Source organism: Eschrichtius robustus, chromosome 15 (genome assembly GCF_028021215.1).
Source record: "Eschrichtius robustus isolate mEscRob2 chromosome 15, mEscRob2.pri, whole genome shotgun sequence".
Taxonomy (NCBI): domain Eukaryota; kingdom Metazoa; phylum Chordata; class Mammalia; order Artiodactyla; family Eschrichtiidae; genus Eschrichtius; species Eschrichtius robustus.
In genome coordinates this window covers 83,850,024-83,994,202 of record NC_090838.1, presented here as the reverse complement: position 1 = coordinate 83,994,202, position 144,179 = coordinate 83,850,024, and the positions used below count along the sequence as shown (strand labels likewise).

General features: G+C 42.3%; 2 protein-coding genes across 5 annotated transcripts; both read left to right on the top strand.

Moving 5' to 3' along the window:
* The first annotated feature begins 66,018 nt into the window (after positions 1 to 66,018).
* Positions 66,019 to 104,921, top strand: TTL (tubulin tyrosine ligase). Of its 3 annotated transcripts, XR_011076521.1 has the most exons (8): positions 66,019 to 66,267; positions 69,647 to 69,725; positions 76,085 to 76,317; positions 86,331 to 86,466; positions 87,482 to 87,751; positions 94,944 to 95,087; positions 101,482 to 103,156; positions 104,499 to 104,921. XR_011076521.1 is itself a non-coding variant. In XM_068564235.1 (7 exons), exons 1-7 carry the CDS (start codon positions 66,111 to 66,113, stop codon positions 101,594 to 101,596), a joined length of 1,134 nt encoding a protein of 377 aa, XP_068420336.1. In that variant the 5' UTR covers positions 66,019 to 66,110; the 3' UTR covers positions 101,597 to 104,921. The 3 variants fall into 3 exon arrangements, 2 of the variants coding, with proteins under 2 accessions (XP_068420336.1, XP_068420337.1); XM_068564235.1 differs by having other exon boundaries at positions 101,482 to 104,921; XM_068564236.1 differs by lacking the exons at positions 101,482 to 103,156; positions 104,499 to 104,921 and adding an exon at positions 94,180 to 94,252 and having other exon boundaries at positions 94,944 to 95,033.
* A 7,753-nt stretch (positions 104,922 to 112,674) lies between these two features.
* POLR1B (RNA polymerase I subunit B) lies at positions 112,675 to 143,839 on the top strand. Of its 2 annotated transcripts, XM_068564524.1 has the most exons (16): positions 112,680 to 112,920; positions 114,894 to 115,061; positions 115,670 to 115,816; positions 117,351 to 117,483; positions 120,031 to 120,167; positions 121,063 to 121,286; positions 121,863 to 122,034; positions 125,020 to 125,191; positions 126,301 to 126,582; positions 127,724 to 127,857; positions 137,651 to 137,821; positions 138,395 to 138,556; positions 140,612 to 140,803; positions 141,229 to 141,482; positions 141,787 to 141,896; positions 142,409 to 142,671. In XM_068564524.1, exons 1-16 carry the CDS (start codon positions 112,744 to 112,746, stop codon positions 142,495 to 142,497), a joined length of 2,724 nt encoding a protein of 907 aa, XP_068420625.1. In that variant the 5' UTR covers positions 112,680 to 112,743; the 3' UTR covers positions 142,498 to 142,671. The 2 variants fall into 2 exon arrangements, with proteins under 2 accessions (XP_068420624.1, XP_068420625.1); XM_068564523.1 differs by lacking the exon at positions 141,787 to 141,896 and having other exon boundaries at positions 112,675 to 112,920; positions 142,409 to 143,839.
* The last annotated feature ends 340 nt before the right edge of the window (positions 143,840 to 144,179 follow it).

Here is a 144,179-nt window from a genome sequence, read left to right as displayed (position 1 = left end):
GCACAATGATTCTTTTTTCTCCACATTTCCACTAACACTTGTTATTTCTTGTATTTTTGATAATAGCCATTCCGACAGGGGTGAGGTGCTATCTCGTGGGTTAGATTTGCACTTCTCTGATGATTAGCGATATTGAGCACCTTATCATGTACCTGTTGGCCATCTGTATGTCTTCTTTGGAAGAATGTCTATTCAGATCCTCTGCCCATATTTTAATCAGATTGTTTGTTTTTTTTTCTTTTGCTATTCAGTTGCATGAGTTCTTTATATATTTTAAATATTAACCCCTTATCAGATGGATGGTTTGCGAGTATTTTTTCCCATTCTACAGGTTGCCTTTTCATTTTGTTGATGGCCGATAAATATTTATTGACTGAATAGACTAATTTCAGCTTAGAAAAGCTTTGGAAAGACTCACACACTTGCAGTTTTCTTCTACTGTATGTGGAGTACCTAATGAGTGAGAAAGAATGCAGATTGGTCTTGTTCTCAGATCTCCAATCAGCTGCTGAAGCTGGAATTAGACCAGTGAAATATGGTCACCACTGTCATATTGATGGCATCCAAGAAAATGAAAAGACCAAAGTGTTCCTATAAAACAAAGCAAAATTCCAACATAGGATTTATTAGCCATAACCACAGACGAGCACATGTTTCCATTGATCTTACAGGCATGTAACCTGGCAGGTCTCTCAAGGATCCCTAAGTGTCTTTAATTATCCTTAGAAGCTCTTTTCCCAAAAGTGAGCCAAGCCTCTCTACATCCCTGATATCTACCTCTTCCCCCTAAGTAGCATCAGAAACAGTCATTAAAGGATGTGTCATTTTTCAAATTATTAACGGACTTTCTCTTTTGTCTTTTGGAGTTTGCAAACTCTTGCCTCATTGGCTTGTGACAGCCATCCAACTGGGATAGTGGAGTGAAAGAGAAGAGACCATTATGGCTTGTTACAAGGAATACAAAGAGAATGAAGGTAATATTCAGCTTTAACACTCAAAAATGGGATTTTGCAGCAATATCATAACCTGGTTTGAAATAATTGTCTGAATTCCTTTATCACCCCTTCAATATATCAATGACCAGAGTTTTGCTTAAAAAAGGGGCAAACAAAAGAGAAATGTGGTGGAGGAAGGAAGCCTTTTTCTTTCTGTGCCTGGAGAATTCTAAGAAAAAGCATAAGAGGAAAGGAGAAGAGGGGATTGATCAGATGGATGTCCAGAATCGTTTTCTTGGGGGTTGTGGGTATCGAGAGCTTTGATTTCTGTCTGAGATTCTGGGAGGAGACTGTAGTGCAGAGGTCCCATCACTGATGTGGGGCAGCCAAGGTTACATGGAAGTATTTGCTCAGGATGTCCTGATTCTCCTGGGGCACTCTTCAAACCTGTGTGTCCATGGGTGCCCTCTGTGATAAGATGTGGTGACCACACAGCAGAAGCCAAGGAAGGGGTCATTAAGAGCTTAAGCCATTAGGAGCCAAGGAGAAGCAAAGGCTGTGAGGGCAGTGGTTTTATGCTCCCTGGGAGCACTTCCCAAGCCGAAGAAAGGGCCACAGTTTACCCAGGTGTAGATACGGCATGAGAGGCCAGCAGGTGTTGTGGATAGAGATCAGAGCAATGGATTTCAACCAGTGGCCACTCCAGGGTCAGCACAAAGCTACAGGGCTCACTACCCCACCCCCAAGCCAAAACATGCATGAGCAAAGCTACAGGGCTCACTACCCCACCCCCAAGCCAAAAAATGTATGAGCAAAGCTACAGGGCTCACTACCCCTACCCCCAAGCCAAGACATGTATGAGCAAAGCTACAGGGCTCACTACCCCTACCCCCAAGCCAAAAAATGTATGAGCAAAGCTACAGGGCTCACTACCCCACCCCCAAGCCAAAAAATGTATGAGCAAAGCTACAGGGCTCACTACCCCTACCCCCAAGCCAAGACATGTATGAGCAAAGCTACAGGGCTCACTACCCCTACCCCCAAGCCAAAACATGTATGAGCAAAGCTACAGGGCTCACTACCCCTACCCCCAAGCCAAAACATGTATGAGCAAAGCTACAGGGCTCACTACCCCACCCCCAAGCCAAAAAATGTATGAGCAAAGCTACAGGGCTCACTACCCCACCCCCAAGCCAAAACATGCATGAGCAAAGCTACAGGGCTCACTACCCCACCCCCAAGCCAAAAAATGTATGAGCAAAGCTACAGGGCTCACTACCCCTACCCCCAAGCCAAAACATGTATGAGCAAAGCTACAGGGCTCACTACCCCTACCCCCAAGCCAAAACATGTATGAGCAAAGCTACAGGGCTCACTACCCCTACCCCCAAGCCAAAACATGTATGAGCAAAGCTACAGGGCTCACTACCAAACCCCCCCACCTCCCCCCACACACACACCCCTAGATGCCATCTTGGGAGAGACTGAATCCTACTAAGCTTTTAAACCAGCTTGGACATCTAATTTTCTCCTGCTGATCATTGGGTGTGAGCCCAGGAGAAAGGCCAGACAGGTTATAGACAAAATAAGCGAACGAAAAACCTTTCCATATCTGAGTTGTGTGAGCTAAAATCTGCAACCCAAGAGACACTTACTGAAGAGCAGCTTATATTCCATCAAGCATCTGGAGTTTGTAGTTCCCCCAAGCTCACGGCAGCAGACGGGGCAACAGAAGTTCAGTGTTTACTCTGAGGCCTCGTCCACTATTTCCATTGAACACTGGCTCAGAGAGAGTTCACCAGGTGTCCAATTCTTACACAGAGCCCAAGAGTTTACTGAGACAATATCTCATTACATGTTCCAGGAGGCGGTGTTGGCAGTTCAGTTACTGCCATCCATTTCCAGGAAGGCAGCAGACCCTGAAATTTGGCAATGTGTTGTTCAAGAGGGCTTCAGTATACATAGAAAGGAAGAGAGTGTCATGGGTGAGGCTAAGCAAGCATAGTTGTAAGATAGGGTAGATAGAAAATTAATTTAAATGAGTCTCAGAAGAAAAATAAAGGCTATGAATAAGGCTAAACTGTGGGTTCATTTAATGAACTGAATACAAGTTTAAGTACAACTAAAATGGACATAGTTGACCTAGGAAGCAGTGAGACAGCCTCACAAAGGTTTGCATTCGTTTTTACAACTGCTCTAAGACTGGTTTGGAAATCTTAAGTTGGTATTATATCAAGGCCCCGTCTATGGGATTTGGTTGTCTCCTCAGTAAAATAATGCATTTAATTTGAGGAATGAAATTTCTTGTTCCAGATTCAAAATTATAAATATGTATGTTTCTGGATCTCTGTGTCCATTTTTTGTTTAAGTGTGTGTGTGTGTGTGTGTGTGTGTGTGTGTGTGTGTTGTGCTGACATACCAGATGTCCCAGTGTTTAGTTTAGTTTTGGAATCGGTGCCAGTTGCCTATTAGGTCCAGATAAGCAGGACAAGGTACCAGCTCAGTTCAGAGTTAAATGTAGGAAGTTAAGAGAAGCACCCTAATATTCTTCTGTGAATTAAGTGTAAATTATCTCAGGAGGCTACTAAGTCCCATGATAATGTTAAGAAATGTAGAAGGGAAAGAATGTTTTCTGTCTCCTCAACATACAAGTTCCTGCGTGTTCCAGTTTCAGTGTGCAGGGTTGTGAGGAGGAGGAGGAAGACTGGCCTGCCGGTCCACTCCTTCTAAGTCCCCTCCTCCTGCCCTCTTCTGTTTTTTGATCTCCAGCCATACCTAGGTTTTTACCAGTTTTTACTTCATTTTGTTTTAGAGAAGGGATTGTCCATCCTACCTCCCCACTTTCAAATCTTGATTTGTCTCCTCCTTCCCCTAAGGATTTGCTTTTCCAGGCATCCCTTCTCTGTTCAGTCTCTGTATGGCAGCAACTTCACCTACATGTGTGCTACATCTCTCCAGTGAAAACTACTGAACATGACTTCTGCTTCTGGTCATAATGTTGTAACAGGGACTGGATTTATCCTCCCCCTTTAAACAACTAGAAAACTGGACAAAAATATATGAAATTACTCTATTAGACATTGGACCATAGTCCATGAAAGACATTGATATTTAAGAGAAGAAAAACAACTAAGGAAGCCCTGCAATCACCCCAGCTCTTTGCCTGTCATTACATTCTGGACCACAGAGTAGGGAGGAGGATCCCAGGCAGTGCACAGCAGTCTCACTAAATGGAGGCAAAGATGGAAGCAGGAGGCAGAGGCAGCTGTGTGGCAGAGTTCTGGAGAGGAGAGAGCTAGCAGAAACAGAATTCCAGAAATACGTGTAGGGGTCCCCTTGAGTCTTTGTTGAACACTAAAATGTGAATTTGTGGAGTGAAACTCCACAAGGTTGGATAAAGAGTGGCTGGGGAGCTGTGAGTTATACTGTTCTAGGAGCTCTACCACTGCTAGGAATTGTTCAGGCTTCCTCCAGTCAGAGGGGAAAGTTCTCACTGATCACTTGAGTATGCAGTAGAGACTCCAGAAAGGCTGAAGCTTAATAGTAGGTTTAAATTATCTAAGTCTCTAAGGAAGAGGCTACTCTCTGTCTGATATAACAAAGCTTAAAAATAAGGCTCAGAAGGATAAAACTAAGCCACAAGTGACTGCACTGCCTGCCAGAACAGAGCTCAACACTCTTTAAAGTGAGACAGTAAAATCCATACATTCAACAACGTAAGATCTACAATGTCCCGCGTCCAACCAAAAATTGGTAGACATGCCAAGAAGCAGGAAAGTATTGTCTTTTACTAGGAGACAGTAAGTCAGTAGAAACATATCCAGAAAGTATAGCATGATGAAATTAGCAGACAGGGATATAAAAACAACTATTATAAATAAGTTTACATATTTAAGGGAAAATATTAGTATATTGAGGAGAGAAATGGAAGATTATTTTTAAAATAATGAGATTTCTAGAGCTGAAAAGTACAACATCAGAAGTAAAAAATTCACTTCATGCAATTAAAAGGAGATAAGACACTGCAAAAGAAAGTATTAGTGTACTTGAAGATGTAGCAATAGGAAGTATCCAAAATGGAGCACAAAGAAAAAATAAATTTAAAAAACAGAAGAACAAGAGTTTCTGTGACCTGTGGGCAATACCAAGCAGTCTGTCATACATGTAATTGGACTCCCAGGAGGAGGATTGGTGGGGGAAGGAGTAGCAGAAAAAAATATTTGAAGAGATAGCCGAAAATTTTCAAAATTTGATGAAAGCTATAAGTTCAGATGCAAGAAGCTCAATGAACCTCAAGCACGATAAACACAAAGAAAAACACTCCAAGGCACATAATCAAATTCCTGAAAATCAGTGATTAAGGGAAACTCGAGAGACAGAAACAAAAGACATATTATGTACAGAGAAATAAGCCTAACAATAACTGCAAATTTCTTGTCAGAATCCAAGTGAACCATAAGACAATGGAAAGACATCTTTAAAGTACTAAAGGAAACTATCAATGTAGAATTAGGTAAGTAGTGAAAATACCTTTCACAAATCAGGAAAAAGTGAAGACAGTTTCACACAAACAAAAGCTGAGAGAATCTGTTGCCATCAGACCTGTACAATAGGAAACGTTAAAGGAAGTTCTTTGGGCAGAAATAAATGAAGAATGAGGTGCATCAGAAATGTTAGATATGTAAGAGAATATTAAAAATTTTGACTTTTAAAGACTTCGAAAGAAAAATTACTATTTAAAGAAAATATTATAACTGTGGATTGTGGTGTTTATAAAATATATGTTACAACAGTGGCACATGGGAAAGGAGAGGGAAATGGAAGATTTTTTTTTTTTCCTTTTGAGAAAGAGAGATATACAGTACATGAAGAGGTATAATATCATTTAAAAGTAGACTGTGATAAATTAACAATGAATATTGTAAACCCCAGAGCAATTAGTATAAAATACACCAGGGAAGTACAGCTTATAATACAATGGGGAGATAAAATGGAATTATAAAAATATGTTCGAGTAATCCAATAGAAGGCGGAAAAGAGGAGAAAAAGGAAGAAAACAAACCTTGTTAATAATTTCGTTAAATGTAAATGGTCTAAATACTCCAACTAAACTGCAGAGATTGTCAGAGCCACTATAAATCCACAATAATCATGAGAGAGTCAGATTGCCTTAAGGATGGACATATAGGCCAATGTAACAGAAGAGAGACACTAGAAGTTGACCCATATATATACGGCCAACTGATTTTCACTAAGAAGCTAAAGTAATTCAATGGAGAAAGGACAGTCACTTCAGCAAATTATGCTGGAACATCTGGATATTCATATGCAATAAATAAATAAACCTTAACCCTTTTCTGACACCACACACAAAAAGTAATTTGAAATGGATCTTAGACCTAATTGTAAAAGCTAAAATTACATATACACTTATAGAAAAAAATAGAAAATCTTTGCAATCTTGGGAGAGGCAAAGGTTTCTTAGATATAAAACAAAAAGAATGAATTATAAAAGAAAAAATGGTAAATTTGATTTCACTAAAAATTTTAAATTTCCACTCTTCAGGAGATATCTTTATGAACACAGACAGGCATGTCCCAGACTGGGAGAAAATACTTGCAATAAGGATTTGTATACAAGATATATAAGAAACTTTGTTATAGCTCACTGGTTAAAAAAAAGCAACCAAAAAATATGGGCAATGAAAAAAACGATACAAATGGCCGATAAGTACCAGAAAATGTGCTCAATATTATTATTATGTTATTTTATTTTATTTTTTAATTTAAATAAATAAATATTTATTTATTCCACATGTGGCACTTGGAACTTCCCTGACTAGGGATTGAACCCATGCCCCCTGCAGTGGAAGTGCAGAGTCCTAACCACTGGACCACCAGGGAAGTCCCTTGGTGCTCAATATTATTAGTGAACAAGGAAATGCAAATTAAAACCACAGTGACATACCGTAGACACCCTTGAGAATGACTAAATTTATAAAGGCTGACAATATCAAGTGGTGGGAATATAAAATGGTACAACCACTTTTGAAAATAATTTCATAGTTTCCAATAAAAGTAAGAGTATAATTACTATCCAATGCAGCAATTCCACTCCTAGGTATTTATTCAAGAGAAATAAGAATACATGTCCACACGAAATCTTGTACGTTCATTTTTTTTTCAAAATAACAAAACCTGAAAAGAATCCAAATATCTATGAGCATGCAAATGGATGAAGATATTATGCTATATCCATAATTGAAATACTATTCAGTGATAAAAAGTAACAAACTACTGATACACAAAGCCACATGGTTGTGCTGAATGAAAGAATTCAGACACAAAACAGTCCTTACCATATGATTCCTTTTATGTGAAGTTTTAGAGTAGTCAAAACAAATCTGTAGTTACTGAAAACAGATCAGTGGTTGCCTGGGCCCAGAGATGGGTGAAATTTTACTGTAAAGGAACACAAGGGAACTTTGGGGGATGATGGAAAATATTCTGTAGTGTGACCATGGTTACAAGGTGTATACGTTTGTCAAGCGGCAGTTCAGGTCCACATCTTACTCTCCTTGGCCAGCAGCTAATTAAGGCATATTCTCATTCTTTTTCCCCCTCCTCCTCTTCCTCTTCTTCTTCCTCCTTCTCCTCCTCCTTCTTCTTTAATTTATTGAGGTATAATTGGCATGTAACATTAAATTACTTACAGTTGTACAACATAATGATTTGATATTTTGTAAGAATTGAAAAATGATCACCACAATAAGTCTAGTTAAGGCATATTCTTCTTATCACAAAAGGCAAGAGCACAGAAGGATGAACCCAACTATATAAGCATATTTCAACTAACACATCATATCAACAACACTCCATTGCTAAGACAAGTTCCATGGCCAAAACGAACATCTTAATCTGCAGAAGTACAGTCTGTCCACAGTGGGAAGGGGAGTGGGGTGAGAAATTGCTGAATAATAGTCTAAACTATCAGAACACTTGAATCAATTCTCTGTATCAAACATTCATACTCATTCAACAAATATTTATTTAGCACCTTCTCTGCCAATTCTAGGCTCATTTGTGAGCAAAAAGACCTGGTCCTCAGGGAGTTTCTATCCTACATTTCTCAAATGAAAAATGTATGTGAAATCCAGCCTACAAAATGGATGAAAGCAGAGACATCCTGGCTCAAGTTGGGGTGGGGTGCTGGATCCCACACTTGAATCACCCCAAAGGAGCAAGTCCCCCACAGGGCAACCACTTCTCATAAAGCATAGCTAATACCTCGCCACTCGTTGGCTTAAAAGCCCACAGGGACTTCCCTTATCTGTACGACGGGTCCAAACTCCTTGGCTTTGCAATCGAGGCTCCTTTTCCAAGTGCTTTCCAGACTCTGGCTGTCACACCCCTAGATCCACAGATCCAGACCCAGTTAGTTCTGCAGAGAACTAATCGGTCTCTCTATGTGCTCCCATAGTATCAATCACATTCCATTCTAATGAGCTGCAAATTTGTCTTCTCAGGTGCGCTGTGAACTCTCTTCCCATTTGCTTCCATTTCCCCAGGACCTCACACAGTGTCTGTTCCTCAGCAGGAGCTCGTTGAATACTCACTATGGTGTAGGGCAGACCGGGGTTCCAAATCAGAGGCCACAGGTGCACACTCCCAGGTCCCACAGCCTTTTCAAAAATCTACAGCAATGTTTGAGACCTGAAAAAGGATTATGGTTTCAAAATGTTACAAGAAAATTATAAAGGTGAAATGTATAATTTTGAAAGCAAAGTTATTAAATATTTTCATAATGTTTATACTTAGTAATTAAATATAGAAATATAAATATATTTTAAATAGAATATATTTAATAATTGTATATAGAAATAAATATATATATATATATACACCACATATATATGTATATAATACACACACAGACACACACACTTAATGTGGCATATGTGTACACTTTACTGTGCCACAGTGGGACCTTTAGAAATGAGAGTACCTAGGGCCTATGGAAGTCATCACATGGCCCTGCTTCCAATCCAGAATTTATATCCAAGAAATGTTTTGGAATAGAGAAAATAGGGCTCATGGTTCTATAGATCTGGAGCTTTGTACTGAGTATTAATTATATTTCTGTTTGTTCACTATATATGCAAGAAAAATGGAGAGTCCTTAGGCACAGTTTTCTGTGCTATGTACAAGATTATACAGGAAGATGTTTTAGCCAGTTGTGAATAACTGCCTATGCTTTAATTATTTATTCGTTCAGCATATATTAAGCACCTACTCTTTGTCTGTCTTGGCACTAGCCCTGGGGATTCAGCTGCAAAGGGACAGATGGGCCTGGAGTTTACAGTTGGTGGAGGAGCCTGACATGTGTTAAGTATGTAATTACATTGTGCCAAGTACCACTTCTCAGGGCTGCTGAGCCACAGGGCATTTGGCGAAGGACACAGCTGGGACCTCCCTCTCTTTCAGGGAACTCTGGCCTGTACTTGTTTCAGCCCCTTGCAGGCAGGGTGGCTGAGTCTGACCGCCATCTGGAGGCCATGTTGAATCAATGCTCACAGATGGAGTACCAAGTACCAGCATCCATCCCATACACATCTTCAGCAAACATTGAATGCCTCAAGCTCATGCCAGGTTTTAAGGGTGAAATGATAAGACAAAAAAAAAGATACAGATCCCATGTTCACAGTGTTCACTGTCTGTAGGGATTAGAGAGGAAATCATACGATTTTATCAGTATATATTTATAAATTGTGACAAGAGCTTTAAAAGAACAGGACAGCATACACTGAAAGCCTTATCTAGTATGAGGTATTAAGAAAGACTTCCTTAAAAGGTGATTTTTAAGCTGAAATCTGAAGGCTAAGTGGGCAGGGAAGAGATACATTCCAGGGAGTAGGAACAGCTTGTGCAAAGGCCCTGAGGCAGGGCTTCTGTACCTGAGGAAATTAAGTGAGGCTAGTGTGGTTGGATCAGAATAAGAACAGGGTGGGGAAGGCTGAGGGTGGAGAGGGAGGCGGGAACGAGATCAAATGGTGTCTCACAGATTGTGCTGAGAATTTGGAGAAATTGGTGAAGGCAAAGGAAACACATGGGGAGGGGCTTGTTAATTCTGAGTAGAGTTGTTAAGTGTGTGTCAGCGTTAAAGAAATGCCTCATAGAAAAGGATACAGCTGAGCTGAGTTCTGCAAGATAAATATAAGTTTGCTAGGTGGATTGGAGCAGGGAGCAGGACATTTTATGAAGAGGAAACAGTGAGACCAAAAACGTGAAAGTATGAAATAGAAATTTCTGTTCGGGGTCTACAAGTGACTTTCTCTTACTAGTCTCATAAGGCTAGAGCACAAGATGGAAATTAAGTGGAAGTGTGTGTGTGTGTGTCTGTCTGTCTGTCTGTCTGGGAGGCGGGGAGAGTAGACAACATAGATAATGCATGGCAAGTCTGGTAAGCCCTGCAAAGGATTTTGGACTGTGTCTCACATGCAGGTAAGGTCACTGAAGGATTTGAAGCCAAAAAGAGACATGAATAGAGTTGCAAATTAGAGTGGTTAAAATGGCAACAGTATGGAAGAGGTAAGAGATGCATGTGGACTGGAGCAAAGGGAGTCAAAAGCCATAAACAGCAAAGAGGAAAACTGCAGAGGGGAGGCCAGTGGAGGAGAGAGTGTCAAGAAGGGAGTACTAACTGGAGTTGGATGGGTCAAGAACTCTAAGAGATTGAATACTAAGAAGATCCCATTTCATCTGACAAGTTGGAAAAGATGAAAAACTAAGCCAGATTTTTGAAGCCTTGGTGGATGGTAATAAAACAAAACTGCAGTAATAGATTATTACTTTTAGAAACTTAGTTGTGACTGGAAGGGGAAGGTCCAGGGAATGTTACCCCAAAAAAGGAGACTTGAACATGAGCCAGAGGGAAGGTAGTTCAAAAAGAGAGAGTACTTCTGCTGGCCAAGATAGAGTAAAAAGACTAGGTTTACACACACACACACACACACACACACACACACACACACACACCCCATCTGAAGGTACTAAACAACTGAACAAAATATACAAAACAATGGTCTTCAGATATGGGACATCAGACAGCATAGGACAGTGATTCTTAACAGAGAAGAAACCAAAAAGATGAGCCCTTGACTAAGCCAGCTTATTTCCTGGAGAGTTTCCAAGCTGTGGTGTGCAGAGGGGGAATTCAGGAAGAAACCAGCAGTCTCCCAGGGCTGAGAAGACAGAGTTGGGAGTCCAGGGAGCCCAAGGGGTCTATAGTTTGTAAGGCAGAGTATGAAAAGATGAGAGATGCACAGAGAGAAAACTCAGAGAGGCACAAGTCTTTAGCTACGTACTAATTAACACATGTGATTGAGGAAACTTACCTGGGGTCAGGACAAGAATGAGAGGAGACATTCCCCAGAGCTCACACAGGGCTGTATTCAGTTTGTCTTTCCATCATCCAGAATGGATAAATCATGTAAGTAATGAGATACCGGCTAAGGCACTCAGAAAAATACTGTTTCAGTAGTGAGGCAAAATAAATCCTAGAAGAAATACTGCATTGACCCTACCCCAAAAAAGACTTAAAAGTAAGGCTTGAAGGCTCAAACTATTTATAGATAAATTAACTGCATCACAGAACAGAGTTCAAGAATACTTGCAGAGATATGAAACTTTCCAGCACATATCAAGTTAAAATTCACAATGGCTGGCATCCAATCAAAGATTACCAGACATGCAAAGAAGCAAGAAAGCTGTGTGGGGAGAAGATGCCCGGGAGGAGCCTTGCAGTTTCCTTAAAGGAGGAGACAGAGCTGAAAGACCAGGGAAACCAAAGAATTTTGCAGAACAGAGTACTGGAGAGGAGAAAGCTGCACAGAAATAGAACTTTGGGCGTCTTCAGAGGTTTCAGGGAGTACTGATGAGTGCATCCATGTGAGGAAACTACCAGGGGCTGGGGAAAGAACCATCTGAAAGGATAAGAGGTATTTGTGCCTGGGGCTAGTATGGGGCCAAGAAAAGCACCTGTTCTCACCAGACAGAATGGAAAACTTCATGATTCACAAGGTATTGGATAGAGTACACAGAAGGGTCTTGCCTCAGAAGGAATTATTTCACCTTAGACTGAACTCTACTCTCATCCCACTTAACAAATCTTAGAAGCAAGACAGAAAATATTAAACTGTTTCCAAGTAACTGTCTCCCAGAACAAATTCAAGAATATTTATAGGAACACAGAGATAGCCAGCACCCAAAAAGGTAAAATCACAATGTCTGGCACACAGTAAAAAAATCACCAGGCATGCAAAGAAGCAGGAAATACTGCCCATAAAGAGGAGAAAAATGTATCTATTGAAAGCAACCCAGAATGGGCACAGATGTAAGAATTTGTAGAGACAAAGACATTAAAAGAATTATTAGAATTGTATCCCACATGTTCGTAAGTTAAGTAAAAGCTTAGGAAATATTTAAAAAATCAAATTTTAGAGCAAATAATATTGCCAGGAATGAAGAGATTAATTTATTAATGATAAAAGAGTTAATTCATCAAAGTGATATAAATGTTTATGCACCTAATAACAGAGCTTTAAAATAAATGAAGCAAAAAATAAATAATAAAATAAAATAAAATAAAATAAATGAAGCAACTCTGATAGAATTATAAAATAGGCAAATTCACAATTATATTTGCAAATTTCAATATCCTACTCTTAAAATTGATAGAACAAGTAGAAGGAAAATCAGTAAGGACATCAAATACTTGAGCAACAGTGTCAGTCAACTTGACCTAATTGGTTTTTATAGAGCACTCCAACTAACAACAGCAGAATGCACTTTCTTTTCTAGTGTACATGGAACATTTATCAAGATAGACTATAACCCAGGCCATAAAACAAGGCTCAATTAATTTAAAAGGATTCAAGTACTACAAAGTATGTTTTTTGACCACAAAGGAATTAAATCAGAAGTCAAAACAGAAAATCTCTGGAAATTCCCCCAAATATTTTGAAACTAAATAGCACAGCTCCAAGTAATCCATGGGTCAACAAATAATTTAAAAAGGAAATTAGAATGTATAATGAGAAATAAAAAAATATCAAAATTGGTGGGATGACGCACAAATAGGGCTTAGAAATGCATAGCAGTAAATGCCCATATTAGAAAAGAAGAATGCCACAAAACAATGGCCTTACCGTCAACATTCAGAAACTTGAAAAAGAAGAGACAATTAAACCAAAAGTTATCAGAAGAAAATAAATGTTAAAGATAAGAGAAGGAATTCATGAAATAGAAAACATAAATCTAAGACAAAGCAAAACCAAAAGCTGGTTATATTAAAAAATAAATAAAATTGAGAAATCTTTACAGAGGCTTATTAGGAAAAAAAAGAGTAAAGACAAATTACCAATATCAGGAATGAGAGAAGTGACATAAATACAGATCCTACAGATAGTAAAAGAATAATAATGTATTATGAATAACTTTATGCCAATAAGTTTGACCTTAAAAGAAATAAACAATTCCTTTAACTCCGCAGACTACCAATATTCACCTTGAATATCCTATACCTATTTAAAAATAATATTTTAATTAAAATCTTCCCATAAAGAAAACACCAGGCCCGTACAGTATCACTGATGAATTTTATCAAACATTTAAAAAAGAAATAACACCAGTTCTCTGCTAGAAAACAGAAGGGAACACCTCCCAAATCATTATATGGGGCCAGTATTACCCTAATACCAAAACCAAAGACAGTACAAAGAAACAAACAAAAAACTACAGTCCAATATTCCTCATGAGCACAAACACAAAAATCCTCAACAAAAAAATACTAGCAGATAGAATCTAACAATACATCAAAAGAATAATATGTCATGACCACATGGTGTTTATCCTCGGAATGCAAGGTTGTTTCAACATTTGAAAGTTGATCGATGTAATCTAGCATATTAACAAACAAAAACAAAACAAAAATTAAAACCCCCACGTAGTTATATTAATTAATGTATTAAAAGTATTTACAATATTCAACATCCACTCATGATAAAAATTCTCACATATAACGATAGAAAGGAACTTTCTTAACCTGATATAGGACATTCACCAAAAAGGCTTACAGCTAGCAATATAGTTAATGGTGAAAGACTGAATGCTTTCCCCCTAACAAGGCAAGAATGTCCACTCTCACTCCTTCTCTTCAACATTATATTGGAAGTTCTAGCCAGCACAATAAGACAAGGAAAAGAAATAAAAGACAGACTGATTAAAAAGGAAGAAGTAAGCTTTACAGTAATGACAGTAATATCTACATAGAAAATCCTAAGGAATCTACAAAAAGCTCCTAGAAGCAATAAGTGAGTTTAGGAAGGTAGCAGGATACAAGGTCAACATTTTAAAAAATCAGTTGTATTTCTGTATATTAGTAATAGAATTTGGAAAAAAAAATTTTTTAAACGGTACCATTTACAACAACTCTATAAAGTGAAATATTGAGGTTTAATATATAAAATACGCATGGAACCTTATGCTAAAAACTACAAAATGCTGGAGTGATACACTGTGCTCATGGATTGTAAGTCTCAACATAGTTAAGATGTCAGTTTTCTCCAAACTGATCTATAGATTTAATGTAATTCCAATCAAAATCCCAGCATAATTTTCTGGAGATAACAGACAAGCTGATTCTAGAATCAGCTTGTATATGAAAGGCCAAAAAATTAGAATAGCCAAAATCATTTTGCAAAGGACAAAGTTGGGGGACTTACACTACTGGATTGTAAAGCTTGCAATAAGACTACAAGAATGAAGACAGTGTGATATTCGTGAAAGGATAGACATATAGATGAATGGAAAAGAATAGAGATTTTAGAAACAGACTTGCACAAACATGGTCAGTTGGTTTTTGTCAATGGTGCAAACACAATTTGATGCAAAAAGATAGTCTTTTAAAGTAATAGTGTTGGAACAGTGGGACATTCATGTACAAAAAAAAGGAACCCAAATGAACTAATCTTGACCTCTACCTCACACTTCGAACAAAAATTAATTCAAAATGTGTTATATATCTAAATGTAAAATGTAAAACTATCAGTCTTTTAGAAGAAAACAGAGAGAATTTTGTGACCTAAGTTTGGCAAAGAGTTCTTAGCACACAAAAAGCATGATCCATATACCCCCCCCCCCAAAAATTGATAAATTGTACTTAAAAATTAAAAGACATTGTTAAATGAATGAAAAGACAAGTTACAGACTGGAAGAAAATATTTGCAATCACATACTCAACAAAAGAACTTGTATCCAGGATATAAAAAGAACTCTCAAAATTCAACAATAAGAAAAAACAAAAAGAATAGGCAGCAGATTTGAAAAGACATTTCAGCAAGGAAAATGTGTAGATAGCAAATAAGTACATGAGAAGATGTCAACATCATTAGTCTTCAGGGAAACGCAAATTAAAACCACAGTGAGATACCACTGCTCACCTATTACAAGGCTAAGATGAAAAAGACTGACCATACCAAGTATTGGAGAGGAAGTGGAGGAACTGGAACTCTCAAACACTGCTGGTAGGGATGTTAAACACTACAGACATTCTGAAAAAAGAATTGGCAGTTTCTTTAAAAATTTAAACATTCACTTACACTACCACCCAGCCATTCCGCCACTAGAAATGTTCCTGAAGCAATGAAAGCATTTGTGTGTACAAGGACTTACATAAGATGTTCATAGCAGATTTTTTTGTTACAGCCCCAAACTGTAAGCAACACAAATGTCCATCAACAGGTGAGTGGATAAACAATTTGTCCTATATCCATATAATGAAATACTACTAGGCAATGAAAAAGAATGAATCTTGATATACATAGTAACATGGATATCTCAAAATAATTATGCTGAATGAAAGAAGCTAGAGGGGGAAAAGAACACCTACTGTATGATTCCATTTTTACACAAATCCTAGGTAATGCAAACTAATCTTTTCAATTGAAGTATAATTGATTTACAATATTATATTAGTTTCAGATGTACAACAGAGTGATTCAATTTTTTATACATTACAAAATGATTACCACAGTAAGTCTAGTGTCACTCTGTCTCCATACAAAGTTATCACAATATTTTTGACTATATCCCTTATCGTGCACATTAAATCTCTGTGATTTATTTATTTTACAACTGGAATTTGTACCTCTTCATCTCCTCACCTGTTTCACTCATCCCCTCACCCCTTCCCTCTGGCAACCACCATTTTGTTCTCTGTATCTATGAGGCTATTTTCATTTTGTTTTGTTTATTTGTTTTGTTTTTTAGATTCCACATATAAGTGAAATCATATGGTGTTTGCCTTTCTCTGTCATACTTATATCCCTTATCATAATACCCTCTGAGTCCATCCATGTTGTTACAAATGGCAAGATTTCATTCTTTTTTTATGGCTGAGTAATACTCCATTGTGTACGTATATTTATCCATTCATTTGTCGATGGACACTTGGGTTGCTTCCATATCTTGCCTATTATAAATAGTACTGCAGTGAACATAGGGCTGCATATAGCTTTTCAAATTAGTGTTTTTGTTTTCTTTGGAAAAATACCCAGAATTGGAATTTCTGGACGTATGCTAGTTCTATTTTTAATTTTTTGAGGAACCTCCATACTGTTTTCCATAGTGGCTGCACCGATTTACATTCCCACCAACAGTGCACGAGGGTTCCCTTTTCTCCACATCCTCACCAACACTTGTATGTTGTCTTTTGATAATAGCCATTCTGACAGGTGTGAGGTGATATATATCCTCGTGGTTTTGATTTGCACTTGCCTGACAGTTAGTGATGTTGAGCATCTTTTCATGTGCCTGTCGGCTATCTGTACGTCTTCTTTGGAAAAATGTCTATTCAGGTCCTCTGCCCATTTTTAAATTTATTTTTTTCTTTCATATTGAGTTGTATATGTTCTTTGTATATTTTGGATATTAGCCCTTTATCAGATATATCATTGTTAGTGCAGCAGATTTCTGTTATATTAATTTTGTATTCTGCAAGTTACTGAATTCATGTATTGGTTCTAATCGTTTTTTGGTGGTATCTTTGGGATTTTCTATATATAGTATCATGTTATCTGCAAGCAGTGACAATTTTACTTCTTCCTTTCCAATTTAGATAAAAAGAATTTCTTTCTCTTGTCTGATTTGCTGTGACTAAGACTTCCAATACTATGTTGAATAAAAGTGGTGAGAATAGGCATCCCTGTCTTGTTCCTGCTCTTAGAGGAAATGTTTTCAGCTTTTTGCCGTTGAGTATGATGTTAGCTGTGTGAAATAAAGTTCATATTTTATGACAAGTCAAGAAAAATTTAAACATAAAAAATTTTCTCTGCCCTTTGGCCTCCTCTATCCTCTCTACTGTGCTTTGTGCATCTGCATTATATTACATTGTCCAAACCTCCCCATCAGCAGAAATATCTGCTCCACCATAAAGAGCAACATTCTCCCAGTACCAACAAGGCAACTTAAAAGATAACATTCCTTCTTAATCTTGTAAGGGACCACGATGAACCATGACCCATTATTCACTAGATTGTATAAACTATTAACAATACGTTATTTAATGTACAACCTCTGTCTTAAAAACTTACATAACTGTGCTTTGACCTCTAATGGGCAGAACAGTTCTCAGAACTTTCCTTGAGGCTGTTCCCAGGTAACAATCCTCAATGTGGCTCAAGTAAAATCTTCCATTTCTTTCTTAGATTGACTAATTAATTTTTCAATGACAGCCATGTGCTTGTCATATATGGCCTTTATTATGTTGAGGTATGTTCCCTCTATACACACTTCATTGAGAGTTTTTATCATAAATGGATGTTGAGTTTTGTCAGAAGCTTTTTCTGCATCTTTTGAGATGACCATATGATTTTTATTCTATTTGTTAACGTGGTGTATAACATTGATTGATTTGCAGATAACTAATCAAACTAATTTTGTTCTTCTTAAAGCGGGTTAGGTTGACAAATTTTATTTTATTTATTTATTTTTAAAATATTTATTTATTTATTTATTTGGCTGCGCCAGGTCTTAGTTGTGGCACGTGGGATCTTCGTTGCTGCGTGCGGAATATTTGTTGTGGTATGCAAGATCTCTTAGTTGTGGCATGAGGGGTTTAGTTCCCTGACCAGGGATCGAACCCAGGCCCCCTGCATTGGGAGCACAGAGTCTTAACCACTGGACCACCAGGGAAGTCCCTCAAATTAATCATTAAGCGACAAAGAAGATCAGTCATTCCAGGGACCCCAGAGGGGAGTGAGGACACTTTTGGGGTGATGCATATATTCATTATCCCAGTTGTAGTGATGATTTAATGGGTGTATACAAGGCAAAACATCACATTGTATTCTGTTTTAAAAAAAAAAAAGTGGAAAGAAATCCCTATCTTTATTTACTGTAAATCTGAACCACAATCCCACTGGGTTATAGGAAATTCTGTCTCATCTAGTGTCAGCCCTCCTCCCTATGGGCTGTACCAGAATATAAGAGGGTGGCACGATGTCCCCCAAACAAGCAAGGCCCCAGCCCCCAGGGCATCCCTGCTCCCAGACCATGTACCCAGTCCCTGTCTGCATCCCCCTCCTCCAGACCCAGTTCTCCACTCTTGGCCCACGCAGTTCAACCCCTGAGGTGAAGGTCACTGGTCTCCTCACTCTCCTTTTCCTCATTCCTTTACCAAATATGTTTTGTGAAAGATACTGAGAACTGAAAAATTTCCACTGACTCTCCAAGACCTTAATGCCCAACTGTTCCTCTCCATCCCAGATGCTAAACCCAGATTCACCAGATCACAACTCAGGGCCTTCAGACTTGCAGCTCCTGCACTGTGTCCCAAACTAGCACATCTTCAGTTTCCCCACACCTTGAAAATTTGAACAGTGCCAAATTATTCAAGCAAGGTGAACTCTGACTGACTACCAATCTAATCCATAAATCTTTCAGTTCCTGGATCCCTATAGAACGTACTGGGACTGTTCTCACATTGCAACATCTTAAAAAAGGCTTAAGCTAATAGGGCTTGGGTGTTTTTTTCCCCATCCTTTCCCGGTCTATGTGTGATGTTCCTTCTAAACCCAGAAAGCTAAGTATCCTTCCCAGGAAGATAGCAGTCTCACCAGGGGCCCAGAGCTGTCTCCTTGACTGGGAATGCTGTCAGGATAGCTCTGCTCAAGGCCCAGCCCTGGCTGCCCTGCACCCACCCAACCCACCATGTCCCCCTGTGTCCCCACAGGCTGATTCGGCCTAAAAGGCACTTTCCATGGGCTGCCAGAGTCTCAGGGCCAGTGCACACATCAACAGAGAGTCTGACTTGGAGAATATTGCTCAGCTTTTATAACGCTCCTTGAACTAGGGCCACGAGTGTCGGGGGCCCTTTAGTGCTTGTTTTTCGGAGGCCCAGCTCATCACGGTCCAGGTCTGAGGTTTCTTGAAGTCTGTGCCTTCGCAATTTTCTTCTCCACTGCATGCAGAAGGCAGCAACTTCCAGTTCCTCCGGATCTGGGGAAGGCTGTCTCAAACCCTGGAGGAGAGAGAGATGATTAAGTACTAGGAGGCGCTGTGCACTCTCTCCCAGCGTCAGCTGATTGGAGCTCCTAGGGGATTCTTCTGAGTGATGCTGGGGCTGGTTTTCTGATATTTTAGCCCTAAGTTTAATAGAGAGCAAGGAATCGTGTTTGGAGAGGTCCTCTGAATTGGAGCCCACTCATTCTTAAAGGACAAGCACAACAGAACAAAGGATCTTGTCTATCACGATAGAATGTTTTGGGACTGTAGTCAATTAAAAAAAAAAAATCTCTCTCTAACCCAAATTCTGCCTCCTGGATCTTGCTTTATTCATTTTGCTTTATGCAAACTATCCATGGGTCCTTAGCCAGCGGCCTAAGCAGAGCCAGGACACAGGTGTACACGGCAAGCACTCAGCCTGGCCCTCAGGTTCTCCTGCACTCAGATGGCCTGGGCATTGGGACACGGGTACTGGCCCTGCCCTGGGTGGTGCTGCAGGATCTGCGGGAGGCTGTGGCTGTGGCCATGCTGGCGTGCTGGCCGGAGAGATGCTCACTGATCCATAGGGCCAGTCCTGAGCTTTCCTCTCAGCCTTCTTTATATTCAAGAAATTCTGGAACTTGTAGTTCAAGTATGCACATTTTCCAAATGCTTTTCACTGGGTGTGTCTATTTTATGTACTCTTTGAATTTAACCAGTACAAAGTTTCTTTAAACTTGAAATGAAAATTCCCATTCTATTTATTTAGTGCCTCCATGCACTTGCCCACTATTCTAGGTCTCTGGCTTCATGAAGTATACATTCTAATAACAGAGCCAGACAAACACATAAAAGCGAGGAAAAGAAGCAGACAACTACAAAATGTGATAAGTGCTACGAAGGAACCATACAAGGTACTAAAGCAGAGGACACTTGGTGCGATTTCATTTAGATGTAGTGGGGGTATTTCATCCCTTTTGAGGAGGTGGAATTTAAGTTTGGGCCTAAAAGATAAGAAGGAGCCAGACATAAGACAATTTGGGAGAAGTGGAGGGGCAGAAATGCATCTCACACAGGTAGAATAGCACGTGTGAAGGCCCTGGCAGGGTATTCTTTTGGGCACCCAAATATTTCCCATTTCCTGCCTTCACTTAGGACATAGAAAGCTGGAAAGGGAGTTGCTCCCACCCTAACAACAAGAAAAAGTCAGATAATCCACAAAATCATAACTTTTCTTGAACTTATTAGAGAGCTGAGGTTGAAGGGCCACTAACTGGACTGAAATCTAAGAAAAGACAGCCACTTTCAGGGAGAGGCAGAGGCCCAGCACTGGCATCCTTAGGATAGAGCATGGGAGGAAGATGAGACTATCATATACCTGATCAGAAGATTTTAGCTAAAATTCTTAACAAATTGCTGTGGCCACTTGTAGATGAGTGTGAGTGTATAGGACCCATGAGAACCACAACTAAGAAAAATCCACACCTGTTCACAGGCTTTCTCCAGGACCTCTCCTGGTGCTCATGACAAAGATTTGGGACAGGGCAGGAGGTTGGGACTGTCTCCCTTGTGGAGCAGGCTTTGGGAAGAGGAGCAGCCATCACTGCAACAAAGGCACAAATCTCTGCCCACATCTGTCTCTTCATGGCACAAAAGCTCAAGTCCCTGAAGGAAGGACAGCAAATCCTGTTATCCCCAGGGCACAGGTCAAGACCACTGCAAGTGGAGAAAGAAAACAGAATACAGCCCTCTACCTCGGGGGAAGAAGTAGAAAACCATCCTGAATTCATACTGTTAAAAGTCTCCTATTGCTGAGGGAGGAACAGGATCACTGAGAACCCCAATCCTGAGATCCAGGGACACCAGGCCTGCCTACAATTGAGGCTGAGTGAGAACAACAATGAACACTACCACCTCCTCTCCAGACCAGCAATCATCAAGTCACAAGTAACAAGTAGGCTATGGAGAGGCAAGAACATTGAGAGAGAACACCCCTGAGGTGCACACTCACAAGGAAAGCCTCAAGCTGACAGTGGAACAGGAACACTGATGAAAACCCTCTGGTAACCCAGGCCCTGCACTGAACACAAAGTAATGCTAGAACATTTGAATCCAGTGGTTCCCCAAGGATGACTGTAACAATGCCACCCAAACTCAGCTCAACTCCTGACTATATTGACTCACACCCCCACCTCCCACCACACACCCACACTAAAGGCCTAGAAGAAGAGGTGGGCCCATCTTCAGGCATATGTAGTACTCATTTAGTCTCTACCAGTCTACGCATGTCAAGTTTTCAATGGAAAATTACAAGACACACAAAGAAGAAGAAGGATCCACTGTCAAGAGACAAAGCAATCAAAAACTCAAACTCAGATATGAGCCACATGTTGAAACCATCAGATCGGAAGTTAAAAATAACTATGATTGATATATTAGGGACTTCAGTGGAAAAAGTAGACAAAATGCATGAACAGATGGTGAGTTTTAGCAGAGAGACAAAAACTATGAGAAATAATCAAACAGAGATGCTAAAACTAAGAAAAAACATGGTAACAGATTGAAGAATGCTTTGACAGGCTCATCAGTGGACCGGACACAGCTGAAGAAAGAATCAGTAGAACTGAAGGTAGGTTGATAGAAATTAACCGAACTAAAACGCACAAGAAATCAGGTGACAGGTTTGGGTAAGAAATGAAGTTGAATTTAATAGCTAAGAAGCAGGTAGAGTTTCCTCGTGAATGTCTGCAATGTTGCTCTCAGCCTGTGACCTGAGTCATGGTCCTGTGCATGTCTGTGCCAGTGTCCACCCTTGGGATTAGCACTTACCCGGAGACTGGCGGCTTCTGCAGCCCTCACAGTCTTAGAGACAGCACGGAGGAGCTGCTGTGCATTTTCCACCAGGAGCTCTTCAGAGGACTTGCTTCTTGCCAAGGAGGCCTTTACACTTGGGAGTTGACAGGAGGAAAGCAGTTAACATACCAGGTAAGAGGTGTAATCTCAAATAAACAAATACCAGATGGTTTTACAATGTGAGCCTCTTCCAGAAAGCTGGGATGCCTTTGTAGGGACTATTCAGAGAAAGAAAGTTCTTAAGGTATAATTTAACATTTTAACATAAAAGTTATATTTTGATACTAAGAAAGAATGAGTCATATAGTATCTATAAATTAACAAGAAGTATGTTTTTAAAAAAATTTTTTATTGAAGTATAGTTGATGCACAATATTATATGTTACATGTGTACAATATATTGATTTACAATTTTTAAAGTTTATACTCCATTTATAGTTATTATAAAATATTGGCTATATTCCCCATGTTGCACAATATATCCTTGCAGCTCATTTTATACATGATAGTTTGTACCTCTTAATCCCCTACCTTTATATTGCCTCTCCCCACTACCCTCTCCCCACTGGTAACCATTATTTTGTTCTGTATATCTGTGAGTCTGCTAAGAAGTATTTTTAATGAAAATAACTGAAGAGAACTAGCAGAATAAATGCCAACATCCATACATAACGAAAGGCAACAAGAAATTTTGTCTAGAATTGCATTCAGGACTTAAAGTAAAAGTTCTAATCAAAGATCAGACTGATATTTCTTAATTGAATCATACACCTCAATGATACTTGCTTTAAACTGAGTGTAACTGAATTTAGTGAGACAAGTTGTTTTTCACCAATGAAAATGAAGATGCTATACATAAAATAGATAAACAACAAGGACCTACTGTATAACACAGGGAACTGTGTTCAATATCTTGTGATAACCTATAGTGGAAAAGAATATGAAAAAGAATAGATAGATAGGACTTCCCTGGTGGCACAGTGGTTAAGAATCCGCCTGCCAATGCAGGGGACACACGTTCGATCCCTGGTCTGGGAAGATCCCACATGCCGCGGAGCAACTAAGCCTGTGCACCACAACTACTGAGCCTGTGCTCTAAGCCTGCATGCCACAACTACTGAAGCCTGCACGCCTAGAGCCCATGCTCTGCAACAAGAGAAGCCACTGCAGTGAGAAGCCTGTGCACCGCAACAAAGAGTAGCCCCCGCTCGTCGCAACTAGAGAAAGCCCGTGCACAGCAACAAAGACCCAAAGCAGCCAAAAATAAATAAATTGATTTAAAAAAAAAGAATAGATAGATAGATTGATTTAGATAAAACTGAATCACTTTGCTGTACACCTGAAACTAACACAACATTGTAAATCAACTATACTTCAATAAAAATTAAAATTAAAAAGAAAATGAAGATGCTGTGAAACTTAAGTGACTAACTTTGGTAAAATCTCAGGACTTCCAGATCCTTTAGAGGACTGAGAGCTTGATAAATGTACCTGTATTAATCATGCCTTTTTATTTTCTGTGTTTCTGATGCACTATCTTAGGGCCATCTGATGTTGGAAAGACTGCCCCTCCCAGGGTTAGCCAATTCTTAGAGAGAGTAAGCCACTTGCCTGCAAGTGCACTTATACATGCAAACCAGCCAATCCAAAGTTCACACCCCCAACCTTCTCCTTTATAGTGCTCTTATACTCTGGGCCACTATTCCCCTGCCCTGATCACCCCAGGGCCAGGTGCCAGACAGCTAGAGATAATCTCTATACTCCAGAGCCCAAATTCAAATTAACCAATCCTAAACCTGTTTAGCCTACTTCCCCTGACTTGTCCATTCCTTCCCACAAAAACACAGTAAAGGATTTGTCCATGCTTTCCCCTCACTCCTTCTGCTTTTTGACTGACCCTGGTGCTCCCCTATGTGGTCCTACCGACATGACTCCTGTTTCTAAGGGTCCGTGAGGGATTGTCTTCCTTGTTTTCTTCCTTCTTCCTTGTCATGTCCATGTTTGCATGTCCTACTATACCTGATTTAAACAAATCCGGAGTACCCTTACAACAATGCCCATATTTGAAATGCTAAAATTAATTACAGTTCCTGTATCGTAAGTAGAAAAAATTTGGTAGCTAGTCGTGAGATGATTTTGTGCCTGAAATATTATTTCCTAGAGAACAGTAACCAGGCTTTATGTTTAGTTTAAAAACAATTTATATACCCTGGTCTTGGCGATGTTATTTTTATGCCTCACAATAATTGATAATAGTCTTAACTACCAAGCTTTCCCATAATATATTACTAATAAACGTTTGTTACTGATGAATATGCCACTGCAGGTATTAAGGGACTTGGGTGGAAATGAAACCATCCTATACTTCTATTCCGGTGTTCTATATTATCAATGTGAAAACTGTTATATGGAGACAATGACCAAAAACTGCTCAACTCCAGAGTTTGGGCACATTAAATGAATTAATCTTAACATAAGCCCTGTGCTGGCATAGTTTTTCCTAGGCAAATGACATTTAAAATGCTTTCACTTTGCAATTAGTGTATTTTTAGAGTTAACCAGCTTGTTTGTTAGATATGATTCGTATAAAAACAAATAGAGGGCTAATGGTGAAAATGTAAACATGATTGTAAAGTAGAGATCAGTCATCTGTGCTTGTATATTAACCCTGAAGTGTTGTGAGCCCAGCAGCACCACTGGAGTCACTGTTATGAAGGGAGGAGGGACCGATGTTGAAGGAGAGCCTAAGTTCTGATGTATTTGATTCTTAAAAAATCCTTACGGGGACTTAGGACTCCGTGCTTCCACTGTGGGGGGCACAGGGTCGATCCCTGGTCGGGGAACTGAGATCCCGCCTGCCACGCAATGCCGCCAAAAAAATAGAAAAAAAAAAAATCCTTATGGTTACTTTATCCTCACACCTACTCAGGAACTAGTTTTCCATGTTAAATATTTTTTCTTTCTTAAGTATATTATCAGATATGTTTGTGATACAGTGAGAAATGACAGTAGCCTAAATGTGTTTTTTGTGCTCTGTAATTATACTCTATATTTTTAACATTTGATATTCCCCAAATAAATGTAGATTCTTGGAGGACAAAAAACATTAAAAGGAGTATACAAAAGAAGGAATTATATTTCCCCCCTCCAAGCCTTCCCTTTGGGCCTCGAGAAAGAAGACAGCAACTTCCCTTCAAAGCCATTTCCTACCTGGAGATGACGCGGAGCTGGCTGCTCATTGTCTGAATCTGCTCTACCATATACAGAAGCTCCTGGGAACATCTTTGGTCTACACAGTTCTTAGCCATGATGCGGATAAGTCTGGCGAAGTTTTGTCCGGAAGTCGCAATTTTCCTGGCAGAGGTAATGAGCTGTTCTTTGGTCTATACCAAAAGAAATGAAAGAGTTGGAAGTAGGTGAACAACGCCCCCGCAGGTTTGCCCTAAGAAATCGGTGGCAAACTGTTAACATTCAAAACTTGCTTGTTACAACTTATTTCAGCCCCAGAATGAACATATTTTAGCTTGGTCTAAAACTGTGATGTCCTGAACCTCCTCCAGAGGCTTCAAGTCCAGACACTCCAGGTTAGCAAGAAGCTTATTCTCCTGAAAATCACAGAATGAGGTGGTCCAGGCCCATCTGTCCGTGGGGACTGCTGAGGGGAAGGTGGCCCAGCCTCCTGGTCTTGGGCTAGATTTTCTGCACAGGAGCTGTGGCCTGCAGTGGCTCAGAGAGAGTTTTCAGCAGGTCCGGGGCAGAGATAAGGCCCCTAAGAAGGGCCGGGTGTAAGGAACGTGCAGGTTGAAGGAGGTCTTGGCTTGACCAAAGGGTCAAAGGCCTATAGCCACATGTAGAGCTTCCCAGTTGGGAACTGATAATTAATGGGTTGGTGACCGAAGCCTTTTCCTAACCAGGTCTGAAAAGGCTTCCGAGAACAAGGAAAGGAGACCGGCCTGGCTTTTGTTGTGGTCAGGGAATGGGGCCAGGGTGGGAGTTTCCACTCAACAGTCAGGGCTTGTGTGGTTTGAACTTCCCACTAGCACCAAAGGAGACCGTGCCTGGACCTTCTTGTTGGCTTGCCCAGATGTGGAGCACGAGGGGAAGGAGGAGTGGGTGGGGCTTGAAAGCTGTCAGCAAACATTAAAAACGGAGTCAGACTCTTTAGTGTACCTGCCCTGTTGAGGGGCCTCTAAATTCCATGAGGATGGGCAGAACTTAATTTTGTCTGCCCCATTCTTTTCGTAATGGCCAGCCCTGGTGGGGAGCCACTTCCTGGCTCCCTCTCCTCCATGTATCATGCTGTCTCAGCTTCTCCAGTAAGGAAGAAAACAATCCTAATAAACCTATGTTGGAGGCTTAGTTTATTAGAGGTATTTGCAATTCCAGATAAGAAAGAAGTGGGTACAGATGTGTCCAATGCCTAATTCAAGCAATTCCAAGCTCCAGGGCAGACCAGTCCGAGAAACCTCCCTTTCAAATGGGAGAGCCTTTTTGAAACACAGAACTCAAGCAGCCAGTCCTAAAATTAGCCAAATCTGTGCCAGGTCATTTGAAACTATGTTGCTCCTTCTTTTTAAAAAACTGACATTGCAACCCCAAACCAAGCCTCACCCCAAACATCCAAGGCAGCACACTTCTTTATGATGTCCCAGGAGAATACATGAGTCCTCACACCCTTGAGAATTTGTTTCTGTTTTATGATACGCCACCCCAGTTAGCAAATGAGTCCTAAAATGTGTACTTTACTTCTCTTTGGATAAGGCTTGGGTTTAGGCAAGCTCTGCATCTGTCAGCTCTCTCCCTGTACCAAATGTGGGTTTGATAACCTGATTTCAGAATTACTGGTCTTTAGGATAAGAATGAAAAGGAATACTAAAGAAATAGGAGAGAGGAGGGTGAGAGAACCCCTCTTTTTTCCTGTGGGTATTTTATTTTGTACACATTACTGCGACAGTTTCCCTGACCTAGATAAGGACGTGAGGAATGGCTATCGTTCTCTGCTGGCACACAGACAGTGCTGATGAAGGTCGTGATGCTGGAAAGTCTTTAGTAAGAACATCTCCATGTGTGAAGGGGGAGGGCTCAACTGAGGAGGTCAAGCTGGAATATTCCAGAACTCATAACCTGGGTCTCAAAGGTGCCAGAGAAAACTCAAACCACATGAGAATAATCTTTTGTAGACCTCTGCCAGGAAAGGAGATGCTTACCTTTTCTGCCTCTCCAAGGGAAACCTTCATCCAATCTCCCCATCTTCCTCCCTGCTTCCTCCAGTTCTGGCCCCAGCCTCAGGGCTGAAGAGTTGCTAATTCGGTTGACTCAAGATTACTGCTCTGCCCCCATGCCTGTGCTGCCTGTTACCCCCCCAACCAGCCATTTTAAACTCTTTTCTCTGTTTTACTCAAGAGCACCAGGGACTTTGGTTGTTAAAATCTGATTGGTATTAAGATTGAGATTTGGAGGATTCGTGGGGAAATTCTGCATAGTCACTCCATTTTACCAGGCACTAGCCTCACTGTTAAAAATCACCATTTGCTTTTCCTTTTGTCATTTTCCTTTAGCGCACATTTCCCCAGGGAACTGCACGGGCTGGAGGATTTGCATATTCCTGGGCCCTCAGCCACATGGCCCTATCAGCACCCAAGTCCTATATAAATTAGAATATCTGAGATGTTTGGAAGGAAATCGGAAGTCAGCAAGAAGTGGTAACTGCTCCCACTTTTGACCTAATGACCTTGGGGTAACTGTTCCAGTGAGAAACTAACTGAAGTGGACGTGGGTTGGGAGAAAGAAGAGGCCAATGAAAGGTCTGAGTCTTGGGTGTGGTAGGGCTGCTGGGCTTGGCTTTGCAGTCACCTAGTCTGGAGGTGCCCTGACATCCAACCTTCTCTCCGGGCCCCGCTCCTCTACCGCGTGTGGCCCAGCCACGGGTTTGGGGGCCATGAGTACCCAGCAGACCTACACTAGAAGGCATTTTCTAAATGGCTCTTGGTGCCATTCGATCTCTTCCTTCTGGTCCCCACACTCAGTAAATGGACTTCTTTTATTTTTTTCAATGTTGATGTGTGTGTGGATGGCAAATGATGCTTAACTACATAGAATCAAGGAGATGGCTAAAGAGAATTAGAACAGGTGACCTGTGGTTGAAGCTGCCCCCCACCCCAAAGCCAGTGGAAAGTAGCCCCCATCCTCTCCAGGCTGTGCTGGCCCTGAATGGCCATCCTTCAGGAGCTTGCAGCCCTGTTACCTCTATTTTGGGGAATTTTTAAAGATGTAAATGGCTCCCTTCATTTCATCCTCTGGGATAGGAATGGGTCTTGATTTTACTAAACTGCAGCTTCCGGCAAATTATCTTCCCTGATGGACTAAGACAAAGCCTTAGTAACGAGCCCACAGGAGGAGGGAAGAGAAAAATGAAGTGAGCTCTATGATACGCCCAGATGGAGAGAGAAGACAGCACCGAAAAATGCTACGTGCCCGATGGCTCCCGCTCGTGGCCCCTCTGTCCTGGCTCCTGCGGGGCAGCAGCTGGGAGACCCATTTCCCCCCATGGTGCCCAATCCTCCCACCACCCACTGAAGGTCAAGTACCAAGATGCATCCTCTCCTCCTCAGACTCTGAGCCATCAGGAACACCTCCTTGGCCATCTCCTGGGTAACCTGGGTGATTCTGTTCCCACTGTTCACGCTGCCATCCTCTGGGAGAGGCAGGTCCACCTCAGTGTGTGGCCAGGCTGGACAGCCGGGGGAGCCGCCAGGGGTGCCGCTATGCTGGTGCTGTAAGAAGAAGACAGGGTGGAACTGATGAAATTCAAGATGCTCAGATCTTTGAACTGCAGTGGGGATGTTAATGGCTTCTTCACCATTTTTAAAAGAAGAGTGGGAATCAAGAGGGTTTCCTGTTCCCCACATGCCAGCAGCTCTTGACAATTTCCTCCAAATATCTAGGAAAAAAGTGACAAGAGGAAACAATGAATCCCTACTGCTCTGTGCTCCTTTCACCCAGAATTTGCATAAACTGCAACCGGGCAGACTCAGATCCCCGGTATAGTTAAAATATCACATTTTCTTTCCTTTGGTGAATTTCCAGGGCTTACCTGGGAGAATCTCTAGCTCCTTGAAGAAATTCAGGAATCCTTGAATGTCCCTACTTTGGGACAGTTTCATATCAATTATTCCATATGGAAGGACTTTACAGTTCTGGTATGAATAATTATTTTTCCCCCATTAACTTGCTTATTATTTTCTAGTGAGAAAAACAGCAGCTTCTGCCAACCAGAAGTGGGGAGGCCATGTTATTCTTTTTTGGACCCTAAGTGGAGCCTCTCCTAAGCCTCCTCCAGACTCTGGAATCGAGACCAGGTGTACTGCCCTTGAAGGTAAACCCAATAACAAAGTGTCAAGAGTGCCCTTGATCATCTCTCGGCCTCACCCACCAGATCCTGAGCTCCTGGGGGTAGGGGCTGTGCCCCGGGTGCAGGTGGGAAGGAGAACATGGGTGGGAGGAACCTCTCAGCCTTCCTACACCCTGACTTCTCCCCCAAGACCCCAACGTAGCATACTAATGTCTCAGAAGGGTCATTACGTAGCTGTTGGAAAAGTATGAGTGTGATAGCAAATTCTATCTAAATTGGGAGATATAAGTTCATGATCCTGTTTGGTCTGAGGCTATACATGTAGCAAATATGTCACCAGGAGAGGAATGGAAATCAAAGGATAACTGCTCCAGGCACGTGTCCCTTCCACCCCCACCTTGCTGGCCACTTTGTCCGGTCTTTGTCATGCTCCACTCACTGCCGAGCACGCAGGAAGGGTGCTGGGCGAAAGATGTGACATCAGGAGACCAATGATCCAAGGAAGGGGTTGGATGAATCACATCATTTGGCTGTAGCTGTAGAGCTCAGGTGGGTGTTTAAGCGAGCGGTTGCCATGTGACAGACAAGGGGACGTATGTGAGTCTGGGACCAGGAGACCGTGGAGGCTGGGATCTAAGTGTGGTGCTTGGCCCCAAGCTTGGCCCAGGAGCAAGCAGAGGCAACAGTTGCCAAGCATGTGGGGAAAGCCCTGATCATTTGGGTTTGACTCAGAAGTTGTCCAGATGCTGAGAACAGTAACCAGCCAGGTGGGTGGCTGGAGGAGGCACAGGGCATCCATAGTGAAGGCTTAACTGCAGGCTGTTTTCCTCTCCAACCATAAAGTATTCACTTCCACATTGGGAGCACATCTGAGCACAGGTATGCGGCCCCGGGGCTCATAGCCACTTGCAAACCAAGTTCACGTCAGAGCTCTTATTGCCTGCCATGTCCTTCCTCTCTTCCCTGGCAAATACAAATCCCAAACTGCCTTTGAAGCTCAACTCAAGACCACCCTCCTCTCAGGAGACATCTAGAATATCTGCTCTACCCCTCCCATTACCATTTTGCCCCCAAATTTGAACCCCTTCTGCCCTTCTAGGCTGTCTTTAGCATCCCAGCAAGCAATCTAAATCACTTACCATGCACCTGCGATGCCCCAGACACCGTGCTTGTCCTGAAGGATCTAAAGATGAGTCAGATGAAGTCCTTGAACTTTAGCGGCTGAGAGTTTAGACTTTCTGTGCTAGTGCATATTGAGAAGTCACCTGGCTTTTTTTGTTATTACGTCTTCAATTAAATAATCCCCCACCTTCTGAAAATTGTTTGCTGGCCTCGTTTTAGACAGGTTGGGATGCCCCCTGACTGCCGGGAGGGGCAAGTCGGAACCTTTTCTGGAGAAGGACCAACACACTGAGGGCCAGCGGGCTGCCCAGATGGGGCCCGGGATTATGTGACATGAAGAGAAAGGCGAGAACTCAACTGAGACTAAGACTCAACCGTAGTGACTAAAAACCAGGGTGAAAATGGCAAATATGGGATTTGGTGGGCCTTGAGCCAAGGGATAGGAAACTAGGAAATATTCTTTTCAACTCATGCCTCGTATTCAACTGTCAGGGACCTTAAGCATCCAAAGCTAGCAGTGTCTCCAGGCTCTTCAGTAATGAAGGAGGCTAGGACTCTGTTGAAGAGCCCATAACTGGAATAAAGAATTTCCAGATTGTGACTTACAAGTGCCCAAAAGATGCACCTTCCCAAGGCCATGCCCTGCCTCAGGGGCTCACAGTTTGAGGTGCTGTTCTGGGCCGTGTGGAGGGTGTCTCCACCCCCCAGGAGCCCCAGCGAGTGGGACAGTGGAGCAGACACACACCATGGATGTGATTCTCCCTTCCCCAATTGCCCTCCCACCCGGGGGTAGCCCTCCCGGCAGGACCGCTGTCCCTACTGTCCCCTGCTATGCACTAGAATTAGGTGTATGAAGGAGAATGCTTCCCTGGGGTAGGAACCTTGGCATGTGAGGCCTTGCTCTTCACCCAGAGAAAAGCAGCCTGCAACAGCAGAGGTGACACCCCTTCGTGGACAGGAGGGGTGATGGGGGCTGAATGAGCCTGCTGTTCTCACCATTCTGGGTGCCAGCTGACCTGGGCGGGCAGTTCTCTGAAATGCTCGTGTCGGGAGGCTTTGCTGAGACGGGGACTGTGTCAGCTGAACTGAGAGAAACAGAATGTGTTGTCAGTGAAGTCAGCGGCATTACGTATGTGTCAGAAAGACCCTGTGGAAAAACACATCAGGAGGAGCTGGCAGGACGTCTGAATTCATGAGACCAGGAGCCACGGAGCAGGAGAGATGAGAAGACAGCGGGAGCCTGAGCAAAGCGGGCTTAGGCTGCAGGAGCAAGGGAACTGTGCCGGCCGGGCTCCCAGCGAATCTGGGAACAGGGCCTTTCTCATGGTAATGACATTTTAATGAGAAAAACGAAGTAAAGAGTAATGGGGTGGAGAAACACATGGTCTGGTCAACTTTATCTTGGGAGAAAGCCCAGGGAAAGGTTTGGGGGGAAGTCTGGGCAGCCAAGCATAAGGTCACAAAGGGGACAGATCAGGTTATGCACAAGACGCTGGGCTGAGCACATCTACCTGGGAACTTCTTGGGCTGTCACTGCCAACCTATTATATCTCCCACGGTTGATGTTAAGTAAATCAAATGTTTGGGCTCCACAATCCCTGACATTGTCTGGCGCCCTAGAAGGAAACGACTATACGTGGAAGGTGTTCAACAGACCCAGAAGCCTTCCAGTAAATCTTTCTTTTTGCCTACGAGGATTCAAGTTGGATTCCTGCCACTTGCAAACCAAAGAACCCCTGACTGGAGCAGGGAGGTAACATCGTGGAGGTCAAGGTGGCATGAAGCAGCCCGATCCACAGGAGCAGTGCTGTCAGTCACAGCAAGGGGAACCCCCTCCAGATGGGGCCATGGGAAGAACTTCATGGAAGTCAGTCATTATAGGCCCTACCACAGGGCACTAACTATGTTCCAGGCAAGTGCAAGTATTTTCCATGGATGCTTTCATCAACCCTCTGCCAGGAAAGTATCAATGTCCCCATTTTCTAGACTAGGATCTTAAAGTCCAAAATAGCTAAGAAACTTCTCTGAGATCTCAGAACTTGGAAATGGTAGAGGCAGGCACCGCGCAGGCAGCCTGGTTCCTGACCTTGGATTCTCAAAGGGTGCCCTGTGCTGCCTGCCAGATGTGAATTAGACACGTGGGCACCAAGAGAGCTTTTTCTGGAACTTGACAGGGGGCTTTGGTGACTAGAAAGAAGGCTGAGGTGGGGGAGAAGGAGAGATGCTGACTTTCCTACCATGCCCAGGTCCGCGACTGTCCCGGTGATGCCTGGGTCAGCAGTGCAGGTCCCCACTGAGCTCCCTGCGGTGTCTCTTGGGGCAGCACCCTGAGAATCTACACTGCTGGCTTCAGCGGCTCCTGATGCACCCTCCCCACGGTGGAGCTGGGGCTGGGTGGGGTCCTCTTCATCACTGGGCTTCAAGCACTGGGCCAGGAGTCTCCAAGCCTTGGTGTGACCACCTTTCCAGGCCTGGAGCTGGGCCACAGCATGGTGGGCCTTGGCTGCCCACTCCTGCTGAAGCCAGCCCTCTGGGCATTCTCGGAGCACAGGGACCCGCTGGGCCACCTCCTTGGTGAGGACGAGAATGCTCTCCAGAGCCACGAGAAGGTCTTCCTGGCAGGGCCCAGACTCCTGACCTCCAGCCACAGTTCCCTGCACAGCTTGGATACCAGACACCATTCTTTCCAGAGAGCCTTCTGGCCGGGTCTGGGGGTCTTTGCAGACAGAGAGCCTTGGGCAGAAGGCACCTTGGAGGACACGTTCATAGTCTGCACTGATGCTGCTGAGGTGGCCAGTCAGGGCCTTGGCTTGAAGGGTGAGCTCCAAGCAGAGAAGTTCAAAGCGGGTGGACAGGCTGGGAGATGGTTTGGGGAAGGAGGCCAGGATCTGTGCCACATCCAGCAGAGCATCTGTGAGCACATGAACCTCCCTGCACAGAAAGGAGATCTCACCCTTCACCTGCTCATCCCCACACAGAAGACAAGACAGCCTAGCAGCCTCTTGTAGCCTTTGAGAAACATCTGCTGCCTGAGCCAACCCTTCCTGCAGTCCCTGCTGGTCCTTCACAGCCTGTCGCAGGGGCAGTAGGAACAGGCCTTGTCTCCCGCTGAGCCTCTCCAGGCACTGGAGCAGGTCTTGGACAGCCACTGACCATAGCAGGCACCCATCCTCAATGCTCTCCTCCCACGACCCGGGGGCTTGGAAACCATCAGAGGCCAGAACTTTGTCCAAAAGCTGTTTGGCATGGGTCTCGGCCTCCTCCAATCTGCCTTGCACTTGTAAATGTGCTTCTGGATGCCCAGTTGAGTCAGAATCCTTCTTACCCGTATCCATGGGTCCACTTTTGACTGCTAGTTGAACCACTGAGGCTAAGTTCTGCTGAAGCTCCATGAACACTGTCATGTTCTCTTGAAGATCAGCTGCTGGCTTGTTGCAAAACAGCTGTTGACACAGAGAATACCAGTCACCAGCTATGGCTACCAAACTTTGCCTGGTTTCCCTGGTCTTCCCAGACAGTTGGAGAGCCACTTCCAGAAGCCCATCAGTTCTAGCAGTTGTGCAATGTTCTATCTCCCTTGCTAGGTCAATAATAGAAGGTGCCAGTGATGGGATTTCTTGCAGTCCAGTCATCCTCTCTGACCCCAGTGGTCCCTCTCCAGCCAGGGCCTCCTGAGCTGCCTCCACAGCTGCATCCTGGGCCTGCAGGATGGTGTGAGCTGAGGTCACTCCCTGGTGGCTCAGGCTGTCTACAGCAAGCATGGGTTTGCTGATGGCAGGGAGTGGAGAGCCCACCTTCTGTAGATCGGTGTCAAGAATCAAGGGGCAAAAAAGATGATCCCTAGGTGGATAGGAGGTGCCTCGGTCGCTTTTCCCCAACCCAGGCTCCCTTTGGTGTTTCAGTGCAGGAGCTGTGCAATCCTGGAGGCTGGAGAGAATGAAATAAGGCCGTCTCTCAGCCATGTCAAACCTCTGGACTTGGTCCCGAAGGGGACTGAGGATATCTGGGTGGTTAGTTCCATCCAGCCCCTCTCGGATGCTCTGAGCTGAAGAGATCACATGTTTTGCCAAAGTTAATAGTGCATCTGTGTCCTGAGAGCCGTGCCCACCTGAACAGTGCTCCCCAGCTGCACCCAGGACCCGGGAGGATTGCTCCAGCTGCTGGATCAAGACTCTCAGGCCATTCCGGAAAATAGGATCTCGATCTTGGTCCACATACCTGCCCATCACCTGCACGATGTGTGTCCCTCGACCCTGTAAATATGCCACAAGTGGAGAGAACTCTCTGGACTCTCCACTCCTCAAAGCCCATGTAAAAAAGTCCAGGTGCTTGGTCATTTCCTGAATGGACACACTCAGGAACTCAGGAATATCGAGAACATCATCAAAACACGCTAATAAGCCTTGAGATGCCCTGGCCCACTCCTGAAGCAGGGCCTGCAGGGCAGCAGGGCTGCAGTCCAGACCAGACCCTTGGGGGCTTTGTGAGAAAAGCTGTTGCACTCTGACCGCAAGCCCCCGAAGGCCTGCCATGGTGGCCTCCATGTCTTTGCCAGTCTGCTGTCGTGGGCAGCAAACCAAGACCAAGTGAGCCACTCTGAGCATCCGGTTGGCCTGGTCATGGAAAGCAGCGAGGAGAAGCTGGAGGCTCTCAGGCAAGGCCTCGCCATCGCACCGGGAGGAGACTGAGGGAGTAGCCAAGGTGGCCCGGACCAGTCTTTGAAGAGGGCTTTGCGTGTCGGTGAACGTGTCCAGGATCTGGCGCAGCAGCCCGGTGCGGACCCCCTGGGAGAGGTCCTCAGTCGCGGCCCACAGCGCTGCGCACTCCTCCCCCGGCTCCTGGCTGTTCCCGCCCGTCCCCGGAGGCCCGTCGATCGGGTGCAGGCGCCGGACGCCGGCGCTCCGCAGCTCCAGCAGCCGGCGGCAACGGGCCACCAGGCGCAGGCGCTCGGGCGGCGGGGAGCAGGCGGCCAGGCGCATGCAGTGCCAGACCACGGCCGCCAGCGGCGCGTCCAGCCCGCCGCGCAGCCGCTCGGGTCCGGGCGCCGCCAGCAGCTCCCGCAGCTGCCGCAGGCTCCGAGGGAGCGCGCCGTGCGGGGCGCGGGCCGCTGGGGCGGCGCCCGGCTCCAGGCGCCCCAGGAGCTCGCCCAGGGTCTTCCTGGCCAGAGCGAAGACGTGGCGCCGGGAGGCGGCCAGCCGCGGGTCGCGGGGACGCCGGAGGTGGCCGCGGGCGGCCACGAGCAGCGCGGGGACGCAGCCCCGCAGCAAGCGGCCGGCGCGGCCCAGGCGCTCCTCGGACCCGCGCGCGGTCAGGCCGCCCAGGCTCTGCAGCGCCACCGCCAGGTCGGCGAAGGGGCCGCGCAGCGAGGCCGCGTCGCCCGCCGCTTCCAGCGCGTCCAGGCAAGTCAGGCACCAGCCCGCCGCTCGCACCATCTTCCTCGCCGTCGCCGCGTCTTCCAGCAGCAGGACCTGTTTGGGCAATCGGGGGAAGAGAAGCTGGAAAATGCCTACACGTTTCTGGAGCCGAAGCGAGAGCAACGGCAGCTGCTTTACCCCCATTGTGCAAATAAAGGTCCTCCAAAAGACTAAAGAGAATCTCAGAGATTATAATAGTAATAATAATGATGACGATGTCACGTAAGAGTGACGTTTAAAGAAAACATTTGGCTTAACTGAAAATGTAAGCCCCTCTAAATTGAGCCACATTTAATGTGGGGTCCAATCTAGCTTTGAAGCGCCCTTCTCTTCACATTACAGGAGGAGCAGTCAACCGTCCACGTGGCAACCAACACACCACGAACGAAAGAGTGTTTAGGAAGCACTTACTGTTTGCATGAGGATGATGGGGGCTGGCGAGATGGCTTGTCCAAGAAGTGCCTCTAAGAAATCTTTCCTGGTCTGACTCTGTCGCTCCCTGACTGCTCTGTTCATCCCCTTCAACAGAGCTGGTACCCAACCACTTCCAAGAGCCTGCCCTTCTTCCCCTCTCCTCCTCCCATCAGCAGGTGCCAAAGCCCTCCGGCTGTGCCTCTCTCATCTCCCCATTTCAATCTTTCTTTAATGAGGATCTGTTAAATTACAACTACACCCCCTCCCAATAACCCACAGTATTAAAGTTTAAATGATGAACATTATTAATATATTAATATTTGATAATATTTGAGGCATGTAACATTGTAACAGGGAACAATGTACCGAGCTAAAAGAGCTGTGACAGATGGTGGAATGTCAGGATGGAGAATGGGGAGTATTTGGAGGCTGAGGGGTTATCCTGGCCCCTGAGATCCTCCCAGCTGTAAGGCAATGCAGCAAGTTAGCCAAATAGGCTTAGAGTTGCCCAGGTTTTGGTAGCTTCTCGCCAGGTAGCTCTTGGCCATGGGTAGGGTGGGAAATGCATCCCTTATCACTACGGTTTGGTGGCCAAGTGTGGGGATCAGGGGTTGCACGTGGGTTTAAGAACATAGACTCAGTATGTCTACCCAGCTCCCTATGACAACTTCCACAATGAGCATTTATTAAATTGGTAATGAACTCTACGATCTCGGCATAAACTTGGGCAGGTTTCTCTCTCTGGGGTGGGCATCCCTTGTGGGAATGACATGCCCCATCCATGCTTCCCAGCAATGAGCTCTCCGTCCAGACCAACCGGCCAGCCAGCTCTGACATCAGCCTCACCTTCGTGGTGTCTACCAGGATGTGCTGAGCTGTGGTCACTAGCTCCTCCTGGTGGCTCTGACATTCCGGCTGAAGATGGAGCTTCTGAGCTACCAGCGTGATATTCCTTGAAGACAGGATCAGAGACTCCGCAGCAACCCCCATTTCCTCCTGGAGCCACACTTCCTCAGAGTTTCCTGCCAGCCTAGACAGACATGTTCTTCGCTCAGCATTTACCAACACTCCATGAATGTAATGTTACAAAAAAGAAACATCCCAGTAAGGAAACTATGACGCATAGAAGTTACAGAGCACTATGAAGCCATTAAAGTGGTGATGTAGGTCTATATGTAAGGTGACAGAAGCCTCTCCAAGATGTGATATTGAGTGAATAAAACCAAACTACAGAATAGTGTGTGGCAAGGTCTAACAAACTTAATTTGTTTTCAATTAAGTGTAGATCTACATCGAGAACCATTTACCGAGAAGGATAATCATCAAACTGTGGTTCTATCGTGGCGTCTTAAAATATGCTTTGTTCCTTTTTGAATTGCTCTCATTTTCTCTGCAATGAACACATATAATTACTACAGAAAACAATAAGCCTCTTTTTGTAAGGAAGAACTATCTAGAATCTCATTGCGATCCATGTTATCAGGAGGAGATGTTTTGTGTAACAAAAATCAGTTTCCATGAACACAGATGTCCACAGCAGCTGTTTTGTTCATGTGATTGCAAACATTTCTTCTTCAGTAATAATCCCTAACCACACAAAACAAAACAAGAAAAGTCCCACCCCCTCCCGCCTGATCATATAATGGTTATTCTTTGCAAATGAGGCTGAGCTCTGTGCCTTTGGACTTGCAGGCTGGGAGGACACAGGAGTGCCAGCTTGAGTGATCTCAGAGAAGCTCCTCTCAGCTTTTGGTCCCTTACCTAATGGCAGCTGATTTTGATGCTCCTCATTCTTTCCTGCCCCAAACAATCCAGCTACCCTCATGTAAAATATCCCGAGTTCCCAGTGTGCAGAATCACACCAACCCAAACAACCCAGCACAGCAAAATCTCGAAACACTGGGGGAGAGGACTCTTGGAGAGAATATGTGACAGCTTTTGTCTTCCCTTATTTTACTTTTGACTCCTTGTGGAGAATTTGCCTATCAGCTGCTCAGCCCATAAATTTGACACTCAGGCTGCTCAGCCCATAAATATGACTGTGCCACATCCTGGCAGCTGTTCAGTTGCAGAGCTGGGGCCCTCACACACTTGCTAACTTCCTGGGCTTTCTCATGGGAGAGAAACATAGCAGTCAAGAATCAGGGTTGGGCTTCCCTGGTGGCGCAGTGGTTGAGAATCCGCCTGCCAATGCAGGGGACACGGGTTCGAGCCCTAGTCTGGGAAGATCCCACATGCCGCAGAGCAACTGGGCCCGTGAGCCACAACTACTGAGCCTGCGCGTCTGGAGCCTGTGCTCCGCAACAAGAGAGGCCACGATAGTGAGAGGCCCGCGCACCGCGATGAAGAGAGGCCCCCGCTTGCCGCAACTAGAGAAAGCCCTCACACAGAAATGAAGACCCAACGCAGTCAAAAATAAATTAATTAATTAATTAAAAAAAAAAAGAATCAGGGTTGTATATGTGAAATGAGGTTGTGGAGTCCAGTCTTAAGGCAATTAATAGCTGTGTTCAAATATATGACCTTGAGTACCAGCTACTTCACACAGAATAGAAACTCTGCAGTGATCTGCCCAAATGAATCTTCTGATGACCTGCTGACCTTCCCAACTCTCCTCCCTCTTCCTGAGACCTTTGGAACATTTTTCAATCCTTTCTCCCCTCACTCCCTTCCCTACTTTTAGATTCGGCTGAGATAGTTTAATGTTTTGAATTTGAAGCCTCAATTAGAATTTCCCTTAGCATTGCATCTCTCTTTCAAGAATTTTGATTCTTAACCATTCCAAGATGCGGTACTATTATCCTTGACAAAGTTCTGTTCTTCTTCATCTTCCCTTATCTTGAGGTCTTTGGTTTCTGTTTGTGTTGTTTATCAGTATTTTTCTGGGTTTTCTTGATTTCTTGAGTTGGGGTACATGGTGATATGGTCACTAAATCCTTGCTTATCTGCATTCATATACTTCCTGTTTCAGGTTAATGATGAGGTGACTGGGTAGAGCGTTCTTAATCACAGGCCTTTCCTCTTCGCAGCCCATAGACTTATTACCAGCATCTTCTGGCCTCCAGAGTTACAGGTGAGAAATACGAAGCCAGTCTATTTGATACCAGTCTAATTGACCTTCCTTTATAAGTAATTTGTTTTTCTTTTGTCTGGAAGCACTAAGAGTTCAGGAATTATGCCAACATATGCTTTATATATATGTTTCCTCCGCAAATCACCCAGAACCCAGGGAGCAGTTTTTATGTACAGATTTGGGTCATTAATTGGCTCAGAGAAATTTTCTTCTATTATTTGTTTAATTATTGCCTCTCCTCAATCTCTTCATGTTTCTCCTTCTAGAAGCCCCATTATCTGAAAATTGGGTCTACTGGATCTGTCCTTCAATTCTACTATATTTTACGTGTGTGATTTCTATATATTTCTGCTTTTGCTCTTTGGCCGAATTATATTGATAGCTTGCTCTTTCAGATCAATAATTTGAGTCATAATAGTAAATATTCTTGGGACTTCCCTGGTGGTCCAGTGGTAAAGAATCCGCCTTCCAATGCAAGGGATGTGGGTTTGATCCCTGGTCGGCGAACTAAGATCCCTTATGCCACAGGGCAACTAATCCCGAGTGCCGCAAACTACAGAACCCACACAACACAACTAGAGAGAAGCCCACGTGCTGCAACGAAAAATCCCGCGTGCCTCAACGAAACTCCCATGTGCCTCAAGTAAGACCCGATGCTGCCAAAAATAATAAATAAATAAAACAGTGAATATTCTCAAACTTTTGCTTCAAGCCATGAGAGTATCAGACCAACGTTCCCACCAAGAACACTGATAAAAGATGGATGAAATATTTTTTAAAACCCAGATACTTTAAGGTGCTAGAGATCAACCAAGGCAGCCAAGATTTATTCCCAAGTAACGCAGGCCAAGAGGCACAAGAGCCATGTAAAAAGTAGCAGCTATGCCAAGACTTCAGTAGTCTCATGGTACTGAGAAGATAAAAATTAGACTTTGGGTCTCATCAATGTGGAGGAAACCTGATGAGTATCCCAGGATTTCAGCTGAGGCCCCAAAAGGCTACACCTTAGAAGTAAGAACTGGAAACAGACATCTCCTAACAAAGACTGAAACTAGTCTTGAAGCATCTCAAGGTTTTGATTGGAGAAGAGTGACCTCTCCCTACTTTAACTGCCCATCAGAATAAAATTAAATTCTCTCTGGAAGGAGACAATACTACAATTTGCATACATTATGTATTGTATTCAGGTTTTTTTAATTAGCCCGCATGAAAAGATAAAGGTAGCATCTCAAATTATTTTGGTAAAGATAGACTTTATAATAAATAGTGCTGGGGGAGTTCCCTGGTGGTCTAGTGATTAGGATTCGGCACTTTCACTGCTGCGGCCCGGGTTCAATCCCTGGTCAGAGCACTGAGATCCCACAAGCTGCATGACCAAAAAAATAATAAATACATAAGTAAATAGTGCTGGGACAACTGAGTGGACATCTGGAAAAATATAAAGTGAGATTCCTATCTTAAGCCATACACAAGACTGAACTCTGAGTAGATTAGGCAATCTGAATATAAAATCAAAACTATACAAGTACTAGAAGAAAATGTGAGTGAATTCTTCTTTAATCTTGGTGTGAGAAAACCTTTGTAACTATTACTCAAAACCAAAAGTCAATAAAAGAATAAGTTGATAAATTAAACTACATAAAATTTTCAAATTTCCATGGCAAAAAAAACACCACCTAAAATGTCAAAAGACATACAGTAAGCTGGGAAAAGATTTTTGCAATATATGTGACAGACAAAGAGCTACTAACCTTAACGTATAATATATTCAATGTTTATAAACCTAATGATATAACTCTGCACCATACACTTTGCTTTTATCACTTAATAGTGTATGTGTTTTGGATTAATAGCATAACCTAACATACACTACAGAGGGCTAATAACCTAATTATATTTCAATAGATCCAACATGTAATATATAATATATTTCAACCAGCAATCTCACTACAAAGAATCTACCACCTCCAACAATATGAAAGTACATATGCGCAAGGTTATTTACTGCAGCATTGTTTATAATTTCAAATATTGGAAACAACCTAAATGTGCATTCATACAACAGTGGTTGAATAAATTATGGTGCATTCATACACACAATGGAGTTATTATACAACTCCATATAAAAAAGTAAGGAAAATCTCTATGAAATGATATGTGTGATCTCCATGATATACTAAGTAAAATAATCAAAGTGCACAACAATATCTGTAACATACCCTTCATGTAAGAAAGAAGATATTAAAAAATACACGTGTCGAAATTAACCAGAATGTGGGGAAATCCCAAAATAAAATATGAAAACTAACAAATGAACCTAACTAATCACTGAAGTTGTCAGAATTCTAAGATCACCCGCAAGGCTCTCATCCCCTGGTGTACACACCCCGTGTAATGGCCTCCCCTTGAGTGTGGGTGCGACCTGTGAATAGGATGGGATGGCAGCCTGTGATTATGTTATATTATAGGGAAAAGGGGTTTGTTGATGTAATTAACGTCCCTAATCATTGGCTTGAGTTAATCAAAGGAGGATTATCTTGGGCTGGCTTGACCAAAGCAGATGAGCCCTTAAAAGGGCGAGTGGATCCTTCTTGATGAGACAGATTTGAAGCAGCAGAGACACTCTCCTGTTAGCCTTGAAGAAGCAAATTGCCACATTGTGGAGAGGGCCATATCTCAGGGCCTCAGTTCTCCAATCCCAGAGAACTGAATACTGCCAGCAACCAGTGAGCTTGGAAGGGGACCTGAGCCTCAGATGAGATTGGGGCCCACCTGACACCTGGGTCATCCGGCTCACCCAGCCAGATGAGACCCACAGCAGCAGACCAGCTACCCCAGGCCCAGACTCCTGACCCACAGACACTGTGAGATGATACATGGGTGTTGTTTTCAGCAGCTAAATTGGTGGTAATTTGTAACGCAGCAGTAGAAAACGAATACGATTACAAATGAATAACACTGAAGGGGATGGGGAAGAAAAAAACTCCCCTAAGTAACTCTAGAGAACAATATTTTTCCAGGAGAGGGTCAGGATAAAAACGGTAAGAACTACATAAAAATGCTTCCTTCTAGTAATCTGTTTCCCATATGGTTACAGGTTAAATTTGCAATTCCTTCACGTGTATAGGGCTGAAAATAAGTGGATATATTGTGGGTAATGAGAACCAGGATTCTCATTGTTGGAGAAAGAAGCTGCAAATAAGGAAAGGAGAAGATAAGAAAGAGCCTGTGGGGTTGGATTGGACTTGGAGATATGAATATGAGATATATATATATATATGTGTATATATATATATGCATTCAGAGACATAGAAATGAATAGTCAATGTATGTGTGCCCATGGATTAGGATACATACATATATTTCTTAGCTCTGTCTCCTGAGAGCCCCAAGGAGCAATGACACAGCAGTAGTGAGTATATTTAAAGCCCAGATCTTGGTTTCTAAATGCTCTTATCCTTCAGTAAAGGAAACCAGGGTTCTTTGGGGGAAGAAGTTAATTCCAGGGCTCAGGCTGGAAAAATACAAGATGAGTCTGAAAAATAAGTGGGTGCCTTAAATAAATGGAGACATTTTCAAAAGGACACAGGAGCTGATTGGAGGGAGCTCCTGATGACCAAAACTGGAATGAATTAAACAGTAAAATAATGACAGTATTGGATTATAAGCCATAGAATGAAATAAGTATCCAGTATAAATCATTGAATATATACATATAATTGAATAAATAAATGAGGGAGAAATGATATTATTTCTGTACAGAAGAATTCCAGTTTATATAAGTAGAAGAAATGAGAGAAATTTAAAAAATTATTAGGCAAACATCATAGTAACAATTCTTACAGGCAAGATACACTAATGGATAAATGGATGAAAATTTGAAGAGAAACAGAACAGTTACAGAAATTACTCCAAGACACTTATGAATTACAAAAGGAAAAATAGTGGAGAAATCTATCGGTTAGTTAGCAACTCAACTAAATGATAAAGTTTAAAATCACTAGTAATAAGATAGATCAACATCATGATAGAATGCATAAAGAAGGCCACATCACTTCTGTGATATTCTTGCCAAAAAATGCATAACCTCAATCTAATCTAATCATGACAAAACAATCTGACAAACCCAAATTAATAGATATGAAAGTACTAAATAACTGACTGCAAAATAACTGACCGAGACTTATCATAGTATCAGGGTCATAGAAGACAAAGAATGAAGAACTGCCACAGATTGGAAAATCTTAAGGAGAGACCATTAAATGCAATGTGGAATCCTGGATTAGATCCTGGAACAGAAAAAGAACATTAGGAGGAAAACTGGCGAAGTTTGAATGAGGTCTACAGTATAGTTAATAGTATTGTATCAATGTTAATTTCCTGGTTTTGAAAATTGCACTATGGATATATAAGTTGTTAACATTAGGGAAAATGAGGTGATGTGTGTACCTGAACTCTATTATTTTTTAACAGCTTTCTTGCGGTAGAAGTGACATACACATATTTAGCATAAATTTTAATAAGCTTGACACATGTATTCATGTGAACACCTATCCAACACCTCTAAAACTTTCCTAATGCCCTTTGTGCTCCCTCATTCCTGCCTTACAGCCTGGGCCCCCCAGCCCACCTATCCCTGGCACTGACCTGCTTTCTGTCACCATAGATCAGCTTGCATTACCTAAAGTTCTGTGTAAATGAAAAAAATGTGCTCTTTTGTGTCTGAGTTCTTTCATGCAGCATCATTCTTTCTGAGATCCATCCATGTCATTTGTAGTTCATCCCTTCATACTGCTGGGTAGTATTCCATTGTATGCCTATACCACAGTTTGTTTATTCATTTGTCAGTTGATGGACACTTGGGTTGTTTTTAGCTCTTGGCTATTACAAATAAAGCTGCTGTGAGCATTGGTGTATAACACTTTGTGTGCACATATGCTGTCATTTCTCTTGAATAAATACCTAGGGGTAGTAGGCATATGTTTACTTTTAAACAAACTGCCAAAATGTTTTCCAGAGTAGTTGTACCATGTTGCATTCTCATCAGCAGTGTGAGAGGTCCAGTTCCTCCACATCCTCACCACACTTGGATTGTCTTTTAAAATTTAGTCATTGCAATAACATGTGAAATGCTATCTTTTTTAAAAATTTATTTATTTATTTATTTTTGGCTGCGTTGGGTCTTCGTTGCTGTGTGCGGGCTTTCTCTAGTTGCGGCGAGCGGGGGCTACTTTTCATTGCGGTGTGCGGGCTTCTCATTGCAGTGGCCTCTCCTGTTGCGGAGCATGGGCTCTAGGCGCGTGGGCTTCAGTAGTTGTGGCACACAGGCTCAGTAGTTGTGGCTCGCGGGCTCTAGAGTGCAAGCTCAGTAGTTGTGGCACATGGGCTTAGTTGCTCTGCAGCATGTGGGATGCTCCCAGACCAGGGCTCGAACCTGTGTCCCCGGCATTGGCCGGTGTACTCTTATCTTAACCACTGCGCCACCAGGGAAACCCTGTAATGCTATCTTGTTGTGGTTTTCACTTGTATTTCCCTAATGGCTAATAATGTTTTATCCTCATGAGAATTTTTTCCTGTGCTTACTTACTATCTGCATAGCTCCTTTGGTAAAGTATCAATTCAAATCTTTTGACCATTTTTATTAAGTTGTTTGTTTCTCATTACTGAGATTTGTTGGTTCTTTACATATTTTTGATATAAGTTCTTTATCAGATAGATTCTTTATAAATATTTTCTCCCAGTCTCCGGCTTCTTTTCATTCTCTTAGTAGTAGCTTCTTTTCATTCTCTTAGTAGTAGCTTCTTTTCATTCTCTTCTTTTGAAGAGCAAAAGTCTTTTATTTTTTGAAAAAGTCTAATTTGTTCTTTTATGGATCATGCATTTGGCATTATGTCTAAGAAATCTGTTCTTAATCCAATATCTCAAAGATTTTTTTCCCTATGGTTCCTTCTAGAACTTTTATAGATTTAGGATTTATATTTAGGTCTGTGGTCCATTTTGAGTTAACTTTTGTATATAATCTAATTTAGTATGTATCAAAGTTCATTTTTTTGGTATATGAATATCCAACTATTCCAGCACTATTTGTTGAAAGACTAACCATCCTCCACCGATTTGCCTTTACACCTTTGTAAAACATCAATACTAATTTATATTAGAGTCTAAAAAGTCAAGGATTCATGTTGTAATGAACTAATTCATGCATAGTGTACAACATTAAAAGGATAATTTAAAAATGCATAACTGCATAATAGAAGAGACATCATATAGAATATTTATTGGACCACAGTATAATTATGCCAGAAATCAGAAAGGTAACTAGAAAATCTCCAACTGTGTGGTCCAGGAGAGACTGAAGCTGGAAGTGGAGGGGAGAGAAGGTGTGTTAAACCGTCTTCCCCAGGGCTGCTGTGAGGCTCATGCTGGCGGTGCAGTCGCAGCCCCAAAGGCACGATTCACCCAGACTCTGAAGTGAGTGGTACCCTGTGGGGATGTGCAACCCAGGGACCCTTCCCTGTTTACCAACCAGTATGATCATATATATATATATGGTAAACACATATACATATATACAGGCATATCCATGCATAGATATGCTTTATATGAATTTTTTAAATGAAAATGGAGAGATAGGGAAGAAAAAGGGATGGGAAGAGGGAGTGGGAAGGAGAGAGAGAAAGCAAAAATATCTGGAATCAATATACACCAAATGTTCACAGTGGTTACCTATGGGCTATAGACTTATGGGTAATTCTTTTCTTCCTCATCTCATTCATATTTTCTAAATGTCCATCGTATGATACATTTTTAAGCAAAAGGGAACGTATGCTTGTGTTGGCCTCTTCTTCTGGGGTCTTCCCTGTAGCCCCGTCCTGATGCCAGCGCTGGTCTGCTGATGTGGCAAGTTCCTTCTGGCCTCCTGAGAGCTTACACAGCAGAGAGAAACACCGGAACTTGCCAGCCAGAGAGAAACACTTAGCACGTTGTGTACTGATTGCCTCCATTTGCCCTCTCCTGAGAACTGCTGGAGGAGCTGTCCTGAAAGCCAAGGGAACCAAACCCAAGTCAGAATATGAATTATTTGCAGTGTTGCTCGGATTTGATGGGCTGGACCATATCCCACGGTCATGAGCACAGATAATTCTCTTCATAAATAATTTACTTGCCCAGAACAGACGATACAGCAAAGGCATTTATAATGAAGCAGACAAAAAGGATATTTAACTTCTCCCAAAGTTTTGTGTGCCCTTTTTTGTGTGTGATTACAAAATGCATTGCATTAAAAACTTAGAATGTGCAAAAGAGCATTAAATTAGTACAAAATCACTCTATTCTCAAACTTCTAAGTAAATTATTGTAAAAATTTTGGCAAGTTTCTTTCCATGATTTTTTTTTTCCTTTCACATCACTGGGGTCACACCATGTACAGTGCCTCTGGCTGCATATCTTGTGTCTGTGTATTAAAATATACGTAACATAAAACTTACCATCATACCCATTTTTAAGTTCACAGCTACTGTGGCATTAAGTACATTCACATTGTTGTGCAACTATCACCACCATCCATCTCCAGAACTTTTTTCAACATCTCAAATTGAAATTCTTTTTTTTTTTTAAGATTTAATTTTATTTATTTTTGGCTGCATTGGGTCTTTGTTGCTGCGCGCGGGCTTTCTCTAGTTGCGGCGAGTGGGGGCTACTCTTCGTGGTGGTGAGCGGGCTTCTCATTGTGGTGGCTTCTCTTGTTGCGGAGCACGAGGTCTAGGCACGCAGGCTTCAGTAGTTGCAGCACGTGGGCTCAGTAGTTGTGGCTCGCGGGCTCTAGAGTGCAGGCTCAGCAGTTGTGGCACACGGGCTTAGTTGCTCCGTGGCATGTGGGATCTTCCCGGACCAGGGCTCGAACCCGTGTCCCCTGCATTGGCAGGCAGATTCTTATCCACTGTGCCACCAGGGAAGTCCCTCAAATTGAAATTCCATACCCATTAAACGATAACTTCCCATCTTCCCCCTTCCTGAGCCCGCCCCTCACCAGCCCTGGCAACCACCATTCTACTTTCTGTCTCTATGAATTTGACTACTGTAGGAACCTCACATAAGTGGAATCACACAGTATTTGTCTTTTAGTGCCTGGTTTATTTCACTTAACACTAAGTCCTCAAGGTTCATCCATGATGTAGCGTGTGTCGGAATTTCCTTCCTTTTTAAGACTAATATTCCCCTGTATGTGTACACCACATTTTGTTTATGCATTCATCTGTCTATTGACACTTGGGTTGTGTCCACCTTTTGGCTATTGAAAATAATACTGCTGTGAGCACGGGTATACAAATATCTGTTAGAGTTCCTGCTTTCAATTCTTTTTAATATAGAACCAGGAGTAGAATTGCTGTATCATATGGTAATTCCATTTTTGGTTTTTTGAGGACTCATGTACAATTTTGAATCCTCTTTGCTTCTAATTCACTTAACTTTTGAGCATGAGGTGGTTTTTTTTTTTTTAATTTTTGGCTGCGTTGGGTCTTCATTGCTGTGCGTGGGCTTTTTCCCTGGTTGTGGCGAGCGGGGGCTACTCTTTGTTAGTGTGCGGGCTTCTCATTGCGGTGGCTTCTCTTGTTGCAGAGCACAGACTCTAGGCACGCGGGCTTCAGTAGTTGCAGCACGCAGGCTCAGTAGTTGTGGCTCGCGTGCTCTAGAGCGCAGGCTCAGTAGTTGTGGCACATGGACTTAGTTGCTCCGTGGCATGTGGGATCTTCCCGGGCCAGGGCTCGAACCCGTGTCCCCTGCATTGGCAGGCAGATTCTTAACCACTGTGCCACCAGGGAAGCCCCCAAGAGTATCTTTTTAACAATGTTTTTGTAGCTCTTAATAATTTCAAACTTCCAAAAATTTTTGCGAAAATAATACAACAAACTCCAATATATCCTTCAATGAGATTCACCAACTGTTCTCATTTTGCCACATTTTCTTTATCATTCTCTCTTTCTCTTTTTGCGTATGTATGTGTGTGTGTGTGTATAGAAAGTTCCAGATACGATGCTTCTTTACCCTAAAATGATTTAGTGTGGATTTCCTAAGAACAAGCACATTCACTTTTGTAACCACAAAACAATTATCAGAAATTAATCAGAAAATTAAACATTGGTACAACGCCATTACATAATCCAAAATCCATATTCTAAGTTTGCTAATTGCTCCCAATCTGAGGACATGTATGAAATTTAATTGTCGAGTCCTGTGGTGGGCAGTTCTAAAGATGCCCCCACCCCAACGTTCCCATCCCCTGGTAAGTCAATCAAGTGTTAAATCAATTGATTTAACACTTGATTGACTTAAGTCAATCAAGTCAATTGGGTACTGCTAGGAAGGGACTTTGCAGATGCAATTAAGGTGACCTTAAAATAGGGAACTTATCCTGGACTATCCAGGTGGGTCAAAGTGATCACATGAGCCCTTAAAAGCAGAAGAATAAGGCAGAAGGGGAAGTCAGAGAGGTCTGAAGCGTGGGCAAACTTGACCCGCCATTGCTGGAGGGGCCACAGGAATGCAGGCAGCCTTGAAAAGCAAATATGAGCCTCTGGCTGAGAGCCAGCAAGAGACTGGGTTCCTCAGTCCCATGACCACAAGGGACAGCCTGAATGAGCCTGGAAACGAATTCTTCCCAGAGCCTCTACAGAAGAGCCCGGCCCACGGACACCTCGATTTTGGCCTGTGAGACCCAAAACGGAGGAACCAGCCAAGCCCACCAACTTCAAAACTCTGAGGTACTAAATTTGTGTTGTGTTAGGTCCCTAAGTTTGTGATAACTTGTTACAGCGGCAATAAAAAACTAATACACGTCCCCTCAGTCTCCTTTAATCTGGAACAGTTCCTGAGACTTTGTCTTGACCCTTGACACTTTATGGAAAATACAAGCCATTTATTTGTTGAAGGTCTCTGAATTTGGGTTTTTCTGATATATATATATCTCTATATCTACTTGGCCACGTGCTTGGCTTGCGGGATCTCAGTTCTCCGACCAGTGACTGAACTCGGGTCACAGCAGTTAAAGTGCTGAATTCTAACCGCTAGACCACCAGGGAACTACCCTGGTATTTTATTAATAGATTCAGGTTCTACATCTTGGCAATTGATTCCACAGAAGTGGTGCTGTGTCCTTCTCAATGGCCCACATCAGTGGGCATGTGATGTTGTTTTTGTCCCAACGCCAGTAATGTTAACTTTGATCACTTGGGTAAGGTGATATCTGCCAGGCTTCTCCTCTGTAAAACTACTATTTCCCCTTTGTAAATAATAAATACTCTGCCGGAAGATAACTAGAGACAATACAAATATCCTGCTCCTCATTAAACTTCTGCCCACTAATTTTAGCATCTACTGACGACCCTTGCCTGGAACAGTTATTATTATGATAGGTGCATTCTCTGTTCATATTAATTCTAGCTCTATCTTAGCTTAAAAATTTTGTTTGATAGCCCGCTTCCCCATGTAAAGCAATACTACAAGTATTTCCCCTAATTAATAAATGTTAATTGACATTTTAAGCATCTATTTTGTTTTATTGTTTCACCATAAGGTTATATCATGGTTTACTAAACTAGGTCATTTAGCTTGTTTCTACTTTTTCACAATTTTAAATAATGACACAACAAACGTCCTTGTAAATACATCTTAGCTCATATTTGTGAGTATCTTCTTTGGATAAATTAGTAAGATTGGAATTAATGAGTCAACAGGTACATATTTCTAAAGCCTTGGATCTATTTTATCAAATTACCCTCTAAAACACCAATTTCCATTTCTATCATGAGTATATGAGATGACTCATTTCTGCCAACACAGTATTATCATTATTCTTTAATAGTTGCTGATATGTTGGGCCAGAAAAATAGTATCTTACCATTTTAATTTTCATTTCTTTGTTTGCTAAATGTTTGCTAAAAGAATTATTGAGGATTAGTAAGATTGAATATATATTCCAGATTTTAAAATTAATTTTTATTTCTTTTTCACTGAAATAGCTGTACTTTCCTTACTTTTCTATTTAGGTAATTTGGCTTTTCCTTGTTGATATAGTTGTATGTTTTCTCTTCTGTTTGCTCCACTGCTCCTGAGAGTAGCAGTGCTTTATGTTTTATCAATTTACTTGTCACACCTGACTTCTTTCCAAAAGTATCTAAGGAGACTATAATAAGGCTCTATTTATACTCTTCTTCTGCAAACTTGTCAGAGTAAAGCGCTTGAGTTGTTTAAAATTATTACCTTTGGGCAATTTGCACAAACTCTTCACTAGCTTGAGCCAATTCCTCTGCCATCTTCTCCAAAGAGGCAAATACTTCATTGTCCATGTCTTTCCTCTCCATTGAGAAGATCAGATGGCAAAGCTGAACAGTCATTGGTGAGATGATTCTCTCAATGGCCTTGTTCTGTATCATGGAGCCGATGTCATCCAAGAGGAAAGACTCCATCTGTGGACAGAAGTATGACATGGCTGAGATGAAAAGAGGAAGGCTCAGACTTGCCCTTCTAGTTAAGACATAAGAGATTACAACAGGTCCAAGTGCCTGCTATAACATTAAGAAAAGTCAGATAAATTATAAAAATTATATTCCAAATACATCAGAGAGCTATGGCAGCAAGGATTATGAGACAGATTAAAATTCCAGGAATGAGAGAATCTTTCAGAGATGAGTTAGTGTAGATGACTATTTTCTTAGGGGAATTTGTTAATTCTGGGCACAGGCTGAGGAACAGGGCCTGGACAATTCAGAAGCCCAGTGCTGGGGGAAACAAATAAAAAGAAAGCTTTTACAATAAAAAAACCTCACACTGAGAAACATTACATAGTCCAACTGCTGAAAATTAAACACAAAGAGAAAAAATTTGTGAGCATCCAGAGAAAAAGACACTCTATCTCTAAAGGAACAGTATTAAATTTGACAGGTGACTTCTCTATAGAAACAAAGGAATACAGAAGATAATGGAATGGCATCTCTAAAGCGATAAAAGAAAATCATTGCTAACCTAGAATTGTACACCGAGTGAAATATGCTTTTAAAAAAATGAATGTGCTGGGGTGATAGAACAGTCCTAAATCTTGATTGTTGTGATTATGTAAATGTGTACATTTGTCAAAAGTTGCAGAATTGTACACTAAAACAGGGTAAATTTTACTGTATGTAAACTGTGTTGTTTTTTTTTTTTTATGAAAAAAAATAAGGAAACAAAGGCATCTTCAGACAAACGAAAACCAAGGGGATTTGTTGCCAGCAGGAACTGCACTGAAGGAAAAAAAGGGAGTTTATCAGGCAGGAGGAAGATGATCCAAAGAGGGAAACAAATGCAGAAGAAAAAGAACAGCAGAAGGGTAACATACGATATTGCTTATACAAAACAATAATAGTATATAATGGTATATTTTGTAGAGTTTAAAATATGTGTAGATCTAAAATGCATGACATGAGGTGGATGGACCTGGAGGCTGTCATGCAGAGTGAAGTAAGTCAGAAAGAGAAAAACAAATACTGTATGCTAACACATAGGAACCTAGGGGCAGGACAGGAATAAAGACGCAGACGTAGAGAATGGACTTGAGGACACAGGGAGGGGGAAGCTGGGACGAAGTTAGAGAGTGGCATGGACTTATATATACTACCAAATGTAAAAGAGATAGCTAGTGGGAAGCAACTGCATAGCACAGGGAGGTCAGCTCAGTGCTTTGTGTTCACCTAGAGGGGTGGGATAGGGAGGGTGGGAGGGAGGGAGACGCAAGAGGGAGGAGATATGGGGATATATGTATATGTATAGCTGATTCACTTTGTTATAAAGCAGAAACTAACACACCATTGTAAAGTAATTATACTCTAATAAAAGTGTTAAAAAAAAATGCATGACAGGGAATTCCCTTGTGGTCCAGTGGTTAGGACTCGGTGCTCTCACTGCCGAGGGCCCGGGTTCGATCCCTGGTCGGGGAACTCAGATCGCTCAAGCCGTGAGGCATGGCCAGAAACAAAAAAAGAGATAAAATGCATGACAATCATAACACAGAGAGCAGGACGGGGTAAATGTTGTCAGAGTGTTCTAGGGTTGCAGCATCATTAAGAAATTAGTAAAAATAATCATCTGTGTTAAACTATAATAATGTAAGGACACATATTATAATCTCTAGGTTAACCACTAAAAAAGTGAAGGAATGTGTAATTAAAAAGTTATTACATGGAAATAACAGAAAAATTACAATTTTGATTGATTTTTTTTTTGTATGAATATCAGGAGTCCCACTTTTTTTTTTTAATTAATTTATTTATTTATGGCTGTGTTGGGTCTTCGTTTCTGTGCAAGGGCTTTCTCTAGTTGCGGCAAGTGGGGGCCACTCTTCATTGCAGTGCGCGGGCCTCTCACTATCGCGGCCCCTCTTGTTGCGGGGCACAGGCTCCAGATGCGCAGGCTCAGTAATTATGGCTCACGGGCCCAGCTGCTCTGCGGCATGTGGGATCTTCCCAGACCAGGGCTCGAACCCGTGTCCCCTGCATTAGCAGGCAGATTCTCAACCACTGCGCCACCAGGGAAGCCCTCTGATTGATTTTTAAAGTCAAGAAAAATGGGCATAAAACAGATGCCGGATAGAAAAGTCACCCCAGTAAGACAGTATATATATATATTTGTGTGTATATTGTGTGTATATATATATACACACAAATACATCTAATTACATTAAATGTAAACAGATTGGATTCATCATGTAAAAGACTAAAATTGTCAGTCTAGATAAAACAAATTCATTCTAATTATAATACAGTAATCCTGCTTACAGGAGCCATAGTTAAGGGCACAGAGAGAGATTGAAAGTAAAATAAAGAAGCATACCATGGAAATGTTACCTAAAAGAAAGCTGTTTTGCTATAATTAATGTCATACAGAGTAGACCGAAGGCAAGAAATATTACTGGAGATGAAGAGGGTTACTTCATAGACATGACAAATCTCCCATGCAGTAGAATTCCAAATAATTTCTATAGCAACTCCACCCTCAAGGAGTGAGAGAAAAACTCCCCAGTCCTTACGTGTGGGCTGTGCCTAACAGCTTCCTTCCAAAGAGGACTGTAAGGAACGGGTATGGGGGAGAGTAAATTTACAGTGGAGAAACCTGACAACACTATCTCAGCCAAGCAATCAAGGTCAACATCAACAGTGATGAATCTAAATAGTATTCCTCAAAACTGTTTTGATCAAGGTGATCAAAAACAGGGAAAACCTTTGTAACTGTCATGGCCAGGAGGAATCTAAGGACCCATGACAACTAAATTTAATGTGGCATCCTGAATGGAATCTTGCAAAAGAAGAAGGATGCTAGGTAAAAACTAAGGAAATCTGAATAAAGAATTGACTTTGTATAATAATTGTGGGGACTTCCCTGGTGGCGCAGGGGTTAAGAAACTGCCTGCCAATGCAGGGGACGCGGGTTCGAGCCCTGGTCTGGGGAGATCCCACATGCGGCAGAGCAACTAAGCCTGTGTGCCACAACTACTGAAGCCTGTGCGCCTAGAGCCCGTGCTCCGCAACAAGAGAAGCCACTGCAATGAGAAGCCCACACACTGCAACAAAGAGTAGCCCCTGCTCGCCACAACTAGAGAAAGCACACGTGCAGCAACGAAGACCCAATGCAGCCATAAATAAATAAATAAATAAATAATAAAAATTTAATAAGTGTGTATCAGTATTAGTTCATTAATTAAAACAAATATACCATATTAATATAAGATGTTGATAATAGGGGAAATTGGGTTCAGGGAGCTCATACTACTTTCTTAATTTTTCTGTAAATCCAAAACTGTTTAAGAAAATTAAGTCTAATTTTTTAAAAATAAATGATCACAATATATTTAATCAATAAATTAAATATGATAATATTAAATCAATAAATAGTAAAAAGGCTATTCCTAATCTTTAAAAAGATTTCCAAGTAAAATGCTTAAATATGATAAAGATTATTTACCAAGAGAAAGCTTTAGACTAAAGAGTAAAATGCAGAGCCAATTTCATCAAAATCAGTTTCAAACTACTTATGCCATCTATCACTATTATTCAACATTTCCCAAAGTTCTATTTAATGCAATTAAACAAAAATAAAATAAAATAAAATAAAAATTAAATTAAAAAATAGGCAAAATCATCCATGATATTTTAGGAAAGAAAATCTTTAAAAAGAAAATTTGGTTAAATGGTTGCATATATTTTCTGTATTAACAAAAATTGGAAATGGAAGAACATCTCATTATCATAGTAACAATATCCAACGTGAAGTAAATTTAACATGAAAGGCATGATTTAACTTAAATAAAATCTTCTAGAGGACATAAAAACTGAATCAAGTGAGAGATATAACACGTCTGGATAGGAAGACTTAGTATCATAGAAACAAGAACCCTCCCAACATTAATATGTTTGGACGTTACTGCCATTCTATCACAATGAGTTTAGAGCTAGCTAAAAATAGTCATATGCAACAACAATAATGACAGAAAAGTTCATACGGAAAAATAAGTGCTTGAGAATAACCAAGAAGCTAAGGCAAAGATTAAGAGGGAATTGCCTTTAAAACCACTGTGTGGTGGAGACGGCTACTTACCCCCTGGTATTGGTTATCTATATCTGTGTAAGTACAACCTTCTGTAATACCTCAAGAAAATCAAAGGATCCGAGTTTTGTTCCGTCATACAAAGGTCCCTTTAAAGAGATTTGGGTGTTCCTCTCAGATCCTCTCAATCAAACAATAAGGGGAGATTAAGAGCAGTGTTCCTCAGCCTTCATGCAGGAGCTCAGGGTAGTGAAGGGTTTATCTCAAGGATCTGTAGTGTGTTTCATCTAATGGAGTTAATCCCAAGGAGACTCACACACACACAAAGAAAACCCACAAGTTTTTTGAGAAATCTGTGTCAGCCAAGCAGGCATGCTCCCACAGGGGTGGGGTATGGAGGGATACAGGAAGAGTCCCTCTAAAATTAAGGTAGTGGTGCCCGCTCGGACACTGTCACCAACAGTGCAGCTGGTGCTGTGAGTGTGAGCTGCCAATTCCCCTCTCCTGGGAATTGCTCTGAGCTGACAGAGCTGCTTTCCCTGGGGAGTAATTCCTTCCCCCTGGGCAGAGCAGACTGTAGCCAATGACTGAATGTTATGGAGTGTAAATGGTCAGGCCCCCTTGCCTTTAGGGGAGGCAAATCTAGGATGCAGTTTATGCTCCATGGTCATATCCTGTGGGTCAAACCAGGTTAGACTTGATCCTGAGACCAGGTCCTTGCTCCTTCCCCTCCCCTGTCCTCCCTTCAGGCTTTTCCTGAAGGGCACTTCTTCAGTACATCTTGTGCCCCCAAACCACTATCTCAGTCTCTGCTTCTGGGGAAGCCGGGCTAAGTCTCTTCCCCTGGCTACATGTATTGATTCAGGGAGGGCAGATGATCTCAGCCTGTCCAATTAAAGCTGACTCCCAAAACCCGTTGAGAGCCAGCCTATGTGCCTGGAGCTGCTGGCAGCCATTTTGCCCCCATGATGGCGTGGCTGGTGGTGTCTGCTCTTGGAGGGAGCCAGCAAGGGTAGCCAAGGGATGGAGCAAGTAAGACCAAGTCCTGAAGACATTGCTTACGCCCTTGGATTCAGGTAAAAAGTTGTCTTCCAACACACACTTTTTTTGTTTTGCTTAAACCATTTGGTCACATTGGGGAGACTCAGCTGACGTACCTGGGAACCTCCCAGAGGAATGAGGGCCCTCCCTCTGCATAGCTACAGGTGGTCAACACCACCTGTAGTGCTTACAGAGTGGCAGGGAGGAGCTACAGAATCCTGGCCCGCTGTCTCAGTTATCAAAAAATTAAAAAATTTTAAAAAAGGTTTTTATTTAGTATTTTTTTTATTTTATAAAAATCTTCTTTCTCATTTTTAAATGGATACCCACACAATGTTTCTAGTGTGAACTCTGTTCATGAAAGATTTTAACACACCAAAACGTATTATAAAATAAGTTATTCCTGGGACTTCCCTGGTGGCGCAGTGGTTAAGAATCCACCTGACAATGCAGGGGGCACGGGTTCGAGCCCTGGTCCAGGAAGATCCCACATGCCACAGAGCAACTAAGCCTGAGTGCCACAACTACTGAGCCCACACGCTGCAACTACTGAAGCCCTCACGCTCTAGGGCCCGTGTGCTGCAACTACTGAGCCTGCGGGCTGCAACTACTGAAGCCCGTGTGGCTAGAGCCCGTGCTCCGCAACAAGAGAAGCCACCGCAATGAGAAGCCCGAGCACTGCAACAAAGAGTAGCCCCCGCTCGCTGCAACTAGAGAAGAGCCCACGCGCAGCAATGAAGACCCAACGCGGCCAAAACAACAACAACAACAACCAAACAAACAGAAAAACAAAAAACATAAAATAAGTTATTCCAGATAAGAAAGAGTTTAACACATAAGAAAAAGGAAAACGTGGTTATTCCTGCTTCTGAGTATGCCTGGAGATCAGCCAACATCATCTTATGCCAAGAGCATGAGTTGTAAAAACCCTATGATCCATCTTTGATTGACAATCATGAGAGCGTAGCCACCCACAGAGAACCAACAAGGGGGAAAACATGGGCCTTTTTGCTTACCTTGATGGGAAGATGCTTTCCACTCTCTAAGCCAAAGAGCAGAATACTGGATTCACTCTAAATGTAAAATATCCAGTTTTTTAAAACCAGCAACAGGAATCTATTTACATCCATACTACTGTTCAAAACGGTGGCATCTCCCACCGTCTGTTAGCTGACTCTGCTACTGACGTCACACACAGTATTGCTAACAAGCGAACATCATAATTTATGCATGGAGCTATTCAAAGTCTGCTGTTTCTGCAGTATTGAATGTCCTGCTTATTCACAGGAATAGGAACCAGATTACAGTCCGAGAAAGAATCTAAATGTTTTAATCAATTCAGTCATAAAAATAAGACTCAACTCTGGGTCTTCAAAAAGTTTTGTTGTGGGCAACTGAAAGGAAATTAGGCATCTGAAAGCCAGATGATGAATCACGAAGCAGTTTAGTTAACTTGGCTTCTTTCTAGTTTCCTCATGTGTAGATTTTCACAAGAGTCTGGTTTGTGAGTGAATATTCACTGCTGCTGTTTGCCGGGAACAATAAAAGAAATGGGGTCTTAAACTGGAGGGAAAATAGAATTAAATATGTATTTAAGGTTTGTACTGTGTCCCGGGTGTTTCCTATACGTCATCTTACTTACTTCCTAGAACAACTTAATTAGGTAAGTATTATGAACTTCACTTTACAAGTGAGGAAACCAAGGACTGGGGCAGGTGAATGGTGCCAAACCTTTGAGAATTATTTCCTGTTCAAATTATCACTCATTCCTTGATCTGCAATAAGTTCCTAAAGACTATATGATGTTTGAGTTGTGTCTGATCAGGAAAACAGAAAGCACTTTAGGTACTTAAATCAGAGGGAATTTGATTCAAAGAATTAAATACAAAAGTGTTGGGAAGGATAATGATTTCAGGCAGGACTTCTGACTATGGTTGAGTGAGGAGATTGTCAAACGCTCTTCCCTAAAAACAACTATAAAGATGGACAAAATTGCCCCCAAACAATCATTTCAGCACTCTGGAAGTTGACCATAGGCATTCAACAATCTGAGAAGTGTTTATGCTTTAGCAAATGCTGGACTTGGTGGAAATCTATGGCATTCTAGTCTGTGGCTGATCCTGTCTATCCCTTCAATGTGGAGTACTGTCAGGGAGGGAAGACCATGAGAACCAGCAGCTTTGCTCTTGCCATCAAAGGGTGCTCACTCCATTTGGAGCAGCGGATGGTGCCCACACTCAGGGTCCTTGTCAGTGAAAGTGGTTTCCCAGAGGCAGGAGAGCTGGGGAGGGCCAAGCGTTCATTTCTACTGGCCAGAGGTTGAGGCTGTAACTGGGGTAAGCACATTCCCTGCTAACGCTTTGCACATATGTAGCAGAGACCAAGAATCCTCAAGCTATTTAGAGACTCCTGGCTGACACTAAGGTCTTGTGCATAAGCATAGAAGACTCAAAAGGCCCATCAGAGAGCAAACCCTAAGACAGACTAAACCATGAATGTGCTCCCCTGTCTACATACAAATGCATCAGCAGAGCATGAAGCTTAACTGCTTTGAGGTGTTGGAGCACAATCTCTGTCCAATTATTGGCTGACCCACTGGGCTGTGCAGACACAGTGAAACCATAGAAACAAGGCTTAAAAATAAAAACAAAAATATATTCATGAGTAAAGCCATCTATGAAGATGTGGTCACACACCACAAAGGAGACAGACAGATTTCACAGATATAGTTCAGGCAAACCACTAAACATATAAACAGCTACAAAAACAACTTTAGGAGACAAAATAAATCCAGAGTCACTAAAATGACCTTTTTTTTTTTTTTTTTTTTTGATGTGGACCATTTTTAAAGTGTTTACTGAATTTGTTACAATATTGCTTCTGTTTTATGTTTTGGTTTTTTGGCCGTGAGGCATGTGGGATCCCGGCTTCCTGACCAGGGATCTAACCCACACCCCCTGCATTGGAAGGCGAAGTCTTAACCACTGGACCACCAGGGAAGTCCCTAAAATGACCAATTTTTAACAAAAATTATGAGACATGCAATAAAAAGGGAAGTGTGACCCATATTTAAGAAAAAAAAGCAGTCAATAGAAACTGTCTCTAAGTGACTAAAAATGTTAGATTTATCAAAGTTTTCAAAGCAGATATAGTATGTTCAAACAAATAAAACTATGTGCAAAGACTCAAAGGAAATTATGACAACAATCAACAGTGAATCTCAATAAAGATAGAGAAATTATTAAAAAATAAAAATTTTGGTGTTAGTACAATAACTGAAATAAAAAATTCATTAGAAGGGCTTAACAAAGATTCAAGATGGCAGAAGAAAGAATCAGTGAACTTGAAGATAGATCAAGAGAAATTGTCCAGTTTAAACAACAGAAAGAATAAAGTGTGCAGAAAAATGAACAGAGCCTCAAAGATCTGTTGTACGTCAAGTGTCCTAATATATACTTAATGGGCATCCCAAAAGGAGAGGAGAGAGAAAAAGGTACAGAAAAATATTTGAAGAAAAAATGACCAAAAACTTCTCAAATTAAAAGAGAAGTATTTATCTATCAATCCAAGAAACTCAACAAATTCCAAGAAGGCTATTCATACCTAGACACACTATAGTCAAACTGTTGAAAGCCAAAGACCCTTTCATCATTGCAAGCAGAATGTCCAGGGAAGCATCAATACAATTAACAGCTAACTTCACATCAGAAACAATGAGAACCAGAAGGTAGCTGTATTATATATTCAAAGTGCCAGTGGGGAGAAAAGCTGTCAATCAACCAAGAATTCTATATCCAGAAAGAATACCCTTCAAAAATGAAGGTGAAGTAAAGACATTTCCAGATAAACAAATACTAAGAGGATTCATTGCTAGCAGATTTGTCTTATAAGGAATATTAAAGAAAGTCCTTCAGCCTGAAGGGGGAATGACACCACATGGTAACTCAAATCAACAGAAAAAAAATGAAGAATTTCTATAAAGGTACTTACATAAGTATCAGAAACAATACACAATTTTCCTCATAACTGATTTAAAAGATATAAGATTATATAAAGGAATATTTATGAGACCATATTGTTGGATTTATAACAATAAAAGCATAAGGGAGAAAAGACAGAATGAAACTACATGGAAGGAAACTTTAGTTATTTTACCAGAATTAAGTTATTATCAAACTGAAATAGATTTTTTTTTAGTTAAGATGTACATTACAATCCCAAAGCAACCACTAAGAAAATAACTTTTAAAAATACTAAAAGTAGGCTTCCCTGGTGGCGCAGTGGTTAAGAATCCACCTGCCAATGCAGGGGACACAGGTTCAAGCCCTGGTCCGGGAAGATCCACATGCTATGGAGCAACTAAGCCCGTGTGCCCCAACTACTGAGCCTGCGCTCTAGAGCCCGCGAACCACAACTACTGAGCTGGCATGCCACAACTACTGAAGCCCACGCGCCTAGAGCCCGTGCTCTGCAACAAGAGAAGTCACTGCAATGAGAAGCTCACGCACCGCAACCAAGAGTAGCCCCTGCTTGCCACAAATAGAGAAGGCCTGTGCGCAGCAACGAAGACCCAACGCAGCCAAAAATAAATAAATAAAACAAATAAGTTAAAAAAAAATACAAAAAGTGATGAACAATGAATAAAAATTGCATACTAAAACTATCTAACACAAAAGAAGACAATCAAGAAGGAGAAAATAAAAAACAAATAGCAAAATGACAAATATATAACAAACAATATCAATAATTATATTAAATCTGAATTATCTAAACACCCTAATCAAAAGGCAGAAATTGAAAGACTGCATAAAAAAGCAAAGTCCAATCCTGTCTACAAGAGACACAACCCTGATTCAAAAACACAAATAAATGGGAAGTAAAATTTTGGGAAAAGATACTCTTTGCAAATAGTAACCAGAAGAGAGCTAGAGTGCTGTATGGGGTTGAACAGCATTCCCCCCAAATTTCATGTCTATTCAGAATCTGTGAATATGACCTTATTTGGAAATAGAGTCTTTGAAGATGTAATCAAGATAAGACAAGGTCATACTGAATTAAGGTGAGCTCTAATCCAATGATTGATGTACTGATAAGAACATAGAAATTTGGAGACAAATACACGGAGAGAACGCCATGTGATGATGGAGACAGAGATCAGAGTGATGCATCTACAAGCCAAGGAACATCAAATATTACTGGCAATTACCAAATACCAGGAATAGGCAGGGAAACATTCTTCCCTTGAGAATCGTAGAGCCTTGAAAGAAAGCATGACCCTGACAACACCTTGATTTCAGAGTTCTAGCCTCCAGAACTGTGACAGAATCAATTTCTGTTGTTTTAAGCTACCCAGTTTAGATATCATCAGAGACAAAATGGGACATTTCATAATGATAAAAAGGGTCAATCTGTCAGAAAGATGTAACAATTAAAATGTAAATGCACTTACGATGGAACTCCAAGATACATGAAGCTAGGGAATTCCCTGGTGGTCCAGTTGTCAGGACTAGGTGCTTCCACTGCTGGGGCTCGGGTTTAATCCCTGGTCAGTGAAGAAATACATGAAGCTAAAACTGACAGATTTAAAAGGAGAAATATACAACTCAACATATACAGTTGTAGATTTCAAGACCCCATTTTAAATATTTAATAGAACAGCTAGTCAGAAAATGAGCAAAGCATGAACAGTACTATCAACAAATGCACCCTAACTAGTATATATAGAATACATCACCCAATGATTGGAGAATACACATTCTTTTCAAGAACACATGGAACATTTCCAGGAAAAACCACATGCCATGCCATAAAAGTATAAAAGTCTCAATAAATAAAAAGGATTGAAATCATGCAAAGTACGATCTCTGACCACAGTAGATTTAAATTTGAAAACAACATCGGAAAGAAATTTGGGGAATTCTTGAATATATGAAAATTAAAACACATTGGTAAATAGTCGATAGGTCAAAGAAAAGTCACAAGAGAACTTAGAAAAAAATTTTAGTTAAATGAACCTGAAAGCACAATGGATCAAAATGTGTGGGATGCAGATAAAACAGTATTTAGTGGGAAATTTATAGCTTTAAATGTCTAAAGTAGAAAAAGGGAAAAAAGTGTTTGGTAATTGCAATCATTGTTGCTTTTGTTGTGGTCATCCATTTACAATGCTTGGTGTCAGTTTATTTATCTCTTGTAAAAATAAAATACAGTGTGTGTGTGTGAGTTGTGAACAAAGAAAAAAATCTGAAAGCCTGTCTATGTGTTTTGATCATTTTTAAAATTGGTTTATTGTTCTTTAAAAAATTGACCCATAAGAGCTCTTTATATATTAAAGAAATTAGCCCTTTGCTTATTGTATGGGCTACAAACATTTCCCCCCACTTTGTCTTTCACCTTTAAAATGTTTAAATATTTTCCACAATTAAAAAGATGCTTTTAGTTAAAAAAAAAAGGAAAGGAAAAGGGAAAAAAAATCTTAAATCAATCATCTAAGCTTCCACATTTAAAAAGTTAAAAAAGAAGAACAAACTTAATCCAAAGTAAGGAAAAGAAATAAAAAAGATTAGAGTAAAAATCAGTGCAATAGAAAGCAGAAAAATGATAGAGAAAAATCAATAAAACTAAAAATTAGTTCTTTGCAAAGATCAACAAAACTAGCAAACCTTTACCTAGACTGCCCAAGAAAAAAAAGAGAGAAGTCAAATTAGACACAAAATAGGATGCATCACTATTGACTCTATTGAAATTAAAAGGAATGTAAGGGAATATTACAAACATATTCATGACGAAAAATTGGATAACTTTCATAATGGAAAAATTCCTAAAAAGATACAAATTGCCAAACCGACTCCTTAGAGATACCCAAAGTCAGGTGGGAGAGGGATAAACTGGGTAGAGGAAGATTTAGCCTTTGGCCTTTCCTTTGGTCAATAGAGATGGGACTATTTCCTTCCATATTAGATCTGTTTCAAAACTGATTTCATCTAAGAAGTTTTCCCTGATTATTTCCCCCTCTCGCAAATGCTTCTTGTATTCCTATCCCCTTAGCACCTCTAGTTATTTAGGTCTATCAATTGTCTTAAATTTATTACAATTTTCATTTGTGATTTTTCTATAATGGTTCCCTTGGTGCATGCTTAATCTCACCAACTAAACTGTAAATTGCTTGGGTTCTGAGATTGTGTTCCTTTTTGCTACTGTTGCCCTAACACAGGTTAAAAGTGGGAGTGGTTAAGAGCACAGTCAGGAGACATGGGTACCAATGCCTAAGCAAGTTACTTAATCTCTTGGAGCTTCATTTTCTCCTTTGTAACATGGGTAAGACACTCATAAACCTACCTCATGGAACTATAGTAAGGATTAATTGAAAAAGTATTTATAAAATGCCTAGCAAGTACCTAGCATATATAATCTGCTGAATAATAACAATAATAGTGTTGTAATTGCTTGTAGGAGTATTAAACAAAAGTGGAAAATTTTAAGACTCCACTTACTCACCACGTCCTCTTATGGTCTGGCATAGCAGAGAGGATATGGGATTTGGCATCTAAGGGCCTTGATTAAATTTTTAGATTTGAGGCTTCCCTGGTGGCGCAGTGGTTGAGAATCTGCCTGCCAATGCAGGGGACACAGGTTCGAACCCTGGTCTGGGAGGATTCCACATGCCGCAGAGCAACTGGGCCCGTGAGCCACAATTACTGAGCCTGTGTGTCTGGAGCCTGTGCTCCTCAACAAGAGAGGCCGCGACAGTGAGAGGCCTGCGCACCGCGATGAAGAGTGGCCCCGACTCGCCGCAACTAGAGAAAGCCCTCACACAAAAACGAAGACCCAACACAGCCATAAATAAATATATAAATAAAACCAAAAGCCAACTAATTATTGCTTTAAAAAAAAAAAAAAAAGAAAAGGGGTGCTGTACAAGAACTAAAAAAACAAAAAAGATGTTCACTACAAAGTGTAGGTGAGAAAAAGGAGAAAAGTACTACTGGATTTGGAAATTCAGAGGTCGCTGATGTTCCTAATGACATCCGTGGCTGTGGAGTGGCAGAGAGAGAAGCCAGCTTGCCGGGGAGAGCGGGTGATGCAGGAGGAGTGAGTGAGTGAAGAGGAAGGGGACACGATCAAAGTGGGTGTCTCTTCCGAGATGACTGGCTGTGAAGAGAAGCAGCTACAATGTCTGGGCCTGAGTTCCCCAAAAAGGTGGTCCTGGTACAGGGATTTGAGAGCAAGTAGTTTATTTGGGAAGTGATCCCAAGAGAGGTGGGATAGTAAACCAGGAAAAGGAAGGACTCCAACAAGAGAAGGTGCGTGAGTGAGCAGGTTACAAGCTGTGGACAACTGGAACGCTTCTGCAGATGACCTCGAAGTAGAGTGTAGGATATATGCCTCCCCGCCGGTTCGTTCACTGGAGGGGTGAGGAAGCCGGGGGACTATCTACCAACTCTCATTCCTCCTGGATGTCTGACTGCTGGGGGCGGGCTTGGGGGGGTGAGGAAATGTAACCAACCCGGCACTCCTGAGTCTGCCCCATTCCTCCTCTGAGCGAGCTTCCCACCGACAGTGAATGCCTCCAGGTGGTGGCCGAGCTGGAGGCTTGGGCGTAGAATAGGCGAGTACTCGCCGCTGGGAATGTGGGCAAAATGGGAGAGAGGAGACCGCTTTTACGATATGCTAATTAGACACCATGAGCACAGGGAGAGCAGGACGGGGAGACGTCCCAGGATGTTCTTTCTCTAAAGAAGAGTAAAAGATGTGAGGCGCGTGGCTGATGTGGCTATCTTATGGGGAAGTGTAGGGAGTTTACGGGAAATCTGATAGAGTCCTTTCGCTGTCCCTCAAATGCACCAAAAATCGTTTCCTAAAAGGAAGTCAGAGTGAGATCAGGACCGAAGGGACTTTGAAGAACCCTGCCACGCACACGCTCGGAAGGGGAAATCGCTCCGGAGAAGAGAAAGCGAGTGACCCAACGCCGGTAAACCGCAGGGCGGAGTCCAGGGCGCCCCAGGGCCTGTATGCGAGTGCCCGGCGGAATCTGAAGTCACCCCCTGGCTGTGTGCCACGCAGGAGGTCTCAGCAGGTGAAAGGAGCATTCGACCCAAAGGGAAACCAACAGCCACCGGAACGCTTCTGGTTCTCCGCCGTCTTTAAGCAGGAAAGTCAAAGAAGCGCATCTTGGACACAGGATGGGGCCGTAGAACTTTTTGTTTTTATCCATAAAACGTCCCTTTGAAATAGTAGGTGGGAAGCGACCGGAGCAAGCCCCCTAGAAAGGGATCTTCCGCTGGCACCGCCGCCCCCCTCCACCCCCGGCAGTGACCCTGGGCTCGGGAGGACTGCCCCACTCTCCGGTCCCTCTGGGGACCGGCTCCCGAGGCTGCGGCTCAAGCCGCGCCCCCCTCCTCCAGCCCCCGCACCCTCCGCCGCCGGCAGCCGGCTCAGGGAGGGTGCGGGGCGCGCCCCAGGCGCACAGGCTCCCCCCACCCGCCCGCCCGCCGCCGGGCTGGCCGCGCGGAATCACGGGCCGGAGGCGGGGCTGCGTCGGCGGTGGGCGCGGCGTCCGGGCTGCGCTCGGCGCTCGGGCCGACGCGCGGGCACCCGGGCGCGGGCCGCCAGGGGAATCCTAGCTGCGCGGGGCCGGGCGCAGCGGCGCGGCCGGAGCGTGCGGGGCGGGGTCGGCGGGGCCACATCCCGGCTGGCGCCCAGGGCGGGTCCTACGCTGAGCCACCGCCTGGCCGGCTGGTTCCTGCGGCGGCGGCGGCGGCTGCCGGGGCGGCCCGGTCGCGCGGCCCTTCGCCATGTACACCTTCGTGGTACGCGACGAGAACAGCAGCGTCTACGCCGAGGTCTCCCGGCTGCTGCTCGCCACCGGCCACTGGAAGAGGCTGCGGCGGGACAACCCCAGGTTCAACCTGATGCTGGGAGAACGGAACCGGCTGCCCTTCGGGAGACTGGGTGAGCTTCCCCGTTTCGCGCTCTCCCGCTCCTCCCGGTAGAACGAGCGCTTTTGTCTTAAGGTCAGAAACCTTCCCCTCTGTCGTTCCTCGGGCGGATAAAAAATGCATCCCTAAAGGGCCAAGCCCGTCGTTTTTCATGCCTTCTCGGGTCCCAAATCGAATTCGGGGCGGGAGTGGCGGTGCGGGCCCCCGGGACGGCTGCCGCCTCCTGACAATGACCCGGCCCTGCAGCCCCGGGGGCGTCGGCCTCGGGAGCGGGGAGCCCATGCCGCGCGTTCCCCGGATTCCCCGGTCCCGACGCCTCCAAATCGGGCAGGTCGGCTGGGCAGATCGCCGGGAGGGGCGACGCTCCGCGGAGCCGGCGGCTGACATCAGGCTGGAGTCATCTTGCAAATTTCCTCCACCGGGGATTCCGCCCTGCCTGTGTTGGCTCGGGAGGGGAGCATGAGTGTGTTGAAAACCCTGAGGATTCAGCTCCCCGAAGGCTCAGATAAAGCGTCAGGGGATTTGGAAAAGACCTCTGGATTCCGAAAACAGGAGCTTCAGCAGTGAGCCCAGCCCGGGGAAGGGCGGAAGGGTGTCTGATTTTAGACCTTCCCTTAGTTTCACCAAAGAACGCGTTTTCACAGTTGCGCATTGAATGCAGATTTTACGTGACCCAGGTTTCTCTGCCCTACTCTCTCCGAGGGAGTTCCCTTCATTCACACGATTGAAGCTGGCACCCCCATGTCTACATCTTCCCCTGTAGGAAGAGGCAGGGGGAAGGAGAGGACCAACGGCTCCTTTTTAGATGACGTAATCCAGAAGTTGTGCAGATCACTGCCATTTACATCCCACTGACCTGCACATAGTCTCACGGCCTCTCCTCCCTGCACAGTCATCCGGAATTGCAGCCTCGCTCGGGGTCGCCGTGTGCCCTGCCAAAATTCCCCTGGGGTGGGCACCCCATCGTACTGCCAAAGATAGAAGGGGAGAAAATAACGAGGAAAAGTCATCTCTGCCTTGGAGGGCATCCCAGAGAGAACAGCGTTCTACGTCCAGGAGAGGAGACAGTTTTTAGAAATAGGTGTGGTCAGCGGGTTGGAGAGTTTGAATAGGCAAATACTGAAAATAGCCATTTGGAACTGACTAGCCCTTGGTGAGCTGATAGAGCACAGTTGGGTGGGAGCCTGTAGAATTGTAATGATTTGAGGAATGAAGGGGGTTTCAGCCTAGCCTTCCTGATATTTTTTCTTTGAAATGAGACCATGGACAACTTTTTATTGTTATACAAATTTATGATGTATATTGGGGACTCCATGGAAGGGCTGATTCCAACCCCCAGAAATCTTCGAATATAGAGAATGTGCCTGGAGATTGAGTCCCTTTTGTTAAACTGTCTCCCCAGGAAGCCCTCAGCGAGAAGAACACCTTCCCTGAAAGAAGAAAACCTGCTTATAGTTGAGAACGTTTATTTCCTCCTTGCTCTGTCTGCTTCCCTGCCTGCCTGACTTTCCTCTTTGGACTGGTCAGTGCCTGGCTGAAAGAGCTTAGGTGGAATCCTAAAATTAAAAACTGACAAAAATGGCTCTTTGCAGGGGTGATCGGCATTGCTGTGGGGCTCAGGACTAGGGTGTAGGATTAGGGTTAGGAGCAGAATCCTAGAAGGTCCAAATCCTAAACAGGTACCATGAAGTCAGCAGCTGCTCAGGAAACATTTGGTTTTTATGGGAAAGAAAACAGCATCTGATTGGGAGTTTGGGATTAGCGGATGCAAACTATTGCATATGTATAACTGGATCACTTTGCTGTATACCAGAAACTAACACAACAGTGTAACTCAACTATAGTCAAATATAAAATTAAAAAAAAGAAAAATTCTAAAAAGAATGTCAGCCAGAGGAAACCCCCCATACTTCAATAAAATAAACATTTTTTAAAAGGTTAGCATCTTAAAAAAAAAAAGAAAAAGAAAACAAAAAGAAAAACAAAACAAAAAAACCAGCATCCCACAACCAGATGGTTATAATATGCCTTCATTGTTAAGGATATTTACCTTTCACACAGTTCGAAACCCAAGGAGATGGCCCAGCGGATAAAGGCCAAGGAATGCTGCTGCCTTGGTGATGTGAAGGTGGGTAGTTCAGGTGTGAACCAGTCCGTCTGTCCAGGGAGATGGTGAGAGCTAGTTAGCGCCTGAAACTTTTTATTTGATTGTATGCTGTTCTCAGATGAATTAGTCTTACCTCTGGCATCTTCAGTTCAAGCTCCCATTGTTGGGTTCTATTTTTGTGTTGCTGAAAACTGCATTTTCTTAAGATGTTAAACATAAATTGAGGCTTTTATAGAGATTATCATAGTGAAGTAAGTCAGACAGAGAAAGATAAATATTATATGATATCACTTATATGTTGAATCTAAAAAATAGTACAAATTAATTTATTTACAAAACAGAAACAGACACACACATAGAAGACAAACTTATGGTTACCAAAGGGGAGGGGGGGAGGGATAAATTAGGAGTATGAGACTAACAGATGCACACTACTACATAAAAAATAAAAAGGACTTACTGTATAGCACAGGGAACTATATTCAATATCTTGTGGTAACCTATAATGGAAAAGAATCTGAAATATATATATGTATAACTGAATCACTTTGCTGTACATCTGAAACTAACACAGTATTGTAAGTCAACTATACTATAATAAAATTTTTTTTAAATTGAGGCTTTTGTTTTTATTTGTATCCTTTTGCCCTAATTTTAAAGAGGAGGGGGCATGCAGTACAATCTATTGAAAATGGGTTTCCCTGTGAGAGGACGCACAGAACATCCTCAGGGCTTCTGAATTTACGGACACGGCCTCTCCACTACCTCCCCTCAGCTTCTAGTGGCCCTCCTAGAAGCTTGCACAGGGAGACACGCTTGAGAACAGCAGGATCGTAGTTCTACGGCCTTCCTTGATGACTGTAGAAAGCAAGGGTAGCAACATCAAAAGCCTGACTGTTTAAGTCCTTACTGTACAGAGGTGACTAAATCCATATGTGTTAAGCCAAGTGTGCAGTGCAATGGGGATCCAGGAGAAGCGAAATAGAAAATACTCTCCCACCCAAAGAAGAAAAAACAGAGGCAGCAGTGGTCTTTGGCAGACCTACGATGGCGGTATCATAATAGCCACTCTGGGGAGGGTGAGAATTGCCAGTGAGATGCTGAGCAAAGGGGCGTAGAGGGGCCGGGCAACTGAATCGCTCCCTTTCCAACACCCAGTCCTGAAAGGGGAGAAGGACGAGCTAAGCATGACCCTGCTCTCCCTCCTGCGCGCTGGTGCTGACATTGTCATTTCCCACTTGAGAAACTGTCTGTTTCCCTTCTGAGCCTCTTCTTCCCTTCACAGGTCATGAGCCTGGCCTGATGCAGTTGGTGAATTACTACAGGGGAGCTGACAAACTGTGTCGCAAAGCTTCTTTAGTGAAGTAAGTGTTCTTTAAGACCCGTGTTTTCCATTTTTCACCTGAACCTTTTGAGCTTTCATCCTGAAGCACTTAAGCAAAAGTGTGAGATCGTCTTTAAAGGGAGAAAACACTTTTATTTAAAAAGCCAACAAAGATCAGCTTTTCGTCACAGTCCAAACTTGGCTGTACGTGCCCGGTGAAGCCTGTCTGTCCCTTAAGTTGAGGCTCCCTAGAAGCAGAGCCTGAGACAGGGCTTCTGGCACAAGTGATTTATAAGGGGAGGGCTTGCAGGAGAAACGCGCTCAGAACCAAGGGCAGGGCACCTGGGGAAGACGCGAAGCGAGGAGGTGGGTTCAGCTGAAGTCTCGCCTCAGCCTGACTCCATGGAGCTTGGCAGTGAACAGCCCCTTGATGTTCTCTACTCTGGCGTCGCCCAGCCACCGGCTGCGGGTGGGACACAGCTTCCCCGGCGCTTCTAGGCACGGGCTGGTCCCTGGAGAAGAGGCGCGCCTAAGCCCTTGGCAGCCAAAGCTCAGCAGCCAGGGGTCCCTCAGAAGGGACACCTGGGCAGAATATACCGGTGTCTACTGCACCACCCATCTCTGAGCAGTGGACTTACAGCCAGGTGCCGAAAGAACCGTGTCATAAGGTGGAAGGAAGCAGCCTTATACAGTGATTAAGATCTAGGATCAGCAGCTTGGGTTTTAATTTCAGCTCTTAGCAGCTTGGGCACATTTTCTGATCCCTCTAAGCCTCGGTGCATCCCTCATAAAGAGGCTGTGATGCATGTAAAGCGTGTAACACAGTGACACAGAGTGAGCGTTTGACGCTATGCCTTAGTTTCCTTTGCTGTGAAACGAGGAAAATAATAGCAACTACCTCAGGGTTGTTGTGAGGATTAGTTGAGTTACTTTACATAAAGGCTCGGAATAATGCGCGTGTCAGAGTTCACGCTGTATAAATGAAAGGTGGGTGTGGCCCCTAAAATCAGGTCTCCAGTGTTCCCTCCACAGTGGCTGGTGAACACGTGTGTGTAGCCAAACGAATCATTTAGGTAAGAAGACACTAGAAGACTTGACCCAAAGCAAATGCTCTTTTCCCCAATCACACAGCTTTCCGGGCTCTAGCTGTTTACTAGGTTGAGTGCTGATAGGAATATTTCCACCTTTTTGTTCAGACTGACTGCCCCCACTAACTTATGTATCCACTTCTTCCTGTGATGGATTTTCATGATTTACCAGCTACTCCTGAAGGAGGACGAGGCTTTCTGAAGTCTTCTTACATATTTACACACTTAGAGTGCAAACAGTTGTTTCAGCAGAACTAGAAGTAGGACACAATTATTTATCCAGATTGTCCATTTAGAACTTTTTATAAAATGCTTACTCATTCTTTATTCTATGATGATTTTTTTTCCTAAAGATAGAGGTTGAATTCTGTTTTTGAAGTAGAAAGCGGAAGGTGCTGTAAAAAGTAATGTTCTCTATACTTGCATACTTGGCAGCTATAATAGGGTGAAGAGAGTACAGAGCTGGAGTCATGAGCAGGTCTGAATAGGTATCTGGACCTCTGTGACCTTGGACGGTGCCACTCAGAATCTGTGGGGACGGAGGTGATCACACCTGCTTTTTGCCGTTCCGCAGCATGCAGCGTGGTCTGTCATGGCACCTGATAAATGACGACATGACTTATGCAGACTAGGGGTTGTCATCATTCTATAAGCTTCCTTTGTTCTCTCAGGTGTCCTGCAAGGGACTGTAGTAATTCCAGGAGGGGATGATCACCTTTGTCATTTTGTCTCTCTCCCATAGTTCGTATGGCTCAAAAGAGCTCCAGAAAGTTAAAAATGTCATCTCGGGTGGCAGTCAGAGAAGACAGCCAGGTTGCCCATGGCCGCAGCAGTTAGTGTTGAGCCAGGACGGTTCTCACCTGTGCAAATGGGCCCCGTGGGCAGTGTGCCTGGGCATCCCTCGAGGCTTCCCAGGGCCTTGATGGGGTTCCATGCTGGACCCTGTACAGCAAGCGCCTGTCACTTCAGGGAGCTTTAGAAATTCATCAGGGCCCCATGGCCATAGTCTCAGAGCGCTCAAGGGCTGTCCTCCTGGCCCTGGTTGGAGCTTTCTTTTCCTCTTGTGAGCGTTTCTCACATCTCATGTGAGATGTGACTAAACCTCCATTTGGGGCTGCTTCCCAAATGGGCCTTTTTTGGAAAGGGAACAAATGCTAGAGACTTCCGGTAGAAACTGGACTAAGTTCTGTACAGGAAATGAGGGCTTCAGATGAAGGGCATTCTACAGACCAGCGCTGGCCAGCAGAAATAGAATGCTGGCCATATGTGTCATTTTAAATTGCTTAGTAGCTCCATTAAAATGAGTACAAAGAAACCGGTGTAATTTATTTTAATAATATATTTTATTTAACCAAATAAATCCAAACTGTCATGTAATTAATATTAAAAACAACTAATGAGATATATTCTTTTTTTTTTTTCTGAGTCTTCAAAATCTGGTGTGTATATTTTACATTTATAGCACAACTAAGCTCAGATATTAAATTTTCATTAGAAGTCCTATATTTAGATTTCATAAAAATGTATGGTTGAAAAGGTAGATTTACATACCCAAGTCATTCTGACGTACCTAAAAGTTTTTCGATAACTGTATTAAATACCAAAATATAATTTTCCTTTAATATTCACATGTACATTGACAAAGCAGGTTCATAACATTAGAAGAATTGATTTGACTTTGAAGCAAAAGCATATCATTTTTAAAACTATGTCCAAGTTAAGTAAATTCACCAACTCATGTGTCAACTCAGTATTATTAATATTGAATTCAGAGGAGGTATTGAATAAATTGAAAAGAAACTCTAAATTTGTCATTATCAACAAAGTGTTCTTCAAGTTTTTCTTTAGTTTTTGCAGCCAGTTTGCATAATGCTGTCTATTACAAGGAAAATCTTATGCATACTGAGTCATAAAACTATGTAAAATCGTTATTATTGACTTATATTATGAAGTTGGAACATAAATTCTCACACCTGTTGGGCTACATCATAAGTAAGATCTTTTTTTCCAACTTCCTTAGAGCTTTAAATTTAGCTTGTTCATATGCAGCGTGGTTATAGGTGAAAAAATGTAAACCACACTGCATTTTTTATCTTTGATTATTGAATGAAGTAATATTTGCATGAAAAGAACGATTTGACAAGCATTCCTCTTATTTTAAGAAAATGTGAATTGGAGTTTACAGTACAGGGAAACCTTGTAAAACTCTTGCATCTCTCAGTGAGCACTGGCAAAGAACACAGGATCATTAAATTCATCATCTTGTGTTTCTTTCATGGTTCTATACCTGCGAACCATTGTAGCATTTGCAAGCATATACTGAACCATTTTAACAACTGTATCCATACTGAGTGCAAATGTTTTCAATATGTATCATGCAATGAAGCAAATGTTCCCAATACGTATGGTACAACAAAATAAAGCAACAAAGCAAATGTCAGTCTATTAAAATCCCAGTAAATCCAGATTTTAACCCAACCTAGCTGAAGTAATGTCTGTCATGATAGAAGCTGACTTTTCACATGTAGATGAAATTCTTCTTGGACAAATGTAAAAGATGAGAAAATATCTTCACCACGAGTTTATATTTTAGGCTGCAATTTGACAGTATTTTTTTCATATATTTGGAAATCTTTTGAGGCAAAACATACAAAGTATTAATTGGGCAGCATCTCTTATGTCACCCAACTCATCTAAAGCTAAGGAAAAATATTTCAAAATTTTCCAACTTTGAATCAATCTTTAATATTGTTAGAAATGCTTTGTACTCTATGGGCAATTATTGATGGCTTAACTAAAGATTGTTCACTTTTTATAAAATATCTTTTTAGTCTTTTCCTCAAAATAATTTCTATTACCACATTTCCATCTAAAAGGATGTTCCTTTTGCGTGTGTGTGTAAGAATCCAAGCCACTTTATAGCTGACCAAAGTTACAAGCTCAGATCCTAAGAAAAGTATGTTTAAAGATTTTTTGTTGAGTTTTTTTTTTAAATTTTATAGCTACTTTATTTATTTATTTATTTATTTATTTATTTATTTTTGGCTGTGTTGGGTCTTCAGTTCGTGCGAGGGCTTTCTCTAGTTGCGGCAAGCGGGGGCCACTCTTCATCGCGGTGCGGGGACCGCTCTTCATCGCGGTGCGCGGGCCTTTCACTATCGCGGCCCCTCCCGTTGCGGGGCACAGGCTCAGTAGTTGTGGCTCACGGGCCCAGCTGCTCCGTGGCATGTGGGATCTTCCCAGACCAGGGCTCGAACCCGTGTCCCCTGCATTAGCAGGCAGATTCTCAACCACTGCGCCACCAGGGAAGCCCTGTTGAGTTTTTAATTCTGATTTCAGCCACTAATTCCATTGCTCCTCTTTAGGCTACTGAGAGGAAAACACTTATCAAATTCATTATGTATTTGCTGAAAATGTCTCCTTATACAACAAACTTCATTTTTCCTGCCACAGCAAATTGTAATTGCCATTTGTTAGGAAATTTGTGACACGTCTTCTTCTAGTGCTTATTTTTTTCTTTATTGTCTGGTCATAGTTCTAGCTTCTGCATCCCCACTCAATTCCGTGTCAGTAGAATGCCTTTGTTTTAAAGTTAAATGTTTGTCCATACTCATTTTTTTAACTAGAAGACTAATTATACGTTATTTACCAATCATGATTTACCTAGCTATTACTGTAACTTGGCTGGGTGCATAATAAACACATTATAATGTTTCATCAGTGCCTGGAAAAAAATTCACATGAGCTGAATCCATCTGTTGTCCCCCAGTAGAACAGTGATGCATTTATGTCTAATACCAGAAGCAGCACACACGCCTGACATGCACGCCACCCTCTAACAACAACATCTGAGGTCACGTGGTGGTTAAAGTGAAACGTCATCTACCGAAACAGTAATGTTGTGCTTGGTGGAAACATATTTTACAATGCTTCAGCTTTTAAATTAAAACTAAACAAAATGGAAAGTTCAGTTCCCGAGTTGCATTGGCCACTTTTCAAGTGCTCGGAAGCACTTGGAAGCTCCACGTGGCTAGTGGCCGCCGTATTGGACGATGCAGGTAGAGCTGAATGGTCAGTGAGTTAGAAATGTATTGATTTTTTGTTCCTTTGAGTTCTTTAAGTTAAATTCCATTGCCTCTAACTTAAAGATAGCTTTATTTAAAATCTCAGTTTAAAGTTTCTTTTCATTATTTCTGCCATTGGCTCATAGGCTGGGCTTTGCTGATGAATCATTACCCAGGCTTTAACAGTGCTGTTCTAGATAGAAGAGGGAGTGCAGCTCAGGGGAGGCCTGTGAATGTCTTTGGGCAGGTTTCTCCCTCCTCTGATTCCTGGGGAGCAAGGGTAAGGGTAGGTTTTTTTCTTTCTTTTTTTTTTTTTTTGGCTGCACCTCGCGGTTTGAGGGGTCTTAGTTCCCCAACCAGGGACTGAACCTGGGCCCTCGGCAGTGGGAGCACGGAGTCCTAACCACTGGGCCACCAGGGAATTCCCAAGGATAGGTTTAGAGTTAGGACATGGGAGTGATTCAGGGCTTGCATCCTGCTTGTTTCTTACTACCTTTGTGATCTTGGGAAATTCACTTCTCTGTGACCTAGTGCCTCATCTGTGAAATGTGATGCTAGAGCCTCCCCCCAGGGGTCCGATTGGAGAGGAGATACAGTGTGAAGCCTTTGTGTTTATTAAGTGCCTGCCCAGGGCCTTTCTTTATTTTCCATTATATTATGGGGTTTTTTTTTGAGGGGGGGCAGGAGGTGTGTTTAGTTATGACCACTGGAGTCCCAGGTTCCATTAGAAAGATTCTTCCTTTATTCTGTCACTGAAGCCAGGCTGAACTAAAAGCAAGAAATGAAGAACGAAAATGTCTTTAGATAATTCAGATTCCTGAGTATTAGCCTTTTCTCTCCAGAGTTGGGCCAAGGTGGTATTTTTGCTAGTAATCCAAATAGTTTCCTCAGTTCTCCACTTTGTTTTTTTAGGGTGGGTCTAGCTCAGCTACAGCACGTTTGGTGAAAAGATGTTGGTTCAGGATTACTTCAAGTTAAGTTTCCTTAGAGATGCATTTTAAAAGGAGCTAAAGTTCTGGACGTTAAGCCCCTTTTGAATTCACTGGAGCATGCCTATAAGGTCGCCTGTAACAGCTGTGAGCTGCCCTGTGGTGCCTTGGAGGTCTGCCCCGTGAGTGGGATAAGAAGGAGACCTAGCCCTGGTCGTGCCCTGCTTCCTTCCAGAGCTCTGGGGCAAAGCACTGGCTGTTCTGAATAGAGGGACAGAGGGTACTCAGAAGAGAGACTGACCCTCTGTCATCTGCCAGGCTCATCAAGACCAGCCCAGAACTGGCTGAGTCCTGCATATGGTTCCCCGAGTCCTATGTGATTTATCCAACCAACCTCAAGACCCCAGTTGCTCCAGCTCAGAATGGAATCCACCCGCCAATCCATAGCTCAAGGACAGATGAGAGAGAATTTTTCCTGGCTTCTTATAATAGAAAGAAAGAAGATGGAGAAGGCAACGTTTGGATTGCAAAGTCATCAGCCGGAGCCAAAGGTGAGTCGGCACTGCTGCCCCTTCTCCCTTCTGCGTAGGTTCCCATTGTGTTTTGTTAGATTCAAACGATGTCTTTAGACGAGTGGCTATTCTAATCTGAGTCCTCCAGGGTAGGGACCTCGTTTCATTACATAGTTTAAAATATCTGTGTGCTGGTGACTTAGAAACGTGTCTCTCCAGATCAACTAAAATAGAATAAAATAAAATAAAAAAGTGAAATAAAGTAAAATAAAATTAAAAAATAGAAGTGTCTCGAAAATAGAATAAACTCGAGCTGAGGTCTTTCCCTTTAAGCTCCACATCCAACAGCAGGCATTTTCAACTTCACGTGTCTGATATAGAACTCTTTTTTTTTTTTTTTTAAATTAATTAATTAATTAATTATTTCTGGCTGTGTTGGGTCTTCGTTTCTGTGCGAGGGCTTTCTCCAGTTGTGGCAAGCGAGGGCCACCCTTCATCGCGGTGCACGGGCCTCTCACTATCGCGGCCTCTCTTGTTGCGGAGCACAGGCTCCAGACGTGCAGGCTCAGTAGTTGTGGCTCACGGGCCTAGTTGCTCTGCAGCATGTGGGATCTTCCCAGACCAGGGCTCGAACCCGTGTCCCCTGCATCAGCAGGCAGATTCTCAACCGCTGCGCCACCAGGGAAGCCCTAGAACTCTTTATTTCCTTCCCAGCTTCACCCACTCCAGCCTGCTCCTTTTTCCACCTTCCCGTGGAGTATATGATTCCACTTTTCACCCAGCCTCTGAATCCCCAAACCTAGGAGTCGTCTTTGGCTGCTCTTTGCTTTACAATCTATACCTAATGCATCAGTAGGTCTTGCTAACTGTACCTTCAAAATAAAGTCTGCAGTGGACTTTTTCTTGCCGTTTCCACTGCTCTCACTTAAATCAAAGCTCCTTTTCTCTCTGTTCTGTGTAAGTGCAGCACCTGCTCACAGCAGCTCTCCTGCTCTTGGACAGAGTGATGTTTTAAAAACAGAAGCGTGATCATGTTACTCCCCGCTCAAGACTTACCAGCTGGCTTCCCAAGGCAACTAGAATAAACTTGAGTCCTGGTGGAAGTCTCCGTCACTTGATATTTGCCTGTATCTCTGATCTCATCTCTTATTCTTGGCCTTGCTCACTGTACTGTAGCCATAACACCTGCCTAGCATCCCTGAAATACTCTAAATTCATCTCTGTACCTGGAATGAGCTTTCATGGACTATTTTTCACTTCTGAGCTCAGATGTTGCCTTGTCAGAGAGGCTTTTCTTTTTTCTTTTTTTCTTTTTTTTTTTTTAGAGAGGCTTTTCTGATCTAAAATAACCTCTGTGCCCATTGCTTTCTATCCTTTCCCCTGCTTTATTTTCCATCCTTGCACTAACCTCTTCCCAGCACTCTATTACATATTAGTTTATCTGTTCACCTCCCCCATAATCCTGCACACTCCATATAAACACAGACTTTCTGTCTTGTTCATCTCTGTACCCTCCCCATAGGCACTTAATAAATGTGTGTTGAGTGAATGCGGGGAAGGCATAAGGTACGTCATACTAACTCAGGCTTAAAATGTAGGCGGCTGTCAATGTAATGATCACATGGACACAGTCCCTCTCTATAACTACCATCATATGCTCTCTTAAAAACCACTCCATTTTGAACTTACTTCTTCTTTTATTACCTTGGAAGACCATCTGGCCATTGGTACTCATTTCTGTCCCTGGTCCAGTGGACCTCACGTTCTTTTCCACCAACCGTGAGACAGGAGGGCATCACCTGGAATCTCCTGAAAGTGGGAGAGTTGGACTCTTGCCACAAGCCAGGTACCTCACCTACTTCTCCTTCCCCTCCAGGGACTTCTTCTCCAGGAGAGTCCCCTAGCTTTGTTCTAATAGTAAGTGGGGGAATTGAAAGAGGAAATAGTCATCCACAGTATTCCAGATTCCTCCTTTGGATCGGGGCTGGAATCAGGATGGCCATTATGAGGCTATCACGTGTCCTTGTGTCATGGACTTGACTGGCGCGAGAAGCATGAGTGAGGCAGGGCCCTGGGTAGAAGGATCTGTGAAGTTGTGGCGGTGATCCCACCTAGGTGGTCCCTGGACCCTCACCAACACAAGATACGGAGTAATGCTCAGCAGCAGAGGAAGGTAAAGAGAGAATAAAATGCCAAACAAAGAAGACATTTTGCTTTAGGAGTTGAGGAGATAAGTGGTGTGGATTTGTTTTGTTTGGGAATTACAAAATGAAACCAATAGGCTGCATGAATGACTTTTATTCTTGTTAAACAAATACTTAGTGCCTACTACATGCTGGGTGTAGTTGGCTTAACTTCACACTATATCCAGATCAAGCCACTGTTCACCACCTCCTCCACCCCCCGTCTGGGATCTGAGTCACCTTCACCTGTCACCTGGAGCATTGCTCCCTGTTCTCCTGTTCTGGGCCATTCTCCAGCGTCTGCACAAAATACAGCAGACAGAGATCCTGTTAGAGCACAATCAGACCATGTCACATCTGTACTCAGCACTGTCTCTGGGGCCAGGACAGCATCTGGCATGCCGCAGAGGTTCAATATATGTATTGAGTGAATGAATGAATGGATGGATGAATGAATAAGAGAAGTAATGAACGTTTGGAGGGAGATAAAGAGATAAATGAGACGGACATAGTTCTCTTGCCCTCAGGGACCCATAGTCTAGTCAGAAAGAAGGCTAATGATGCATTTATTTCCAGATTAGCTAAATGTTGAGATGGGAACAAAGAACCAAAAAAACCATTGTGACTGCGACCTTGAAGCTCCTAGAAGAACCCCAACTTCATAACTTAGTGAGGATATAAACAAATATCCTCCAGGTTTAGTTAGTGAGGATAGAAACAAATGGTATAAGAAACACAGTTAATGGGCTTCCCTGGTGGTGCAGTGGTTGAGAATCTGCCTGCTAATGCAGGGGACACGGGTTCGAGCCGTGGTCTGGGAAGATCCCACATGCCACGGAGCAAATGGGCCTGTGAGCCACAACTACTGAGCCTGCGCATCTGGAGCTTGTGCTCCGCAACAAGAGAGCCCGTGATAGTGAGAGGCCCGCACACGGCGATGAAGAGTGGCCCCCGCTTGCCGCAACTAGAGAAAGCCCTCACACAGAAACGAAGACCCAACACAGCCAAAAATAAATAAATAAATAAATAAATAATAAAAATAAAGGAATTCCTTTAAAAAAAAAAGGAGTCTTAAAAAAAAAAAAAGATAAAAAAAAAAAAAGAAACACAGTTAACAAACACATGGAAACATGCTACACTGGTATACAAAACTTAGAAAATAAATGTGGATTTTATGTATCATTTTACATCTACAAAATAAGAAAACAAAACCCTTCAGTGGTTGTGTTGCTGAGTTTGTTGTGAACTGCTACCTCCCAGTGGTGATACACAGCCCTTTGAAGCAGCAATAGGATCACACAGAGCAAGAGTCAGAAAGAGTTCCTTTGCTTTCGGCTCACTCATCTCATTCCTGAAAATTTACTCCAGGGAGATAGTTAAAAAGTAACAAGGGTGATCTACAGCAAAGACATTTACCATTGTGTTACCTGTAATAGCAAAATTGTATTTAGGAACAACCCCATTGTCCAGCAGTCAGTAAACGTGTCATTTTTTACATCCACACAATGGGATATTTCTTTGGCCACTAACATTGCGAAGTTAATGCAGATACAGTGAAAATATTGACTGAAGTGAAAAAAGAATATGAGGTGAGTTTGCTGTGATTGAACCTGTCTTTGCCATATTACATAAAGGAAGGTAATATGAAAAAATGAAAAGAATTATGTTAGGAAATAAGATGATGGGTAGTTTCAGGGCATTAGTAGGAAAATGGTGTTTTAGGATGATTATTCTAAAAAGAGTATGCAAGGTGCTGTGGAGGAGGAGAGACTAAAGTCTGTACTGAAGAACTGTCAAGTGCGAATAAAGAGGAACCAGGAAATCTGAGTGCGGTTCTTAAGGGAAATGAAACAGAATGAATTATGTTCATCCAAAAAGAGAGGAAGGGATGTTTCCCAAGTTGATTTGCTGTTTCTTGTTTAAGAGGCTAACCAGGTGGTGGAGGGAGTGATAGAAATGGGGTAGTTGAAAAAGGGGTTGGCTTTTAGGAAAGATGAATCATTAAATTAATTTGCTGTACAGCAGAAATTAACACAACATTGTAAATCAACTATACTTCAATTAAAAATATATTGGAAAAAAAATAATTTTTACTGAAAGCACGAGACCCAAGTAGAGATGGGCTGTAAATCTAAAGTGTAGGTGGGTGACTTCCCTGGTGGTCCAGTGGCTAAGACTCCGCGCTCCCAATGCAGGGGGCTCCGGTTTGATCCCTGTTCAGGGAACTAGATCCTGCATGCCGCAACTAAGAGTCCACATTACGCAACTAAAGATCCTGCATGCTGCAACTAAAAGATCCTGCATGCCTCAATGAAGATCCCGCATGCTGCAACTAAGACCTGACGCAGCCAAATAAATAAATAAATATTAAAAAAAAAAAAAGTGTAGGTGGGAGGTCCTAGAACTAAAAAGTGAGTCCAACAAGGTCACAGGATATGAGATCAACACACAAAAATCAATTGCATTTCTACCTCTGTCACCTATTTATGCCTTGCTCTCCACAGTCTGGCCACATCCCATCTTGTATGCTCCAACCTTATTTTCTTTACGCAATTTCCTTACGGGCTATTTCTTATTGAAAATTAATATCTCTAATGCTAGTAGATGGAAAAATAATGGGAAGAAAGTAAGGAGACAGGTACTTTTTTTAAATAAATTTATTTATTTTATTTATTATTTTTGGCTGCGTCGGGTCTTTGTTGCTGCGTGTGGGCTTTCTCTAGTTGTGGCGAGCGGGGGCTAGTCTTTGTTGGGGTATGCTGGCTTCTCATTGTAGTGCCTTCTCCCGTTGCAGAGCACAGGCTCTAGGCGTGCAGGCTCAGCAATTGTGGCTCACGGGCTCTAGGGCGCAGGCTCAGTAGTTGTGGTGCATGGGTTTAGTTGCTCCGCGGCATGTGGGATCTTCCCAGACCAGGGCTCAAACCCATGTCCCCTGCATTGGCAGGCGGATTCTTTTTTTTTTTTTTTTTAAGGTTTTATTTATTTATTTATTTATTTATGGCTGTATTGGGTCTTCGTTTCTGTGTGAGGGCTTTCTCTAGTTGCGGCAAGTGGGGGCCACTCCTCATCGCGGTGCGCGGGCCTCTCATCATCGCGGCCTCTCCCGTTGCGGAGCACAGGCTCCAGACGCGCAGGCTCAGTAATTGTGGCTCACGGGCCTAGTTGCTCCGCGGCATGTGGGATCTTCCCAGACCAGGGCTCGAACCCGTGTCCCCTGCATTGGCAGGCAGACTCTCAACCACTGCGCCACCAGGGAAGCCCTGGCAGGGGGATTCTTAACCACTGCGCCACCAGGGAAGCCCTATAACTTTTTTTTTAATTGTAGTATAATTGCTTTACAGTGTTGTGTTAGTTTCTGCTGTACAATGAAGTGAATCAGCTATATGTATACATATATCCCCTCCTTCTTGGACCTCCCTCCTCCCCCCCGACCCCATTCTACCCATCTAGGTCATCACAGAGCACCGGGCTGATCTCCCTGTGCTATACAGCAGGTTCCCACTATCTATTTTACGCATGGTAGTGTGTATACATCAACCCTAATCTCCCAGTTCATTCCACCGTCCCCTTCCCCTCTGGGTCCACATGTCCGTTCTCTACGTGTGCGTTTCTATTTCTGCCCTGCAAATAGGTTCATCTGTACCATTTTTCTAGATTCCACATATATGCGTTAATATACGATATTTGTTTTTCTCTTTCTGACTTCACTCTGTATGACAGACTCTAGGTCCATCCACATCTCTACAAATGACCCAATTTCATTTCCTTTTAAAAAGTATTATCATTAAAGAAAACCTAACATTAAAGGGAAATGGAAAAGTTACCGGTAGTCTTACCCAGTTCCTAACATAATTATTTTTATTTTTTCATATTAGTTTCTTTTATGGATGGGCAAAGACAGATTCAATCACGGTGAACTCATCTCATATCTTTTTCATCTCATACTAACAATGAACATGTGGAAACCAAAGTTAAAAATACAATACCAGTTACAGTCACCCCAAAGAAAATGAGAAGCTTAGGTATAAACTTGCCAAAACACGTACAGGGCCTATCTGCTCAAAATTACAAAACAACTATGAAAGAAGTCAAAGAGGACCTAAATAAACAGGTAGACATATCATGTTCATGGATTGCAAGATTCAACATAGTAAAGATGTCACTTCACCCCACATTGCTCTATAGGTTTGAGGTGATTGGTGTCAAGACTTCAGCAAGGTTCTTGTGTAAACATAAAAGCTTCTACTAAAATTCATATGGAAAGGCACAGGCCCTAGATTAGCTTACACAATATTGAAGAAGAAAAGTGGGAGGAAACACTGTTCCTGATCCCAAACTGTATTGTAGAGCTACAATAATCAGTACACTGTGGTATTGGTGGAGGGGATAGAAATATGAATCAGTGGGACAGAGATGTACCCACACATTAATGACCATCTTATTTCTGACAGAGGTGCAAAAGCAATTCAATAGAGGAAGGATAGACTTTTGAACAAATGGTGCTGGAGCAGGTGGATAGCCATAGACCAAAAAGATGAACCTCAACATAAACCACACCCCGTATACAAAACCGAACTCAAAATGGATTGTGGGCTTAAATGTAAAATATGAAGTTATAATTTTTCAGAAAAAAATAAGAGATAAAGCTAGGCAAAGAATTCTTAAACTTGATACCGAAAGTACAATCCATATAGTAAAAATTGATCAGTTGAACCTCATCAAAATGAAAAACTTTTGTTCTGTAAAGGACCCAGACACGAGGATGAAAAGACAAGCTACAGACTGGGAGAAAATATTTCCAAGCCTTATATCTGACAAAGGACTCATATATAGAATATACAAACAATATTCAAAACTCAACAGTTAAAAAAGGGCGGGGGAATCCAATTAGAAAATGGGCAAAAGACATGAAAACACATTCCATTGAAAAGGTTCTACAGATGAAAAATAAGCCAGTGAAGAGATTTTCAATATCATTAACCATTAGGGAAATGCAGATTAAAACCACAATGAGCTATCACTCCCATTAAAATGGCTAAAATAGGAAACGGTAGCAACAGCAAATGCTGGCAAGGGTCAGGAGAAACTAGATCACCCTTCCAGTGCTAGTGGGGATTTAAATTGGTAGAGCCACTCTGGAAAACAGTTTGGCAAGTTCTTATAAAACTAAACCTGAAATTATATGACCCAGCAACTCCACACGTGTGGGCATTTGTCCAGAGAAATGAAAACTTACATTCCCAAAAAACTTGTACATGATTGTTCACAGCAGCTTTATTTGTAATAGCCCAAACTAGGAACAACTCAACTGTCTTTCAACAGGTGAATGATTAAACAAACTGGGATGAATTGATCCCATAGAATACTACCCAGTAATAAAAGAGAATGAACCATTAATAAATACAACACCTTGGATGAATTTCCAGGGGAGTATCAGTGAAGAAAACAACTTCCAAGGATCACATATTATATAATTCTATTTATGTAACATTTTTGAAATGACAAAATTATGGAAAACGGATTAGCGGCTACCAGGGGTCAGGGAGTGGGGTGGGGGGAGGTACTTGTGGCTTTGAAAGGGCAATATGAGGATTCTGTGCAATAATGGAACTGTTCAGAATTGGAGAAGATATTTGCAAATCATATATTATAAGGTACCTGTATCCAGAATGTATAAAGACCTCTTATAACTCAGTAATAAAGACAAATAACCCATTAAGAAATGAGCAAAGAATCTAAATAGACATTTCTCAAAACAAACAAATGACATAAATAGCCAATAAGCATGTGAAAACATGCTCAACATTACAAGTCATTAGAGAAATGCAAATCAAAACCATAATAACATACCACCTCCCTCACAGCCACTAGGATGGCTATAGTTAAGACAGAATACAACATGTGTTGGCAAGGATGTGAAGAAATGGAGCTCTTGCCCTTTGCTTATGGGAATGTAAAATGGTACAGCCATTACCAAACTATTTTGGAAAACAGTTTGGTAGTTCCTTAAAAAGTTAAACAGTCACCATATGACCAACAATTCCACTCCTAGGTATATTTCCAAAAGAGTTGAAAACATACGTCCACACGAAAACTGCAATGCACATCTTCATAGCAGCATTATTCATGAGCCAAAGATATATGTATATGTATAACTGAATAACTTTGCTGTACACCTGATACTAACACAACATTGTAGGTCAACTATACTCTAATATAAAATTAAAAAAAAAAGAGCCAAACAACAGTGGAAACAACCCAAATGTCCATCAATTGATTGAACAAAACGTGGTATATCCATACAATGGAATATTTAGTCATAGGAAGGTGGAATGGCATATTGACACATGCTATAACATGGGTGAACCTTAAAAATGCTATGTTAATGAAAGAAGCCAGACCAGAAAGGGCCCCATATTGTGTGTTTCCATTTATATGAAGCATCTAGAATAGGCAAACTCATAGAGACAGGAAGTAGGTTAGTAGTCCTCAGGAGCTAGTGTGAGGAAGGAATGGGGAGTAACTGCTTGGTTGGTATGGGGTTTGGGGGGAGGTGAAGAAAATGTCCTAAAATTAGATTGTAGTGATGGTTGCAAACCTCTTGAATATACCAAACACCATTGAATTTTACACTTTAAAAGGGTGAATTTTGTAGGATATAAAAAATATCTCAAAGCTGTTTAAAAAGATATTGCATCATTTATCTAATATTGATGGACACTTCATATTAGAGTATAGTTGATTTACAATGTTGTGTTAGTTTCAGGTGTACAGCAAAGTGAATCAGTTATACATATATCCACTCTTTTTTAAAATTTTTATTGGAGTATAGTTGGTTTAAAATGCTGTGTTAAGGACTTCCCTGGTGGTCCAGTGGTTAAGACTACGAGCTCCCAAGGCAGGGGGCCCGGGTTCGATCCCTGGTCAGGGAACTAAGCCCATGTGCCGCAACGAAGACCCAGCGCAGCCAAAATAAATTGTTAAAAAAAAAAAAAAGTAAAAAAAAATAAATAAAATGTGTTAGTTTCTGCTGTACAGCAAAATGAATCAGTTATGCATATACATATATCCACTCTTTTTTAGATTCTTTTCCCATATAGGCCATTACAGAGTATTGAGTAGAGTTCCCTGTGCTATACAGTGGGTCCTTATTAGTTATCTATTTTATATATAGCAGTGTGTATATGTCAATCCCAATCTCCCAATTTATCCCTCCCCCCGCCCTTTCACCCCTGGTAACCATAAGATTGTTTTATACATCTGTGACTCTATTTCTGTTTTGTAAATAAGTTCATTTGTACCATTTTTTTAGATTCCACATACAAGTGATATCATGGGATATTTCTCTTTCTCTGTCTGACTTACTTCACTCAGTATGACAATCTCTAGGTTGATGGACACTTCGAATGTATCCAGTTTTTTCTAATACAACGCTGCAGGAATGTTCTTGTACATTTGTCTTTATGCCCTAACCTCCTGATGTTTCTACTAGATATAGTGTTTCCAGTCAGTTTATTGGTCATCATAAGCAGCCTTTACTGTGGTAGCCAGTGACCAAAAGTAGAGCGGCCTTTATTTATGGTGCTTAGACCCTTCGAATATCCATAAGAATGAAATTTCATGGAGCCTGCCATGACAGTGTTTACAATCGTACATGGAGAGAGGGTTGGATAACCCTGGTGCTTTTGTGGGGAGAGGGGAGAGTGAGAGAGATGGAAGGAGGGAAAGAATGGAGAACGAAAAGCGAGTTGGCCAGTAACAGCCTCCTGTCGGTTTTTACCCGCTGTCAGAATTTCCTTTCTGGCTTTGCAGAGAGCTTTTCCTCTTGGGATGAACTGGACTGATTACGGTTTGCTTTTGCCCTGTTAGGTGAAGGCATCCTCATCTCCTCGGATGCTGCGGAGCTGCTGGATTTCATAGACAACCAGGGCCAGGTGCACGTGATCCAGAAATACCTTGAGCGCCCGCTGCTTCTGGAGCCAGGTCATCGCAAGTTTGACATCCGGTAATGCTTCCGTGTCTGGAGTTTTTGTTTTACATATCTGGAAAAAATGCAGTGGTGTGTGATGAGGAGGGTGACGTGGACTCTAGGGAAGTATTGTACTTCGTTTAATGTTCCCCGAGTTGAGTGCGGCTGAACAGAACCGAGCTTCTGTTTTTCTTTCACTCTTTCTCTTGTCTTTCTAGAAAATGTTATTGAGATGATGAATTTTCTTTTCTTTTCTTTTTTTTTAAAATATTCTCTTTAATGAAGATGACTTGTGGATCCAAAGAAATGATATCAGTGTGTGGGGCTTGCTTTATGAAAGAAGCAGAGAGATATACATAGAACACATAATACAGTCACAGCAGATCATGGAATCCTGCCAAAGAGCCTGTCCTCACTTGATTATCAGTGTCCCACTTTTTCAGGTTTTCATGAACACACCTCAGGGGCTTGGACTTTACCTTTCCGAGCAGAGGACCTGCAAGGAGAAGGAGGTTGCATGGTGCTTTCAAAAGCTGAAGGCCCTGCCCCAGCTTGCCCTGAGCCTTACTGTCATCTCCCCATCCAGGACTCTTTGTCACTTAGGTGCCTTCACATTGACTTGCTGCTTCTCGAACACCAGTGCTGTCAGATCAGCTTCAGCAGAAAGTCTTCTTAAGATTACTAAAAGAGCAAACATGGCAACTGGAGGTTTCATAGATTAACCGTAAAAACCAAGCCACTCAGATCTCTTCGAAATGCTGTATCTTTTGAATGGATCAAAGTCTCCTTGTCAGTTATGGTGACATGTTTTCTTTGCCTCGTTATGGTGATAAGCCACTATCTTGGCTCGCTGTCATGGCTTGCCTTGTATATTTTTTTTTTATTAATTTTTTTGGGAGTATGGTTGCTTTACAGTGTTGTTACGGCTTGCCTCGTATAATTTTAGAACATACCTCCTTCCTCTGTTTCCTCCCAGAAAAATCAAGGTGTGGGGATGATATATATAATATGCAGAAACTTTGGGTAACTTGAATATTTTATTGACTTGCAGAAGCTGGGTCTTGGTGGATCATCAGTATAATATCTACCTCTATAGAGAGGGTGTACTTCGGACTGCTTCAGAACCGTATCATGTGGATAATTTCCAAGATAAAACTTGCCATTTGACTAATCACTGCATTCAAAAGGAGTACTCAAAGAACTATGGGAAGTATGAAGAAGGGAACGAAATGTTCTTTGAGGAGTTCAATCGGTACCTAACAAGTGCTTTGAACATCACCCTGGAAAGTAGTATCTTACTACAAATCAAACATATAATAAGGTAACTTACTCATATCTCTTTTGGTTAAATGTGTCTTAAAGGAGCTTTGGGAGTTTGTGCCTTTCAAGGAATTATTCCATTTACATTGTCTAAGAACAAAAATTATTTGTTATATCCCTTTATTATCCTTTTAATATCTATAGGATCTGTAATGCTGTCACTTTTTTTAATCCTTCTGTTGGTAATTACCTCATGTTGGTAATTTATATCTTCTGTCTTTCACTTGGACAGACTGGTTAGAGGCTTATCAATTTTATTCATCTCTTCTAAAAGTCAGCTTTTGGCTTTATAGATTTTCTTTGTTGTTTCTGTTTTCAGTTTCTTTGATTTATGTTCTTAATTATTTTCATCCTTCTGCTTTTGGGAGGTTTGATTTGCTTTTCTTTTTCTAGTTTCCTTAAAGTGCAAGGTTAGATCATTGATTGGAGACATTTAGTTTTTTAAAAAATATAAGCATTTAAGGCCATCAGTTTTCTTATAAGTACTCATTAGCTGCATCCCACAGATTTTGCTATGTCACGTTTTTGTTTTCATTTTATTTTTACTTTTATTTAAAAAAATTTTTATTTTTGGCTGTGTTGGGTCTTTGTTGCTGCACATGGGCTTTCTCTAGTTGCGGCCAGCGGGGGCTACTCTTCTTTGCGGTGCGCGGGCTTCTCATTGTGGTGGCTCCTCTTGTTGTGGAGCATGGGCTCTAGGCGCGCGGGCTCAGTAGTTGTGGCTCTTGGGCTCCAGAGCACAGGCTCAGTAGTTGGGGTGCACGGGCTTAGTTGCTCTGCGGCATGTGGGATCTTCCCAGACCAGGGCTCGAACCCGTGTCCCCTGCATTGGCAGGTGGATTCTTAACCACCGCGCCACCAGGGAAGCCTGTTTTCATTTTATTAAAATATTTTCTAGTTTCCCTTGTGACTTCATCTTTGACTGGTGTTATTTAGAAATTTTTGCTTAATCGCCAAATATTTGGGGATTTTCCAGGAATTTTAATTTCATTATGGTCAAAGAAAATACTTTGTATGGTTTTACATCCTTAAAATTTGTTAAAGTTTGTTTCATGGCCCAGAATATGGTCCATCTTAATGAATGTTCCACATGCACTAAAAATAATGTTTATTCTGCTATAGCTGGGCAGCGTGTTCCATAAATGCACTTTAGGCAAAGGTGGTTGGTAGTGTTGTTCAAGTCTTTCACATCCTCGATCATTTTCTGTTCTACTTGTTCTGTACATTATTGAAAGGTAAAATATTGAAGTCTCCAAGTATAATTATGGATTTATCTATGTCTCCTTTTAGTTTTGTTTTTTTTTTTAATAAATTTATTTATTTATTTTTTGGCTGCGTTGGGTCTGCGTTGCTGCACGTGGCCTTTCTCTAGTTGTGGCGAGCGGGGGCTACTCTTCATTGCGGTGTGCGGGCTTCTCATTGCAGTGGCTTCTCTTGTTGTGGAGCACAGGCTCTAGGTGCACAGGCTTCAGTAGTTGTGGCACGCAGGCTCTGTAGTTGTGGCGCACGGGCTTAGTTGCTCCGCAGCATGTGGGATCTTCCTGGACCAGGGCTCGAACCCGTGTCCCCTTCATTGGCAGGTGGATTTTTAACCACTGCGCCACCAGGGAAGTCCCTCCTTTTAGTTTTATTAGGTTTTTGCTTTGCACATTTTGAAGATCTGTTGTCAGGTGCATATACATTTAGAACTGTTATCTCTTTGAGGGGAATTGACCTCTTTATCATTATGTAGTTTCTGTCTTTATCTCTGGTAATATTTCTTATTTTGAAGTATATTTTCTCTGATATTAATATAGCCACTCCAGCTTTCTTTTGATTAATGGTATGTCTCTTTCCATCCCTTAACCCTTCTTCTCTATTCTATTCTATATTTAAAATGGGCTTTTGGTAGACATCGTATCATTGGATTTTGTTTTCTTTTGCTTTTAATCCAATATATCATCTCTGGTTTTTTTTTTTTTGAATTTTTGTATTTTATTTTATTTATTTTTTTATACAGCAGGTTCTTATTAGTCATCAGTTTTATACACATCAGTGTATACATGTCAATCCCAATTGCCCAATTCATCATCATCTCTGTTTTTTAATTGTTATGTTTATACCATTTACATTTAAAGTAGTTACTGACTTGATGGGATTTACGTCTACCATTTTATTATTCGTTGTCTGTTTGTCCCTTCTTTTTTGTTTGTTTGTTTTTCATTTCCCTGTTTCCTGCTTTCTTTTGAATTATTTGAACTTTTTTAGAGTTCCATTTTAATTTTTCCATTGAGTAGTTGGCTATATCTCTTTGTATTTTTGTTTGTTTGTTTGTTTTAGTGGTTACTCCAGGGTTTATTATATACATACTTAATATATGATAGATTGTCAGGTTGGATTAAAAAAAAAAAAAAAAGACCAAACTGTATGCTCTCTACAAGAAACCCACTTTAAATATAAAGGGAGAAAAATATTCTTTTACATTTACCCAGATATTTGCAATTTCCTTTGCTCTTCCTTCAGTCCTAAAGTTCCAAGTTTCATTTCCCTTCAGACTTCAGCATTTCTTTTAGAGCACTTCTGCTGGTGATAAGTCCTCTTAATTTTCCATCATCTGAGAATGTCTTTATTTTACCTTATTCCTGAAGGATTTTTTTCACTGGAGTTATACAAATGTAATGTCAAGCAAAAAATTACAAATTGGTCCTGTTCATATAAATTGAAAAACAAGCAAAACTAAGTAATACATTATTTGGAGGAATGTACATATGTGGTAAAAATCTAGAGAGAAACAAAGTAATGATAAACACAAAATTCAAAATAGTGGTTAACTCTGGAGGGGAAGCAGGAGGGACCCAAGGAGGGGGTTTAAAGGTATTGAATTGTAAGTATATGGGTAGTCATTAGTGCTACATATATTTTAAAATCACAAGTCATTATTTTTATTATTTGTATAGTTAATATCCTGTTAGATTTCCGCATACATTTTAACCCTTTATGTTGCTTCTCTTTTTTTCTTGTATTTCCTTGCTTTTGTCTAGAATCATTTTCCTTATTCTTACAAAACTAATTTTTAGTGCTTTTAAAGTAAGGTCTGCTGGTGATGAATTATCTCAGTTTTTACTTATTTGATAATATATTTATCATTTTTAAAAGACATTTGCTCTGAAAACAAAGATCAGCAATTAACTTACTTAGCACTTTGAAGGTGTCATACCATTATCTTGTGGCTTCCATCGTTTGTTAGGTCAGCTGAAATCTTAGTATTGCTCTTAATGTATGTTTTCTTTGTTTTTAAGATTCTTTCTTGTTTTAAGATTCTTTCTTGATTTTATAAATTCTACTATAAGATGGGTATAGTTTTTCTGGTACTTATTCCTGCACAGTTTTCATGGTGCTTCTTGAATCTGTGGCTTGATATCTTTGATCAGTTTTGGAATATTCATGCCATTATCTTTTCAGTTATGGCTTTTGTCCTGGTCCTTCTTTCCTTACAAGTCTCTAATTACATGGATATTAATCCTTTTCACTGTCTCACGTTTCTCCTATGGATTTTGTATGTTATTTTTATCTCTTATTTCAGCTATTAAAATCTGTTTTTAATAGCTATTAAAAAGTTAAAAGCTGTCAAACACATCTGAGTTCTTGATTTTAGTTATTGTGCATTTTCATTCTAGAATTTCCATTTGACTCTTCTTTTTTTAGATTACAGTTCTCTGTGAAATTCTCCTACTTATGGTTTATACTTTCTTGAACATATTAATGGCAATTCTTTAACGTCCTTGTCTGATAACTCCAAATCCTGGATTACCTATAGCAGAGGTCAGCAAACTATACCCTGCGGGCCAAATGTGGCCCACAGCCTGTTTTTGTTTAGCTCATGAACTAAAAATGGTTTTTACATTTTTTAACAGTTGTGAAAAAATATAAGAATTTGCAACAGAGACTGTATATAGCCTGCAAAACCTAAAATAATTCTATCTGGCCATTTGTAGAAAAATTCTGCCAACCCCTGACTTACAAGTCTGTTTCTGTTGTCTGTTTTTCCCTCTTGGTCCTGTTTCTTAATATGCCTGGAAATAATTTTGTAATGTTATTATTCATTTATTACAGCATATTAAATCTAGTAAATATTTTTTAATTAAATTAAATTTTATTTAATTTTTTTAATTGAAGTATAGTTGATTTACAATGTTGTGTTAGTTTCAGGTATATAGCAATAGTAAAGATTTTTTTTTGAGGTATCACATGCAAACAGTAAAGTTCACAAATCTTAAATGCATAGCATAATGAATTTTTAATTATGCATACATTCACCTAATCATAATGTAAATCAGTATATAAAACATTTACAGCATCCCAAAAGACACCCTTGAGCTCCCTCAAATATATACTCCCTGACAAAGACAGCCACTCTTCTGACTTTTAATGCCATAGATTCCTTTTGCTTGTTCTTAAACTTTATGTAAATGGAACTATACTATATTTCTTGTTTTGTGTTCAGCTTTTTTCAATATCGTTTCTATGTCGTATTCCATTGTGTGAATGTTCCGTGGTTTATCCCTTCTGGAGTTGATGGACCTCTGGGTTTTCCTCTTATATTTTAGACCTGTAATCTATCTGAATTGTTATATGTCAAGTGTCATGTTTTTCCACAAGTATATCCTGTTGACCCCAGGTCACTAGTACATATGACTGTCCTTTCCCCACTGCGTTTTGGTGTGCCTTTGTTATAAATCAGGTGGCCGTTTATGTGAGAGTCTCTTCCTGGGATCTCTATTCTGTTCCGTGGTCTGTTTATCTGCCCTGTCGTTACCACCCTGTCATGATGACTGAGCCTTTTTCCTTAATGTATTCTTACACAGAGTCTAGCAGAATAATTACGGGGCTCAGAGTTCCATTTCTTAGGGATTATATGTGGTTAGAATTCTGACACCAGATAAGTCAAGTATACTGAAGAAAGAATTCATATTTTAGGCAAAGGATTTATTTGATATTTGCTATAGCCCCTCCTCCTCATTGTTCTGTGCACTTCAGAGAGTGTTGCTACTTTGGTGCTATTAACGCACCTCACGGCTCTCATGTTCTTTTTTTCCCCAGCTGGCTTCCCCCAAACTTCCCACTCCAGCTGAAAAAAAAAGATGTACTATATAAAGTCTCAGATGATGAAAAAAAATTCTTTAAAGTGAATTATTAACTTGAACTCCCAGCAGATAAAAAAATATTTCGTTTTGATTTGGTTCTGGCTTTCAGTTTTTCCTATAAGTGTTGGAGTGTAATGTTTCTTTCAATTTTTATCCTTCAGTATTGTTGTTTTTTTTTTTTTATCATGAGCACCTATTAAATTAAAATTTTTTTCTTAGTTATATTTTAAAGGGCATTTTAATAAAAACAAAAGGGTATTCTCTCGTAGAATAGAGATGAAATATAGAAAAAAAATGTGATATGTGGCTTACAGGTTAGAGATGAATGGGAGAAGAAATTTTTATTCCAATTGGTTCTTAAGTGACTAACTGTCCAAAGTGATTTTTAAAGGTTTAAGCACTTCTATAGAAAATTTTTCCTCTTCGAGAAAAAAGGAAGGAAACTGATGCTTGGGGTGGAGGGAGGTTGAGGGGAGCAAGACCCTGGTGCCAAGTTCACAGAAGCCTCAGTTCTTCTTTTAAAGTCATAAGCCAAAAGCTACTTATAGGGCTTCCCTGGTGGCGCAGTGGTTGAGAATCTGCCTGCCAATGCAGGGGACACGGGTTCGAGCCCTGGTCTGGGAAGATCCCACATGCCGCAGAGCAACTGGGCCTGTGAGCCACAGCTACTGAGCCTGCGCGTCTGGAGCCTGTGCTCCGCAACAAGAGAGGCCGCGATAGTGAGAGGGCCACCGCGATGAAGAATGGCCCCCGCTCGCCACAACTAGAGAAAGCCCTCGGACAGAAACGAAGACCCAACACAGCCAAAAATTAATTAATTAATTAATTAATTATTTTTTAAAAAGCTACTTATAAGGACACATCTTTTTTTTTTTCTTTTCGGCCACATGGCACATGGGATCTTAGTTCCCCGACCAGGGATCAAACCCGCGCCCTCTGCATTGGAAGTGCGGAGTCTTAACCACTGGCCCGCCAGCGAACTCCCCTTCTATTTCTTCTTCCTCTTCTTCTTTTTTTTTTTTTTTAAGGACACATCTTTTTCCTTCTAAATATACAGCTGTGTAGAAGGACAGCTATCTCTGGTAATCTTAGAGTCATCATAACATATATTGCATTTACTAAGGTAAATATTTTGCCCCAACATCTAGTTGAGTGAAAAATCAGTGAAGAGCTTCATAAAACAGAAATGGCTTAGGTTTTTTCTGGGATGGTTGTACTAGATAACAGTTCTTTATTATTCATAAACAATAGATTCATGATTATCATAATTAATGATAAATTCATAAAATATGCTTACATTTATTAGATGCTTCCTAGCTACCAGAAGTCATGCCAAGTTCCTTATGTAATTATGTCATTGAACCATCTCAGCACTGGGAGTAAGTATTATTTTTACCCCAACCTTACAGACAATGAAGTCAACACTTGGCTTAAAGAGGTTAAAAAATTTGTCCAAGCTTCTGGCTTCAGCAGCCTGACCTCAGGCATCATGTACTTTTTCATTATGTCTCTGAGATTCACTTTCAACTTTTCTGTGTCACTAAAATCCTCCAGTTTTTGCAAACAGTCGTTGATCCTAATAATCATCCTATTCTGTATTTCTGTATCTTGTTTCATTATATAAAGCTTTAAAAGCAACTATTTGGCACTTGAACTGGAGCTAGTGAAAGAAATGAATAAAGTCAGCATTCTTTTTGCAAATTCTGCTCATCACTAAATGGTGGTCCATTTTTTTAATATAGCAAAAATACGTAGAAATGTTTTGCTTATTGTAAACAAATGGGGCAGCAGTCCACCTGTTGGAGGAGTCCACGTTTGTAGGGACCACGGTGACTCAGCACTTGCTGGGAAAGCAGCCACTACTTGTAAGAACAAGAGTGATGGCAGAGTTTTCTAACAAATAAGTCACATCATCGTGAATAATCTATTGGTAATACATTTAAAAAAGAGAATTAAGCCAAAGCCTAAGTTTCATCAGCACATTCGACATAAAATCATCCAAGCACCTCTCCCAGTGGTCCTTCTCCCTGGACCACCCCATCCTCAGTGAGCTCCCCCTCTGCCCTGCAGGAGCTGCCTCATGAGCGTGGAGCCCGCCATCAGCACCCGACACCTCCCTTACCAGAGCTTCCAGCTCTTCGGCTTCGACTTCATGGTGGATGAGGAGCTGAAGGTCTGGCTCATTGAGGTCAACGGCGCCCCTGCTTGTGCTCAGTAAGCCTGAACACCACTGGGTTTTTGTCTGTTTGTTTTTTATCTAAAATGAGATTTACTGCATTTCATGCAGTTTGAAGTCCATGCAGCAGAGGAGACTAGCACAATTTTTAATGCATTTAAAAATAAAATAAAATTTAAAATGGGGGGGGGGTGGGAGGCAAATACACAAAGTCCTAGTCTCCTTGAGTCCCTGGAAGAGAAGGGTTTGGGTTAAAACACGTGGGAAGTTAGTTCTGCAGGGGGAGTAGTCTGTCTTGGCAAGGTGGTGAGCTCCTGATACCTGGGACAGGTAACCACTGACCCTTTGAGTGCCGTCAAGGAGGCTGTACCAGCGACGGGAGGGCTTTGGGAGGACCCCGGCCAGCAGGGGGCTTTGCTGAGTCATTTCTGATCCCTTTTCCTCCCTGTATGTGTTGAGCACTTAGCACCTGTGGGTGGTGGATGCCGTGAGAGTTCTAAACAAAGCTAGTAATACCAGCAGAGACCCTCTCCTGTGACAAGGTGATGAGTCAGCCGCGTCCTGTGAGTCAGGGAGAAAGTGATGACCAAGGAGTTCAGAGGCTCCCTGGGCAGCAAGTGGTCTGAGAAGGTACCATGGACATGGTGGAGCTGAGGCTGGGGTGTAAGAGGAGAGTGTCATGTGTCCTAAGGGGGAGGGAGCCCAGAATCCAGTGGGACCTTGCTCTGGGCCAGGCTCTAGGGGAGACGCACTGATGAACAGACCCTGCCCTCGGGGAACTTCTGTTCCTCCTGGGAGGAGCCTGGCTGCAGTGTGGCATGAGTGTCGGGGGGTAAGGAAAGATGAGGGTGAAAAGGTGAGTTGGGGCCCCACTGTGGGAGGCCTTATGTGTAAGGGAGTCATTTGGACTTCGTCCTCAAAGGCTGTTGGTTCTTCTGAGGATCCACATTCATTAGTGTCAAGACCCTTTCACGGTTCCCCACGTCCACGTCTTGGAGAAATTGAGGTGATCTTCTGATGGCGTAGGAAAAAGGCCTGCACCTCCAAGGGGCGGTGTTAACACGTAAGCAGTTCTGTCATTTGCCTCCGCTTCGTGGCTGCGACCTGGCAGGTGGGATTCCGTCTCATTCATCCGTGCCTGCAGCTAACGGATACTTGTCAGATACCCCTAACCCGCCAGGCCCCAGACTGGGCTCTGGGTCACCGTCGTGAGCAGAGAGACCCAGGCCCCGCCCTTAGTGGAGGGAGACTGGCCGAGACAAAGGACGAGACAAATATAGATTACAAACTGGGACACATCCTTTCATAGGGTAAAAGATGTTAGAAGGTAATATAATTGAGCAAAAAGTCCCCTTGGGAGGTGATGTTTGGAACCGAGATCTGAAGGAGAAAGGAAAGTTAAGGAGACTGGGGTGGAGGAGAGCAGAAAGTTTCACATCCTCCCTTCCCAAGTCCACAGGGGTGTCCGTCTTCTCCTGTCCGTCCTCTCAGAGGTTTGTCCCTTCCTTGTGCTCTGGACCCGATCCCCTCCCTCCAGGCAAGAGGACGGGATGAGGATGCCTTCCTCATCTGCTTTCTCCCTCTTTGCTGCATCGTTCCCACCAGCATGTGGTACTCAGCAGATCTCCCCAGTGATTAAGAAAAGCCCTCCTCTGATGCCCCGTCCTGCTCCCGTGACCACCCCCTCCCTGTTCCCTTCACAGCCACACTTCTGGAGAAGCCACATGTGCACACGCTGTCTCCTTGTCCTCTGTCCGCATCCACGCTCTGATCCACTCCAGGCTGGCTTCCATCCCAGCCGCTGCACAGAAACTGTTCTTTCCAGGTCCCCAGCCAAGTCCATATCGCACTCCAGGATTTTAAAACCAGCAAATGACGTTGCAGCCCGGAGTTCCCGGCCAGTATCTGCACCTGTCTTCCCGGCGTCCTGCAAGGATGTGTGTGGATGTCCAGTAGGCAACCCCCCGCCCCAGCCCCGAGTCGCCCATCTCACTGAATGTCCAGCCCCCCTCTTTCCAGGTGCTGAGCCCGAGACCCTGCCCCCGCCTTTCCATTACCCTCAGGTTCTGTCCCGGTCAGTTCTGCTTCCAGCCTCGCCAGCCCTCTGCGCCCCCCGCCGCCGCCCTTGCTCTCCCAAACACCGTCCTCCACCTTCGCTTTTGCAGAGAGCCTGCTGACTGGGTCCCCGCTCGTGCTCTTGCCCCAGTGGAGTCCGTTCTCCCCTGAGCAGCCAGATAAACGGAAACCAGGCCCTGCTGTTCTCTAGCCTTCCCCCTGCGCCTGGGACCGAAACCTGCCTCCCCTCCGCCTGCACGGCTACTGCCCCCCGCCTGCCTCTCCAGCCTCACCCAGAGCGTCGTTTCCCTGATGACGCTTACCTGCTGTGGGGCCTTTGGCTTGCTCTTACCCTCCCCCCCGACCCAGTCTTAACAGGGCTGCTCCTACTCTGTCAAAACGGCATCTCCAGGAAGCCTTCCCTGAATAATCCCATCTTTTTAAAAAAATTTATTTTATTGAAGTATAGTTGATTTACAATGTTATGTTAATTTCTGCTGTGCAGCAAAGTGATTCAGTTATACATATATAGACATTCTTTTTCATATGGTTTCATTCTTTTCCATTATGGTTTATCCCAGGATATTGAATATAGTTCCCTGTGCTCTACAGTAGGACCTTGTTGTTTATGCATTCTATATATAATAGTTTGCATCTGCTAACCCCAAACTCCCAATCCATCCCTCCCTCCCCCCCTCCCCTTGGCAACCACAAGTCTTGAACAATCCTATCTTTGATTTTCTCCAGCCAGAGCCTTTGTAGTTTACTTCATTATACTAATTGCCGTCAAATCAACCCACTTGTGTTTTCTTTACAGAATGTATGCACCGTGAGGGCAGTAGCCTTGTTTTTCTTGTTCTCCTTGGAGTCCCAGCACCTAGCACCGTGCCTGGCACATCCTAGTCTGCAAATAGTAGTTGGATGGACATAGTGTGTGTTCCTGGTTAACACTCTTACTCACCTGACTCAGTACTTGCTTAGGTTTTATTTACATAGAGACATCTTTCTATCGTCCTAATACTCCCTAATGACATTGGTGCTTCAATGCATAGAATTTATTTATCAGTAGGCCCAAACTTACACATCAGCCAGGATGGGGTTTCAGGGAGCAGGGAGGTTCTGTTTGCTTACTGTGAAGAGCTTTGGGAATGTTTAAATGGCAGCTTTAAGTGTATGAAGACAAGAATGCCATCATGTCTTGATGGTGAATCAAGGACCAGAATCTAAAATGCAGTCAGGCATTCAAGTATACAAGGTAAGAAAGTAATAAAATAATCCCACTGTCTTGTGGGCGAAAGTGATTCTGTTTCAGTTTATTCCTGAAGTTTATGAGATGTTCACTAAGCATTTTTTCTCCAGGGTAGCTCTTTGATTCCAAGCATAAATTATCCTAGGTCAAGATACAGGTAATCTGGTGCAGGTCCTCATAACTGAACACTTTCCGTAGAGGTTGGACCCTTTATTTACCATTGCTCTTAAGGGCTTTGGCTCAAGGGTGGACCTCCAGTCTCTGGATTGGAAAAGGTGAATCTGCCTCTTTTGTTCCACGTAAGGATTGAAGGCTAGGGAGGGCAGAGAAACAGCAACTTCTTAGTTCATTTGGAGTGTCAAGTAATGGCTTTGACCTCTTTCCTCAACAGTAGCACCCACCCACCTGGTGGAAACTCACCTGCTCTCTGAGGTGCTTTGCAGGACCAGGTCATGCTGGAGCCCAACAGAGACCTCTGGTGATAAACCCCTGGGCATCAGGGTTCACTGTCCTCTCTGGGCTCCATCTCACCAGCTCCCACACAGCCACTCACTGCCTGTTGGATTCCCTTGGTTCAGGGTCCTGACGCGAGCAGTGGGGTCCAGGGAAAGAGCGGGGATTTTAGGAACATGTAAAAATGAGTGTCCTCAAGGAGTCGACTGGAGGAGGGAGACAGACACTGCCCAGTTAATTATTATATGAATCATACTGTGTTACAGTTGCTGTAATAGAAAAGAAACAGATTCCATCTTTTTTTTTTTTTTTTGGCCGAGCCTCATGGATTGTGGGATCTTAGTTCCCCGACCAGGGATTGAACCCAGGCCCTCGGCAGTGAAAGCGTGGAGTCCCAACCACCGGACCACTGGGAAAGGCCCTCAGATTCTATCTTTTAGGTGCATGATTTTGAGTGGGGAGTGTTCTTGGGTCCTTGCTTCCTAAAGGATGAACGGGGGGAGAGGGTCGATGGAGACGATGACATGATGGCGTAGTCGAAGGAAAGTCTTTTTTTTTTTTAATAAATAAATAAATTTATTTATTTATTTATTTTTGGCTGTGTTGGGTCTTCGTTGCAGTGCACGGGCTTCTCATTGCAGTGGCTTCTCTTGTTGCGGAGCACGGGCTCTAGGTGCGTGGGCTTCAGTAGTTGTGGCACGCAGGCTCAGTAGTTGTGGCTTGCGGGCTGTAGAGCGCAGGCTCAGTAGTTGTGGTGCCCGGGCTTAGTTGCTCCGTGGCATGTGGGATCCTCCTGGACCAGGGCTCGAAACCGTATCCCCTGCATTGGCAGGCGGATTCTTAACCAGTACGCCACCAGGGAAATCCCGGGAAGTCTTTATTCAGGAACCACAGTTTCCATTGTTGTGTACATGTTAAAATAGGACTTACTCATCTTGCCGTATGAAAACGAGCAGGATGTTCAAAGGCCCACTCTTGCCTGTATGTCAGGTACCTCCTACACCAGAAATATCGAAGATATGAGTTGACCAGGTTGAAGCTGCGTCCTCCCCTCCCCCCAGCGTCCCCTTTGGGAAATGCCTTCCCGAGGTGGCTAATGATAAGCATCACGAAACACCAAACACAGCGTATTTGTATTTTGACCGTTGTGGCTCTTGGTGACTTGCCGAGTCCCAAGTTTAGTAGCCGCTATCACTCCCTTGCAGGCCTCCTGGTCACTATCCCTTCAGAAGTGGGAGGTTGAGTGGTGTGGCCACACCAAACTGTTGAAAATGGGACTTGATTCATAGACAGAAGGGGCAGAGGCTGGGGGACTGTGGAGAGGGGAGAGAGGGAAGAACAGACATCCAGCAGGAAAGATGAAGGTCAGCTGGCAGTTAGGACTTCCTGAGACAGACAATGGAAGCATGGCTTTGCATGTGCTTTCTTCCCAGAGGGCCTTACAAGAGGTTAGAACATACAAGTTCCAGCTTCAAGGGCAGTAGAAGGGGATGGGGGGGTGGGAGAAAGTTTCTGCGATGGGGAGGATGATAGCAGAGATTTGCCATTGCATCAGGAGGGATGGGAATTCGGTTGTGAAGATTTCCTACCTGTTGGAGATTGGGACATAGCATCTTCTGGAAATCAGGGCAGTAAAGACCTCTGTTCCTCTAGGTCGAGCTGGCCTGGGCTCCTACCCTTGGCTCCAGCCACCTGGATTCCAAGTGTGTCTTGAGTGAGTTGGGAAGGCACATCAGGTCTAGAGCATCATCCCAAATGTGGGTTTTCTCTTTGGACCACATGTCTCTGGTTTTTCCCTGTGTTAGAGACAGTCCTGAGAGAGCTGGCTCTGGGGCCCCATGTGCTGCCATGTGAAACGGGCGAAAATCCTATAGGCAATAAGTGAGTGGGGAGCTAGAGGGCCTCATCGCTCCTCTGAAGAGACTGGATGGGAGGTTTTCCTCCTTAGCTTTTCTGCTATGGTGGTTCCATTGCCTCTGGCTGAAGTCCAGACCCCTGCACGTGGCATCAGAACCCTGCATGGCCTGGCCCCTGCCTTGTCCCTAGCCTCGCACTGCGATGGTCCAGTTCCCCAGATGCCCTGAGTTCTTTCTCCTCAGTGGGTACCACTCCTTCCATTTGCACTGCCCCTCTTCTCTCCCGCCCAAGTCTCTCTTTCTCCCTCCCCTCCTTTCTGTCCGCATCTCTCCCTCGTTCTTTGTGTCTGGCTCCCCCTCCTTCATCCTGTTTCCTATCCCATCATCCATTCTCTGTCCGACGTGATTCCCTCTGCGGGTCTCGGCTGAGCTGTCACTGCGGGGAGTCTTTCCTGAAGGCCTGTCAGCCACACTGCGTGGGCGCTTTCCCTGGGGAGAGCCTGCGCCTCCAGGTGTCCCCCCACCCCCCCCGGACAGGCAAGACGGCCCCCGTTCTCTTTGGAATTGCCTGTCTTCCCTGCAGTTCAAGTCAGAGCAGGAGTCGTCTTGTCTGTTCACCTGCAAGACCTTCCAGAAATATCTGTTGAGTGGCTGCTTTCTCTTCCTGCAGTACCTCCTGCAGGATTTGTATGGTCAGCAGACACCAGTCTTAGAAACGTGAGGTGGAATTTCTAGGGCAGATCCTGGTGAAAAAAGCATTGACTTTTCGCTTGCGCTTTGGTGAGCATCCTCAGTAATAGCTCTCTGAACCCGTTTCAGGAAGCTCTATGCCGAGCTGTGCCAGGGCATTGTGGACATAGCCATCGCCAGCCTCTTCCCGCCCCCTGACTCGGAGCAGCAGCCGTCCCAGCCGGCCGCCTTCATCAAGCTGTGACCGAGGGAGGTGCTCGAAGCTGCCTCGGAGGAAGCACGAGGGGGCCCTGCCCCGGGGGAAGGAGAAGTGTCCGAATTGCTCGTCATCACGCCGAACAGGAGGAAGAGAGACAACCTGCAGAGACGTGCTGGAAGAAGAAAAGGCAGCTTCCCCGAGGAGTGGTTGGTTGCCCAGGGGTTCCCAGGTGGAGCTCTTGGCACTGCTACTGAGATTCGAAAACTGCAGCAAATTTCACCAATGGGAGAGCAGAATATTCTTCTGAGGGGCAAAAACAGGGATGTGCTGATTTTACGCTCTCATCCTTTGGAAAATCTGATTTTTACCCTAAGGTAGTGCTGTGAGCAGCGCCTCTCCTGCCCGGGGTGGCAGCCGTTGGATCTGGTTGGGGTCTGTCCACCTGCTGCATTAGTGCCTTAGCTCTGTGCCCAGCTACAGCCTCCTGTCTGGGGCAGGGGCGGGATGTGAGAGCACTTGGGAGGTTGCCAATGTGTCCCCCACTAGTCCCACAGGCATCTGGACAAGCGCGCACCGACTGTCCTGGGTGCTGGGCTCTGCGGACGCTGCCTCGCCATCAGGGGGCTTGCTCGTCCTGGTCCTGATGGCATCTGGCTGGTCACTGGCCAGGGTTGGCATGGGCTGGGCACCGAACAGCAAACGCTGCTCTCAGTCTGCTCTCTGCATGTTTTAGAAACCAAGCAGCAAGTTTGCTGCAAACCCGTAAGCATCCAATAAGCATGAGAGAGGAAAAAACACCATGTCCTGCTTTACTTAATAGTTGCGTGGGCGGGGAGTCTTTGAAATATGATTCTCGGTTCTCTTTGTTTTAACCAGAATTCTACATGCCCTTTGGCCAAGTTCCCTTTCGTTCTGTTTTTTTTGGGGATTTAACTTCTGTGAAAACCCTTCCAGGGGTCAGGAGAGGGTAGAATTCCCCTCCCCTCCACCCCAGGGGGCTCCTCCCCATTTTGTTTTTCTTGCTCTTCTAGCACCTTCTGTGGGAGCTGGACAGGCAGGTTTTGTTCCAGGGAAGATTCTCCGTCTGCTGCGCCTCTCGACATCACGGAGAGGCTCTGAATCAGTGTGCGTCTCGCCTGAGTGGGAGAGTCTCTTAAAATGGGGAAGATGCGGTTTCAGAGCCGCACTCAGCATCTCTTAAGTCAGCAGAGGTTAACGGTGTCCCGTTAGATGTAGTTTCTACTCACGGGATCGACGAATTTTCTGTAGACTTCCCAGGAGGCCATGTCACTAGCGAGAGGAAGCCCCATATGCCATCTGTGTCCAGTGTAAGATGAGTGAACGGTGCGCTGGGAATCACAGCAGACCCACTGAACAGGCTCCCTCCTCCCCAGGACGCGGCGGGGTCTTCCCTCGGGCACGTGTGTGCTCCATTATTCGTCACTACTTGGCACGAGAAAACAGTTCTGCAGCCAGGGGAGACGACTTTTTTTACATAGAGAAGAAAAAGCAACACCTCAAACATGATGAGATGTGGGAGCTTACAGTGAAAAAAGGAATCAGGATGGAAATGATTCAGTGGATGCAGCAGTGCGTGTGGGATGTGTAAGTGTTATGTCCGGGCTGAAGTGGAGGAAGGGCCAGCTGGCTCGGCCCTCCCGGGTGTTTGGAATTACAAAATAAACGTGCGGGTGGTTACCCAGAATATATAGATAATGAAGTTTCCATCCAGAGCAAAATAAGACAGTGTTAAGGGAACTGTGAAGGCCCAGCACAGCTGATGGGTTAGTGCTGGGGGCTTCCGAGCAGATCGTGGTGAGGTGCACACCTACGTAGAAGGTGTAGGGTGATGGGGAAAGCCTGGAGGTGTTTGTAGTGCTATCACATGCGAACGCAGATTTGTAATGATCTTTTGGACCTGAATTGCAGGGACATTCGAGAATTTTCTCTTACGGTGACAGAGCTAAGAATCCAGGTGTAGGAAGTCTGTGGATCTTGATGGATTTTCTAAGAAACCTGAATCAATAGCAATATATGTGAGGGAAGGAAGGCTTTAAAGAGAAAATTCTGCTTCATTCCTCGCATGGTTTCAAATAAGTATCTACTTTATGCATTTATTTCTGATCAGGTGGAATGGTTGACTCAGAACTGTTCCGTATCCTTCCATGATATCCGTGACACAGGTGGTCGTGCCTCGCCCCCAGTCAGTCTTCATACCTGTAGTCTGTGTTCGTGTCTCCAGTTGCTGGGGAAGGAGGTGGTGTTTTTTGGAGGTGTCGATTCTGATCTGGACTCTGTCGTTGGCTGCACAGCATCAGAGGAGCCCGTGAACCTCTCTGTGCCTTAGTTTCTTATCTCACGGAAGAGCTCGTTGCCTGACCCAGCGACTACCTCAAGGGCATTTAGTGAGGACACATGAGATTAGGAAGCCTGGAGAACCTCTAGTACCAAGGTTCTCAATGCTGGCTATTTGCTGTAATCACTTGGGAAGCTTTTAAAGAATGTTGGTGTCCACATCTTCCCCCTCCCACACCCCTGACCCATTAAGTCAGAACCTCAGGCATCAGCATGCTTTGAGATGCCTTGAACCACTGCTTGAGAAGGAAGGACAAACACATTATTACCTTGGAAGAATCAGATAAGGTTTAGGGCTTTTTAAAAAATTCGTTTCAGAAGGCTAGGCATTCCTTTAAGAATGACCGGATGCTGACGTGATACAGCGAGTGCCGTCCAAGCAGGTTTTTCTTTGCTCCCCGTCACAGCCTTTGGAAACTCAGCTGTGCTTTCATCTACTTAAACAGTTTGTGAAGCCTTGTCAGCAAATATAAACAGACATGAATTTATAAATCTGCTACATATGTGTTAAGATTATAAATGAATTATTGAGAGAAAAATCCCCTCCCCTCCCTCTGGACTCCCGTAGTAACTATAAACTCCACTTCCCCAGGACGTGGAAGTGCCTCAGTGTCTGTCTGATGCAGTGGAGCAGGTGCTGGTGAACTTACCAGCTGACGTGATGTTTCACGAGTGCCTCAGGGTGATCACCCCAGACTTGGGACATCTGGTAGTGCTGGAAATGGATGGGATCCGCAGGACCCGCAAGCAGCAGTGATGCTACAGAAGGTGTTGCCATTAAGAATTGAAGTCGTGTCAAGCAGGGGTGCACCCAGCCCTGCTGTGGGTGGTGGGGACTCTGCCAGAGAAGACTAGATGCCAGAGTGGGTCCCCACAGCACATGGGTGCCATGGAGGAAACTATCCTTGATCCTGGACACAGAATCTGTACCTAAGAGGAAATGACTTCTGAAACGTGGCGATTTTATGAATGTTTAAAATGCCTGGAGCATTAAAGGAATCATATTTCAAGCGTTTCTTTGCCCTTTGGTTCTGTCATCTTATTGTGAGTGTTGACTGTCCTAGGATATCACTGGTTATTTGAATGCATGATTCTGTTACCCAGAGGCAGGCATACTTTTTCTATAAAGGACCAGGTAGTAAATATTCTAGGCTTTGCAAGCCAAACTGGTTCTCCTTTGCATATTCTTCTTTTTTTCCCCCAACTCTTAAAAAATATTAAAACAAAGCCAAAAAAACTTAGCACACAGGCCATACGAAAACAAGCACGTATGTGCCCATCGTTTGCTGACCCCAGAATGCTACTCAATACGTAAGCCAACAGATTGTCCTTTGAAACTGTGATGAGCTGCTCCAGGGTGAAGCATTGAAACAATTTCAGCTGCCAAAATCCAGTCCATCATGTCTCACATGTCATGTGTATTGTCTGAGTCATGCTGCAGATTGTGAGGTGAGACCCCTGGTTGTGAAGGAGTTATGTGTGCTTTAAACATGGAGGTAGAGGGGCTTCTGAAGTGAGGTTCCTTCCCCAAATAGCTAGAAGTTCAAGAAGTTCTTACTAAGACTTCACTAAGGACTTCTATGTAAGTCCCCATCTTAGGGCTTATTTTATGTGACCTGTCTCAGAGTGTGCCCAGTGTGAACAGCCTTTTCCCTAGGTGCATTTGTTAAAAATAATCAGCAGCAATTGTTTAACATCTCAACTTACTGAGACGGCTTTAGCAGCTGGAACAAAGAAGCTGCTCACCAAAAAATTTAGAAGGGAAAGATGGGGAATGAGATGTCCATAAAACGTTTTGAAAAGTTTCAACATATTCCTAAAAATACGGAAGGCCACACACAGGTGTAGGGCTGTGTACGTGCCCAGGGGAGACCTGAATTCCCTCAGCTTTCACCTCTGTCTGACTAGGAGGATCTGCACAAGCAGGAAGTGAAGACTAAGGCAGAGCTGTAAACTGCCTGCCTGAGCATGAAAGCATGCCCAACACACACACACACAGACATGCACACACAGTCCTGTGACAAAGACTGGGAGATGTACTGGTTCTAAGCATTTGAGGAAATCTCTGTTCAATCATTAGTTGACCACTAAGCTAACTGAGCAGAGACTTCAGTGGCCACACACTAAAGAATACAAGCTTTACAGAATTAGTTCAGAAAAGCCACTACATAAAGAACAACAACAAGAAACCCTGGAGAGGGAAGAGTGTCTGGTTTCCAAAGTTGTCCCATCGTATTATTTAAAATTTCCAATTTTCTACACAAATTATCGGGACATGCAAAGAAAAAAGAAAGTATGGCCCATAGAAGGAACAGTCAATAGAAACCATACCTGAAGAAGCCCAGGCATTGGACTTAATACATAAAGACTTTAATTCAGCTATTTAAAATATGTTTAAAGAACTAAAGGAGACAGAATGATGTGTCACCAGAGAGACAATATCATTAAAGAGAGAAATTGTTTTTTAAATAGAACAAAGTAGAAATTTTGGCATTGAAAAGTATGATAATGCAAATGAAAAATTCAGTAGAGGTGTTCAAAAGCAGGTTTGAGCTGGCAAAAGAAGGAATCAGTGAATCTGAATTCAATTGAGATCATCCAGTCTGAGGAACAGAAAGAAAAATGAATGAATAAAAAAATGAACAGAACTCCACAAACATGTATGTACACCAACATATACGTAACAGGAATCCTAAAAGAAAGGAGGGAGAGAGAAGGGGGCAGAAAACAAATTGGAAGGAGTACTGGTCAAAAACTTTCCCACTTTGATGAAAACCATTAAAATGCATCCAAGAGGTTCAATAAACTAAGTAGGATACATTCAAAGAGATCCACACCAAGACACATTAACCACTAAGAAAATAACTTTAAATATATAGTAAAAAGGACAAGGGAACTAAAATATTACACTAGAAAATATATATTTAACAAGAAAAGGCAGTAGTGAAGGGATGGGGAGGTAAGAGGCATTTAGAAAGCAAATAGCACAATGCAGACACAAATCCTAACATCAGTAATTTCATTAAATGTAAATGAATTAAACACTCCAATCAAAAGGCAGAGATTGGCAACATGGATCAAAAAAAAAAAAAAAAAAAAACCATGATCAAACTCTGTGCTATCTACAAGAGACATACTTTGATTCAAAGACACAAACAGGTGAAAGTAAAAGGATGGGAAAAAATATACCATGCAAGCAGTAACTCAAAAGAGAGCTTAGGTGGCCATACTAATATTAGACAAAATAGGCTTTAAGAAAAAAAATTATTACAGGCAAAGAAAGACACTTTATAATGATAAAAAGATCAATCCATCAGGAGATATAACAATTATAAACAAATGCACCTAGCAACGGAGTCCCAAGATACATGACGCAAAAACTGGCAGAACTAAAGAGAGAAATAGACAATTCAACGGTAATAATTGGAGCTTTCAATTTTCCATTTTCAATAATGGATAGATGATCAACAAGAACATAGAAAACAATGTAAACCAACTAGACCTAACAAGTATCTATAGAACACTCCACCCAACAATAGCAAAAGATACATTTTTCTGAACTGCACATGGAACTTTCTCAGGAATAAACCATATGCTACACCATAAAGCCTCAGTGAATTAAAAATGATTGGAATCAAACTACATATGTTCTGTGAACAAAATGAAATAAAACTAGAAATCATTAACAAATCTGGGAAAAATCACAAGTATGTAGAAGTTAAAAATGCCAAAGGAAAGAAGTCACAAGGGAAATTAGAAAGTACTTTGAGAGAAATGAAAATGAAAACACAACACAGCTTCCCTGGTGGCACAGTGGTTAAGAATCCATCTGCCAATGCAGGGGACACAGGTTCAAGCCCCGGTCTGGGAAGATCCCACATGCTGTGGAGCAACTAAGCCCGTGCGCCACAACTACTGAGCCTGCGCCCTAAAGCCTGCAAGCCATAACTACTGAGCCTGCGTGCTGCAACTACTAAAGCCCGTGTGCCTAGAGCCCGTGCTGTGCAACAAGAGAAGACATTGCAATGAGAAGCCCGCCCACTGCAACGAAGAGTAGCCCCCGCTCACCACAACTAGAGAAAGCCCACATGCAGCAACGAAGACCTAACACAGCCAATAAAGAAATAAATAAATAAATAAGAAAGAAAACACAACATACCAAAACTTACGGAAAGCAGTTAAAGCCATGCCTAAAGGAAAATTTATATCTTTAAATGACTATATTGTGAAAAGATCTCAAATCGGTAACCTAACCTTCCACCTTAAGAAACTAGAAAAAGAAAAAAAAAAAAAAAAAAGAAACTAGAAAAAGAACAAGCTAAATCCAAAGTAAGTAGAAAGAAATAATACAGATTAGAGTGGAAATAAATGAAATAGAGAATAGAAAAACAATAGATAAGATCAATGAGACCAAAAGCTGACGCTTTGAAAGATCAACAAAATTGACTAACATTTAGCTAGACTGACCAAGAAAAAATAAGGAATGAAAGAGGGACATTACTACAGCACAAATAGAAAGGATTATGGGGGAATCCGATGAACAATAATATGCCAACAAATTAGGTAACATATGAAATGGGCACATTCCTAGAAAGACACAAAACTGATGAAACTAACTCAAGAAGATAAATTCTGAATAGACCTAACAGGAGATTGAATTAATAATAAATAATATTTTCACAGGGAAAAGCCCAGGACCAGATAGCTTCACTGGTAAATTCTACCAAATGTTTAAAGAGGAATTAACACCAATCGTTCACAAACTCTTCCAAAATATAGAAGAGGAGGGGACACTTTCCAACTCATCCTATAAGGTCACTATTAATACTTTAATACCAAAACCAGACAAAGACATCACAAGAAAAGCAAGCAACAGACCAATATCTCTTAGGAATAGAAATGAAAAAATCTTCAACAAAATACTAACAAACCAAATCCAGCAACATATAAAAAGGATCTTCCTAGACTTATGATGGGTTATGTCCCAGTAAACCCACTGTAAGTTGAAAATACCGTAAGTCAAAAATGCATTTAATACACCTTACCTACCAAACATCATAGCTTAGCCTAGTCTACTTTAAATGCGCTCAGAACACTTACATTGGCCTACAGTTGGGCAAAATCATCTAACACAAAGCTTATTTTATAATAAAGTGCTGACTATCTCATGTAATTTATTCAATACTGTAGTGAGAGTGAAAAATGGAATGGCTGTCTGGGTACAGAATGGTTATAAGGGTATTGGTTGTTTACCCTTGTGATCGCTGGGCTGACTGAGAGCTTCAGCTCACTACTGCTCCCTGGTATCATGAGAGAGTACCATACTTCATATCGCTATCCCGAGAAAAGATCAAAATTCAAAATTTGAAGTAAGTTTTCTCATGAATGTGTATCGCTTTTGCACCACTGTAAAGTTGAAAAATCATAAGTCGAACCATTGTAAGTTGGGGACTGTATGTATATACTATTGTATACACCATGATCAAGTAGGATCTATCCTAAAAAGTCTACATTCATTTAACACACAAAATTCAATCAATATAATCATTTTTTATAGAACAAAAGATAAAAGCCACATGATCATATCAATATACACAGGGGACACGGGTTCGAGCCCTGGTCTGGGAAGATCCCACATGCCACAGAGCAACTAGGCCCGTGAGCCACAATTGCTGAGCCTGCGCGTCTGGAGCCTGTGCTCCGCAACTAGAGAGGCCGCGATAGTGAGAGGCCCACGCACCGCGATGAAGAGTGGCCCCCGCTTGCCGCAGCTAGAGAAAAGCCCTCGCACAGAAACAAAGACCCAACACAGCCAAAAAAAAAATTAAATAAATAAATAAATAAATAAATAATTTTTAAAAAACAGAACTCAATTGTATTTTTAGACCCTACAAATCAGCAATTTGAAAATTAAATGAAGAAAACAATTCCATTTACATCAACATCAAAAAGAATTAAATACTTAGGAGTAAATTCAACAAAAGAAGTTCATTTGTACACCAAAAACTACAAAACATCTTTGAAAGAAATTAAAGAACACCCAAATAAATGGCAAGACGTCCCGTGTTCATAGGTTGGAAGATAATTATAGTTAAGATGAATATAGACCCTAGATTGATCTACAGATTGAATATAATCCCTATCAAATAGCTCAGCTGCCTTTTTTGCAGAAATTGACAAGCCAACCCTAAAATTCATATGAAAATACAAAGGATCAGGAATAGCCAAAGCAACCTAGAAAAAGAAGAACAGAGTTGGAAGACTTACACTTCCTGATTTCAAAATTTATTACAAAGCTATATTAACCAAGATTGTATGGTATTGGTATAAGAATAGACATACACATCAAGGCAATAGAACTGAGAGTCCAGAAATGAACCATCATATTTATGATCAATTGATTTTTGACAAGGTGCTAAGACAGTTCAATGGGAGAAAGAATAGTCTTTTCAACGAATGGTGCTAGAACTAAATATCCACATGCAAAGGAATGAAGTTGGATGTCTTTCTCACACCATATACAAAAATTAACTCAAGATGGGTCAAAGGCCTAAATGTAAGAGTTGCAGCTAAAAAAACAAAAACAAAAACAAAACACAACTCAGAAGACAGCATAGCTGTAAACCTTCATGATCTTGGATTAGGCAATGATTTCTTAGATATATCAAAAGCACAAGCAACAAAAGGAAAAAAATAAACTAGACTTCATCAATATTAAAAACTTATATGTTTCAAAGGACACAACCAGGGAAGTAAAAGATAACCCACAAAATGGGAAAAAATATTTGCAAATCATATATCTGATAAGTAGTATAGAAATAATACAAAGAAGTATGACAACTCAACAATAAAAAAGGCAACCCAATTTTAAAATGGACCAAGTATACATTGGAGACATTTCTCCAATGAAAATATACAAATGGTCAATAAACCCATGAAAATATGCTCAATATCACTAGTCATTAGAGAAATACAGAAATCACAATTAGATACTACTTCACATGTACTAGGGTGGATATAATTTTTAAAAAACAGAGAATAACAAATACTGGTGAGGACATGGAGAAACTGGAATCCTCATACATTGCTAGAGGGAATGTAAACTTGGACAGCTGCTTTTGGAAAAATTTGGCAGTACCTCAAAAAGTTAAACATGGAGTTACCATATGTCCCAGAAATTCCACTCCTAGCTGTAATACCTAAGAGAATTGAAAACCTATGTCCATACAAAAACTTGTGCATGGATATTTCTAGCAGCATTACTCATAACAGCCAAAGGTGGAAACAACCAAAATGTCCATCAACCAGTGAATAGATAAAATATGTATCCATACAATGGATTCTTGTTCAGCAGTGAAAGGAATGAAGTACTGATACATGCTAAAACATGGATGAACCTTAAAAGCAGTGGAGAGATAGTAAGGATGGTGGACGCTTTTTGTGTTCTGAAGGGGAGAATTCCTGTGGTAGCTGAAGAGGGACAAGAGATCAGTGAGCTGTTTTTTTGTTTTAACAGCTTTTCCAGCAAGTTTGTATGCTGATGGAAATGACTGCTCCTGCCATCATCCCTGCATTCTCCTGCCCTCCAGGAGACCCTGACCAAGGGAGAGGGAATGAAGGAGGAGTTTTCCTTAAAAGAAGCAGACGTTGTAAAGGGAGAGAAGGCAGAATTTAGGTCACAGCTGCATGCGTCTTGGGAGATTTGATGATGTCGACAAAAGACAGAAACAGAAGATAACTTTTTTAAAGTGATATAAGAGGAATTCCCTGGCTGTCCAGTGGTTAGGACTCAGGGCTTTCACTGCCAGGCCGTTTCAATTCCTGGTCCGGGAACAGAGATCCTGCAAGCCACATGGCATGGGATGCGGGTGGGGGAGCGATAGAGGAGTGAAAATTACCAGCTGACCCAGGTAAAGGTGAAACTGGGGAAGGAGGACACTTTTGGGAGTGGTGAATTAATTCATTAATCGTGGCGATGGCTTCATGGGTGTATAAATAGGTCAAAACTTATCAACGTGCACACTTTAAATGTGTGTAGTTTATTGCATGTCAATTATACCTCAATACAGAATAGAGCTGTGACACACACACACATACACACCAAAGATGAGGTTGAAAGACAGCTGCAGGCGGTCCCTGATAAAATCCGTATTCTGGGGAGATAAGTACTTCATAGGACTCACAGATCCTCAAAGGATCTTAAGGCTGGAAGGCCCCTCGGACACCCGCCTTCCCACCCCGCCGGCCCGCCCCGGCCCCGCCCGGCTCAAGACTCCAGTCCAGACGACGCGGGGAGTGGGTAGAGAGGGTGGACCGCCGCTTGACCGTCCCAGTGATGAGCCTTCGACTTCAGAGCTGGGTAGAGAGCAGTCAGTTTGGTGCCCGACTGCTTTTTCCTTGAAGTCAAGACTCCGGCTGGGTGTCACCCCAAGGGTCTGCATCAGCACTGGATCGCAAAGCGGTCAAGGGAAGAGAGGGAAATCTTTGAACACCGCTCTCGGCCGGCCCTAATAGCACGAATGAGAGCCAAAGCGGTCACACGCGGAATTGCCCGTGGAGCGGATTCCCGCCTTTGGCGTCTAGCGGAAGGGGGATATGGGAGGGGACGGTGGAAGAGAGGAGGCCGGGCGAGTCCGCCACGCTCCGACTCCTCACAGGTTTAAACTGGCCCATTCGCTCCACGGTATTGGTTTCAAGTCGACCCCGTAAAATCGGAGGACCCAGGGCCGGAGGAACAAGAGGAACTACATTTCCCAGCAAGCCGTAGGCGCCCGGCGCCGGCCGTGCTTTCCGGCGCGTGTGGAGCCGTTGCTGGCATCCGGTGTGCAGGCGGACTCATGGATCCAGGCGGCCGGTGGCGGCACCTACCCAGCGGGCCCAGCCTAAAGCACTTGACCGACCCCTCTTACGGGATCCCGCGGGAGCAGCAAAAGCCAGCGTTGCAGGAGCTGACGCGTGCGCATGTCGAGTCCTTCAACTACGCTGTGCGCGAGGGGCTCAGCCACGCGGTGCAGGTGAGCGCGGCGTCCTCAGGCGAACCCAGGCTCCCTTCAGCTCTGGGTTCGCCTGCGCCCCTAGCCCCTGCTCCAGGCGGGCGGAGGAGAGGGGCCCGGCGAGGGTAGGGGTGGGGGGCGTGTGAGGCGTTGGAGGAGGGCCGGGGGAGAGGTGATTGAGGCTCGGGGCCTGGGAGGGGGAGATCCAGGAGGCGGGGGGAATGGGACACAGGCCGCGGGCAGGGGTCCCAGAGAGAGGGCTGGGAGGTCGCAGTATAATTTCAAATAGTTGTAACTCCTTGACCGTGCTAGGCTCAGCGCGGGTCTGTGTTGAGGAAGGTATCAGAGGCATAAAAACGAGGCTCAGTAGGAACCATTTGGTCCACAGGAAGTGATTGGTACCATCATTACGTAGTATTTGCTCCACATTAAAGTGATTGGTCTAGAGGGTGATGGTACCAGAGTTCAGGTGAAGATGGTGGGGGAGGGTCTCATTCAGTAAGCATCCCCATGTCTCCAGGCACTGGGCTCTAAGGGTGAGGGAGAGGCAGGCCTGTAAGAGACAGTTCTTGCTTGGCATCATGTTTTGGGTGGAGGAGGTGGAGCTGTGAAGGCAGTCGGCGCCGGTACACTTGAGCACTGCTCTGACAAGGGGCGGCCGCGTGGTACTCCGGAAGCACAGAGGAGGTCTGGCTAGTCCAGCTGTGTGAGAAAGGGCAGGATTACACGAATTGAAGAGGAAAGTGCGTTCCCTCCAGGGGAAGTGAAGGAGCAGAGCTCAAGGGGACTCTACCCTGCGCTTTTGTTGGGTAGGGCTGGCATTGGGGGAGGGGCGGAGAGAATGTGGAGACCTGTGCCAGTCTCTGATGCTTGAACTCTATTCCGCAAATAATATGGAGCCATTGAGGCTTCTTTGAAGTTTAATTATTCCTTGACCTGTTTGCAGAAGACAAGATATTTTTGTCTGATGGGAAATAATAATTTCTATCATGCCTGGACTCATTGTATCATGTCTATGAGAAAAATTATACTTTTAAGTAGATGTAATTGTATCTACTTAAAAGTTAATTGGCCCTGGGGTTTATGAAAACAATGAAAAAGAGCCCAGTGTTGAGATGATCAACGTCTTTATTGGAGTATAATTGCTTCCTAGCTCCGTTTTTGGCATTCTTGCTATTTTAGCACTAAGGCCAGGAGGTTGTTCAGAGTTAATACGTAGGAGAGCTCAGTGATGCCCCTTCCTCAGTTCAGCAGCGCTCCCCCCAGGGAGTGGTACAAAGAAGCAACTGCTGTGGAAGGGGAAGAACCACCGTGACCACCACCAACCCCTTGCATGGCTCTGGCTTCAGTATGAGGCCACCGTGGAATGAAATGTACAAAGATCAGCCTAAAGAATGGCATTTATTAGAGTGTCTGTTGCTGAGTCAGGAGGGTGTGTCCATATCCTTGCTCTGTTAGCAGGAGTCCCATTGGTCTTGCTATGCATGCAGAGGGTACAAGGTAAGAATGGGAGGGGTGGGGGAGAAATTAGGAGTTTGAGATTAACATATACACACTACTATATATAAAATAGGTAAACAACAAGGACCTACTGTATAGCACAGGGAACTAACTATACTCAATATCTTATGATAAACTATAATGGAAAAGAATCTGAAAAAGAATAGATGTGTGTGTGTGTGTATTATATATAAGAATAGAGAAGTCAAGCACTTGGTTCAGAGAACAGCTTTGTTCTGCACACAGCTGTATCCCTGGAACCTACTACAGAATCGGACATGTAGTAGATAGTCAAAAAAAATCTTGTTAATGCATTACAGTTTTAGGTACTTAGTGAGGATATGAGTAGACTGGATGTAGCTTTAGCTGTTTTTCAGATGTGTCACATTAGCATTATAGCCGTCAATGCTTATAGAACACATGGGATTTGAAAGAGTCTTAGAGAAAAAGTACCTTGGAAATGCAAGCAGTTAACAGTGTGAATTGTATTTCAGGCCATCCCTCCCTTTGAATTTGCTTTCAAAGATGAGCGGATCTCTCTTACTATTGTGGATGCTGTCATCAGTCCACCCACAGTTCCAAAAGGGAGCATCTGTAAAGAGCTCAATGTTTATCCAGCAGAATGCCGGGGCCGAAGGAGCACCTACCGGGGAAAGCTGACAGTGAGTACAAAAGACAGTGTATGACTTGCACTCTGTACATTTTTGAGAATAAGCCTGGTGCCTAATATAGTTTATACCAGAATTCTACTTTCTTAGTGCTGTCATCCAAGAGATCCCATCTTTTAAACCTAAAGCATAAAATCATTTAGTTTATGGTCTTCTGCCTTAATCTTTTCAAATACTCATTCTTGTAGATCTGGATATTTCCTTTTTTTTAAATTTTTATTTAATTTAATTTTTATTTATTTATTTATTTTTTGGCTGTGTTGGGTCTTCGTTGCTGCACGCGGGCTTTCTCTAGTTGTGGTGAGCAGGGGCTACTCTTTGTTGCGGTGCGCGGGCTTCTCATTGCAGTGGCTTCTCTTGTTGCAGAGCACAGGCTCTAGGCACGCAGACTTCAGTAGTTGTGGATCATGGGCTCTAGAGCGCAGGCTCAGTAGTTGTGGCACACGGGCTTAATTGCTCCATGGCATGTGGGATCTTCCCGGACCAGGGATCGAACCCATGTCCCCTGCATTGGCAGGCAGATTCTTATCCACTGTGCCACCAGGGAAGCCCAGGATATTTCCTTTTTTACTAAATAATTTTTTTTTCTCATTTTCATTTAGGCCGATATCAGCTGGGCAGTGAATGGAATCTCAAAAGGAATCATTAAACAGTTTCTTGGCTATGTTCCCATCATGGTGAAATCCAAGCTTTGCAACTTATACAACCTTCCTCCAAAAGCCCTCATCCAGCACCACGAGGAAGCAGAGGTACCTGCCGGGGTCCTGTGCAGTGAAAGGCCAGGTGACAGTAGCAAGCGCCTGAGCTGGGAGTGAGAGGACCGGAAGCTTGTCGGGAGTGGGGGAGGGGTGTCCGGATTTCCTTCTCTGCTTCAGTCTCCGGATAGGTAACGTGGGGCATTGATGTTTTGTCTGCACACTGCATAGGCCTCATAATGAGTCTCAGATGAGACAATGTATGAAAAACAAACACTCCAGTTAGAGAATATTATTATTATGGGGAAAGAATTGGTAGGTTTTTCCTACCTACTGATACATATTTAGATATGTATTTGGTTTTTTTTAAAGCTGTCTTAACCCACATATCTGTCTAAAATGTCTGCTTTACCCACAGTCAGATTCTGTGGACGTATTAAATGCTTCATATACCTTCCATTCAATCCCTGTTAGGTGGCTTTGCAGTATTAAGTTGAAGTAATCAAGACATGCAGACTCTGCTTACAACAGAGGGGCTGTGTTGTGTGTTGGGAAGAGGGTTTTGGTGGCTGATCTGGGTTTGACACCCAGCTGTTCCGCTTACCAGTCCCGCACCTTTGGGAAATTTAATCTCCCTGAGCCTCAGTTTTCTCTTCTGAAAATGGGCATATAGCTCTCTCTCATTATTATGGGATTAAATGTTATGCTGACATAGAGCACTCAGTGTGATATGCCTGCTTCATAGTAGCTCCTTATTTATTACAGAAATGTTCCATTAACTTATTAAAAATTAAATATTAAAAATATTTTCCTATTTAGCTAATCCAAATTTCTGGTTTCCAGAGCTTTCATACAGTCAGAAGTTTTTTAACTTATTCAAGAAACCATACTTGTCTGGAAGCTGAACGATTACTGTTTTCATCTTTAGACTTCTCTTTGGAGTAACTTGTTTTTGTTTTTTAACATCATTTGAAGACTGCAGTCATTTTAGGGACAGAAAGGCAGGTTAGGTTCAGCCTGTCTGGTAGAAGAAAGTGCTATGATTTTCTTCCATAGTTTTCTCCCAAGTCTCTACAGCCTTTTTAATGTGCTTAAGAAGACTTAAAATTAAGTCTGCAGTTTCCAAGGGATCCACAGTTCCTCTTGCCCGAGTGCCCCTCTTCTGCACATCTGTTTAAGAATGAGGGTGGTGGGCTTCCCTGGTGGCGCAGTGGTTGAGAATCTGCCTGCCAATGCAGGGGACACGGGTTCGAGCCCTGGTCTGGGAAGATCCCACATGCCGCGGAGCAACTAGGCCCGTGAGCCACAATTACTGAGCCTGCGCGTCTGGAGCCTGTGCTCCGCAACAAGAAAGGCCACGATAGTGAGAGGTCTGCGCACTGCGATGAAGAGTGACCCCCACTTGCCACAACTAGAGAAAGCCCTCGCACAGAAACGAAGACCCAGCACAGCCAAAAATAAATATAAATAAAAATAAATTAAAAAAAAAAAAAAAAAGAATGAGGGTGGTGATTGCAGTTGGTCAGTTTCATGTTTACAGGTAGTTATATATCTTTGTTTAACAAATTTTAATTCATCTCTTTGGCAGGAAATGGGAGGCTATTTTATAATCAATGGCATCGAAAAAGTCATCCGAATGTTGATTATGCCTCGCAGAAATTTCCCCATCGCAATGGTAAGACCAAAATGGAAAAGCAGAGGGCCTGGCTATACTCAGTATGGTAAGTTGTAGTGATTTTTTGGAATGTTCTTTTAGAAAAATTTAAGTTATTTTATTGGGTCGGCCAAAAGGTTTGTTCGTTTTTTTCCGTAAGATGGCTCTAATAGCACTTAGTTGTCTTTAACTTCATTCAAAACAATTTTGTTAAATTGTATGTGACAGCTGTCATATCAGCGTGCATTTAAAAAAAAGACTTTTCAAAATCAGTGAATTTTTTGTGTAGCCATTTTAATATTGAAGATGAAAGAAAAAAAGCAACATTTTCGGCATATTACACTTTATTTCAAGAAAGGTAAAAACGCAACTGAAACACACAAAAAGATTTGCGCAATGTATGGAGAAGGTGCCGTGACTGATCGAACGTGTCAGAAGCGGTTTGCGAAGTTTCGTGCTGGAGATTTCTCGCTGGACGATGCTCCACGGTCGGGTAGACCAGTTGAACTTGATAGCGATCAAATCGAGACGTTAATTGAGAACAATCAACATTATAGGACTTCCCTGGTGGCGCAGCGGTTAAGAATCCGCCTGCCAATGCAGGGGACACGGGTTCGAGCCCTGGTCCGGGAAGATCCCACATGCCGCGGAGCGACTAAGCCCGTGCGCCACAACTGCTGAGCCTGCGCTCTGGACCCTGTGAGCCACAACTACCGAGCCCACGTGCCACAACTACTGAAGCCCGCGCGCCTAGAGCCCGTGCTCTGCAACAAGAGAAGCCACCATAATAAGAAGCCTGTGCACCACAACGAAGAGTAGCTCCTGCTCGCTGCAACTAGAGAAAGCCTGCGCACAGCAACGAAGACCCAAGGCAGCCAAAAATTAAAAAATAAAATAAATAAATTTTTAAAAATCAACATTATACCACACGGGAGATAGCTGACATACTCAGAATATCCAAATCAAGCATTGAAAATCAGTTGCATAAGCTTGGTTATGTGAATCGGTTTGATGTTTGGGTTCCACGTAAGTTAAGCGAAAAAAACTTTTCTTGACCTTATTTCCGCATGCGATTCTCTACTGAAATGTAATGAAAACGTTCCATTTTTAAAACAAATTGTGACGGGCGATGAAAAGTGGATACTGTACAACAATGTGGAACAGAAGAGATCGTGGGGCAAGCGAAATCAACCACCACCAACCACACCAAAGGCCGGTCTTCATCCAAAAAAGGTGATGTTGTGTATATGGTGGGATTGGAAGGGAGTCCTCTATTATGAGCTCCTTCCGGAAAACCAAACGACTGATTCCAACAAGTACTGCTCCCAGTTAGACCAACTGAAAGTGGCACTCGACAAAAAGCGTATGGAATTAGTCAACAGAAAACCGTCTTCCATCAGGATAATGCAAGACCGCATGTTTCTTTGATGACCACGCAAAACTGTTATAGCTTGGCTGGGAAGTTCTGATTCGCCTTCCGTATTCACCAGACATTGCCTCCTTCAGATTTCCGTTTATTTTGGTCTTTACAGAATTCTCTCTCTTTTTTTTTTATAAATTTATTTTACTTTATTTATTTATTTTTGGCTGCGTTGGGTCTTTGTTGCTGTGCGCAGGCTTTCTCTAGTTGCGACGAGCGGGGGCTACTCTTCATTGCAGCTCACGGGCTTCTCATTGCGGTGGCTTCTCTTGTTGTGGAGCACCGGCTCTAGGCACGCGGCCTTCAGTAGTTGTAGCACATGGGCTCGGTAGTTGTGGCTCGTGGGCTCCAGAGCACAGGCTCAGTAGTTGTGGTGCAGGGGCTTAGTTGCTCCGCGGCATGTGGGATCCTCCTGGACCAGGGTTCGAACCCGTGTCCCCTGCATTGGCAGGTGGATTCTTAACCACTGCGCCACCAGGGAAACCCCAAAATTCTCTTAATGGAAAAAATTTCAATTCCCTAGAAGACTATAAAAGGCACCTGGAACAGTTCTTTGCTCAAAAAGATAAGTTTTGGGAAGATGGAATTATGAAGTTGCCTGAAAAATGGCAGAAGGTAGTGGAGCAAAAGGGTGAATACATTGTTCAATAAAGTTCTTGGTGAAAATGAAAAATATGTCTTTTATTTTTACTTAAAAACCGAAGGCACGTTTTGGCCCACCCGATATTAAAAAGTAGATGCATCCAAACAGAGTCTTTGATATTTTTCTCCCATATATGTATAATTTTTTGTTTTTCTGTTAAGCATTTCTGCGTTATAATTTCATAGTGGGAAACCTTTCTACTGTGTTCGATTTTTTTTCAAGCTGAATGAACACATGTATTTATGTTACTGCTTATGGTGCTGAAGGACGGCTGACTTGGCCAGGTGTAGGTGCAGGCCTCGGAAGTCTTCTGGTTCAGGGTATGTGGCACACCCCTCGGTCTCTGGCTCACAGTGACCCGGCCTCTGTTTGATCACTCTCCGTGACAGTGCCTGGCTTCACAAGATAGCATTTTGCATTCATGAGCCCTATAGTTAAACAATTTATTCTTATAACTGAGCTAAAAATCAGTCTCTGATTGTAGCCACGCATACTATACTTACTGGTAGTATTGCTGAGTTTCTGACTATTTGCTCTGTTTGTTTAAATAGGAGTTTCAATGCACTGTGTGAGAGAAGAACATTCCGCTGTCAATATGAACCTTCACTACTTGGAAAATGGCACGGTTATGTTGAACTTTATTTACCGGAAAGAACTGTTTTTTTTTCCTTTGGGATTTGCACTTAAGGTGTGACTTACTGCGTATACTTCTTTCGTTGGGGAGTGAGTCACTGGAAGTGGTGTCCTGTGCGGGATGGATGGGTTGTCCTCATCAGAGTTCACGCTGTGCTGGCATCTACTCCATAATTAGTTATCTCAGGGAATTTCCCGGTGGTCCAATGGTTAGGACTCCTCGCTTTCATTGCCGAGGGCCGGGGTTCGATCATTGGTTGGGGAACTAAGATCCTGCAAGCCACACGGCGCAGCCAACAACAAAAAAGTTAACTCAGAAGGCATTGGCTAAAACATCGCTAAACATTTCTGTCACAGTTTCTGTGGTCAGGAGTTTGGAAGTGGCTCCAGATTTGGGCAGTTCTGGCCAGGGTCTCCGGAGGTTGCCGTGAGATGTCAGGGGGCGCTGCTGTGGTTTAGAAGCCTTGCCCGGGGCTGGAGGATCCCCTTCCGAGGCGGTTCCCTCATGGCTGGCAAGTCACTGTGGGCTCTTGGCAGGAGGTCTCAGTTCCTCTCCACGTGGGCCTTTCCACAGGCTGCTTTGAGGCAGCTGTCTTCCCCAGAGAGTTAGCCAAGAGAACAAGGCAGGAGCTGGAGTGCCCTTTACGGCCCAGCCTTTAGAGTCATGCTCCAACTTCTCCACCATATTCCATCGGTCACACAGGCCAGCCCTGGCTCAGTGTGGAGGAGACCAAGGTTGTGGATACCAGGAGGTGAGGATCATTGGACCATCTTGGTGTCTATCATACAAGCATTGCCCTGATTTTGAAGAGCTCACTTAGATTCAGCGATAGTGGAGTGCTAATTTTTCTCGAGTATTAAAAAAAAAAAAAAAAATAGAATGGTTACTAAATGATTAAGATGGTTTAGTTATTAGCAGTTTTAAAAAAGAACCTTTTTTTCTTTTCTAGGCACTTGTCAGCTTTTCCGATTATCAGATTTTTCAGGAGCTCATCAAAGGAAAGGAAGATGACTCTTTCTTTAGGAACTCTGTTTCTCAGATGTTAAGGATTGTAATGGAAGAGGGATGTTCCACACAAAAACAGGTCCTTAGCTATCTGGGTGAACGCTTCAGAGTAAAACTCAGTCTTCCTGACTGGTACCCAAATGAACACGCTGCAGAGTTTCTCTTCAGGTATGTGTGCTTTTGTTTACTGGGGGTGGAGGGTGTCCATGCTTCCTTGTGTTGATGCAGCTGGGGCTGGTGAGCCATCTGGGAATCACAGTGGCCCTGGGGGTGGGGTTCTGGCTTAGCAGAGTAGGGCCTAGCTTTGTTTCTGCAGCCATCCTCGCCTTTCTTTTTTCTGGTAGCTTCATACCTTCTGTTGTACTTTAAAACTTTTGAAATAACTTCAGACTTCCAGAATTGCTGCAAAAATAGTACACTGGACACTCTCGTTCACTAGTTGTTTACATTTTTACCACTTTGCTTTGTTGCTCTCTCTGCATATCATCAACGTTTTTCTTTCTGCATCATTGAAAGTTGCAGGCATCATGTCCCTTTATTCCCCCAAGGCTAGGACTTTGTCTTCTGTAACCACTGTGTAATTATTAAGGGAGCCCTGCTCTAGACCAGCGCTGTCCGATCTGTATCCGCGAGCCACGTGCTGAGCATTTGAATGGCCAGTGCAGCGGAGAAGCTGAATTCAGTAGGACATCGAGTAGTAGCAGCAGCTGAATCGCTTCATGCTTTTTCTTTCTCTTTTGGCAGCCAGTGCATCTGCATCCACTTGAAATCCAACACTGAAAAGTTTTATGTGCTTTGTCTCATGACCCGGAAGCTCTTTGCTTTAGCCAAAGGAGAATGCATGGAGGAGAATCCCGACAGTTTAGTGAATCAAGAGGTCCTGACCCCCGGGCAGCTCTTCCTCATGTTTCTGAAGGTAAATGCAGGCTGCTTCACCCCGGAGCAGTCGTACCTCTTGTGGGATGACGTGGCCATTTCCAGCAGTATTGTTTCCTGCATGTTTAAAATTTCTAGTTTGGGCATTTTATGTAGTCTTTTTTTTTTTTTTCTATTTCTTGTTTGTTTGATTGTTTAGCAGTAAGGGACTTACAGATCTTAGCTTGGCCAGGTTCAGAAATTTCTTTAATGCTTTTATAGAAGCTAAATAAAGACAATATCAAATCTTGGTCATAACATTAATGATAAAGTGCAAATGGCCTATATACACACACACATACAGTCCGTCCCCATTAGTCACAGAGTCTGTACTTGTGAATTCACCTACTCGCTAAAATTTCTTTGGAACACCAGCGGTATCAGCACTCTCATGCTCATTTGCAGACATGCACAGAGTGCTAGGGAAGTGGGGCTTCCTGATGTTCACGGTCCCAGCCGAGGTCTGATGAGCTGTAAACGAGGGTCTCTGCTGCCATGTTTTTCACAGTTTTGTGCTTTCTGTTGGTGAGCTTGCTGTTTAAAGTGACCCCCAGGCTCAGTGCTGAAGTACCGTCTAGTGTTCCGAAGTGCAAGAAGGCTGCGACGTTCCTTATGGAGGAAACACTTGTATTAGACGGGCTTTGTTCAGGCATGAGTTACAGTGCTGTGTGCTCTGAGCTCAGTGGTAACGAGTCAACAGTATAAACTAAGGTGTCTCTCAACAAACACAAAAAACGAGGTCGTGTATTGATCAGTTGACGAAATGTTGTCAATGACCAGAGACTCCCTGAAGTCTAACCCTGCATTTCCCCTAGGAGCAGTGCTTCTGCGCTCGCCAGTGCAGTGTTCACAGAGACAGGACAGGACATGATTACTGTAAATAGTGAGAACTCTGTGTGTGTTGGGAGAGAATGTTGGCATGACACAAAAATAATTTCATAAGCAAGTTGATTTGGTGGCCTTTTATATTTTGAATATCATCCCTAAAAAAGATTTAATCTAAGAGAGAACAGAACAACGGCAGGGAAGATGGAGAGGACTGAAGTAAAAATCTCCCAAGTTTCTAATCTAGTCAATAATTAAATTCTTACTTGAAGGTAATAACTTTTGTTTCTGTCTGCTCTGTCTGTAAAATTAGATTGAAAAATTTTGGTAGCCTAGAGTTTCCCTGATAAAAATTCAAATCAGGCAGAAGTTTCAGTCACCTTTAAAGACTAATTTACATTTCCCTCCTCCTTAAACTGAAGCATGTGGGTTCGTTGGGAGCCGGCCATGTTAGAAGTATCTTCAGTTGCACGACATTACCAAGGTGACCTGTTTCAGCAACAGCGGAAAGGAAACTTGGGACTTTTTCAGAGAATTCATTGCTTAAAAGTGTCTGATTTCCTTACCTTTGCCTCCGATATACTCAAGCTTTTAAACCTCTGAATTCGGGACATGAAAGCAATCGTCAGAAGGTACACGACAGTGACCTGATATGAATGACAGGCTTGTATAACCATCTCAGTGAGTGTTGCCACAGAGACTGAGGGCCCTGTGATTGGGTCCGAGGCTGCTTAACAGGGTTGGGGAGTGAGGGACGCTGAAGCGATTCCCCTCTGAACTGTGAGAGCAGATGGGGAGCTGCTGTTCTTCCTTCTCAGCGCTGCCTCGCTCTCCACAGGCTTGTCCGCCCATCTCTTCGGATTAGCCCTCTTACCAGAGAGGCTGGTGAGCCTCATGGGAAGGCTTGCTGGAGGGCTCTCGCTTGCTTCTGCTTGTACTGAGTGTGCAGACCGCACAGACGTCCACAGTCGCTCACCTGCAATTCCAGATCCAGAAAGTATGAGAACCAAAAAAAACATGAGAGTTGGCAGCAAAACCTGATCGGAACCGACAGGAGGCTGTTTATGACTTTCATTTGCTATACTTAGTATGACAGTTTGTGTTTCAGGGTAGAAGTGTGTTTGATTATGAGCCAGTGTCTCAGTCTCCATCATGGGTGTTAGGTAATAAAAGGTCTGTGTGCCTGTCACCTTTCTGAACCCTAAAAAATTCTTAATACTGAAATGCATTTGGCCCATGGGTTTTCAGAGGTCCTATAATGCAGTGCTTCCTGAGAAAAAGTTTGTTGTGAGGCTGAAGTAAACATGCAGAGCACCAGCTTGTTGTACGTGCCCAGTAAATGCTAGCTGACCTCGAAGAGACCATGGGCAGGCCTCTGACCCAGGAGGAAAGTTGAGCTCACTCTTTCCGCCTCCCCGTCTCCAGTTCCAGAGCATTTTACCCACATCTCTGTTTCTCATCTCTGACTTCTTTCCTCTCCTCTCTTTTGTTTTCTCTTCCTTTTCCATTGTGTTTCAACTTTTATATGAGAAGAACGTGTCGGTCTTTCCTACTGGCATGTCAGGGGTCCTGTGTGTTGGGTGTCATTTGGGGACTTCGGGCTCTTCTTAGTTGTTTTGTTCTTGGGACAGCGGGCTGCTGCTTTGTCTCAGGGCTTTGTTGTTGTTGCCTGTTTCTGGGGTTGAAGGTCTTTTGACTGTTTGGTAAGAGCATTTGAATTAAAAACTTTTCTAAGGCCCAAGCAAACCAGCTTTGGTTCTTTTCCATTAGTGTGGATAATCTCGACTGGGTGCGATTTTGTTCCACCCCAAGGGACCTCTGACAGTGTCTGGAGGCATTTTTGTGGGTAAGGGCCAGGGGTGCTGCTGTACCGTCCCACAGCTCACAGAACAGCCCCTTGTCACGAAGAACTGTCCAGCCAGAGGCCCACAGTGCCGAGGCGACACTCAGCACTGCAGAAGTCTATCTTCTGCCTTAGGAAATGTCTGAGCTGTAATAGTACTTTGAAAAGCTGTTTTTTCAGGTTTATAGTTTAGAAGTTTTCCGTGTCAAATGTATGAATTAGTGGGCTTCTGTTATGGATGTGCAGGTTATGTAGGAGTAAATATCCAACTTGTGGTAATTAAAATACCTAAAAATTTAAATTCTTTTCTTATTTCAGGAAAAATTGGAAGCTTGGTTAGTATCTATTAAAATAGCTATAGACAAGAAGGCTCAGAAGACCAACGTGTCCTTAAACACTGAAAATTTGCTGAAGATTTTTAATCTGGGAACAGACCTTACAAAACCATTTGAATATCTTCTTGCTACTGGGAATCTACGTTCTAAAACAGGTGAAATTAAATAGAGAGGCTTCATTTAGTTATGATTTTCAAATTATTTGCTTAATGTAGATTTATATATTGCTGAGAGAGATTCTTTTCAAAAGTGAATTTCTTACTCTCGTTAAAGACAGATTTCACGTTGTAAATTTTGACAGGTGTATATTGGGCTGTAGACAGGCTGTCTGTATAGCTGAAATCTAATTTTAATGATCAAATGCATTTCTTGTGCCTCTTTCTAGAAAACTAAAGAAAGCTTAGATCTCTGAGGAAAGGTTAACTAGATGGGTTGTCTGGGAGGGTTGTTAGACATGCCCCTCCCTAAACCAGTTGTATTAGAATGACCGGAAAACTTTAAAAAGTGGTTATTGAGGGCCCAGAAATCTTTTTTTTTTTTTTTTAAACAGATGATACTGGTGCAGATTCCTTAAGGGCTAACAAACGCTTGTGTGTTATCCAGCCCTCTTGGATGAATCCCATTTAATTACTTGCTATTTTATTACTCATTTAATGTTTGCCCACAAAGGAGATAGTGTAGAGGAGATGGAGAAACAGTCGAGGCTAATACAATTTGTGAAATCTGGGGATCTTTACTATGTTTTTTTTTTGTTTTTTTTTTTTTAAATGGAAATATTCCTCTTTTTTAAATTTTTTTTTTTTATTTTTTTATTTTTTATTTATTTATGGCTGTGTTGGGTCTTCATTTCTGTGCGAGGGCTTTCTCCAGCTGCGGCAAGCGGGGTCCACTCTTCATCGCGGTGCGCGGGCCTCTCACTGTCGCGGCCTCTCTTGTTGCGGAGCACAGGCTCCAGACGCGCAGGCTCAGTAATTGTGGCTCACGGGCCCAGCCGCTCTGCGGCATGTGGGATCTTCCCAGACCAGGGCTCGAACCCGCATCCCCTGCATTGGCAGGCAGACTCTCAACCACTGCGCCACCAGGGAAGCCCCTTTACTATGTTTTTAAACTCTTCCCCTCACCAGAGCTGAGTAAACTTTGTGATAACCCACTCTCTGATCTCTAGTGTACTCTGAGGTTTTATCTTATCAGAGCCTCCAGTAAAAAACAGGCTTTTTTTTTCCCTTAAGTTTAGCCCATTTTCAGTGACATTTGTTTTATTAAGGTCTTGGCTTCCTGCAACACTCCGGACTCTGTGTTGTGGCTGACAAGCTGAACTTCATACGCTATCTCTCCCATTTCCGCTGTGTGCACCGAGGGGCAGATTTTGCCAAGATGCGGACCACCACGGTACGCAGGCTGCTGCCGGAGTCCTGGGGTTTCCTCTGCCCCGTGCACACCCCCGACGGGGAGCCCTGTGGTCTGATGAACCACTTAACCGCCATATGTGAGGTCGTCACACAGTTTGTGTATACAGCATCGATTCCAGCTTTGCTCTGCAACTTGGGTAGGTGGTGTACAGCAGTCTTGTCTTGTTTGCTTGTGTGGGTTTTAACAGGTGCAAAGCTATTAAGTTGTGCTTCTTTGGGGGTTGAGCAGAGAATTCTTGTAAGGGTGATGGGTGGAAACACTGTGGATAACCTGTGACATTTTGTAAAGCACTTGCTGTCTTCAGAAGGTGTTGATGGCTCATGGAAGAGTGTTCTTTATTTAATTAGAGTCGATTCTTGGTATTTGCAGTACTTCTGTAAAGTCACCACTGGCACTGAATTAGCAGATACTGAGCCGTTGTTCCTGGGGAAACAAAAGATTAGGTTCCTGTGAGCCTCTTGTCACAGCGTTTTCATCAGCTGGTACATAGTCTTGCTTTATGTGTGTTTCTGTTTAAAGACGCCTTATTTAATGTATATTGTTGATTCATTAATATTGAGCTCTCAGCCAACAGCACTGTAACGATAAGCTTATCTAACACATTTTTCCATAAGGCTCAGCACGGCCTCGTGCTTAGGAACCAGCACTTTCACACTGTGCTTGAAGGCCATTATAAACAGCAGAATCACCAACAAAAGTACAAAGATGAAAAAAAAAAAAAAGTACAAAGATGCAAAAAACATGGCACTGAACAGAGTGCGGAGAGGACGCTTGTTTACAGTATGAGCTGAAACAGTGCGTCACCTGGTTTGACCTCAGCTGGGAACACGTGTATCCGGCGATTCAGAATTTTCACTGCATGTCCTCAAATGATCAAAAAAGCGCCACTAGTATTGATATCGGGGTTACAAATAAATCTTAGCAAGTAGGCGAATTTGTGATATGTGAACAATGAGGATCAAATGTAATTAGGTTTTTGGGAAAAAGTTAATACATTTACATGGCTCAGAAATCAAAATACAAAAAGTGTACAGGGAAAAGCCTCCCTTAAACCCCTGTCCCCCTGCTACTCTCCTCACTGGCAATTAGAGACAGTAGATTTGGGGGGTCCTTGCTGAAATGATTTAGATATTTACTCAGGCAATACAAAAACATTCCGCTTTAGAGACAAGATGACTAGATGGCTAAAATGATGAAGCACTTGTTGAATCTGGAGGGAAAGTTAAATGTTGGGAAAAGCATCCCGATGTGATCATTCCGTTTCCTCACTTCACCAGGCGTCACTCCAGTTGATGGAGCTCCACAGAGGCCGTACAGCGAGTGCTACCCTGTCCTGCTGGACGGTGTCATGGTTGGCTGGGTGGATAAGGAGCTTGTTCCTGGCATTGCCGATTCTCTCCGACATTTTAAGGTGATCTTGAGTCTCTGTGAATTGTTCTGTCCTTCCGTCTTAGGTTTTCAGTCATTTTCTAGTTGTTGAGGTAGCCCCAGGGCATTCTCGAGTGTCAAGGGGTCTGGAGGTCAGAAGCTAATTACAAAAGTGCCCATACATTCCCTCTGGTGGCAGCATCTTGCCTTGTACTGACCTCATCAGTTATGGTCAGTGACAGGTATTTGCTCCATGCGTCATGTGGGATCTTAGTTCCCCAACCAGGGATCGAACCCGTGCTCCCTGCATTGGGAGCACAGAGTCTTAACCACTGGACCACCAGGGAAGTCCCTTGAAATACATTTTTTAAAAGTCAAGTAGAATGACATTCTTTGAATAAACTAATCTTTAAAATTTCCTCCTAATAAGAGTCTTTGTTGCTTAGATAATGGCCATTAGTTTGGCAGTAGGACGAATTTGTAGTATACGCTCTGTCCTGTTTAGTTGTTTTTGCCCCATGTGCTTTATCATTTGTATGCTTTTTCTAAATGCTCTGTACATCTTAGTTCTTTTTTTAAAAATTTTTTATTTATTTATTTATTTATTTATGGCTGTATTGGGTCTTTGTTTCTGTGCGAGGGCTTTCTCTAGTTGCGGCAAGTGGGGGCCACTCTTTTTTTTTTTTTTTTTCCACACACACACACACACACACACTGTATTTTATTTTTACAAGAGATAGATAGACTGACACCAAGCATTGTACATGGATGACCACAACAAAAGCAACAATGATTGCAATTACCAAACATGAAACACACTCATACTATGTCATAATATTGACATTAAGTCCAGTAATCCTCCACTGTAACAGCTCCTTTATTTTGCAGTGCAAAATTGATTTGTATATTCTTTGCCTCTGAGTCCTTGTGGGATTTTTTTTTTTTTTAATTCAGACAGAAAGTCACAAAAATTATACTCATCATCATCAGTTCACTCAGTCCCATGTAATTAATTTTTTTTTCCATCTTGATCTTTTGTTAGCACTTTTATGAGTTCATCAGTTTTTCATTAGAGTTCTGAAAATGCTTATTCATTCAGTTCAGCAGTACAGTCAGTTACCAGAAACCTGTACTTGTCAGAGTCTTTTCCATGAATTTCTTGAAGATGAAACCCTTTTATAGGAACATATTTGCAAAAGCATCAGAGTACACCCAGAACTGTCTGTAAATGACAAAAGACTTAAAAATGACCACAGTTAAAGATTTGATGAAAGTTCATAATAATGCAGTTGACAAGAAAATTAGTTATTTCTGCGATATACATTTTAAAGTAATAACTAGGATTATTACTTATAACATTATACCAGAACATATAAGATTTTTAGAAATTTCATGTAATGTCTGAAACATTTATATTAATATATTTCCATACATATTTCCATACAAATACAAGATTTTTAGAAATTTCATGTAATGTCTGAAACATTTATATTAACATATTTCCATACAAATACAAATATAAGATTTTTAGAAATTTCATGTAATGTCTGAAACATTTATATTAACATATTTCCATACAAATAACCCAATGAAAGTTTAGTATTAGTTGTTTTGTTTGTTTGTTTTTTTATACTGCGGGTTCTTATTAGGCATCAATTTTATACACATCAGCGTATACATGTCAATCCCAATCGCCCAATTCAGCACACCACCATCCCCACCCCACCGCAGTTTTCCCCCCTTGGTGTCCATATGTCCATTCTCTACATCTGTGTCTCAACTTCTGCCCTGCAAACCGGCTCATCTGTACCATTTTTCTAGGTTCCACATACATGCATTAATATACGATATTTGTTTTTCTCTTTCTGACTTACTTCACTCTGTATGACAGTCTCTAGATCCATCCACTTCTCAACAAATGACTCAATTTCATTCCTTTTTATGGCTGAGTAATATTCCATTGTATATATGTACCACAACTTCTTTATCCATTCGTCTGTTGATGGGCATTTAGGTTGCTTCCATGACCTGGCTATTGTAAATAGTGCTGCAATGAACATTTGGGTGCATGTGTCTTTTTGAATTACGGTTTTCTCTGGGTATATGCCCAGTAGTGGGATTGCTGGGTCATATGGTAATTCTATTTTTAGTTTTTTAAGGAACCTCCATATTGTTCTCCATAGTGGCTGTATCAATTTACATTCCCACCAACAGTGCAACAGGGTTCCCTTTTCTTCACACCCTCTCCAGCATTTGTTGTTTGTAGATTTTCCGATGATGCCCATTCTAACCGGAGTGAGGTGATACCTCATTGTAGTTTTGATTTCCATTTCTCTAATAATTAGTGATGTTGAGCATCTTTTCATGTGCTTCGTGGCCGCCTGTATGTCTTCTTTGGAGAAATGTCTATTTAGGTCTTCTGCCCATTTTTGGATTGGGGTGTTTGTTTCTTTAATATTGAGCTGAATGAGCTGTTTATATATTTTGGAGATTAATCCTTTGTCCGTTGATTCGTTTGCAAATATTTTCTCCCATTCTGAGGGTTGTCTTTTCGTCTTGTTTATGGTTTCCTTTGCTGTGCAAAAGCTTTGAAGTTTCATTAGGTCCCATTTGTTTATTTTTGTTTTTATTTCCATTACTCTAGGAGGTGGATCAAAAAAGATCTTGCTGTGATTTATGTCAAAGAGTGTTCTTCCTATGTTTTCCTCTAAGAGTTTTATAGTGTCCAGTCTTATATTTAGGTCTCTAATCCATTTTGAGTTTATTTTTGTGTATGGTGCTAAGAAGTATTCTAATTTCATTCTTTTACATGTAGCTGTCCAGTTTACCCAGCACCACTTATTGAAGAGACTGTCTTTTCTCCATTGTATATCTTTGCCTCCTTTGTCATAGATTAGTTGACCATAGGTGCGTGGGTTAATCTCTGGGCTTTCTATCTTGTTCTATTGATCTATGTTTCTGTTTTTGTGCCAGTACCATATTGTCTTGATTACTGTAGCTTTGTAGTATAGTCTGAAGACAGGGAGTCTGATTCCTCCAGCTCTGTTTTTTTCCCTCAAGACTGCTTTGGCTATTCGGGGTCTTTTGTGTCTCCATACAAATTTTAAGATGATTTGTTCTAGTTCTGCAAAAAATGCCATTGGTAATTTGATAGGGATTGCATTGAATCTGTAGATTGCTTTGGGTCGTATACTCATTTTCACAATGTTGATTCTTCCAATCCAAGAACATGGTATATCTCTCCATCTGTTGGTGTCATCTTTAATTTCTTTCATCAGTGTCTTATAGTTTTCTGCATACAGGTCTTTTGTCTCCCTAGGTAGGTTTATTCCTAGGTATTTTATTCTTTTTGTTGCAATGGTAAATGGGAGTGTTTCCATAATTTCTCTTTCAGATTTTTCATCATTAGTGTATAGGAATGCAAGAGATTTCTGTGCATTAATTTTGTATCCTGCAACTTTACCATATTCATTAATTAGCTCTAGGAGTTTTCTGGTGGCAGTTTTAGGATTCTCTATGTATAGTATCATGTCATCCGCAAACAGTGACAGTTTTACTTCTTCTTTTCCAATTTGTATTCCTTTTATTTCTTTTTCTTCTCTGATTGCCGTGGCTAGGACTTCCAGAACTATGTTGAATAATAGTGGTGAGAGTGGACATCCTTGTCTCGTTCCTGATCTTAGAGGAAATGCTTTCAGTTTTTCACCATTGAGAATGATGTTTGCGGTGGGTTTGTCATATATGGCCTTTATTATGTTGAGGTAGGTTCCCTCTATGCCCACTTTCTGGAGAGTTTTTATCATAAATGGGTGTTGAATTTTGTCAAAAGCTTTTTCTGCATCTATTGAGATGATCATATGGTTTTTATTCTTCAATTTGTTAATATGGTGTATCACATTGATTGATTTGCGTATATTGAAGAATCCTTGCATCCCTGGGATAAATCCCACTTGATCGTGGTGTATGATCCTTTTAATGTGTTGTTGGATTCTGTTTGCTAGGATTTTGTTGAGGATTTTTGCATCTATATTCACCAGTGATATTGGTCTGTAATTTTCTTTTTTTGTAGTGTCTTTGTCTGGTTTTGGTATCAGGGTGATGGTGGCCTCATAGAATGAGTTTGGGAGTGTTCCTTCCTCTGCAATTTTTTAGAAGAGTTTGAGAAGGATAGGTGTTAGCTCTTCTCTAAATGTTTGATAGAATTCACCTGTGAAGCCATCTGGTCCTGGACTTTTGTTTGTTGGAAGATTTTTAATCACAGTTTCAATTTCATTACTTGTGATTGGTCTGTTCATATTTTCTGTTTCTTCCTGGTTTAGTCTTGGAAGGTTATACCTTTCTAAAAATGTGTCCATTTCTTCCAGGTTGTCCATTTTATTGGCATAAAGTTGCTTGTAGTAGTCTCTTAGGATGCTTTGTATTTCTGCGGTGTCTGTTGTAACTTCTCCTTTTTCATTTCTGATTTTATTGATTTGAGTCCTCTCCCTCTTTTTCTTGATGAGTCTGGCTAATGGCTTATCAATTTTGTTTATCTTCTCAAAGAACCAACTTTTAGTTTTATTGATCTTTGCTATTGTTTTCTTTGTTTCTATTTCATTTATTTCTGCTCTGATCTTTATGATTTCTTTCCTTCTGCTAACTTTGGGTTTTGATTGTTCTTCTTTCTCTAGTTCCTTTAGGTGTAAGGTTAGATTGTTTACTTGAGATTTTTCTTGTTTCTTTAGGTAGGCTTGTATAGCTATAAACTTCCCTCTTAGAACTGCTTTCGCTGCATCCCATAGGTTTTGGGTCGTCGTGTTTTCATTGTCATTTGTCTCTAGGTATTTTTTGGTTTCCTCTTTGATTTCTTCAGTGATCTCTTGGTTATTTAGTAACGTATTGTTTAGCCTCCATGTGTTTGTCTTTTTTACGTTTTTTTCCCTGTAATTGATTTCTAATCTCATAGCGTTGTGGTCAGAAAAGATGCTTGATATGATTTCAATTTTCTTAAATTTACTGAGGCTTGATTTGTGACCCAAGATGTGATCTATCCTGGAGAATGTTCCGTGCGCACTTGAGAAGAAAGTGTAATCTGCTGTTTTTGGATGGAATGTCCTATATATATCAATTAAATCTATCTGGTCTATTGTGTCATTTAAAGCTTCTGTTTCCTTATTTATTTTCATTTTGGATGATCTGTCCATTGGTGTAAGTGAGGTGTTAAAGTCCCCCACTATGATTGTGTTACTGTCAGTTTCCTCTTTTATAGCTGTTAGCAGTTGCCTTATGTATTGAGGTGTTCCTATGTTGGGTGCATATATATTTATAATTGTTATATCTTCTTCTTGGATTGATCCCTTGATCATTATGTAGTGTCCTTCCTTGTCTCTTGTAACATTCTTTATTTTAAAGTCTATTTTATCCGATATGAGTATAGCTACTCCAGCTTTCTTTTGATTTCCATTTGCATGGAATATCTTTTTCCATCCCCTCACTTTCAGTCTGTATGTGTCCCTAGGTCTAAAGTGGGTCTCTTGTAGACAGCATATATATATGGGTCTTGTTTTTGTATCCATTCAGCCAGTCTATGTCTTTTGGTTGGGGCATTTAATCCATTCACGTTTAAGGTAATTATCGATATGTATGTTCCTATGACCATTTTCTTAATTGTTTTGGGTTTGTTTTTGTAGGTCCTTTTCTTCTCTTGTGTTTCCCACTTAGAGAAGTTCCTTTAGCATTTGTTGTAGAGCTGGTTTGGTGGTGCTGAATTCTCTTAGCTTTTGCTTGTCTGTAAAGCTTTTGATTTCTCCATCAAATCTAAATGAGATCCTTGCCGGGTAGAATAATCTTGGTTGTAGGTTCTTCCCTTTCATCACTTTAAGTATATCATGCCACTCTCTTCTGGCTTGCAGAGTTTCTGCTGAGAAATCAGCTGTTAACCTTATGGGAGTTCCCTTGTATGTTATTTGTCGTTTTTCCCTTGCTGCTTTCAATAATTTTTCTTTGTCTTTAATTTTTGCCACTTTGATTACTATGTGTCTTGGTGTGTTTCTCCTTGGGTTTATCCTGTATGGGACTCTCTGCGCTTCCTGGACTTGGGTGGCTATTTCCTTTCCCATGTTAGGGAAGTTTTCGACTATAATCTCTTCAAATATTTTCTCTGGTCCTTTCTCTCTCTCTTCTCCTTCTGGGACCCCCTATAAGGCGAATGTTGTTGCGTTTAATGTTGTCCCAGAGGTCTCTTAGGCTGTCTTCATTTCTTTTCATTCTTTTTTCTTTAGTCTGTTCCGCAGCAGTGAATTCCACCATTCTGTCTTCCAGGTCACTTATCCGTTCTTCTGCCTCAGTTATTCTGCTATTGATTCCTTCTAGTGTAGTTTTCATTTCAGTTATTGTATTGGTCATCTCTGTTTGTTTGTTCTTTAATTCTTCTAGGTCTTTGTTAATCATTTCTTGCATCTTCTCGATCTTTGCCTCCATTCTTATTCCGAGGTCCTGGATCATCTTCACTATCGTTATTCTGAATTCTTTTTCTGGAAGGTTGCCTATCTCCACTTCATTTAGTTGTTTTTCTGGGGTTTTTTCTTGTTTCTTCATCTGGTACATAGCCCTCTGCCTTTTCATCTTGTCTATCTTTCTGTAACTGTGGTTTTTGGTCCACAGGCTGCAGGATTGTAGTTTTTCTTGCTTCTGCTGTCTGCCCTCTGGTGGTTGAGGCTATCTACGGGGGCCACTCTTCATCGCGGTGCGCGGGCCTCTCATTATCGCGGCCTCTCTTGTTGCGGAGCACAGGCTCCAGACGCGCAGGCTCAGTAATTGTGGCTCACGGGCCCAGTCGCTCCGCGGCATGTGGGATCTTCCCAGACCAGGGCTCGAACCCGTGTCCCCTGCATTGGCAGGCAGACTCCCAACCACTGCGCCACCAGGGAAGCCCTACATCTTGGTTCTGAACGTTTGAGAGCAGTGTACAGATGTGTCCCCTTTTCCATGAAGATTTTCGTGTATATTTTCTAAGAACAAGGATTTTCTCTTCATTAACCACAGTGCACTTACCAAAATTAGGGAAGGTCAGGTTGGTGGAATCCACAGCTGATATTCAGATTATTCCATTATGTCTTGAATAGTGTCCTTTATAGCTAGTTTTTTTCTTCCTTGTCTGGGACCAAGTCCAGAATCACGTGTTAACACGTAGTTGGCCTGTTTCTTCTCCTTTAATCTGGAACAGTTCCTCAGCCTTTAATGTCTGACTTTTTTTTTTTTTTTTTGAAGAGTACAGGCCAGTTTTGTAGACACTCTTGTTTTATGTAGCTTTTTTATGATGAGATTCAGGATATCTTTTCAGGAGGCACTTGATGTTGGCTGGTCTTTTGGCTGGTGACATTAACTTTGATCACTTTAAGATTCTCTTCTTTAGATTAAGTCCACTGTACTATTACTGATTTTTTCTGTAATAAGTAATATGTAGAGAGAGATTTGGAAGCTCTGTGAAAGCCCTTTTCCTCATCAAATTTTCACCCACTAGTTGATGAATTCTTTGCAAATTTATTACCATTCCATTGATGATTCTTTGCTGAGTTAGTTATTACTGTAATGGTTGCCAAATGGTTGTTTTCTAATGCCATCATTTGTTCTATGTTTATTAGTTGCTATCATGTAAGGTAGAGTTTTCCTGTTTCCATTTATTTATGTGTTCATTTATTAGCGTGGATTTATAGATGCTTATTTTATTTCATGAGTGTTCTCTTACTATCATTTATTTTGATGCTCAAATTGTGTCAGATTTAGCTAGTGGGAACTACTCTGGACTGGTCCCTGGGTTGTTCTGTAAATATATAGAACAAAATTTATCATTAACAGTTTTCAAGTGTGCAGTTCAGTGACATTAAGTACATTCCTTTTGTTGTGCAACCATCACCATTATCCATCTTCCAAACTTTTTCATCATCCCAAACTGAACCTCTGTACCCATTCAACAGTAACTCCCCATTCCCTCTTTCCCCAGTTTCTGGTAACCACTATTCTACTTTGTTCATGAATTTAACTTTGCTAGGTACCTCGTGTAAGTGGTACATAATAAACCATACAATATTTGTCCTTTTGTATCTGGCTTATTTCACTTAGCATAATGTTTTCAGAGTTCATCTGTTTTGTAACATGTGTTGGAATTTCATTCCTTTTTATGGCTGAATAATAGTCCTGTGTGTGTGTGTGTCACACACAGTTCTTTTGGGTGTATACTTAGAAGTGGAATTGCTGAATCATATGGTAATTCTATGTTTAATTTTTTGGCATCCATGGAGGAAAAAATTGTGAGTTTTTCCCCTTAGACGTATTAAGTGTATTATGTTAATTCATTCCCTAACAATGATCATTCTCTAATAATAATGATGAGTAATGAGTCTTAAATTCCTGGAATAAATCCCACTTGGTCATTATTTTAATACTTAATAAATACTAATACTTCCTTAAAGACTAATATTTTATTTAAGATTTTTTATAATCAACATTTACAAATTGCTGCTTTATAAAAAGAATTAGAAAGTTTTCCTTAGTTTTCAGTGCTCCGAAACAGTTTGTGCAGCGTTGGGTCATCTGGTCTTAGGTCTTCTAGAATTCACCTGTGAAATCATCCGGCTCTAGTGCTTTCTTTGGGGATAGCTCCTTGATACCTTTATTTCTAATATAGAAGTTGGTCTTTAATCTTTTCATCTCTGTTGCGGCCTGTTCTGGTAACCTGAATTTTATTCATTTCATCTTGGTTTCAGAGAGATATGCAAAGCGACCCATGGTTTTAAAATTTTGTTCCAATAGTTTTTTTTCCCCCTTTGCCGTTTTTTACTCAATATATTCATCCCCTCCTTTTGATTAGATCAAGTAGTGGGTACTGTTAATTTAAGAACTGAGAATTTTTTGGTTTATTAATTTGAATGTTTTTCTGTACTCTGCCTCATTAATTTCAGATTTTACTTTCAGTTTGATTTCTTGTACTTTGTTTTGTTGTTTTAGCTTTTGAGCTAAGAATTAATTCATTTATTTTCATTCTTTCATTTTATTGATAATTTAACTGTGAATTGCCATAAGTTCTGCTATACTGGTTTTGTTAGTTTTTCACATTTCTGTAATTTTAGTTCATATATCTCCTTTCACCCAGGAGTTCATAGAAGGTTTCTTTGCTTGTTTTTTGTTTTTTAATTCCCAGGTGGAAGGGCCTTTTCACTGAATACATTTTAAAATAACACCAGTAATCTGTATATTATTTATTTATTTATTTATTGTTTTAGTATTTATTTATTTGGCTGCGCCGGGTGTTAGTCGAGGCACGTGGGATCTTCGTTGCGGCGTGCGGGATCTTTTAGTTACGGCATGTGACCTTTTAGTTGCGGCATGTGACCTCTTACTTGTGGCATGTGGGATCTAGTTCCCTGACCAGGGATCGAACCTGGGCCCTCTGCAGTGGGAGCACAGAGTCTTAGCCACTGGACCACCAGGGAAGTCCCCAGTAATCTATGTTTTAGACATCAGAGGATAGAATTTCATTTAGTATGTCTACACACACATTCTTCGTTTACCTTTTCCCCAGTCTCAGTTGTACGCAGTTTGCCTGATGCTGGGACTGAGCCCCCAAGAAAGTAGGGCTTTTGCCAACTCTGGATATGGGGCGAATGGCCGTCTGTGTGGGGTTGAGACTGGCAGGGCACTAGGTTTATTACCTGCAAAACTGATTTAATTCTAAAGATGTTGCTTTTCACATTTGATCTGCTTCTCCACTATACCCACCTCCTGGGTGGCTGGGGAGATAGATGTAAAATACTTCATTTATTCTTAACTGAACTCTTTTTTTTTTTAATTGGAAACAGGTTTTGAGAGAAAAAAGAATTCCTCCCTGGATGGAGGTGGTCCTGATCCCCATGACAGGAAAACCAAGTCTGTACCCAGGACTGTACCTTTTTACCACTCCTTGTAGACTGGTGCGGCCTGTGCAGAACTTGGAATTGGGCAAAGAAGAACTAATTGGAACTATGGAACAGGTACATAGACTATGTGTGATTGTATAGTATGCAACTTTCAGAGACTCAGTAACTATTTCTTTTTTAAAAGTGTTACTGTTGTAATTACAGTCGGGGCATTTGAAAGAAAGTCAAAGCTTATTTTCTGCCTCTTCTGTGACCAGCATGAAGCAGTTTTCATACTCATCAAACTTGAGAGAGGGTTGGCAGTCGCATTACTTGCCTTTCCCATCCCGCTCAACACGTTCCTTGGCAGCCAGCTCTGCCTCGGGTGGTGAGACTGAAACATTCCGTTAGAATCACTCTCAATCTTTGCCTACATTTCTGCAGTTGCAAAACTCTGGGCTTTGTGCTACTTTAAAAAAAATTTTCCTCCTTCCTATCTCCCTTCACAATTGGACCAGGGTAGATATAGAATGAAGCGTGTAAGGCGTGTGGTATTTCTAACTGTGGATCCCTTCAGTGTTCATGATGCTGGGTGGGAAGTTTTTCTTTCAAGCCTGTGAGAACTAAACTCTGAGAGAGAGGGCTAATACGTGTCAGCAGTCACAGTTATTTTGTGCCCTGAACTTCCTCGTCCTTCCTCTTTTCCAGATCTTCATGAATGTTGCTGTCTCTGAGGATGAGGTTTTGGCTGGAGTTACCACCCACCAGGAGCTCTTCCCTCACAGCCTGCTGAGTGTGATCGCCAGCTTCATCCCTTTCTCTGATCACAACCAGAGTCCGAGAAACATGTACCAGTGCCAGATGGGTAAGGTGGAGGGGAAGGTGGTGGTAGTCACAGAAGAAAAGGGCTTGGTTTTTTTTTTTTAATTTATTTATTTAATTTATTTTTTATTTTTGGCTGGGTTGGGTCTTCGTTGCTGCGCGCGGGCTTTCTCTAGTTGCGGCGAGCGGGGGCTACTCTTCGTCGCAATGCGCAGGCTTCTCATTGTGGTGGCTTCTCTTGTTGCGGAGCACGGGCTCTAGGCACTCGGGCTTCAGTAGTTGTGGCACGTGGGCTCAGTAGTTGTGGTGCATGGGCTTAGTTGCTCCACGGCATGTGGGATCTTCCTGGACCAGGGCTTAAACCTGTGTCCCCTGCATTGGCAGGCGGATTCTTAACCACTGCGCCACCAGGGAAGTCCCTTAAATCTGTTTTAAAAAATTAAATCTGTATGGTTTTCTGCCATTATTTCTAAAAATATTGCTTCTGCCTCATTCTCTCATCTCCTGAGACTTCAGTTATGCATCATATATGTTATGCCTTTTAGTATTGTCCCATAAGCCACTGATTTTTGTTCTCTTTTTTCAATCTTTTTTTCTTCTTCAGATTGGATCATTTTTATTGATCTATCATGTTCACTGTCATCTAGTGCATTTTTATTTCAGAAACTTAATTTTTTAGCTTAGAGCTTCCATTTGTTTCATTTGTATAGTTTCTGTTTTATCTGAGAGTCTTATCTACATTCATCGTGAACATATTTTTCATTACATGAGCATAGTTATAACAGGTATTTTTAAATCATTGTCTGCCAATTCCAACATTTGGGTCATCTCAGGATCAGTCTCCATTGATTGCATTTTTCTTGAGTCTTGGGCATGTTTTCCTGTTTCTTTGTATGTCTAATAATATTGGATTGGATTGTGGACGGAAAATATGTTGTAAAGACTAGATTCTATTCTGTTCCTCGGAAGAGGGCTGGTTTTTAGATTACTGGCAGCTAGCTGAGCAGCTGTTGAAGTGCACGCTTTAGCCTTAGGTAGGCTGCTCATGTCTGTCCCACAAAACATAGTGCTGGACGGAGTCCACCAAAGATTTGGACTCAGTTTATATGCAGAATGTAAGGCTCTCCCTTTATGGGTCTCTCCTTTCCAAAATTTCCCCCCTTACATTTCCAATTGCTGTCATGCTCTGAACTCTGTTCCTTGATTCTTCAAGCCAATAAGACTGTGGGTTTCTGAGCTTTAGCCACTACACTGACTGAGCCATCAGGCAAAAAATTAAAAACAAGAAACAAGACATTAAAAACTGAAAAAACTGGAAATTCACTCTGAAGTTCCTTTTGTCCAAATGTTAATCCCTCTCTAATTTCTATTTTTTATTACATTTCAGTGCTTTCAGGTAGTGTGTATATGTATGTAGTTGATTTTCTTTTCTGGATTTTATACTTACATGTTGGGGGTGATATTGTAGGAGTAGCTCTCTATACTGGAAACTGGAAGTCTCTCTTTTTTTAAAAAATTCCCCTGTGTATATATTATTTTAGTTTTTAAAATCATTTTGTTTTGAATTGATTCTCTGTACTGTAAGGTAATAGTACAAAGAAGCGTCTTACCTGCCCCCTGTACCTACCTCACTATGCACAATTTACAAATACCAACATCTTACTGTGTCTGTGTGTCTGTGTGTAAGAAAGTAGTCTAATTAGATAATAGTTTCTGTCACTCCATCTCTCCCCCCAGTAGTAGTAATATCCTGTAGTTTGTATATATCCTTTACATCCCCTTTTTATGCTTTTATTATATTACATGTGCGTCCATAAACTAGGTCTAGAATTGTTTGGGCTGTGTGGCAAATGTACATGAATGCATCATATTAAATGTCATTCTGTACTTTTTCTCATTCAGCATTGTTTTCATGGGTCACGTTGATATGCATTTGTCTACTTCATTTTCACCCCAATTATTAGTCTGTAGTAAACATAACCAGCATGATTAATTTATTTATTCATTCCCCTATGATGAATATTTAGTTTCCAATTTTATATGTCACCTTTGTAATCAAGGAGGAAAAACCGAAATGCTAATTTTTTTCCCTTTGTAGGTAAGCAGACTATGGGCTTTCCACTCCTCACTTTTCAAGCCCGGTCAGATAATAAACTGTATCGTCTTCAGACTCCACAAAGCCCTTTAGTGAGACCATACATGTATGATTATTATGACATGGATAACTATCCAATTGGGACAAATGCCATTGTTGCTGTTATTTCTTACACTGGCTATGATATGGAAGATGCCATGGTAAGTTTTACCAAGAGATGTAGTTCCATGCTTTTTCGTTTTTAACTTTTTTGTTTACCATCAGATCACTGAAGGAGTATTTCTTGTGTGCCCAAGTGCCTGGTATTTGGTGCGTGACTATTCTGTTAAATAGTTAATTCCTGGTCTAAGTTAAAAGTGACAAGCCTTGAGGGGTATCACTAAATATTCATATGCATATAGCCTGCCTATTTGAGTGCATAGTGTAAGTAGATGTTGAATGAATGTAAAGTAGTCTTGGAGATATCTACCTTTATATGTGTCTGGATTTTAATAGTTAGCATAGGTGATTTAGGAAATGTGGATAGTTTTAAAATCGAATGCCTAAACCAGTTGTAATTCTAACCGGCTTTATTTTGAAAACTCTCATTTGGTCTCAGTCTCTTACTGATTCTTTGACTTCACAGATTGTGAATAAGGCCTCTTGGGAACGAGGCTTTGCCCATGGAAGTGTCTACAAGTCCGAGTGTATAGATCTGTCTGAAAAAATCAAACAAGGAGATGATAGTCTGGTGTTTGGAGTCAAACCTGGTGACCCACGGATTCTGCAGAAGTTGGATGATGACGGATTGCCATTTATTGGAGCACAGCTGCAGTATGGAGATCCATATTACAGCTACCTGAACCTCAACACCGGGGAAAGCTTTGTGATGTACTATAAGTAAGTTCACGTAACCAGTGCTATTTGTTAAAGGCTGTTTCTCAGTGAGATTACTGGAGGTCAATGAAAGTTATTTTTCAACAGGAGAACTTTGGGAGAAAATATAAGTGGTAGCTTAGTTATTAACTGAATGGACCTTTCTTAAATGAGACAAAGTTCTGTGGTCTGTTGTACTACCTTTGTTTTTCTACTTTTCTTGTCAGTCTACTATAATTGATCAGTTATTTGTGATTTTTTTTTTATTTTTTAAAAATTAATTAATTAATTAATTAATGACTGTGTTGGGTCTTCGTTTCTGTGCGAGGGCTTTCTCTAGTTGTGGCAAGTGGGGACCATTCTTCATCACGGTGCACGGGCCTCTCACCATCGCGGCCTCTCTTGTTGCGGAGGACAGGCTCCAGACGCGCAGGCTCGGTAATTGTGGCTCACGGGCCCAGTTGCTCCGTGGCATGTGGGATCTTCCCAGACCAGGGCTCAAACCCGTGTCCCCTGCATTGGCAGGCAGATTCTCAACCACTGCGCCACCAGGGAAGCCCCTGTGATTTATTTTAAAACTATATTATTCAAACTTGAGCATCTCTCTCAGACATGTTGTTAGTAGTGTTTCCTAGCTAAAATGTTGAGTTCATTATACCTCTTAATAAAAATAAAAATTTTAAGCTTATTTTACAACGGTAAAATTGGTTTCAGTAGTAGGTCTTCAGCTGCCTTTCTTGCTAGTATTCTTTCAGATGAACACAGTTCTATAGTGAACATAATCAGTAGCCCTATTCATAAATACTTTTAGGGATACCAGCTCTATTTGTATTTGGAGAATAGAGGTGAGAATAAGTTTTGCAAATATCCTTTATGAAGCACTAAATATATCAGTAAAACTTAGTATCTCTATACATTTTGACATTTTTGTCTGGTTTATTTTTTCCTAGGAGTAAAGAAAATTGTATTGTGGATAACATCAAAGTGTGCAGTAATGACACTGGAAATGGCAAATTCAAGTGTGTTTGCATCACGATGAGAGTCCCTCGGAACCCAACTATCGGGGATAAATTTGCCAGTCGTCATGGGCAGAAGGGCATCTTGAGCAGACTGTGGCCAGTTGAGGACATGCCATTCACTGAGAGCGGGATGGTTCCAGACATTCTGTTCAATCCTCACGGTTTTCCATCCCGCATGACCATTGGTATGTTGATTGAGAGTATGGCAGGGAAGTCTGCAGCTTTACATGGTCTTTGCCATGATGCTACGCCCTTCATCTTCTCAGAGGAGAACTCGGCCCTGGAATACTTTGGTGAGATGTTGAAGGCTGCTGGCTACAACTACTATGGCACTGAGAGGTTGTACAGTGGCATCAGTGGGCTAGAGCTGGATGCAGACATCTTCATAGGTGTGGTTTATTACCAACGCTTACGCCACATGGTCTCAGACAAATTCCAAGTTAGGACAACAGGAGCCAGAGACAAAGTCACTAACCAGCCTATCGGGGGAAGAAATGTCCAGGGTGGAATCCGTTTTGGGGAGATGGAGCGGGATGCTCTTTTAGCTCATGGTACATCTTTTCTCCTTCACGACCGGCTCTTCAACTGCTCGGATCGGTCTGTAGCCCACGTGTGTGTGAAGTGTGGTAGTTTGCTCTCCCCGCTGTTGGAGAAGCCACCCCCATCGTGGTCTGCCATGCGCAACAGGAAGTACAACTGTACTCTGTGTAATCGCAGTGACACCATTGACACTGTTTCTGTGCCTTACGTCTTTCGGTATTTTGTAGCTGAACTGGCAGCTATGAACGTCAAAGTGAAACTGGATATCCTTTAACTTGATGCTGGCCTTTTGGGTCAAGATTGCTATCAGATTAAAACAAAATGTAACTTTAGTTCATTGAAGCTGTTAATAGTTACTCTGGAGTTTTTAAAGGTTAAGAGTTCTCAACCAAGACCTGGCAACTAAGAATGCAGAGTTTCTGAGTTGCTCTGGTATAATAACTACTGAAGATGATTTTCAGTATATTTGTTGTTCTTTACAAATGATACACTGATAAATAGAAGGATATTCAGGGAAAAGTCTTTCCACACCCAGGTTCTTCATATCCTGCTTTCAGCAGGCAGTGACTGTCAAACATTTATTTGTCCATGTAGAGCAGAGCAGTCCAATATAAATAAACAATGTAAGACATATATATGTAGTTTTGTATTTTCTTGAAGTAAAAACAAAGATAGAAGATTTTTTTAACAGCTTTTTTGAAGTGTAATGGTTATACCAAAAAATGCACATATTTAGTGTATATAATTTGGTGGGTTTGAACATATGCATACACTTGTGAATGATCACCACAATCATGGTAATAAATGTCACCTCCAAAAGTTTCCTTGTGCTCCTTTGGGTTGTTGTTGTTTTTGTTTTGTTTCTTGGTGTTTTTATGGTAAGAACACTGAACTTGATATCTACCCTATGGACTATGGATAGAACACAGATGAATGTATCGCCCCATAAAAACAGCTGTTCAAAAGATTGATATGTGTCTCTAGAAACTGGGTCTTGGTATAACAAAAAATAATGTATTATTTATTGAAGAAAAGAGCGATAAAACTGAATGGTATGGGCTTCCCGGGTGGCGCAGTGGTTGAGAGTCTGCCTGCCAATGCAGGGGACACGGGTTTGAGCCCTGGTCTGGGAAGATCCCACATGCCGCGGAGCAACTAGGCC

Coding starts and splice junctions, on each gene's coding strand:
- POLR1B (XM_068564523.1), top strand. CDS start 112,744: ATGGATCCAGGCGGCCGGTGGCGGCACCTACCCAGCGGGCCCAGCCTA. Junction 126,583..127,723: donor AGCTTTGCTCTGCAACTTGG/GTAGGTGGTGTA, acceptor TCACTTCACCAG/GCGTCACTCCAGTTGATGGA. Junction 141,483..142,408: donor AGCTTTGTGATGTACTATAA/GTAAGTTCACGT, acceptor ATTTTTTCCTAG/GAGTAAAGAAAATTGTATTG.
- TTL (XM_068564235.1), top strand. CDS start 66,111: ATGTACACCTTCGTGGTACGCGACGAGAACAGCAGCGTCTACGCCGAG. Junction 76,318..86,330: donor GTCATCAGCCGGAGCCAAAG/GTGAGTCGGCAC, acceptor TTGCCCTGTTAG/GTGAAGGCATCCTCATCTCC. Junction 95,088..101,481: donor GGCGCCCCTGCTTGTGCTCA/GTAAGCCTGAAC, acceptor AACCCGTTTCAG/GAAGCTCTATGCCGAGCTGT.